We start from the raw sequence: 129,965 nt of genomic DNA on the forward strand, positions 1-129,965 counted from the left end.
TATACATCACAGGTTCTTGCTCTTTACTTGCTTAAGAATATTATTTTAGCCTCACTTCAGCCATAAGCTCCTAGAAGGCAGGAATCCTGTCCTTGTAAACCGAACAGGAATGGTGTTGCATAGGGAACCGAGAGACCAGAGTTCTGGGACCAATTTGTGTTATCAGACCATGCAAGTGTGCACGTTACTGATACCCAAGTATAGTGGCCTGGTTTTTATTTTTCTTTCTTTTTTTTTTAAGATTTTATTCACTTGAGAGAGAGAATGTATGCCCATGTACTAGCAAGCACAATCAGGGGAAGGGGCAGAGGGAGAGGGAGAAGCAGACTCTCCGCTGAGCAGGGAGCCCGATGCAACTGGGGCTCAATCCCAGGACCCTGAGATCACGACCTGAGCCAAAGGTAGCCGTTTAACCAACTGAGCCATCCAGGCGCCCCAGTTTTTAATATTCTTACAAAGTAAGAAGTCTGCAGGTAGGCAGTTCAGAGCTGGTACAGCAGCTCTGTGGTATATTTAGTATATCAGACTCCTATGTATCCACCCAGCCATCCTTAGCAAGTAACTTTTGAATTCATGCTTGTCACCTCATAGACTCAAGATGGCTGCTTGGCCTCCAGGGTCATATCCACATTCCAAGACAGAAGAAGGAAAGAGGAAAGGGATGAGGAGCTCCTGTGTTTGGAAAGCAAAACCTTCCTTCCTGTTAATCCCAAGCAGACTTCTTCTGTTTGCTTCTCATGACCACCTCTATCCACACAGGAGTCTACCCCTCTAAACTACATCCAGGGTTTCATTGTATCCTGGCTCCTGGCATCCCTGAATTCCTCCTAAAAGCATCTTCAGGGTTCTTTTTGGGGATTTGCCTTTTTCCACTACGAGAGTCTTAGTGAGAGAGTAAAGTCAGGCGCCTCATCTCAATATCCAGATTCAAAGGCGTTTGCGGACACCTTCCCCAGGATAGCCAGAGGAGCATATCCTCGCCGTGGCCAATCAGACAGTCTCTCCCAGGACTTTGAGCCACGCACGAGTGGCCAGAATTGAATTCCCTATCCCTGCAGTGGCACTCTGACGAGCCCAGCAGTTTCTGCTAAGAGATAATTCCTACAGTTTTCACTTTCAAGCTTCTCAGAACTGCTTTCTTCCCATCCCTTTCTAAGCCTGGGTCCCCAACCTTCCTCTACATTCTGAAGGGCCAACCCTCCCAATAAACTCCTTCTACTCAGTTAGTGGAGACTGTTTCTGTTGCTTATAACAACAACAACTGATACTCCAACCCCATCTCTGACCAGCTGTGTGTGATCTTGAGAAAATCACCTCACGTCTTTGGGTACTCTCTCCTCATGGAAAAATGATGGGTTATTCCTAAAGTGCTTTCCATTGTGAACAATGTATTATATGACTTTGACCTCCTTCAGAGGGCTTCTTTGGACCAAGTGGGCCCAGACAGACATCAAAGCCTGAATGAGAGTTCTAGCTACAGTGGTAGAATATAAAAGCTCCATTAGGAAAGATAATTTACAGCATTGGGGTGCTGGTGCTCGAACATTCTTTAGGCAACTAAGCCTAGGTAGGCGCTAACCGAAACCCATTCCACTGCTGCTGGTACCAGAGCACAATGTTTTCATTAGCCAAGCAGGTACCATTTCGTGTCATCTTGCCATAATTTCAAGGGTGCATTTATTATTCTGTGACTTCAACTGTTCTTGATTCTAAGACTGCTTAACTGCACCACTTGTGAAAATCTGTTTTTAGGGAGTCTTTGTTTTCCACCTCAAAATCTCTTTGCAGCAGACAAGCATCTGCCTTAAGAAACTTTGGAATACAGGGGAGAGGCCTCTGTAAATTCATAGCCTGCACCTTCAAGGAAAAATTAGTTTGTTAGAACGACAAAGTGGCCCCAGTTTGGCCTTATGTTCTAGCAAAAGCTCATTGTTTAGCCGCATTTAATAATCCATGAAACATTTCTATTAGCTTTAGTGTGTGAGTTGTGCAGCTGCAGAATGGGTAAAAAGAAGTGGGACACAGGAATAAAAAAAATATGCAGAAAATGAAAATAAGTGAGATCTTAAATATTTGATCAAGGCCTCTATTTTCGGGTAAGCAGTTACCATCTTGGGCCCTCAAATGCCAACAGAAGCCACAGAACACCATTCTGAATTATTAAAATGACTGGGGGAAACTTCTTTCTTCTTACTACTTTTATATGAGTATGAAGCCTTTTAAGCTAGCCTTTTCTTAAATATTTAACACAGACATGGGGTCAAAGACAAAATAGCAAAGGTCCTCACTCCAGTACTCACCTGTAATTATGAATCTGATTATATAATGCATCTCAACCACTTCATTTTATTTTATTTTTTCTCACTCTGCTCCAATCCAATCTGGAGTCATTGGAAGTCCTCATTCTAGAATATTTTTGAACTATGTATTTACTGATTTTGCTTATATTTTTTGTTCAGTCAATTCAATTGATTGATTCATTCAACAAATATTTATTAAGTACCTACTGGGCATCAGGCACTGTTTGTTCTAAGTGTGGGGATATGTCAGGGAAAAAAATACATAGAGAGTCAGCCCTTTTTGGACCTTATACTTATTTATTACACAAATAATAATTAAAAATCTATCCCAATGACAGATAATAAGTGCTATGAATGGGATAGTATGAGAGTGTCTGTTTGTCAGTTAGTGGTCTATTAGAAAGTTGGTGAATTGAGCAAGTTCCCTTATGAGTCGGGGGAGTGTAGCATTTTAATCAGCGAGAATAAGCGTGCAGTAACTCTGGGGTGCAAACAGACCCAGTGTGTTCCAGGGACAACAGGGACACAGCAAAGCCAAGGAGACTGGAGGCAAGGAATGCCCAGGGGTCATTGTCAGAAGACAATGTCAGGAGGAGCTTGTCGGGGAAGATCTCATGAGGGCCTTGGAGGCAATTGAGAAGGACCTGGGATTTGACCCTAATTGTGGTAGAAGCCACGGGGGGCTTATAATCAGGGGCATATTGGGAACGGTCTCATGTTTTAAAAGGATCACTTCAGTTCAATAGCAAGTATGGCTGATGAAGCCAGGTTGACAAAATGACAACTTTCTCGTGGAAGCCTGCTTGAGAGGCCATATAAGAAAAACTTGGCATTGGCATTATCTGTTCACTGCTTGTGAGAAAACACCCATCTTCTGAAGTACTTACAGTGATTGAAAAGTTTGCCCTCGTTGGTCATCTTAAAAGTCCACCAGTCACATTTTTTTATGTGTTACTTTTACTCAGCCAAAGCATGCCCTTTCTTGTGAGAGCTCAGAAGTCAAGATTATGCGTTCATCCAAATGCAGACTGATCCAGCTGAAGTCCCATCACAATCTGTCTGAGAGCGGGTTTTCCAGAATGTCCTCAGGACACACTTCTAGGCCTGAGACACTGACTCTCAGCTATCTGCACATTGGTTACTGCCCCAAATGCTCCTACTGAAACTTTGTCATAACACCGTTGTTAGGTGATAGGAGGAAAGTAAACACAGTGTTACAGCTTGATCTCACTGGGTGACCACATTTTTATGCCTAGAAATAATTTGAAAAATGTTCAAAAATGAGCTAATCTGTCCGTTCCAGTTTTTTCTCTTTAGAGACCTCCCACCTACAGCCTTTTCTTGGGTAGAATAATTCTGAGGCATGTGCTTTACAACTTTTAGAGTTTTCTCACAGGAGTAAGCTCCAATCTAGTAGCTGGCTTAACAATTCATCCTTTACTGGACTGCCTTTTCTTCCCTCCATTCTTCATCCTTCTCCATTCTTCTGCTGGTGTTCCCTGTATCTCCCAAATAAACCAATCGTACTTGAATCCTTGTTTCAGGATCTGCTTCCAAGGCACCCAAACTGAGACACCCTCTATGTGAAATTCTCCTCCTTCCTGAGCCATCATGATGATAGGATTCAGGAGAAATGAAAGTTACCAAAAGTTTTATCCCCATTAAATCCAAAATCCAGTAGCTGCCCTTCCTGCCCTCAAGCAAAGGACATGACTCTGATCTAGATATGTATTCCCCTTCTAAAATATTAGGAGCTGTCTCTCCAGTCTCTCTGAAGAGTTCAGCTCCTCCCCCACTTAGGTTAGAGTAAGCATGGCTATTGTGTGAGGGTCTTACCTCCTACCACTAGGAGACACTATTTCGTGCCCAGAAGACAGGCATCCTTCTAGAGGAGCCTTAGTCTTCTCTACCCCGGGAAAAGAAGAGTCCCTTGCGTGGGGAAGTCACTGCCGAGTATCCCTCTTGTTCTTTGTGTCCAGGGTCAAGACTCTGACTCAGCATGACTTAGCCTTTGATTTTTTTTTTTTTTAAGTAATCTCTACACCCAAAGTAGAGCTCAAACTCAAGACCCCAAAATCAAGAGTCACACACTCCACTGACTGAGCCAGCCAAGCACCCCGATTTAGCCCTTCATTTTAATCCAACCTATGGTACAAACATGCTACACAGATTCTTAGAAGTCCCTAACCTTTCTCATGTGCCTCCCTCTACTCTGCTAGGAGACAAACTGAGTTATGAATAAAAGAACATCCAAAGGTAATTATACTTGAATTAAAAAAAAAAAAATCTTAGAGTGGGAATGAATGGCCTTTCTAAGTATGACACAAAATCCAGGGGCAATAAAAAAGAGAAGCGCAATTAATTTTCATATTCAATAAGTTTAATTTTAATATTTAAAATTTGTGAGTTAGAGAAACAAAATTTTTAAAAATGAAAAAATCCTTGTATACATGGCTGTTAAGCCACTTAATCCTCCCCTAAACTGAATGTGGTAGAGATTGTTATCTCCAATTTCAGAGAAGGAAACAGGCTTGGATTGGAAAAGTAACTTTGCCCAAAATCACCTTGTAGAGCCACATTTCACATCCTCAGTTGGAGTTACTCCCAAGTCCTCTACCCTCAGGAGCTGGGCAAGGGAAAGAGAGTGAGCAGAAGAGAAGACAGAGCAGAGGAAGGGGAAACGGCTGAACCCTGAAGAGAGAAGCGGTGTCAGGGAGGGTGGGGACACTGTTTCTTCCATCTGAGTGAGGAGGGGGGACCAAGCCCTTTCACCTGGGCACTTACTGGGGACTAGCTGTGTGCACTGATACAAGAGGGATAAGTACGAGCCCTTCTAAAGTGGGGACAGTGAGCAGGTCCAGCCAACCTCATTGGAGCACTGTGACCAGGCAGGGGCCCAGAGCCAGCTTTATAAACCTCTCTTCCTACTAGAGTTAAGTAAGAACTTGTCACTGATGCTAGGAAAAGCTGTGCAGCAATCACAAAACCTTGACATCATTCTCGACTCCTCTCTTTCTTGCACACTCTAGTTCACTTCATTAAGGAATCCCATTGGCAGAAACAGATGAATCTTGACCTTCACCCCATGACCCCTGAGAGGGTTGGGAGTTGTGGAGGATTCTGCATGGGCAGAGGAAGACTGCCCACACTGGAGAAGCAAATTCAGGAAGTAAATTATCTAAGAAGGTCCCAGTGATGGGGTTTTGGAATATAGGTGAGGTTTGGTGGGTTGAGGTCTGGAGCCGAGGACCAATGTCTTTGGTGCAAAAAGGTGGTTTTATTAAAGCACAGGGACAACACCCATGGGCAGAAACAGTTGCTGCACCGGGGTCTTGAGGAGTGGCTGATTATATACTCGGGAGTTGGGGGAAGTAAGGAAAAGGGAGGTTTCAAAAGGATTTTCATATGTTAAAGAAGACCCTCAGGATACTGGAGGCCTGACTATTATCAAGATAAGGTTGTTTTTCCCTTTGGCAAGGCATTAACATTAAGATAATTGGGAGATTCCTGGAAGAATGTCACACATGTCCCACCCAGGAATGGGGGGTGGGGGGGGAGGTTGCAGGGTGTCAGCTTGTGCTTTGTCTTCAGTTAGCCTTCTGTTCCCTCATCATCAGGGGACAGAGACCTGAATTTCCTAGGTCTCAGGATTTTGCTCATTACAAATAAATGTTCATTTGCAAGCCTTAATTCCGTAGGCCTTTCTAAAATAACCTTCCTTTCTCCCTGCAGCCACAATTGTATTAGCTGCAGGTCCCAGAAAACCTTCCTCTACTCCTGCCTTGAGGTCTCAGAGCTCACCAGGGCAGGACTTAAGAACAGAGGTGTAAATTTGTCAGGAGAAGGGAAGCAGGGGCACAGAAAGAGAGTAAATCCTCATCTAACATGGCAGAAAGTCAATAGATAAATCAAGAAATCGCTATGTAAGCTTATTTTTTTAGCGATAAGGGGGTGACCACCAGAAGAACTAAATGGAGGAACTGATATAAAAGGCTGTGTGTAGGAAGCAAGGGAGAAGGGCCTGTTGCTTTCATTATAAGAACATTTAGATAACTTTATTTTGTAAAGAGTGTTCATGCATTACTTTGCTATATCTTTTAATTCAATCTTATAAAAATAAATAATTATAAGAAATAAAATAAGATTAAATAATTATAAGAAAATAATTATAAGAAATAAAAATAAGAAATAAAACGGGAATACAAAACAGGAAAATTAAAAGCAGAGAGGCACACAACACAGTAAGACCACTGGGGGAGAGCAGAGGTGGGGTGGGGGTGGGGCGGGCGGGCGGGGCTTCGAAGAGGCGGGGCGCAGGGCCCCGCCCCCTTAGGGACAGCCCCTACCGAAGGGGCGGGGCGCAGAGCTGAGTTTTCCTCTGGCTCCGCCCACGGCGGGGCGCCCGGGGAGCGTGGGGTCAAGTTCACCTTAGGCCCGCCCCCCTCGGCGCTCGGGGGCGGGGCGGGGCGGGGCGGGCTCCTCCCAGGGCAGCAGGGCGGAGAGGGCCTTGCGTCGCGAGAGCAGGCGCTGTCCCGCGCGGTCCTCCCGTGCGGGGCCGAGTGCTGGCCAGGATCCCGGGTTCGGTGTGGCGGATACCCCAGTCCCTGGCAGTCCCCCGAGGCTCACAGAGAGCCTCTGCGGAGTCCCGCCACGCGCAGGTAAGTGCCGCCAGCCCGCGTTAGCCCTCGCGGGCCCACACCTGGGCGCGGAGGGGCGACAGGTGGCGGTGGGGTGCGGAGCCCGGCAGCAGTCCAGGGTAGGATGGACGCCAGAACGCCTCCTCTGTACCCCCTCGCGCCGCCCATTCTCGCCGCAGCGTGGTCAGCCTAAGTCCCAGTACCCCTATCGCTCCGACCCGAGGCCGGCAGACAAGAGTTCGGATCCCACCTTCCCCTACTCCGGCAGCCTGCAGATACAAAGACGTATCCAGCAGATACTTACCGTGTGCCACCGAGTGCCTGCCACTGGGCCAAGTGCTGGGCATATAGAGGTGGGCGAGCGAACATGGTGCCCGCCGCGCTGGAGCTCACAGTCTGGTGGGAAAGACCCCCACAGCCAGTAGATAATCTACACACATAGTGTAAACGGTAGAACTGTGGTAAGAGCCGTGTAGATACAAAGTGCAGGGTGTCGGGCGAGCATTTAACCGGCGGTCCCCATCTGTGAAGGATGCTGGAGCGCAAACTTCAACATGAATCCAACAGTTCCAGGGTGGAGAACAACAGAGTAAACACATTTTGTTAGAGAATGTGGCTTGTTTGAGGAAAGAAGGTATGCGGGGCCTGCCTGCAGGGACCCGTGGGGAAACCAGTTGCTGAACTTCCTGCTCTGTAAAATAGGACCGTGCCTACTGAAGATTGAGCTGTTGAATTTACATGACTTAGCGGTGTTCCAGGGGTCAGTAAATGAAGTACAGGTGAAAACGTTTCTGGATGGATTAGGATGTTGATCTGGACTCTAAAGTGTGTGCCTGCCTCTGAGCAAACTCACTTCCCCTCTCCTGGAGTCCTCTTCCCTTGTCTGAGTAGGATCTCTCAAACAGTCTGGTCTCTAAAATGATGCCTGGTTTGATCATTTATTCCGGAAACATTTAACTAGAACTCACTTTTGACTGGCCCTGAGGGTTCAGAGAGAAATCTGACGCAGGCCTGCCCTCCTGGAGCTTGTGTAGGGTGGGCCAGGTGAAGTAAACGGAGTTTCAGCTTGTGGGCTCAGTGCTCTGGCTCAGTGGAGGGCTTCTGACCCTCTGGCCTTGCTGGGAGTGCCCCTCTGCTTCCCCGGCCACGTACCCATTTCCCAGGAAGGCCTCATCTGTTATTGCCTGTTCCATGAGCCCCCAGAACATAGGGCTCACATTCTGACCTTCAGTTACTTGCTCACTTTCATTGGTGGCGTCACCCCCTACAGCTGGCCAAAAAACCTCCCCAGAGGCAGTAACCCTCTGGTCCCTAGCTGAGGACCCCTCAGATCTTGAAACCCCAGGGATTTAGAAGGGGGTTGGGCACTTCAGGTGACACCTGTCAGCCTCTTCGTGTATTTTATTGGCTTGAAGGGTCCCAATTTCTTCTTTGGCTTTGTTTACATTGTTGCTGTAGGCTTTAGGATTTCCTCCATGAAAACTGGCTGGGAGGCCCAGAGAGTGAGGGAGCACAGTTGAGAGAGGAATCTGGCACCGTTTGTGGATAGTGGTAATAAAAACAGAGGACAGACGTTAACAGAAGGATGCTGGAGGAAGAGGGAGAGAGGGCTGTCTTTGTGCAGCCACTCTGTTCCCCCTTGCAGACCGTGGGGAAGGGGAACCATAGGCCAGGCCATTGCAGACCTGGATCCAGATTCTTTTTTTTTTTTTTTTTTTTAAGATTTTATTTATCTGTTTGACAGAGCACAAGCAGGGGGAGCGGGAGAGGGAGAAGTAGGCTCCCCGCTGAGCAGGGAGCCCGATGTGGGACTCGATCCTAGGACCCTGGTATCGTGACCCAAGCCGAAGGCAGACGCTTAACCGACTGAGCCACCCAGGCGCCCCCGGGTCCAGATTCTTATTCCTTACTTCCCAGCTCTGTGATGGACCCTAGCAGATCACTTATTCTCTGATTGTGCAAGCTTAACAATGCTTGGCATATAGTTGGCCCTAAAGAAATATTAACCCCCCCTTCCCCTAAATGAACTAAAATAGGAATAATAATAATGCCTAGGTCAGAGGATTATTACGGGATTTAATGAGTTAGTGTACCTAAAATATATCGAGCGGTGCCTAACATGTAGGAAGTTGCTACTGCTGATGTTATTGTTCTTATTCCTTACTTTGGGCAAAAATTTGTGAAACCAGGCAGGGGGAGGGTGGGAGGTGGGGGTGAGGGGGTGGCTCTGAGGGTCTGTGCAGGGCGATTAGCTGAGGAGCTGGGTTATCTGTGGCACTGGTTTTACCGGAAAGCTTCAGCCCAGACCAGACGAGAGAAAGGACTGTTCTGCTGATAAAAGGCCTCCTGGGGAGCCACATGTCAGAAGGCCTGGACTTTGAGGTCTTGGAAGACTCTAGCCAGAGAAACAGAGCAAATGCTAAGGGGTAAGGGAGGGGGTGGGGACCAGGGTGAAAAAGATCTAAAATTGTCTTGTTTGGTTTGTATCTCTAACCCACAGCTCGGTGTGGGTCCCCTGTGAGGGGCTGCCCCTGCCCCATGCTGATCTTGATAGGGGTTTGGTAATTGCCTAAGACTGGTCAGGGAGCTGGGGAATGCAGTCCTGTAAATCCTGCATCCAGCAGAGTACTGGGCCCAGAATGAATGGTGAATGGATGAATGAATGAATATAAACCTGAGAGGCAGACTTCTCTGTGTTAAAGTGTGCTGATTAAAAGAAAGGAGTATGGGGCACCTGGGTGGCTCAGTTCGTTCAGCACCCGACTGCGGCTCAGGTCATGATCTCAGGGTACTGGGATGGAGTCCCATGTCTGACTCTACGTGCAGCAGGGAGCCTGCTGGTCCCTCTCTCTCTCCCTCTACTCCCCGCAGGCCCTCCGCCCCCCCCCCCCCCCCCCCCCCCCCCCCCGCACCCCCCCTCCCACAAATAAAATCTAAAAAAAAAATAAAATAAAATAAAGGAGTATGAAGATAGGAAATAGCTAGTGTTTTCAAGTACTTGCTCATGGCCAGGTATTTTCATGTGTGTTGCAGCGTTGTGGTGAACACTGCAGCTTTGGAGTCCGATAAAATTGCTTTATGTGACCTCACATGCATTGTAGGAACTCTCAAAAGGTCAGTTTTTGCATCTGGAAAATGGGAATCATTGTGTAGCTGGGGTGCAGGGATGCAAGACTACCTGGCTCTGGAGGGTTTCTAATAGACCAGGTTCGGCCACTCACCGCTGACAAAATGCAAAGGCAGAGGGACCAGTGGTGGTGAAACAAGAAAGGAATTTATTTCAGTGAGGCCAACACCAGCAGACTAACATCTTAAAGATTGTTGCCAAAGTGCCAAAAATACTTCCTTTATATAAGGAAACGGTGGGACAAAGGTCAGTGGGTACAGGCAGGTGGGCAGTGAAGGTCAGGTCGATCGGTGTGTTGGGGTCATTCCTGGGGGCCTTGCTGGCTCAGGGCAGTCCTATGGCTTGACGGGGTAGTTTCGGTTCCCATCGGGGATGCTTTCCTGTAGGGTCTGTTGCCTAGTTAAGAGATGAGCTGGGAAGAACTTAATTAGGAAGCTTGAGGTGGAAGGGGAAGTAGATGAAGTCCTCTTTCAATAGTATGAACTCCCAGGGCTGTTAGGAGGATTACATAATGCACCTATCCTGGGTGCACAGACTGTGGTATGGTGAGTGCTCAGGCAGTAATAGTTGCTGTTATTATCATCATATTTATCAGTCCTCCGAATGATCTCCACTGTGATGTGGAAACAGAAGGCAGCAGACACAAATGAGTGGCGTTGATTCTGAACTCAGCCCCATGGAGAAGCAAAGACTCTCCGCAGTCACTAACCAGACAACTCTTGTGAAAATTAAGTCAACTTTATGTGCATTTCATTCATTACTTAAAGCACTTGACTATGTGAAATCTTAAAAGGAAAAAACCCTGCAAAATGATAATTTATGTGCCTTTCAAGTTCAGGTATTTTATCATCTAGATAAATCTTCCGTGCCTCTATGTAAAACCACTTTGGGCTGTCGAAGCTCTTAAATAAAGTGGCTTGTCCTGACCAGTGTCTGTCTTTGCTCGTTTATCATGGTTCTCTGGTGAAGACAGACAGATCCCATTTTGCAGGGCAGGCCTCGGGGTGGCAGTTTCTACCCCACTGTTTTAGCCACGCGCTTCTGCGTGGTGGTGTTTAGCCAACCACGGTGGACTGACGGCCCCCTCATCATTGTCTCTCTCATGTGCACACAGACCCACAGCCCCAGCCGGGAAATAGGAATAGAAAGGCATTTGTTCTGTTGCTAGTATGAATCTGGGGAAATCTAAGGTACACAGTGATGGTTTTTTGGGTGAAAGTGCCTTGGATGAGGGTAGCGGAGTCTTCTGGAAGTGAGAGCTGTCTCTTCTTTCTCCCTAGGAATGCCACCTCCGGGCCTGGCCTCCTGTCCAGTGTAGGTCTGGTCTGTATCTCCGTGCGTCCCTGCTGTCCCTGCCCTTGACCAGAACTGCCCCTAAAGCCAGAGTCCCTGGAGCAGCTATAGAGACCCAGTCTGTTGCAGGGAAGCTTTTCTGAATTGTCCCTGCCTTCCCACAGTCGCAGTGGGCACCTCTGCCGGGCTCGCCCTTCTCCAGCGGAGCCGGGCTTGCCCCTTGCTAGGCTGTGAGCACTTGCACAGCTGTTGGACTAAGCGTTCCTGGTCCCCAGCACCGTGCCTGGCTCCTTGTCCTCCCTCCCTGCCTCCCTTTCCTTTCTTCCTTTTCCAACTTCTTCAGGCAGGGTCATGGGGATTAGAATGCTGAGTCAAAGTGACAGTCTCAACCCTCCTGGGGCCCATAGACATCATGAGACAGGTTATTACGAAAGGCAGAATTAAGCACATCAACACACAAAATGGCATGTTATAAACTGGGTTAACTGTAGGAAGGAGAGGCCTGGCATGCCATGAGGATGTGAAAAGGTGGGACAGTTACAGAAATCTAGTCAGTATCGGTATAAAGTATGTCCATAAATGTTGGTTGGAGGCTTATACTCATTTATTTATATACCTTGAAGACCGGTGGATGGCATTTTTCTATAAATTCTGGTAGACTGTGGTTTATGCTGCCAAGGTAATCTTGTAAGAAGGGTATTTTAAAAAGTAGTTGTGCTTTAGCTTCGAAATGGGAGAAGAATGCTAATGGTCAATTTACTAACCCTTTGAAGATTGCAGAGCCCCTCTTTGGATTGTCTCGTTGGGTGCTCCCTTCCTCAGCCTCACATGCGTGCCGGGTAGCGGCAGCAAACAGTCGCCTGGCTCACTGAGGGTAAATCTGGGGGGTGGGCCCTGGAGCTCTCTCCCTTCTGAGTGACAGGCTCTGTCTGAAAGCCTGTTTTCTCTTTCTTTGATAGCCCTGCGCACACAGGCCAAGTGAGGTTCCAGCATAGATTTTCTGACGTTGGGGCTAGTGACCTGCCATCCGGGAGGAAAGAAGTGTCAAGCTGACTGCTCTTGTCCAGGAGGGCGGGGCTACCTGGCTGCACGCACCTGTGGCAGGGCCTGACCCCTGCAGAGCCTGCTGTCCCTCCTCCAGAGGGACGCCATGCCTGCCTTCAGGCCCCTGCAGTTCCAATGAGAGCAAGGAGAAAATAACGCAAAAAGGCAGGTTTTAAATAAGACATGATCCCAACAGCCCCAGGAACCATTCTGTCTTCAGGACTGAGTATTTATTAGAGAGTTATTTTATTTGGCCTGAGCGGATGACAAAATACGTCTTCGATTGCCCCCCCAGTCTCAGCCGTGGACCCTATTACAAGAAATGAGCTACCACCTTCCCCAAAGCAAAGGAAGGCAAGTAACATTGCAGGGCAGAGATTGAGAAGGCCAGTCTCGGTGGGGTGGGTGTGACTGCCGTGTTCTCAGGGCACAGCTTTCACAGGACTGTCATCGTGGGGCCCTGAGCCATGGAGGAAAGAAGGGGCTCTGGAAATCTCCCTCCCATAAGGCTGACACACAGGGACGGTATTTATTCCCCTTGGGAATAAGTTCAGTGGTAGGTACTTATGAAAAAAGGTCTGGGGAGTAAATGTGTCCATCAGTCAACCTGGAACTTTTCAGAGCTCCTAAGACAGTTTTAAATTAGAGCCAGTCTTCCTGCCTTCCCCCCCGCCCATCTGTCCCCCTCCCTGTCTTCCTCCTCTACAAGGGAACTGTCAGGGCAGGACTCAGCCCAGGGACGAGTGTTGGAACTGACTTGCAGCGGCAGAGTGAACATGGTTGAAGGCAGACGCGAAGGCTTTAGTGCCTTGATTGTGGTCCTTCCCACCTGGTCAGTGTTTGACAGAGGAGGGAGCGTGGAGCAAGGCTGACCCACACAGTTCAGCCTAATTCCATTTTAGCCCCAGCCACCAGCAGCCCTGCTCTCAGTCTGCCTGCTGAAAAGCCTTTGCAATTGAGGAGGGAAAAGAATGATGGAAACAAGTGATGGAACTAACCTGGATTTGGGCCCAGTAAGTGGCCTGTGGGAGCGCGTGAATGGCAGCGTCAGCAAGGGGGTCACACCAGTCCAGATAAAGAGCAGTCTTTCAAAGGCTAGAAGTCTCTCTCTGAGCAGGTGATCATTAGGGCAGGATGCCTGTTATGTGAATTAGTGTGGAGGAGTCTAACTTGAAATTATTATCCACTTTCAGATGTTCATTTGAGGGATCAGAAATGGGTGTTTATTGCACAGACCCTATGGTTAGTATCAAAGACTGCTTTGCTTTTTATTTCTCCCATCTGTTCTTCTTCTATGTAATTTTTATAATGCCATTGATCAGTCTTGTCTTTGTGTGTGTGTGTGTGTGTGTGAGAGAGAGAGAGAGAGAGAGAGAGAGAGAGAGAGAGGAGGAGGAGGCCAGTGTTGTACCCACTTTATATTTTGTGAGTAATCAGAGGCCTGCAGATGATACAAGTTAGGAAGGCTGCCTGTTTCAGGGGTCCCTGGAATGCTACCAAGCCTTTGGCTTCTGGGATTCTGTCTTAAGAAAATAATTTGAAAAGTGAAAAAAGCCACTGTATAAAGATGCATCCTTATTTATAATGGTGAAAACTTACAGGTGACCTGAATATATAGCATAGGAGAGTATAGTCAAGCTACAGAAAATTAGGTTGATGGAATATTATGCAGTACTTAAAACTATGGAGATTAGTAACTTGGGAACTCATTACATGCTCAGTGAACAGAATGCGATTACATTAAGTACATATTCAGGAAAACAGTCTGCAAGGAATGCCTCTAAGGGAACAAGAATTGCTCTAGAACAGAGGAACTAGGGATAATTACTTTTCACATTTCCAACTTTATTGTATTTCGACTCTCCTTTTAAAAAAAAAAAAAATCCTAAAACAAGCTAAGTTAAATAATGACCTTTATGTTGTTTGCAGTTTTAAGGGCACTACATTTATGGCCTTCTCCTGATTAAATCTTTCAATCAGTAATTTCTAACACCAGGGTTGGCCTCTGCCTCCATGTCTCTGGGCAAAGGTCATTCTCTGGGTCCATGAGCTAAGTGCCCAGCAGATGTGCTCACTCTGGCTCGTAGGTTCAGATGCTCAGATGCTATAGCTCCTCCCTGCCTTGCAGCTTCATATCCTCCTGCTAGCCTTCCTCATCCTTGTTCCTCACTGGTGGGATGGGGACAGGGGATTTGGGTTTACAATCTTTGAGGGCCTTGTTGGTCAAGTTTTAGCAACCTCTGCCCTCAGCGCACACACACACACACACACACACACTCTCTCTCTCTCTCTCTCTCTCTCTCTCTCTCTCTCTCTCTCTTCCTAGGTCAGCAATTGTCTCGGCAGCCCTGCCTTGCTCTGGCGTCTTGTCCTGCTCAGGCCTTGGTACTCCAGTACTTCTGGTACTGGGTTTTGTATTCTTAATACCAGCTGTCCCTGAGTTGGCCCTAAACCCATGCATCCTCTCTGCCTGGCACTGGCAAGGGCCTAGTGCGTGGCCAGTGGTATGTCCTAAAGCAGCAGGTTTCGAGCTCACTCAGTTGGCCACACATTGGGACATCATAACACGCATCTTTATTTGAGACAAGAATTGAGTCTGGTGATTTATTTGGGAGGAGATCCCGTGAAGCACTAGCAGAAAATAGGGAAACGAGCCAGACAAGCACATCATTGAGCAGGTCACCAGTGTGGACCCCTGGAGTTTAAATCTGTTGGGAATCTCTGGCAGCCAGTGTAGAACACCCATCCCAGAGGTAGCCTCTCATGGGGGAGTGGGAGCTGAATATATAACCACCATTGCTGTCCGTCATTGGTTGAGCATTGCTCCTTATGTGGAGTTAATTCTCTGGGACTTCTGGCAGCTTCCATTTCCCAGGTGAAGCATCAGGGCAAAGGGATGCAGATGCTAGCACATGGAAGTCAAGCTGGCTTTCCTTGAAACTGAGGCCCGAGGGGCGCCTGGGTGGCTCAGTCAGTTAAGCATCTGCCTTCAGCTCAGGTCATGATCCCAGGGTCCTGGGGTCAGGCTCCCCACTCAGCGGGGAGTCTGCTTGTCCCTCTGCCCTTCCCCACTGCTCATGCTCGCTCACTCTCTCGCAAATAAGTAAGTAAAATCTTAGAACAACAACAAAACAGAAAACATGGAGGCCCGACTGCTCGGGGCACAGCACTAACAGCATCTGCTGTGACATTCTTCCCTAAGCACCACGAACATTATCAATGTACTAAACTGAAAATAACCAAATCCGCAATTCTGTGCTGAATCAGAGACCCTTTTGTACTAAATTGAAGACTGTGTTAAGTAGTAACCAACCCCAGAAGTTTATGAAAAAATTGTGGGAAGAAATCTTTAAGAAAAATATTACCATATTTTCCCCTGTGAACTGGGATGGCGTATTAATATTTGACTTAAGTGGCAGAACACTGGTGTTCGCAGCTGTACGGTTTGAGACCCACCACTTCAGAAGAGGGCCTGAGTGTGTAATAAGATTGATCTTTATCGTGGCAGTGTTTCTTCCTCTGTTGTACATTGACTTTTTTCTGTTATTTCTCAAGTACATTAAGATGATCTTAAAAGAAAAATTCATTGGGAGACAACATTTAAACTCATTTGTCAACCCATGATTATATCCCCAGTGCCATGTTTTAATGTTAATACTGGATTCACCATACTGACACTAATACCAAAAGATGGGAGAGAATTTCTGTAGTTATGGCTTTAGGCACTATGATAAATGTTTTTATAGTCATTGCCTTTATGTAGAAACACTCCATCTCCAATTAAAGATTTACTAAGCTCTTCATCAAAATAGCTGTTCACAGTTGAGACGTACAAAATGGTTGTGTTGACATTTCAACTTAATTCACGCTATAGTTTTGTGGGTCTCAATCCATTTTATATGCTTGGTTTTTGTTGGTTTGTTTTTTCTATGCATGGGGGAGGAATAGTGGCAGAAATGGGGGGGTAATGCAGATTCTAGAAACATTTTCCATGTACTTATTATTACTAACTCTATTGGCATATTTGTCACCACAAATGAAGGCCTTACTCTAAGAGATGATTTAAAATTGCTCATGTAGCGAGCTCAGTAGAGTTGAGTGGCTAAACCCTTTGGCTGTGAGTTAGGGGCTTTTTAGAATTTGTATAGAAAAGATTCAAGATCCCAGTGTTTAGAGAAATGTGGCCATTTTCCTTCAAGCCACGGTTCAACATGCAGTTCTGCAAAGAATGAGACAGTGAGTAGCTGGTGTTAATGCCCTGTCCCCGTGTCCTGTGTGCGTGGCAGACATTGCTCGGTGTGTCCTCCTGCGCCCCCCACTGCGAAGTGCCCCTGCAGCCACTGCCCCTCATCAGTACCGGCTCACTGCGCGAGGCCTGTGCACTCACCACGCTCTTGCACACCTTTTTACTCATCCCTGCCGTTGCCCTGAACCATCAGCAAAGGAATCTTTCCTAGTCTCTCTACCAAAAAAAAAAAAAAAAAAAAAAGATGAATGCAAGAGGAGGTAGTTGGTTTGATCACCTTGTGCCTTTTCATTCCTGTCTCTGCCATGCAGATGGTGGTTATTCCCTTTGTCAATGTTTGTCTCCCTTCCTGTTTTCCTTCTACCACGCGCATTTGATGTTTTTCCTTTCTTCCCTTTTCCCTTTAGTGTTTCTCAGAAGATAAAGCAGGGGGGCGCCTGGGTGGCTCAGTTGGTTAAGTGTCTGCCTTCGGCTCAGGTCATGATCCCAGGGTCCTGGGATCGAGCCCCGCATCGGGCTCCCTGCTCAGCGGGAAGCCTGCTTCTCCCTCTCCCACTCCCCCTGCTTGTATTCCCTCTCTTGCTGTGTCTCTCTCTGTCAAATAAATGAATAAAATCTTAAAAAAAAAAAAAAAAAAGATAAAGCAGGGAGCCCCAGTCTCATAGGCATTGAAATGTTAATTTTTTCCCCTCCCGCCTCAGGAAGGCTGCTCTGCTGTAGGTTACCAGTGACCTCCACATTGCCAGGTCTTCTGGGCCTTCCTTGGACATACCTTCTGTACAACATGGGATGACTCTGACCGTGCTCTGCTCTTGAACCCTTCTTTCTTGGATTTTCCTCCTTGATTTGATATCTCTCCCTGCTGCCTTTCCTCTGCTGGCATTTTCAGGGGCGGGCAGCCCCAGAGTTCTTCCCTTGGCCTCCTCTCGCCCATACACCCCTCCTGGATGATTTCATCCATGCCCCTGGTTTTTAACTATCGCCTTTACATAGATGCCTCCTGCATCCCCATCTCCATACACCCCCTCTCGCCCGAACTTTGTATCTGGTAGCCTGCTAAATGGTGCCTCTTGTGGTTCCCATAGGCACCCAGAGTCAGCATCTTTCACTTGTTCTAGATGATTCGTTTTCACAGGGCCAACCAAATACTTGCCCCTCTCACCTTGTTTCTGCTACCTCCTTGGGGTCATAGGTAAACTGTTGTAAGTTTGTCAGAAAACTTCCATCTTGGAAAATGAAGTGTCGGACAAGGGCACAAACCAGGAGCTACTCCTCAGAACTTAGGGGCTTAAAAGCAAACAGTCATTTAATAAGCATCTCTCACAGTTCCAGGGGTTGACTGGACTCAGCTGGGCAGGTCTTGCTCTGGGTCTCTCATTTAGTGGCAGTTAGATGGCTGGGGCCATCTCAAGGCCTGGTGGCCGGGACCTGGGCCAGGAATGCATTGTCACGTAGCCTGGGTTCCCCACAGCATGGCAGCTGGATTCTCAGAATGGGTGTCCTCAGGGGCCAACCTCAGAAGTCTCATAGTGTCACTTTTGCCCCATTTACCATCCTGCCCAGCTTCAAGGGGATGAGACATAGACACACCTCTGGATAGAAGGCCTGTCACATTGTGGTTATGCTGGAAAACACATCCAGTCATAGTCCGCACATAATGTCTAACTATTCCTTTGAGAACACCTGGAAAGTCACAGCTTTCTGTTTTGTTTTAAATTTTTGTTTTTTGTTTTTTGAGTAGGTGACATATTTACATGATTGGAAAGTTAAGAAAAAAATAAGTATAAATGTATACTGTGAAAATGTTCTTTCTCATCCTTACACATGCCTCCTCATAGACAATCACTGTTTTGTTTCTTTATATCCTTCCAGAGTTTATAGGTATTTTTATATTCGGTTCTGTGCCTTGCTTTTTTTGTTTGTTTGTTTTTGTTTTCTGGGTGCCCTGGGTTCCCCTTCCTCTGATTTTATTTGTGGCCACATCTCCTAATTCGAGTTACCACTTTAGCCTGTCACCGAAACTGGAATTGGGTCCCACCCTGTTCTGCCTGGTCTTGTGGGTTCGGGCTCAAGCCCAGTTTTTTTGTAGTTCCCCTGGTCTGCCAGGAACCACTCTCTGACAACTTGTCTTATCCAAAAGTAGCACCATCAGGGGTCATTGGGGGTGGTAGTCCTCATAGAGTACTAAGATATCGATGAGTTGCTATTCCTAAAAAATCGAGCAAAATAGAATTCTTCTCTTATTGAGGAAATATTCTTAAATCACGTACTTTTTCTGTATTCCTTGAGGAATACACATTGTTTTGTTAAATTAAGAAGGCCAGACTCGACCCTCCACAAAAAAGATGGACAGTTGTGCTTGTTGTTTTAAAGAAAGCTCTCTGTGATGGTGTATGCTCAGGATTTTTTCTGTTGTAAGGAATAGAGACTTCATTCTAACTAGGTTGAGCAAAACTAGGAATATGACGATAATAGAAAAGTTTCAGGGTATCAAGCACAGCTGGATCTGGGTGCTCAGATAATGGCACTAGGACTCTCACCCACACTCTCTTTTTTAAAGATAGATTTATTTATTTATTTATTTATTTATTTATTTATTTATTTATTTGAGAGAGAGAGAGAGAGCGCATACCCACAAACAGGGGGTGGGAGAGGCAGAGGGAGAGGGAGAGAAATTCTTAAGCAGACTCCTCACTGAGTGCAGAGCCTGACTCAGGGCTCGATCCCACGACTCTGAGATCATGACCTGAGCTGAAACCAAGAGTCGGATGCTTAACTGATTGAGCCACCCCCTCAACTTCTCTCTCTTTGAACTCTTCCTATTACTGTGTTGGTTTCACTCTCTAAATTAGGGATGATGGCAACTCCAGGTTTATATGAAGTTTATAGCTCCAGATTTCTGAAGAAGTCACTCTTTTCTCTGATGTCTGTATTGCAAATGAGCTCTGATTTGTCCATTTGTCTCCTGTACTGTCACTTTGCCAGGAAGTTAGTTTTCTGAACATCCTGATAGATCTTCCAGAATCATAAGGAGGAGTGGTAGAGCAGCTTTCAAAACAAAGGGATGCAGGACCAACACGTGGAGCTGCCCACTGTAGATGATGACTCAAAATTTGAATTTCAGCTTATAAAGAATACCTGAATTGGAGGTGATGATGTCTAGGAGTCAAGAACCTTCAAGAAAAGGTTTATTGTGCCAATCTCTCTACTTTTGTGTATGTTTGAAAATTTCTGTAATAAAAACTGAGTGGCTCAGTAGGTTGAATGTCCGACTCTTGATTTTGGCTCAGGTCATGATCTCAGGGTCCTGGGATCGAGCCCCGAATTGGGCTCTGAGCTCATCAGGGAGTCTGCTTGAGATTCTCCCTTTCCCTCTGCCCCTTCCCCCACTCTCGCATGCGCGCGCACACACACTCTCTCTCTCACTTTCTCTAAAATAAATAAATAAATCTTTAAAACCAAACCAAAAAAAAAAAGAACTTTTTTTTCTGCCTTGGTTTGGGAACCTTCAACAATCTTCTATATCCCTGTATGTTTGCTATTTGATTTCCTGGCTGTTTTTCTTTTCATTGTACAAAGAAACCTTAATCTTTATTCCCCTCCGAGCTGGGAATTGGGAGGAAAACACAATAGTTCACTGAAGGTTTGTGTGGTATGCTAGGAGGGGGGGTTTGGTGTTAGTCAGTAGGTGCCCTTAAGTCCATGTCTCCATGGTTCCCGGGATAAAAGCCTTAGAAAATTCCAGTCGGGAGAGAAGGATGTACATGCCATGACCAAGTCAGCATCTCTTCCTCTCATGGTCAGTACTTGGGTCTTGGTCATTGTGGACAGACCAGGTGAGGGTTTCATGGGGTCCTTAACTTTATGATACATGTACATTGTCAGGGGAAGGCCCAGATCCTCAGGTGGTCATAGACTGGCTGCTAGAAGAAATCTTAGCATTTAGATAGACTTTTCAGTTTATAGGTAAGGAAACAGGCCAGAGGGGTTAAGTGACTTGCCCAAGGTCACACAGCAAAGTAGAAAGAGCAGAGCTAGACTGGAGTCCCCATAATCTGACTCCTGAGTCTGGTATCCCTTACTAGCTGTGTGACCTTAAGTAAGCCCCATTACCTCTCTGAGCTTCAGTCTCCTCACCTGTGATGATGGACAGAATAATGGCCTTCCAGAAATCTCTGGAACCTGTGAATATGTTAGGTTACATGGCATGGGGAAATTGGGTTGCAGATGAAATTAAGGTTGCTAATCAGCTGACCTTACAATTATCTTGGATTATCCAGATGGGGTCGATGTAGTCACAAACATTTTTATAAGTGAAAGCAGAAGGCAGGGCCACCTGGGTGGCTCATTCAGTTAAGCGTCTGCCTTCGGCTCAGGTCATGATTCCAGGGTCTTGGGATCAAGTCCCGCATCAGGCTCCCTGCTTAGCTGGGAGTCTGCTTCTCCCTCTACCCTCCCCCACACCTTGCTCGTGCTCTCTCTCTCTCTCAAATAAATAAATAAAATCTTTCAAAAAAAAAAAAGTGGAAGGCAGGAGAGTGTGTTAGACTGATGCAGTGTGAGGACTGGGCCAGCCATGCCTGGCTTGGAAGAGGGAAGGGGGCATGAGCTGAGGAATGTGACAGCCTATGACAGCTGGAAAAGTCAAGAAGCAAATTTTCCTCCGGAGCTCCAGAAAGGAGTGTGGCCCTTCTGACACCTGGATTTTAATTAGTGAGACCCCTTTTTTACTTTTGACCTCCGGAACTGTAAAATAATACAATGTGTGTTGCTTTAAGCCACTAAGTTTGGGGTAATTTGTTACAGCAGCAACAGAGAACTGCGTCAATAAAGGCATGCCCGCCTCAAAAAAATTGCAGCATGGGGTCAGGAAGATAATGTTAGAAAATTACCCAGCAAAGCTCCCGGAACATAGCAGATGCTTGATAAACAGTCATGTTGGTGGTGGTGGTGGGGCTGGGCAGTGGTGGTCATTAATACAGAGAGAAAAGGGGGAGTAGCTGACGGCAGGCGTCTTGAGGAGCCAAGGTTGGTGCCTCCGAGGTGAGGTCAGTAGGAGACACCAGATGACCCAGGTAGGTGACCAAAGGCCCTCTGACAGAGCCCTTCTACTCTGAGAGTCCACAGGCCTTCCTCCTCCAGTTCTCCAGCACGTCGTCCGGCAGCGCCATCCTACATTGAGGGAGCGGGAGCTAGGAAAGGCCTGACTCTACGGCCTCTTCCGTTAGGTGGAGCCCTGCCTCAGAGAACTGCTAGGATGTGGGCCTCTCTCGGCGTGACACTCACTCGCTCACCCTAATGCCTTTGGCTGCCCTGTGGCCTTAAAGATAATTACTGCCAAGTGTCAGCAGCTGAACTGGGGTGAGCTTGTTACGGCCCAGGCAGTATGCTAGGCGCTCCCTGACAGAGCCTGGGCTACGGTCTCATCCAGTCTTCATGGCAGCCCCCTGAGGCAGGCCTTATTTCCCATAGTACCGAGGGGCAAACAGAGGCTCTGGGAGCTTAGGCCACTTGCTCAAGGTCAAAGAGCTTGTCAGGGACAGAGCTGGGACTACAAACAAGGTTCAGTTGACTCCAGATCCAGCCTCCTGGGCAAAACTGGTCACTGAGTGGGAGAAGAGAGATGGCCCACCCACGGGCTGACTGGACGGAGCGTGGGGAGTGCTGTGTTTGGATGCAGTGGCCTGTGGGAGCAAGGTCCCCAGGGTCTCTGGAAGGAGGCCCCACTCGAGGGAATGCCCTCCATGCCGTCCTGCACCTCTGGGAATGGTGGAGCCCCCCGGGTGGGACAGGGGTGGCGCACGTGGGCTTCCTGGGCCCTGTGGGGGCCTTGGCATCTGCTCTGTCCTTCAGGATCGCTGCAACTGCATCCATCTTTTCTTTCCTCAGAAGGCATACACCAACACCTGGACTGGTGTTAGAGGATATTGAGCAATTTTTTGTTAATTATTGTTAATTTTGTCAGGAGTGATCATGATATTATGGATAAAAGAGAAACTCTCCTATTTTTAGAAAGTGTCCTTTATTTTTGAAGTATTCAGAGATGAAATGTCATGGTTTTTATAATGTACTTTAATATGCTTCCTGGGAAAAAAGACGAAGTAAACCTGGAAATGTGTTAATGACCATTTGGAGACCTCTGTGTGGCAGTTCATTATGCTGTTTCCTCTGCTTCTCTGTATGTGGTAATTTTGTATAAAAAGTTGGGCTTTTTCATACTCATTCACAGAGCCCTTAGGACGTACTCCATCTTAAGCTAAATGAGACACAGTTGTACACTCTGGAGACCCACCGACGAGTGGCCACCATGGTAGGGACAAGCCTGGCAGCAGAGGCGGAGGGGTGTGACAGGGCCTGCTGGGGACAGTCCTCGGGGGAGGAGCCGGCTTGGAGAGGAGGTCCTGTGGGGGACCTGATTCTGGCCTCCCAGCTGTGCAGTTGCTTTTGTCGAGCTGTTGATAGTCAGTCCCGAGGCAAGGAACTAAGAGACAGCTGGCCGAGTCTTCTTTAATGCGCGATCACTGAAGGACTCCCCACCGTGTGCGACTGTCCTTCCACAGGCAGGATGATTTTTCCTTCATAGTGGCATTATTCCTTCGCCGTGTTATCATACAGAAAGGCACTGTGGTGTTTCGTCAAATATCTCCTGGCACATACTGCTTAATAGGAATTCCATTGTTGCTGCGGATTCCCTACACATTTTCTTTGGCAAATTCTGTAATCTTTTGAATCTTTTGGGTTTTACATGAAAGTTCATTTTTCAAACTTAGCGTTGGAAGAGATAATCAGGTTCCCTGATCTCCTGTTAGCCTCCTCTCTTTATTTTTGTCCTTATCAAAATAGCCAGCTGGTGAAGAGGAGCAGCCCCCAGAAGGTCTGTTCTCACCTTATCTTCTCTATATTTCCAGTGACTTTGCCAAATCTGTGGAACTGTGTTGGGCATCTTTTAATACAGACCTCACGGCTAACCCCTAGGCCAGCCTTGGCCAAGTTCTGGTTTGGCTCTCTAACTACAGTGTTATTCTTCAACAAAAACTCGATTTCTTTCCTGTAAGCCCTTGGACATGTGACTGCATAATAGGTGACCTCTGAGTGGTAATTTCATAAATTCTTGGTGAAATGAATTGTATCAGATCAATATATCCGTGGACTCATCACACTTTTTGAGCTGCGAGGGACTTTAAGATGAATCCGGTACAGCTCTGTTAGTGGAGGAAACATTCATTTTAACTGCATAGTCAATTCTCAATTAACAAGGGTAATGGAGTGGAGGAGGTCAGTGATAATCAAAAATCATGGTGAAAATAAAATTATAGTCAACATTGGATTTTCTGGGGGCTGAGTAACTGGCTTGTGGATTAATTGAGGTTAAGACACAGTGGACCCTAGGATGTCATCACCTTGGTAGTCGGTCAACACGTGCTCACCACCTGGCCTCCACCCACCCCACCCCGTCTGTCCCAGGGAGGAGAAGGGCTTCCTGGGGGCTAGATCAGGCAGAGCTGGCTAACCTTGGCTGGATTGGTACCGTGACAGCACAGAGATCGGTCTCAGGACCTAAGTGAGGGCTGCTTTGGGGGCTTGTCCCACCTTCCTGCTGAGCTGTGGTTCTCAAACTTGAGCGGTATCATCACACCTACCAAGACCCAGACTGCTGGGCCCCAGCCCCAGTTTCTGAATCAGTGGGTCTGGAGTGGGGCCTAAGAATTTGAATGTCTAATAGGTGCCTGGGTGATGTTGATACTGCCAGCCCAGGGACCGCACTTGGAGACCTGCGGCTTTCCAAACCATTCTTCATCCCAGCTGCGCGTGCGCATTGTCCGCGGATCTTTTTAAACCTACCGATGCCTGGATACGCTTTGGCTCTGGAGGTGGGACCCAGGTTTGGGTGTTTTTTAAAACTCTAAAACTCCCAGGTGATTTTAATGTGCATCCAGGATTGACTACACTGCCTCCCGGGACTGTTCCCCTACCTCAGTCATCTGCATACAAGGGCCATGATTTTTTCCATATCTTAACTCCTTGTATATGTAATACTGCTTTAAATGAAGTTTTGTCATGTAAATACATTCATTTAAAAAGCAAACTATAGGGTCGCCTGGGTGGCTCAGTCAGTTGAGCAGCCAGCTCTTGGTTTGGCTCAGGTCATGATCTGAGGGTCCTGGGATCAGGCTCCACTGATCAGCAGGGAGTCTGCTTGAGGATTCTCTCTCTCCCTCTGCCCTTCCCTCTGCTTGCATGCTCTCTGAAATAAATAAATCTGATCCTCTGGCCACGAGAGAAAAAGATCAGAATACAAGTGTGAGTGACTTCACAACAGAATAACCTCAATTAGGTGATCACTTTCCCTTTAAGAAAAGAATCAGTCAATAGGAGAATACATAAACGCTGGTATAGCCCAGGAATGGAATACTGCTCAGCAAGGAGAAGGAACGAATTGCTATTGGACACAGCGACCTGGGTGAATCTCAGACATTACACTGAGCCAAAGCCAGATGGGACTAGACACGGTATGATTCCATTTATATTTAGAGTTCTAAAACAAGCAAAACTAATCTGTGGTGGAAAAAATTCAGAATTGGGGTTGTTTGGGGGACAGGGAGATTGGGAAGGGACAGGAGAGGAGGGCTTTCTAGGGTGATAGGATGTTCTGTATCTTCATAAGGCTTGAAGTTATGTGGGTGCGTGCATTTGTCAAAACGTGTTGAATGGTTACTCTCAGGATGTGTGCGTTTGATTATATGTTCAAAAAGAAAAAAACACTGAGCAAGTAACGAACTCCAGCTCATTATATGCATGCCAGAGTGTTTAGGGAGAAGTGCGCTGCTATCTGCATCTTTGAAAGGCATCAAAAAAAAAAAAAAATAAGGTGGATTGAGGAATGGATAGAGGGGTAGGTATGTGACCGAGCAAGCATAATAAAACATTCGTGGTGGAATCTAGGTGGGGGGTTATCCAGGTGTTCATTTAAAATTCTCTCGACTTTGCAGTATGTTTGAAAATCTTTCGCATTAAAGATTGGGGGGAAATGGACATAGACCTTCAGAAGAACAAACAAGCGTTCCACCCGCATGCCTGAGCTCTCCAGCCATTGCCACTCTGGTGGGTCTTGCCAAGGAGGCTCCTGCAGAAGACAGATAGGCTGGAGGATCAGAGGGGTGAGCCAGGAGGGAAGGACGGGGTCCTTAAGAGAGGCCGCTATGCTGGGCCCGCTGCAAGAGGAGAAAGCAGAGGGCTCTTCCTTCACCTGTGCCGTGGCCTGGAGAGTCCCTAGGGCATTGCCTTAGCAGGGAGCCCTGGGAGGGGCCGGGCAGCGGCTGTGTTACACGTGATCCGCAACCACCACCTGGGCTGGACCCTACCACAGAAAGGTTGGTACGAATGAGGAAGAGAGGGGCCTTCCCCAGCTCCCCCAACCAGCAGCACTCCCGAACATGTTGCCCCAGTGTCTCACTGGATATCCTGAGCCCAGATGTGGCTGGGGGGAAAGTGGGGTGCTGGGGCATGAGCTTGCTTACCATCATGGGGCTCAGGCAGGTGCAGTGGCAAGGGCAGCCTTCTCAGGCCTGGGACTGGGCTCTCCAGAGGTCCCCACTGACCAGGGAGCTGCTGGGTCCTCCCCACCCTCAGCAAACCCCCATGATACACCACAGCACACCCACAACACAGCTCCACAACACCCCCCACCCCCACTGTAATCCCCAACACCACCCTCAGGTCCCACCCTCACAGTAGACCCTCACAGCCCATCCCACGATATACCCCCACAGCATAACCCCCCTGAAGCATCCCCCCCACAACATGATTTCCACCGCCCACCGTGCAGTACAGCCCCTCTATCACCTACACTTGACCGTCCCCCCACAGCACACCTCCCCAAGACACACTGTAGACCCATCCCCGGGGCAGACTCCCCCCACAGAAGCCCCCATAGCACCCTCTATAGCACAGGCTCCTGTATGGCACCCCTGCAACACCCCCCCCAACAGCCACAGCAGACTCCCCACTGCGCACACACCCCTGTGATGGGCCCCCGCTCAGCTTCGAGTGGAGGCCCCCTTGCCTTTGCTGTGGAGGGAAGAGCACCTGCACGTTAATCTGCTCTTACCTCTCCTCACTCAAGCAAGGATTTTGAGAGACACAGAAAGGAGAGCAATTTACTCTTGAGGGAAGAATTTATGATTGATGTCTAAAGGATGGTTAATATGCTGATTACATCTGTTGTTTCCTGCAAAAGTGAATGAGCCCTTCTAGGTTTCTGCTACTTCAAAGGCAGTAGGGAGTGAAGTGCCCTGGCCTTTGTGATCAGACAGGAGCTGGTCCTTGCTCTATTTGTCCCAGTGCCGCATCTCAAGCCAAGCCCTGAGCTTCAGAGCCCCAAGCTTCAGTGTCCCCGTCAGAAACAAAATAATACTGCTCCCCACAGTGTTTGCAAAGATGAAAGATAACGCAAAAGACAGTATAGTAACAGGCACAGTAGATGTGCTGCCAAAATAGGACTTAGTAGACCTAAAAAGTGCCTAGTGCATAGAAAGTGCCTGGTATGGTAACTGTTAGCTCTTTTCACTGTTAACTATTATTATTGATTGATAGTGATTTATTATTGTCATCCACGAGGGTTTAAAATGTGAACAGAGAGCAATATTTGGAACTTCCACAGCTAAATGCTAAGAGTTTTTGCTTTGACCACAAATGTCATTCTGAATATTTAAGTATCTGCTTGGGGTTTTTTTTTCCCTCATGCCTGACCCCCCACTAGAGTGAGTGCCTTGAAAGCAGGCACTGTCCATACCCTTGTCCCCAGGACTGAGCACAGTTGCTCATGGAAGATGTTAGGAATTTGGATGATTGGCACGGTTTCTTGATGAGCAAGTCATCCCAATATTAAAACTGTTTGGCTAGTCCGAGCTGTGCTTTTAAAACAAAGTCACCAGCAGCACCTTCAAAGCTACAAAGCCACGGTCGTGTTCTCATTTACATGCTGCTCTGTCAATTAATGTTACATGCCAATTAAATGGGACATTAAGCTGCTAGTAGGCATGCAACTCTGCGTGCTAGCATCCTCCTCACTTCAGTTAGTGACCTGAATTCATTGCCTCCCATCCCTTGCCAAGGCTCTTCCTCACACCCACCCCAGCCAGCCCCAGCCAGCCCCAGCCAGGACAGACAGACAGACAGCCAGACATGGCTCTGCGCTGTGTCTGGTTTAGGAGCGGGGTCAGTGATGACAGTGAGTGTGGTTGCATCCTGGTGAATCCCAACCATAGTATGACCATAGTTACTGGAATGCATCCGACTAGTGACAACCCCATCTTTAATAAATTCCTCCTGGAAGCAGGAAAAGCAAGTGTTAGTGCCCAGGAGTGCAGGGGACGTGTCTGTCCCTAAAGCATCCCGTCTTCAGGAAGTCATTGCCGAGAGCCCTTGCGGCAGTGGTTTGGCCCCAGAGGGGCTCTCCCCTGGTTTGCTGCAGGCTGGGCCCTGTTTTAGGTAAACCGTTCATGGCAAGCAAATGTACCTCTCCAGAAGGCCTGGTCTGACAGCCCACAAGCTTGCATTTCATTTTTCAAACTCTTGCTATTATATTGCCGTTGGCAAAAGCTGCAGTGCTTAATTCTTCCCTCCCTCTGTGGCTCAGGCACTTCAGTCATTTAAAAGTGCTTCTTTTCCTTCATCTAGAGAAGTAAAAATAATTATAATAGAAAATGGGTAATTTGCAGCTACAATGCCAGGCTGATAATCAAAAACTTGTAAATGGAAACATGAGCATATGTTTATCACTTCTTGAAATTAGAATGCAGTTGAAAGTAGCTGTGGCCTCGAAGAGGGCCTTGTGGAAGGGAAAGAGACTCCATTGTTTGTTAGAGACCTGCCTGCTAATGAGGCTTTTAAGTTCTTTTGTCTCAAGAGCAGCGAATAAAGGAAGACGTCCCTGGGCCCTGGGCGCTGCTCAGCTGTTGGGGGGACCCTCAGGTGATCGCTTGTGGATTGATCACTCCCCTGTGTGAAATCTTGTAGGGGCTCCCCAGCCACCACCATCAGGATCAAGTTTGATCTTGTCAATGGAGAATACAAGGCCTTTGGCAACCTGGCGGTGAAGAACCTTGTCATACCCACCCCCCGCCCCCCACCCACCTTGGCTACTCTGTTGACCCTCTTGCAGCCCACACACGCCCCGTGGCCTTCCACAGGCTCAGGCTTTGCAGATGCTGGTACCTCTTCCCAACTCATTTACCTGCCTAACTCCTGTTCATCCTTCAAAACCCAAAACACCTGTTGCTTCCCCCGGCAGCCTTTCATGCTCCTTTTGTGTCCTTCCCTCATCCTGGCTGGGCTGGAGGTACTCCTCTGTGCACACAGCCTTCCTGTGTGTTTGTTTATGCCAGTTCTTACCACACAGGGTTGTGAACATTGGTCAGCCCATCTGCGCCCTTACCAGAGACAGCTGAACTGGCTAGGCAGAGGGCAGCTTCTCTGGCTGTCTCCGCGGTCCCTGGCATACTGTCTGACACATAGTAGGTACGGACTGATGTTTACGGAATGAAGGAATTATTAATGGCAGTGGAGTTTGGAACAATTTTCAAGTTTGTCTTTAAAAAGCACAGTTATCACATAGTCATGGATAAAATAAATCCCATAATGCATTCCACAGCCAGCTGGAATGTTTGGATCCTCTCTGTCCGTGTTTCTTTTGGTGATGAGCTAAGGGGTGGATCATGAGGTCAGCCTGCCCAGGTTTCAAGTCAGAAGTAAAACTGGCCTGAGAGACCTCATGGTTTCACTTCTGTCTTACATTCTGCGTGCCTCTGTATCACAATCAGGACAGCAGAGTGTTCACTGCTTTGCATCTTATTTCTGTGATGAAATTGGAAGGATTGGAGGCCACATTTCAAATGCTTTCAGCATGAAAAGGAGGTCAGTCTCTAATGAAATGTCTGTGAGCCCAGGGAGCAAGATTTTGTCCATTTATGCCCTCGCTCTGTAAGCCGGAGTCCAGCTCTCTGCCCGGTGAGTGGGCACGTCTGCCAGCTGCTGGGTTTCTCATCACCGCACTTATTCTGAGTCAGCTCCAGACTCACGGGTCAGTAGGAGTGCAAGTTTACATTTAAATTAGGCCCCTGGTTTCCAGTTGACTTAATTTTTATCTGCAGGTTAACTTGCTGGAGGCTTGCTTTTAAGGTAATCAGGTACCTCTCATGCCCCAAGCCCTGGGGAAGGAGGGGGTAGGTGTGGTTCCTGCCCAAGGGCCTCACCTGTAAGCCACTCAGGCAGAGTGGGGATGTTCCAGAGCCATCCCTGGCCTCAGGCTATGCCATCATGGGACTCTGTGGTGTGCCGCATGTTCTGCCAGCTGCAGGGACCCAGGGAAAAGAGAGGAGAGGAACCCGAGCTGGGAGGTGCGGGGGAGAGGTGCCGGTCACACTTGCCACTGACCAGATCTCTTCGTTTGTCTCCATCTCCCTGACCTGAGAACCGTGCGGCTAGACTGGGTGGATAATGAGGTCAGCCTGCCCAGGTTTCAAGTCAAAAGTAAAACTGGCCTGAGAGACATCATGGTTTCACTTCTGTCACTTTGTCTGGGTCCCCTGCGTCTGGGTCTGAGTTAGGACACATTGCTTGACTGTGTGATGGGCGGTGAGTGAGTCCAAGTAGGGAGGGGAGGTATCTGGCAGCCTGGATTTGCCAGAGTCGTCTCTGGAGCTGAGGAAGGGCTGCTCTGTGAGTAGGCTCATTTCTCCATTCCGCCAGTGTTTCCCAAGGCCAGATTATGCTCTGGTCCTGTGCTAGACAGAGATTATAAAAGCAGTGAGCCGAGCTGGGCTCTTGGGGCCTGGAGTTGGTAATCCAGTGGGGGCGGCGCGCAGGTGCGGTCCCTTGCTCACCTGCACACGAGCCCTAGCACTGCAGGCCCCAGGCGGGTGGGCTCCATGGACCAGGCAGTGTTTCTTCCCAAATGTGTCCGCGCCCGGTGTGCTTCATAAGTACACATAACTTTATTAAACATTAAGTATTATATAACCTGATGGATTGTGAGTATAAAAGGAAAGAGAGGGTTTTTTGAGTAATGAATGCTTTGAAGAGACTTGAAAAGGTGAGAGTGGCTTCCCCCCCACCCCCCCAATCCCCCGTCCTCGTTCCGTGGGGTGTTGTGGAAAGAACTGGACTGTCAGATTGGTGGTGGCAGAGGCAGGGGAATCCGAAAGTCAAGCCTGATTCCATCCTCGTGTTCTTCCTGTGCATCTTCAGCTGCCCTCTCCACCTTAAAGAACCTGGAATGGGGAATTGTCACTGCCCGATGGGGTTTGTGAAAGCTCAGTCCCTGCTCCAAAAACAAAGCCTAGGCCCTGCATCAAATCACTTACTTGTATAGGTTTACTTTCAAGCAAAACTCGCTTAGACAGTTTTTGCTTGACTCCCTGCTTTGACATCGGTTTCCGCTCTACCAGCCAGCTGGCGTTGGGCAGGAGGACTTCTGTGGCACCTGGGTGCCAGCTTCCTGCTGGGCTGGGGCCTGCCTGCTAGGAGCTGAGGTTTATGGGGCTACCTCTCTGCCTTGTCAACAGCTTGGCGTCCAGCCAAGGACAGAGGGGAGCCGGGGAGGGACGAGTTCCGGCGTGCATTTGGGACAGGCTGGACAAGGGAGTGAGGAGCGGGACATTTCTGTGAGGAGGTAGCCCCATGGATGGGAGGAAGGCCAGGGTCCTGCATTAACAGAGGGATGGAGAAGGGAGGTCAGAGAAAGAGTGAGGAAGCAGAGTGTATAGGATTCAATGATGCATGAATTGTAGGGCTCCCTTTCCTTCTTTCTCTTTTTTTTTTTAAAGATTTTATTTATTAGAGAGAGCGTACGGGTGGTGGGGACGGGCAGGGAGAGGGAGAAGCAGGCTTCCCACTGAGCAATGAGCCTGATGCGGGGCTCGATCCCAGGACCCTGGGATCATGACCTGAGCCGAAGGCAGACGCTTAACCAACTGAGCCACCCAGGCGCCCCACGGCTCCCTTTCTTTCAAGGGGGCCAGAATCACTACCACACAACTTACTGGATGATGGTGCTGTTCGTTTATGGAAAATTGGCGAAGGGGATATGGATAAACTGAGGGGATGGGAGCATTCCAGGTGGAGAGAAGAGCTCCAAGGGAAGGAAGGAAGCAAGTGGCTCCCGACCAGGTGCCTATATCATATATTCGGCAAACACTTATTAAGCACCTTCTGTGTACTGGGTTGAAGGCCAGGAATGCGAAGAACAAGCATGTTGGTCTCAGGCATAGAGGAGGAAGAGCCTATCCAGGAGGCTCTTCCACCTGACGCCGCCGTAGACAGGGCTGATGATATGGGGTGAGGAGGCACACTTGTGCAGAAACAGGGCATCATGGCAGGCCGAGTTTCAGGAGATGGTACATGGGGGTCCTAGGGTGCCAGGCCCCAGACAGAGGCCAGAAATTCACCTTAGGAAGTGGAGGCAAGGTAGGGAGTGGAGGGAGAGGTCAGGCTGAAAAGAGGACTCTCTCAGGGGTGCGGACGCAGAAGGAGAAAGTTTTGGGGTCTCAGATGCAGCCTTTATTGCACACAGGATTCTGAGGAAAACGGGAACCAGAGAGCCGCTGATAAACGATCTGTTTGATTGCTCAGAAAATAATGGCTTCGACTCCAATGAGCATTTTATAGTTTCTGAGCATTTTATGGTTTTCTATTATTTTTGAATTAAGTTTTTTTTTTTATTATGAGGCTTTTAACAATATCACTTTTGTCCCTTTTGCATTATTCCATGACTCATTGGAAGGTGTGAGATTTTTTGCAATGATATTTTTTTAAACCATCCTAAGTCTCATTTTATTTACAGGATCACCTCTTAGCTTCTTAATCCATGCCTAAGTATTTTTATGAAGTGGAATAGACATGGGAAATGATAGGAAAACACTAGTAAGGTGACATTTCTGAAGCGGTGATTCCTTACATTGGCATGTGTGGCATGTCTCCCCCCCCCCCCGTAGACATGCGATCTCCATTGTTTCCATAAAATAGGGGGAAACAGCTTATCACGAAACTCATTTTGCACTTTGAATTCTTTTTAATCGTCTCTTGAGTGAATGTGCATCTCACTGGTTAAGCACATCGAGCTCCGGTTTTTCATTGCATTTGCTTGCGGACTTCTCAAGCTGCCACCAACGCTGTGTGTTTGCTCTTGGAGAGGCACAGCTGCATTTGCGTCCGCAGTGATGGCCAGCCTCTCTCCAGGGTGGGGAGGGTTGGCGATTTATTGGATCTCCATCCCCTCTCCTAGGAAAAGAGGCTGCTGGGCATCTGTTTGCTTTTGCTTTCAAAATTAAAGTGAATTTAATTTGGTTTTGAGAATTTTGCAGTCCCACTTAAACACCGTGCTGTTGGGGACCTGGGAATCGGAGCTGTCCCGTCCCCCCGTCCCCCCAAGCACGTGCTCCCAGCCCCTTGCAGAAATGAGAAGTGCTGTTGTCACCTTGTGCACACCCGAGACAGACAGCTTAAGAGCCTGTGGTGTGAGGGCAGATTCCTGCTCTCTCCTCCTTGGTGGGTAACCTTGAATGAATTAGGTCACTTTTCCAGCCCCCGTCTCCTCCTCATCTGCAAAGGGGGAATAACAGCATCGAATTGAAATAATATGTGTAAAGCTACTAGCAGCCATGCCCCCATAAATGGTTAGTAATGATATCGTCCTGCTTAAGTGCTTCCTTGGTTCCTGCACTTAGAGCCGTTTAGCCTCCCTTCTGGGTCCCCCTGCATTCTGTGGGTACACATACTGCACTGGGTTACGGCTGCTGGCTCATGTGGCTCTTCCAGCAGCCGTGGGCCACCTCTGGGGCTGAGATGCTGCTGAATCTCCCGGGGCCCCACATCTGGGCTAGGCACTGGCTGGCTGGGGTAGAGCCCATGGTGCCCTTCTTTCCCAGGCACGGTTCCTCCCAGTATTGCCTCCAGCCTGGGGTTTCAAGGCCCTAGCTGAGGACCTCGACCTTTCTCCCTCTGACCTGGAGCTGGGTGGAAGGTGAGGGCTGGACACAGATCCAGGATTGGGCTCCAGATACAGTGTTCTGTGAGGAGCAGAGAATGTGGGCCCCCAGACCATCAGTCAGTGGACGGGTGATTCCTGAACACCAGGGGAGGAGGGGGGTTGCTGGGGGCATTCAGAGAAACACTTGCTTTGGAACAGCAGAGGAGAAATGCCTGGAACAGGAGCACTGAGGCGTGGCTGTGAGAAACTTTAACAGACCATTAGGGAGAGGGGTTGGCAGGGCTGGGGGAGGGGTGAAATTAAGGAAGGCCATTTTGCACCCTTGCCCAGAGCCTGAGACCCTGAGGCCAGGACTCTGGTGTTCACTGTCCCCAGACCTGCCAGCTCCGGACACAGCCAGCCTCTTCGGGCCACAGACGTGGGCCACCTTACTTCCAGCAGCTGCCTCGGAGGTACACCCCATGATTCTCAGGAGCCCCGAATCCCATCATCAGCCATCCAGAAGCAGTCCAAAGCCATTGGCAGTGGGTCAGCAGCTTCGTCTTCAGATGAACTGCCACACGTGACTAGCTTTCCCTCTCTTAATATCACGGATGGTAGGCAGGCTTCCTCCTCTCTGAATAACCTCTGGCTTCTGGATCATTTGGCAGGAATGTATGTGGAATCATTGGTGGAGTTTTTAATCTATTTTGTTTTTATTTTTTTTTTCCCCCTTCACATTACTCAAAAATGTACTTTCTTGATCTAAGGCTTGCTGTAAAAACTGCTTTGCAAAAAAAAAAAAAAAAAAATGGGACTTTTTACAAAACTTAGAGGTGCCAGTCATACAGTAAGATCCGTTACATGGTTTCTCCCTCAGTCGCTCCCGTGTCACAAATGTTTTGTGCTCTGCAGGCCTCTCTCTATTATCATTTCTGTCAAAGTTAAACACACAACCAGGCCCGACTGAGTCTCTGACGTTCTTACGAATTTTTACAAAGATCGTAGGGAGGGTTTCATGACATCTCCAAGCTCTTCTTATTTTCCAAAATGTTTTCCTTTCGCAGTAAAAATGTTCAAGTAGGACTAAATTGGAAGGTGATTTTATTTATCTTTATTATTTATTTTTTAGAAGATTTTATTTATTTATTTTAGAAAGAGCAGGGAGGAGGAGCAGAGGGAGAGGGAGAGAGTCTTAAGCCCCGATGCGGGGCTCGATCGCACGACCCTGAGATCCTGCCCTGAGTCGAAACCAAGAGTTAGACGCTTAACCGACTGAGCCACCCAGGCAGCCCTGGAAGGTGATTTTAAATAATCACTTCTGAGGTATCGGGGTGAGGAGCGTTTTATGTTTTTTTATGCAACAAACTGTGCAGTGGTTTTTTATGGTTACTTCTTGGATCCTGCTATTGAGAGGAAATCAGATAACTCCTTTTTGTAAGTTGAAGTTATGAAATCTTCCCTGAAGGCTTTTAGAAATAAGGTACTTCTCCCCTGGAATGATGTCAGTGACTTCTGCCTCAAGGTAGGGAAATGGGAGTAAGAGAATCGCTCCAGGTCCTTTCCAGCTTTATTTCTCTGAATTTATTATCTTCTGCATCCCCTGCATTTGTCCCACAGTGCCAGTCTCATGAGGCCTAGGGATGCGGCTTATGTGTCATGAGGCATTCCTTGGGTAAAACTTAAAAATCTCCATAACCAAAGAGCTTGGTTTAGAAGGCAGCGTCACAGTGTGATAGAAGTCTCAGCCCAAGCTCCAATTCTAGCTCTGTTACCTTCATGTGTGACCTTGAATAAGCAACTTCACCTCTCTGGTCCTCTGTTTCCTCAATTATAAAAGGGGGGTTTGACCAGGTGTTAACATTCTGCAAATGGAAGCACAAAACCAGCAGCGTTCAATATTTTGATGAAGCATTGGTCGTCAGATACAGCATTCCCTCTGCTTAGGGAAAAATCCGGCTTCCAATCTTTGTTTTTGTGACAATTTCTTTAAAATGCAGGAGATGAAAGTCTTTCTTGAAATTTGTAATAAGGAATCATAAAATGTCATGACTTTTAAAGATTTGCAGCAGATCTTGGAGAGACATACCTTGAAAAATAAACACTTCATGTTATGTGGGGGAGAAAGAGGATTGGTTCCTTTCATTCCAGCAAAAGCAGTAATTTCACTAAGAGCCGTCACTTAGCAAGTGTTTGTAGAGACCTGTCACTTTCAAGGCCCTGTGCTCCCCATAGCATGTGTTTGAGAGAGAAGTCACCCATACCCCTGCTTTTATCCAAAAGAGAATAGTGCTTGTCATTTCTTGTCAGGAAACTTCATCTTTGCTTTGGGGTTCGGAGACACACTCCCATTCATCTCTTCAGTACCCTTGATTTGAACAGTGTGAGATCAGTGCATACTTCCCTCAGCTGTATTAATGCCTTTTTGGTGCAAATTGATCAACCTGATTGTATATTAATCCAAAACCACATTTCCAGGACACAGGTAACTGGGAGATCCAAGAGCTCTGCCTTCATATGTGCTGGAACATGGCTGGGGTGTACTTTGGGGGGCTAAGAGGGCCCTTTTTCACGGCATAGGGCCTCCCGTCTTGCTCGGTGGCTCACCCACACAAAGAGAGCTGTGCTCAATAACAAGCAGAGGGATTGTGTGCTCATCTGGTGAGAAAACCACCCTTCCAGGAGGCAGGAAAAGCTTTAGAAACATCATGCAGAATTTCTCAGAGAAAGTGTTCAAAAGACAGATTTCCCTTGGCTTTGGTGTAGACCACTGAGTTGGTGAACAGTGGCTTGGCCCCCCTCCTGTGGAAAAGACAGAAGACACACTTGCCTGGGACTTTGGTCTACTTACTGTGCCTTTCTTTCTTTCCATAACAACATGGCAGCCCCACTGGGGAGCCTGGTATAAAAACTAAGGTTCTTGCCTCCAGCCCTGCACTATTAGCTGGCTTCCAGGCAGCCTCCAGAAGCCCCAGCCCGATCTCTGAAGACCACCTGCAGCACAGTGCTTCTTGGGCACACAGTTCCCGAGGGCCTCCACTGTTTACCTGACACAGGCTCAACAAGGTTCTCAGGGCGCCTCTTTACTTCGCGTCTGTTTTTGCTTTCTTAAAAATACAAAGGGAGTACACGCTTAGGGAAAAAGCTCACTCGCATAAAGGAGTCCAAGTCTGGCCATTCCTCTCGCTGTCCCTGCAGCAAGCCTCCCCTCTCTCAGAGGTAATAACTTGCTGTCTGCAGTGCACCCATCCAGTGATGTACACACATACAGAGGCGTTCTTATTCTATAGTATTTCTGTATCCTACGGCCACAGAGATCGCTTTGTGTAACCAAAATGAGAACACTATCATCCCATCTGCAACTTGCCCTTTTTTTCTCATGCAACGTTTACTCATTCATAACCTCTAATGTCAGCATGTGTAGAATTATGTGACTCTTTAATAGCTGCATAGCATCATCGGAGACTTAACCATTCCCCTGTTCATAGACATTTGGGTCTCTAATTTTTCACGATTACAGATAAACCCTCAGAGAAAAGCCGTGTAACATATGCTTGCAGGCATCTGGCCATGTTTATTAATAATTCCACTGCATTTATTTAAAGATGTGCCCCCCTGGTACGTACAGATACCAACGCAGCCCTGTCTGAGCTGTGAGGGTAATTTATTGGAAGTCTCTTAAATCCTCGGTACCCCCTTCACACTCACCTAGTCACAGTTTTGCTTTAAGAACGAGACATGTTTTCGTCATGGACTTAGCACCCTGTGCAGGAAGGGACGTTGCCTAGAGCTGCCCCCAGGGGCCCAGGCGCAAGGCTACCGCTTCTCTTTGCCCGTGCTCCGGGGACCTGACTGGCCCACATGCTGGAGGCAGGAAGTGGAATTCTGCTCGATACCATTAAAAGAAGCACAGAGTGTTTGGGATGGTTTTTGTCAAAACTGAAACTCTCCCCTCTGGCCCCTCTATGGGTGCGTTAATTTTCCAGGGCTGCTATCACAAATTACCACCAACTTGGTGCTTTAAAATGGCAGAAACGTATTCTCTCACCGTTCTGGAGGCCGAAATCAGAAATCCGTTTCAAGGCTCAAATCAAGCATTCCCTTCAGAGGGGATCCATTCAGGGGTGAGCTGGTCCTTGCCTCTTCCAGCTTCTGGTGGTTGCTGGCACTCTGTGGCCTGGGCCTGCATCACTCCAGTCTTCAGGGCCGGCATCTCCAGATTCCTCTCTGCCCCGTCTTCACATGGCCTTCTCTTGTGTGTGTTCAGACCTCCCTTTCCCTCCCTGAGAAGGATCCAGGTGATTGCATTCAGGGCCCTCTAGATGATCCAGGATAATCTCCCCTTCTCAGGGTCCTTAACTTAATCACATCTGCAAAGACCCTTTCCCAAATAAGGTAACATCTGCAGGAACCAGGGATGAGGAGGTGGTATCTTTGGGGGACATTATTCAGTCTATTGCAGTGGGATTTCCAACCTGTTTTCCAACATATTTTAACTGCTGGAGCATGCTTGGTGTTTCCTCTGGACTCTTTAGAAGGGTGTATTTTCATGTATAAGGAAGGCGGAAATAGATGTTCTTTTATTCTGTGCATTGAAAAATGGGCTACAAGGTCAAGGTCAGATGAAATCTCTGACGAGCTCCTTTAACTGGAGAATACATAGCATGAACCGCATGTACAACTGCTATGAATTAAATTACAAATGTGCCTGTCTTCCCGTTTTAATTTGGAAATATTTCACTGCGTAATAGTTTGTATGCCCTAGCTAGAAGGAAGTTGAGAAGCTGTCTGTTCTCCCTCCCCCCCTGCAGATCAAACCATATCCAGACCATGAAATTCATCTTTTAAATCTGCCCAGAAGAGGTGCATGTGAGTGTTCGACTGTTGTTAAAGGCAGTGGAGGGTGTTGGGCAAAATTCAAGGCATAGGGTCTGGAGAAGCACATTCCTCTCAGGTGGTTGGTGGCATTAAAATACACAGATGAGGTTCGTGAGCACACATTTAACTGACCGTGTGGCTGCTCTTTCAAACTCTCCAGTCCTCCCTGGGAAAGGCGTATTACAGTTTTGGACTTGGCCCTGCCCTTGCCATGTGAATGCTAATGCCTCATGCTTCCATTTCCCAATTTCACAGCAGACCTGCATGCTCATAAATTAAACTGCATCGCTCAGCATTATCGTGTGCATTCCAGGATTTTGTCCAAAATGGCCCGAACTACTGCCTATTTCAGCAGAACTCCCTTTGGCCACCACCTGTTAATATATTATAGAGACATTAGGACAGCGATTTGAGTGCAGACCAGGCAGGTAGAGCACACGCGGCCCTGCACAGAGGTCCCGGGGCAGACGGGAGTGGCCCGGGGCAATGAGCATGGGGAGTCGTCGCTGCCTCCGTTCAGACAAAAGGTGGGGCATAGGCGGACCTTCCCCACCAGAAACAGAAGAGGTGATGTGGCTGCCAGTCCAGTCCAGCTTCTCATAAAGAACCTTGAGGGGCGCCTGGGTGGCTCAGTCGGTGAAGCGTCTGCCTTCTGCTCAAGTCATGATCCCAGGGTCCTGGGATGGAGCCCGGGCTCCTGGCTCAGCAGGGAGTCTGCTTCCCCTCTCCCTCTGCCCTTCCCCCCTGCTCATTTTCTCTCCCTTTCTCAAATAAATAAATAAAATCTTAAAAATAATCTTGAATGTGAATGACTAGAGTTTAAAAAATAACAAATCAATTGAAAGAAGTGAAATAAAGAGAGCCCTGAATATGGCTGATTTTTGTCGCTTTCTAAGTCAGTGAGGGGAGTTTAAAAACGTACCAAAATGCCCACCACTGACCCAGGTTGCCAAGCGTAAAGGAAATACAGTGATGCTCAGCTTCCCAAAAGAATAGACTAAACGCTGTTAACTTTTGTAATCAAATAATAAGTGCACATGGCTTTTTAAAAAATTCAACTAATTCAGAAGGGCTTTTAATAAAAAGTTACAGCTCCACCCCTGCCTCCTTGCATACCTCCCAAAGGTAGCCTCTTTGGTTTTTTAAAATTATTTTGGAGATTACATGCACAACTCTAAATTGTATCCAGGAAAGATGGCCATTGAGTCCCCTTACAAAAGATTGACCTAACTCATTTATACTCTGCACCCTTCCTCCTTCCTCTCATTTTTGATGGTTCTGTTACTTTTTTACTCTTTTGTTGGTTACCTTTTTACTTTTACTTTAAAAAATATACTTTCAGGGTGCCTGAGTGGCTCAGTCCATTAAGCATCCCACTCTTGGTTTTGGCTCAGGTCATGGTCTCAGGGTCCTGAGATCCAGCCCAAGTGGGCTCTGCACTCAGCAGGGAGTCTGCTTGAGATTCTCTCCCTCCCCCCTACCCTTCCCCCTTTTTGCACGTGCGCTCACTCTCTCAAGTAAATAAAATCTTTGAAAAATATGTATATATATACTTTCTATCTCTTGAGTCACAGATGGTAAATTGCTTACCCAATATCCATTCCTCCCTTCTTTACAAACAAACCCAGTTTTGTTGAGAGCATCAGTGTGCCATCTAAAAAACTATACTTTTCAGTTTAGGATTTAGTCAGTTTTATCCTTTGGATAGGGGCGGTCATGTCCCTGGGTTCTGGCCAGTAAGATATAAGCAGAAGTTGTTGGGTGGTGCTTTAGGAAAGTTCTTTATGAGGGCACTGACTCAGCAGGTAGGCCTCTTTTGCCCTTCTCTCTTCTTTCTTGGACACAGATATGATGGCTGGAGCTGCAGCAGCCATTGGGTGATCATGAGACAATCTTGAGGGTAGATGGAAGGCATGTTCTAAGAATGACAGAGAAATCTAAAAGGATTCTGGGATGTTGATGACATCAGAGCTACTGCACTATTCCCTGACCTGCCTACCTTCCCAGCTTTTCTAGGAGAGAAGTTTATGCCCTGGCTTGTTTAAAGTCCCCTTATCTGATGCTCAGAACCAAATCTCTGTTTTTTCTTGGTAAAGTAATCAGTGCCTAGACTCTCCGTGTGGTAAGAGGAAAACATTGGTAGCTTCTCCCTCTTCCCCTCTTTCTTTCCCCAGCTGCTTCCCGTTGGTAGCTGTATTCTTACATTGCCAAAGGTTTAACATTATCTTTCTATTCTGTAGTCACAGTTAAGCTTTCTATGCCTTTTCACTAGATTGACTCTAAAAGTTGAACACCATGAAATAGGATTTAAATCATTATGACCCCATAAATGCTCACTCCAGGGTCAAGTAGCCCTGGACCACTCACAGGGCTCCTAATACGAGGGTCAAATGTATTTTCTCATATTCCATAAAGAGCTTAAAATTATGTCACATTTTAATTCACATTATTTTTGGACCATGTTATGTCGCTTTTTGTTTTACATGGATTTTTTTTTTTTTTTTTTTAACTGGTTGAGAGAAATGCTTTCACCATAATCCCATTTGACGCAGCCTCTCCGGCCTCTCCTCTCTTTCTTTTTTCTTAGAGCCCCACGCTTTGCTGTCCTGCCCAGTGCTCTCCAGCCTGTACAGCTCTCATCCTAGCTTCACCATCCTCCTAGGTTGGATCCCTGTCTTCTACTTTGTTGGGTTTCCTTCCTTGTTTTGCTGGAACACACCCTCAAAGAACTACTTAAGAGTACCTGAGAGGTAAACTTTGAGTCTATTCATATATAAAAATGTATTTCTTCTATCCCCATACTTAATTATCTAGCCAAATAGAGAATTCCAGATTCAAAGTCCTCTTTTCTTAGAAGGATGCAGGCATCACTAGTTGTCTGTTGCATCTACTGTTGCAGATGAGGGGTTAGATGCTAGTCATATCTTCAGCTTTTTGTCTATGAACTTTCTTTTGTTTATTCCCTAGAAATCTTTAATGTCTTTTTTTAAAATTCTTAGCATTCTGATATTTCATATCAGGTGTAGTCTCAATTCAGTTGATTTTGGTTGCAAGTCACAGGACACCAACTCAAACTAGCTTAATGTCAAAAAGGGGATTTATTGGTTCATACAATTGAAATGCTCTGGGAAGTATAGACTTCAGGAGCAGTTCAGTCAAGGCTCTGGCTCTTTACTCTGTGATTCTTTTGGTTTAGGCAACTGGGTAGGTCTCAAAACAATCCTGAAAGAACAGAAAACAAGAAGTCAAGGCAGATTGATGAACAATGCAGTGCAATCAGAGCCTGGAGAAGGCTTCACAAAGGAGACCTTTTATTTTAAACTTGTAGCTGTGGTAAAGTACGTATAACAAAGAATTTATCATCTTAACAACTTTTAAGTATATAGTTCAGTAATGTTAAGTATGTTCACACTGTTGTGCAACCATCTCCAAAACTCTTTGATGATGGCGAAACTAAAACTATACCCACTACACAACTCCCCATTCCCTCTTCCCTCCAGCCCCTGGTATCCACCATTATACTGTCTCTATGAATTTGATTACTCTAGATGGTAGTGAAATATATATGGGATCATACAGTAGTTATCTTTTTGTGACTGACTTATTTCATGGAACATAATGTCCTCATGTTGTAACATATATCAGATTTTTTCCTTTTGAAGACTGTATTATATCCCATTGTATGTGTATTATATATATATCAAAAATATATATAATATATACCAAAAATAGATAATATATATATTATATATATAAACATTTTGTTCATCTGTGGACACTTGGGTTGCTTACACCTTTTGGCTACTGTGAATAATGCTGCTATGAACATGGATGTACAAGTATCTGTTCATGTGGCTGCTTTCAGTTGTTTTGGGTCTATACTCAGAAGTGGGATTGCTGGATCATAGGGTAGTTCTATTTGTAATCTTTGGAGGAACCTCCATGCTGTTATCCACAGTGGCTGTACCAGTTTGCATTCCCACCAGCAGTGCACCAAAGTTCCAGTTTCTCCACATCCTCACCAACACTTCTTTTCTTTTCTTTCTTTCTTTTTTTTTGATAATAGTCATCATAATGTATCTAAGGTGGTATCTCATGGTAGTTTTGATTCGCATTTCCATAGTGATTAGTGATGTTGCGCGTCTTTTCATGTGTATATTGGTCATTTGTGTATCTTCTTTGGAGAAATGTCTATTCAAGTCCTTTGCCTGTTTTTTAATTGGGTTGTTTTTTGTCATTATCACGATAAGGAGACCTTCTGTGGTTGGCCTAATGTGTGCTGAGTGCTGGGGAAACAAAGTTTAATAGGTAGAAATGGGTAGAGAGGGCATTCTAGGCAGAGAGACCAGCAGGAACAAAACCGGGATGGCATTGTGGGTATGTTCAGCAGGCTTCCTCGAGCCACCAGGCGGTGTTGGACCACAGGCAGCGTGGGCGAGCGCCCAGCACTGAAGCTGGAAAGGCACAGCTGTCCCCACCTGTGGAGAGGAGGGAGGAGGCTACACCAAAGGCAGTCCCCCTGAGGCGCCATTGAGGGTATAAAAGTCCCACGAGATACATAGCTACCCTCAGAAAGGTCCCTGCAGTCAGTGCCTGTGGGAACAGTGAATGCAGTTGAGAGGGGTCTGCAAAGAGGCCCAGGTGGCAGCTTCCCCTGAGGTCACAGTGTCAACCGAAAATCATATTTGTTCAAAACAGTCCCTGGAAGATTCCCAGTACAGCTCTACACTGGAGTTCAACATACCTTCCCTCTCCAGGTCCCGCCGAGTGGGATGTCTTCCAACACAGATGCAGTCTCGGGTCAACTGCAGCCCAGGTGAGGCAGCTGCCTTGACTTCAGGGGCCACGTGATGTAGAAGTACCTGTCGTTACACACTGGAATCACACGAAAGTGCACACGCTGTGAGGGGAAGGCAAGAACTGAAGCCTCCTGAGATGTATCTGTTTGGATGCGTGAGGACACAAGCAGTTGAATAAATGACCAGCAGTAGATGAGGCAATAAAGATATTTTAGCAGTTCCCATAATAAAGTCTAGAGAGAGGCTGCCCTAGGTTATTGCAGCGACTTAATGAGACCACGTCTCTGGGTTGCCCTTGACTGCTGCAGTTCTCTAGGCCTTCCCTTCGTGGTCACAGGAGGGCTGTGGCAGCCCCAAGCGTCACACCCCCACACCACAGCGTCCAGGGCAAGAAGGGGCGGCAAAAGGACCTGCTGTCATTGCGCTTCCAAAATGTTTCCCGTGGGCCTCCGGGCTCTTCCTCGTGCGGCTCACGGGTCAGGACTGGGTCACGTGCTGACCAATCACGGGTGAAGGCAGAGGCCTGCCATGGTGGCTGTGGTGCTATGGTTTCTGTGTGGATCTGTGCCCCTTGTCCCTGAAGCTGAACAAAATCAGGTTTTGTTTTGTTGTGCTTAAGATTTATTTATTTTAGAGACAGAGTGCGCGTGAGTAGGGGGAATGGCAGAGGGAAAGAGAAAGGGAGAGAAGCAGACTCCCCGCTGAGCGCGGAGCCCCACCCGGGGCTTGATCTCAGCACCCTGAGAGCATGACCTGAGCGGAAATCAAGAGTCCGAGGCTTAGGGGACTGAGCCATGCAGATGCCCCCCAAATCAGGTTTCTTAGCAAGGAGAAAAGGGAGTTGCGCTGCTGCAGATTCTCTGCCACATCACACTTCCCCTGGAACATCTGCTCATGGAAGACGGTGAGCTTAAATCATTTCATTTTGGCTATATTTTATTTCACACTTAAATTATTATTTTATTGATTTAGTGAGGCCAGCACATGTAAGAGAATTTACATGAGCTAGAGGCCTGTGGGAAGAAGCTTCACCGTTTTAGAGTTGATACCTCCAGATGTCTGCATCTGGCTTCACCCACACCTCTGGGCATCTAGTGCTCTTTAGTTCTCCTGGCCTGATTGGATTCTAGCTCTGCCCATTCGCCTTGTCCCCTGGAGCCAGGACCCTCCTTGCTTGCACCTCTCTGCTCCAGCCCCATGCTGTGGTGTGCACACTCATGGATCACCTCGTGTCACAGGAGTCTATAAAAAGAAACATCAGCCAAAGTGTGTGCCAGATAAATACATTACTTTTTCAGAAATCATAGAAGCAAATTAACCTCTTTGCTGGTTTTTAAGTTCATATATAGTAAAGTAAATCAACAAGTCCTGACTTTGTGGGAGGGAGCCTGATGCACCGCTGGAGTGTTGTGTGTGACCTGGTGGGCTTTTTCAACTGCTCCAACCCAGGCCTGAGTTGGCCAGAAATCCCTGATTCTATACTATGCAGGGGTGGATGTGCTCAGAGAAATAGTGGCTTCATTTATCCCCTTCTTGCGGGAGGAACAGGTAGAGTCTATCATGGACATTGGTGTCTTTACACAGGTTTGGCACATATGAATCCTGTTCCCTAACTCTTTGATGGAAGTTTCCCCCTCCTCTGAATGCAGTGTAGGAGATGTAGTCCTAATGTGTCTCTTTAGTTCATCTTCACAGCCTCCATGGATAAGCTTGGATTATCCTCTTTTTATAGAAGACTGAAGGGCTTGTTCAAGGTTACAGAGCTTGTAAATGCCAAGCCTTTTCCATTGCAGAGGTCCCCCCCCATTGCAAGCACAGGCAACCTCAGTTCAAGGCCAGAAGAAGTGCCCCATGCCCTTCACGGTCTCAGTGCACATATTCTTGTGTGCAGGGGAAACGCGTGGGCTTTATTGGGGACATAGGCTGGGAATGATCTGCCACTCCTGCTAGTGGATTCTGAAGCAGTAACTGAGAGAAGAAACAAAATAAGGTTTGTTTAAGAATCACAGGGACTGCAGGTGTTTCTGTGAACTGCCCACTCTTTGGGCCTAATTTCCAGCCAGCACAAAAGCACTTATGCATGACATTAAATATACGTGGGATGAACCTGGTTAAAAATTTTAATTAATCACATCCCCAAACCCAGGTCTGTTCTGATTTCATAGATCACTGCCCAGATTTGCAGTTATCTGTTCATGACTATGGCAGTCTGCTTATAGCTCAATAAAGAAGGGAAGATGAGCTGCTTGGCTTATAATTTCTGGAGGAAATTCTATTACATGAAATGGGAAAGGATTGCTCTGGACTTGGTTGTGTTGTACCCAGTGAAATTCCCAAGTGAATGCCTATCCTTGAGCAGCAAGGCTCCTGCCTATATGTCCCCTGCTGTGGCTCACTGGGCCTCCACTGGTCTCTTCTGCCTTCATGGAGAGCCTGGCCAGCTTCCCACCTTTCCAGGCATTTTGGGATCTTCCTGTCAGCTCCTATTGCCCTGACAAACTTGATGGCAGTGGCAGCTTATTTTCTTTTTTAGGGAATGAACAAGCAAGCTAAACAAAGTTGCCTTCTTTGTTAGAATTTTTGTATTTGATTTCAGGGCTGGTCCTAAAATTCCATCCAAGGGGACTTAGGATGGAATGGAAAGCAGTTAGATGGAGCAGACCCGGGGAGGGGGTTGTAAGGAAGTGATGAGGCTGATGAAACAGGCCATGGCCAGACTGTAAAGCGCATGGATGCCACACTGAGGAGTTTCATTACCCACAATGCATATGGGTGACAGGGGAAGCAGGAAACCATGTGTGCGTGCTAAAAGATCCCTTGAGTAGCTACCAGAGATGGGCCAAGGAGGTGACACTGGGGACAGGTAAGAGTTCACTCGGGTCCACCTGAGAAATAATGAACCCCAATCCAAGCCAGGGACTCCAGTGTTTGAGAGACGGATGGATAATAAAGATACTGCAAAGGTGGAACTGACAGGCTGTCAAGGAGAGAGAGAGAGAAGAGCCCAGATGGCTGCCAGTTTTGTTCTTTGAGCACTAGAAGGGCCATGGTGCCATCCCCTGCCATCATTGTGGACAGCTCTGCGTTTCTCTGCCATACAGGGAATCTCCTAGGTCTGTAGAGGGTGTGGGACTGCTTTTCCCAACACTCACTGTGGCTCATTGCCCGCTGCTGGACTGGAGCAGGGCCCCGGACATGTACTCTGGATTCGGCAGGGGCAGAGGCAGGGAATGGACAGAGGAATCAAATGATGCCTCTAAGGTGCAAATCAGGACCCTGGGTGCAGCCCAGCCAAGGCAGCAGACAGAATTGATGGGGTGAGAGCAAAATTCAAGTCCAGAAGAGAGCTGATGCCCCAGATTGGGAGACAGAAATTTGCATCAGGAAAAGCCAGGAAGTGTTGGGCATTGGAAACAAGAATGGAGGTGCTACGGCCTAGACCATGCCAGGGGGTGACCAGTGCTTTCTGGCTCTCATTTTGATCTACTTTTCACTTTTACCTTGTCCCCCAGCGAGTAAGGTGAATAGTCCTTATTTGCGTTCCACTCTACGTTAGACCCCATGGGATCCCTGCCCTCAGAGATTCATAATGTTAGGCAAGCAAAGAGTAGGGACTCAATAGTACCCAGAGTGTCACCTTTAAGAGGTCAGAGGATGGAACAGTGACTTCTCGGTGGGCTACCGGGGGAAGCTATGTGGGACAGCTGACATGAAAGAGACCACCTGGCTCTAGGAAGTGGCATAAACAGAAGCCCAAGAAGCAGGACCACTCAGAAGACCCGTCCAGAACAGCAAGTGGTCTGAGCTTGGGGAGGATACAGAGCATATGTGGGGAATAGAGAGGGAGGTCGGGAGACAATTAGGAGAGGTAGAGTGGGGCTAAAATCTCCAAAGTTCTAATGCCAGATGAAGGGCATGGCTGAGCAACTAAATGCCAGTGGAGAACAGATTGCTGAAGATTTTATCACTGGCTTGGCATAAAGGCCCAGGTTTTAAACAGTGCTTGGTGCGTGGTAGACACTGAGTAGTTTATCACAGTAGTTTCAGTGACTTAACCCAAACTTTAGGACTGTTCATCTGTTTAGCATATCGAGAAGAGATTGGATTGGGGCCGAAGTGGTGGGAGGGAGAGGGTTCCAGAGTTTCTCTCATCAAGTGTGGAAGCTATCAGTGGGGGTGGGATAGGGTCTGTCCAGCCCACATCAACGGCCCCTCTCTCGGAACAACATTGTGCATTGGTGTGAGCCCCACTGACCATGTCTGTACCATGGGACTCTGTCCAGGCTGAGACTGGCACTGCCCTGTCCCTTGTCCACCCTGAGACCTCATATTCAGCTCTTCCTTTACTCTATGTGATGGCATAATGGTGGCCTTCCCATGATTCCATGCTCCTGTACTGCTGTACCTTTAGTGGGGAGGGGAACGAGGATGACCAGAGCTCATTTCTCTTGTCTGCAATTTTTTAAAAATCCTAACTTATACCAGAAGATAGTAAAATCCGATAGTAGGATGGGTCTCAGTAGTGATGGAAAGTGAAGACCTCATGTGGGGAATATTGGCCATACTTGGAGGTTCATTGTACTGGGAGGACATGTTGAAGGATGAAGAGAGGTCATAGCTAACTGGCATGTTTTGATTGAAAGGGACTAGAAAAACAGTGGAATCTTTTTAAGACAAGGGGTTTGGGCAGCCAGAAGAAGATGCGGGAGATTGAGATTTCTGTTTTGAAGGCAAGGAAAAGAGCTGGTATTTCTGGAGAACCTCCTGTGGACCAGGCACTGTTCTAAGTACTCTGCATGGGTCCATTCTGATTGACCTTTATAACAATCTGAGGAGGTGTAGTTACCTCCATTTTCCAGATGGGTCACTGAGGCTCGAGTGGTTGATTGACCATAGTAGACACAAGACTATTGACCAAATATTTCTGTGTCCTGAAGGTGGAGAGCTAGAGTCGGATTGTATTTTCTAACTCGCTGCAGTTGGGTGGGGTTGTTGGAAGTGACACGTGCCCGTGTGAGCCAACCATACAATACAGTTGCTGGTGAGGGACCTTCTAGAGCCCTTTCTTTCCCCTCTGCTACAGACTGACCATATTCCAGGTAGTGACTGCTCCATCGGCTTGAGTCCTGGATTGAGGGAAAAACACGATACAGGACAGAGCCCTAACCAGCATGGAATGCACATGTAATAGGAACATGAAACAAACCTTTATTGTTTTAAGCTCTTGAGATTTGGGGATTGTAATGTACCTCATCTGGACTCTCCCGACTGATAAAACTCAAGGTCACTCAGTTCGGAAGTCTTGCTAGTCGGCTTTGAATCCATGTTTATGTGGCTTGTTACCAAGCCAATGCCAGGTGGACGTCCCTGGACCTATAGGGGCCCATAAGCAAGGTCAGGACTCGAGCCGTAGCTTTGGTGTCATCGGTACAGTGTGGTAGGGCGGAGAGAGAGAGGCACAGGGATTTGGTCTGCGGGCTTTAGTGTGAGGCTTACTTCCCTTGTGTTCTTTCTCTCCAGAGGGTTTGCGGTCGGCTGCACATGTCCTGCTGCTAAGTAGGACATCTCTCCTGCCTGCCAGGTCTGGTGGTTTGGAGACTTTGGCTTGAGTTTGTTGACAGCTGCACACTCATAACATTGCTAAAAACTTCATAAACTCTGAAGCCTGGAAATAGCCCAAGTGATTTGAGGTTTTGCTCACTTGTAAATGTTTGAGTATTGTGTCCACAAATTGCAATTTGAGTAACTCAATTTTGAGGCACAGCTGTTATTTGGAAAAGACCCATCTAGGAACGCAGACTCCTTGCAAAATGATTGTACTTCGTTTTTGTCAAGTATCAGAAAACCATTAAACTGCCAAGCCATATGGCAAATGCCCACTCAAAGCCGAGTGCCACAGCACACCATAATGAATCCGTTTTGGGGGGAAGGAGATAGGACAGAGTCTGGTTTTTGTGATCTACAGAAAAGCAGATTCACTGCTACACATTTCAGCCTTCTAGAGTCCTGAGTAAGGATTTTTCCTCCCATGAAAAATTCATATAAAAAATTAAGTTATGATAGATTTTTTTTCCCCCCTTAGGTGTATTTTCCCTTTCAAACAATATCCATTTGAGTTTCTGCATATAAAATAGGTTTAACTGGGGCAGTAGAAACTTGTAAAAGTTTACACACTTTTTCATTTCTTTATACACTAGTTCAATAAACATTCATTAGGTATCAGTTAGAATTAGGTTTGACTGCATATAACAGAAAAATAGAAAATAATGGTGACTTAGATTATTTCTCCCCCAGGAAAAAGAAGCCTGAACTAGGCAGTCTGGGGCTGATATGGCAGCTTCAGGGTCATTAAGATCCTGGCTTTTTCTTGGCTTATTCTCTGTCAAACTGGGAGTTGGTCCAGTATAGCTACCATACTCCAGCCATCACATTCTAGACAGCAGGAGTGCAGCAGAGAAGGGCACACCTTTCCCATTTCAAGAAGGTTCTGGAAGTTTCGCGCAGCACTTCTGTTCAAAGATCTTTGGCCAGACCTTAGGCACATGGATGGCCTTCCCCTGCTGCAGAGACTGGGGAATGTAGTAACCTGCCAGCGAAAGACAGAAACTCTGTTACTACAGAGAAAGGCAGAAATGGATATTGGGAGGTTCCCAGCACTCAGTCCCACCTGGGGTCCTAGTGGTTTGTTCTTGCTGCCAGACTGTACCCTTCTGGAGCACAGGGGCCAGGTTTTCTTTTAGCCCTGTACGTCTAAGGCACTAGCGCAGTTGCTGGTAGGTTGTGATTTTAATTATCTGTTACTCGGCACTCCTCACAGGAGACACCAGGCACTTCTCACCGTCTCCCCCGCCTCTTCTACCTTCTTTGTTCCACGGTGGCAAGTCAGCTGTGATCTGGAGCATATTTATTTGGCATCAGATGTTATTTCTACCAGCATGACATTACACTACCTGTTTCTCGCAATCAAGTCTTAACTGCAGGGACAAGTGATGCTCAGAGCTGAGTTGTTAGAGGTGGAGCGAGGTGGAAGACTAGAGCGGTGGTGGGTGGGTGTGGCCTTCCCTTGGGAGCGCCCTTCTGTGGGAACATCTCCCAGGCCAGGCTGGTCTGCAAGGAGATGCCTAACAGGCAGCTGGGTGCTGAAATGGCCCTAAGGGCTGTCAGGTTTTGATCATGCGGGACTGCAAAAACTGAACAAGCAGGTGGAGGTGGGGATGGTGAGTTCTGCTTTAAGCATAATGAAAGGAAAGAGGAGCTAATATTTCTGGAGAACCCCCTATGGGCCAAGTACCGTGCTAGGTGGGTCAACTCCAGTAACCCTCATGACAGCCCTAGGAGGTGTGTGATGTATCTCCATCTTCCATGTGGCTCACTGAGGCTCAGAGAAGTTGATTGGGCTCTTGACCAGCATGCAGGCACAGACCCTTTCCTTCCAGGCAGCTTTAAAGAATCAGCACTGATGTGTGTAAAGTAGGGCCTAGCCTTGCACTCAGCAAACCCAGGAGCTGTGACTCCCTTACACTTTCCCGCACCAATCGGAATGCATTCCAACTCCTGAGTGTGTGGCTGCAAGGGACCTCATTCCACTCCTCGTGCCTCCTTCAAATCTTTTGAAAGTTTGCAAAGCTGAAGAGCCAGGCTGCCTGCTTTCCTGGGAGTCTCATAATTAGAACGAGTGCTTAATTGGCATGTTTGTTTCCGTGGAGAGGTGGCTGGCAGAGGATCCTCACACTGACAAAGAAGGCTCGCTCTGCTTTTGTTCCTAGCAGCACCGTGTGCCCATAGCAACAGCGGGTGAATCCAACAAAGTTGAAAAGAAAAAGTGCCCAGAGTTCACGTGAAGGTTGATTGCCCTGGAGAAGTTGACATACTCGTGCAGATGGAAATGATTTCCCTAGGTCCTGAAAAATGTGCTCGTCAACCCCAGAAATACAAACCACATCTCTTGTTTTCTTTAAGATGAGGAGTCCAGTCAAGAGGTCTGTGTAGTGAAAGATGTTTGGAGAATCCATTTCCATTCTGCCTGAAGCCATCTGCTTTATGTCTATAATAAACAAGGATGTTTTCAGCCACTTTCCTGGGCCAGGTCCTGTTAGAGGCGCTCACCGCAGGGAAAGGTAAATTGACTGCCTCCCAAGCGATGAGCATTAGCACATTACATCTGCAGTGACGGCACTTAACCTTCCTGGCTCGCCTTTCCTTTCTGTGTCTCTGCGACGGCCTGTGACAAATGGGCCGAAGGGTGCACACTTAGTTAGAATCTGGTGCATGCGGGGCATTGGCCAGCATCACATTACCCAGTGATTGAAGTGAAATGTAGGCAGCAGGAAATGCCGTCCTCGGGGAAGTTGGGGAAATGCCTGCCCTTCCCCAGCCAGTGGGGTCCTGGCAGTAGCCGCCTTGGGTGCTATTTCTGAAACAGAAATATGAGTAAGTTACACCCCCGTGTAAAATCCTTCAGAGGTTCCTCATTGGCCGTGGAATAAAATCAAGTCTCCAGAGACCCCGTAGGGGCTGCAGGATCCTTACACCCTCTGCAGCCTGGATCCTGAGTCACCCACACACAGCCACATCGATGTGCTTTTAGCCTATCACCGCCCCCTAGTGGTGGTTGGGCCTTTACCACACTGCTCCCTCTGCCTGACACACCCTTCAGTACCCTCATCACTGGCTCAGTTCCTTCACCTTCCCTGCCCTGGCTTGAGGTCACTGTAGAGAGCCTGCCCCCACGTAGGTGAGTGTATTTGTTTCCTATGGCTGCTAGGACAAATTGCCATGAATTACTAGTTGAAAACAACATTATTTTATTTTCTACCATTCTAGTAGTCAGAAGTCTAAAACCAAGGAGTCAGCAGGGCCGCATTCCCTCTGAAGGCTCTAGGGGAGAATCTGTTTCCTCTTGCCACTTCCAGCTCCTGGAGGCCACTTGCCCCGCTTGGTTCACAGCCCCATCCTCTGTCAAAGTCAGCAGCGTGGCATCTTCCCTCCTGATGGTCAGTTGGGCCCTTCCATCTTTCCGTATCTGACCCCCCCTTTCTTCTCCTTTTTTGGACTCTCACGATAAAACTGGGTCCACCTGGATAATCCAGGCTAACCTCCCCACGTCAGGATCCCGAATTTATTCACATCTGCAGAGCCTCTCCCTGTCAGAGCAGGCAGCTGGTAACCTCCAGCTCTCCAGAGCAGAGGGATGCCCTCGGCATCAGTGGGCAGGAAGTCGGCGTTTCCCTGCTGATGGGATCCTGCCACGGACGATGGTGCACCGGGGCAGGGCTGTCTTGTTTGATGTCAGTCTGAAGTGGCGTGGAGTCTTGGCAAGGGGTCTGAAGTGCCTCTTGGAAGCCAGAAAGGTCAGTTTATATCTGTGGAAGGCCCAGTCCATGACTGTTTGGGACAGAACCAAAGAGATGAGGTAGCTGTCTGGAAAGGACGATGCTCGGCTGGAGACCGTCACTCATTCTTTCATTCGTCCTCCACATTTCCTGAGCACCTGTGTGCTCGGCACAGTGCAGGAGCTGAGGGCACCGACGTGAATGAGAAACCACCCCATAGGAGTTCACCTTCTGCTTGGGGAAGAGCATCATGGGAGCGAAGCAGTGGCAGCTCTGTGGCGGCTGAAGTAGAAAGTGATAAAACGGGTCCCGGGTACATGGAGCTCGGTGGGGGAGGGGGCATTGGGTAAACACCAAGGAGAAAACCTTGAAGGCAGGGGTGAGGAGGGTGTTTTGGGTAGCCGGAACAGCATTTGCAGAAGCCAGGAGAAGGGAAGCAGTGCATTGCCTTTGAAGAGCGGGGTGACATGCTGTCGGGGTGGCTGTGAAGTGGGAGGCGGTATATATCTGGAGAGGGGCTGGGGCCCCAGGTGGAATCTGTTTGCCTTGTCTCTCCAGTTTAATGAGAAATTCCAAGAAGGTCACGTATGCCTCCTTCTCAGCTTGTTAAGTCCTTCAGCAGCAATTATTGCTCTGTGGCCCCCCCCCATTAAATGCTTGTTGATGAGAAGCCTTTCCCAACAGCCAAAGTCTCCCGCACTTGCTTTGTCTCACTAGATAGGACTAGATGGCAGGGCAGATGAGTCACTTTTATGGCATGCATCTGCCCTCGTGTCTGATGAGACCTGCACTCAAATCAGAGCCTGGTTTATTCACCCGGTGGCCCCTGGAGTGAGTCCATTCTAAGGCTGTCACTGTATTTCTCTGGGTTTGGGCTTGGCGGGGGGGTGTTTAGTTGAGGCAAGTTAGGGTATACAAGTGAGGCAGGAGCACCGGCTTCGTTCCTGAGCCTGGGAACGGGCACTCACTGCCTCTTCCTGCCCCAGCTGCGGCCGCGACAGGCTCAGTCACTCTGGAGCAGGGTGGCTCAGTGGGCTCCTGGCAAGGAACGAAAAGACAGACACATTAAATGTCAGTTATGCTTCTCCCCGACATCGCCCTTCATTGCTGTTGATGCCTCCGTTCAAACAAATGATCTAATTTACAGTTTCTGGGGAACTTTAGAAAAAAAGAATCAAAACCCCAGGTTACCTGAGATGCTGCAGTTACATGTCTTAACGGCTCAAAAAAAAAAAACTATTTTGTCAAAACGAAATCACAACTATTAAGAAGCCTTTCAAAGTTCTAACAACAGCCGGCCTCTTCAGATACACTCATCACAAGGCTGCTCTTGTGAGTAGCTAAGCACACTCTGCAGATAATATCTCATTAAACCAGCCAGCCTCCCCGGGAAGAAGCTAGCAGCAGTAGCTTGCAGACCACTTTCTTCTCTCGCAGTCGGGGGTGTTCCTGCTGCCTTAAAGGAAGCTTGAAGAAACCGTAGCCCGCCTAGGTTGAGAGTTTGTTTTTTTTTTTTTATCTGCATGCTATACCTCGGAATACATCCAGAACAACTTCTCGACCTTAGGAAGTGCATTAGGCCTTCCCCCTGCCAGGACACAGGTCCCCTCTGCAGCTAGCCGCCACCCTTTTCAGTCTTCACTGAGCCCCACTCTGGGCCAGGTGCTGTGCTTAAAGCTGGGAGCCAGAGATGAAGGAAACACCACTCCTGTCCTTAATGGGCTTATCGTCTGGTGGGTGGGAAAGGCACAAGAGCAGGTTTTTCCAATAGAATGTTGTCTATGGTTTACTGAAGGTAGGTCATAGATCAGCTGACCCAAGCTAGCTGTCAGAAAAGCCAGCCCGGCAGCCAGTTCCGTGGCAGTTGTAGCCCCAACTCTGTGGCAGATGCTGTGCATTCACTAATCCTATTTCCAATTCCCTTTTCCTTGCTGCGTCCCACTGGGGAGGCTGTACAGCTAAATACTTGCTTTTCCAGCCTCTCTGGCAGCTAGAGGGGCCATGTGATCTAGTTCTGGCCAATAAGAAGCAAAATCTACAGGGTGGTTCTGAGAAAGCTCTTCTGTTTTTGATTAAGAGGGACAACCAGTCTAGTGTAGCTCTTTGCTCCTTCTTGCCTTGATCGTATTCATGATGGCTATAGCCACAGTAGCAATCTTGTGACCATGAGGGAAAAGCTGAGAGATTTGCAGGTCCTTGTTGAGCCAGTGACCTACCAGCTGCCTCCTTAGACTTCTTGTCATGCGAGAAACAAATAACCTCTGTGTATTTAAGCCACTAAAGTTTTAGGCTTCTGGGACTTGTAGCCAAAGGCATCTCTAACTGATTCAGTCAAGAAATAGTGATTGAAGTCACAAATAATGGGATCACCTGAGTTAAATCTTAACAGATTGGGGCATGCCGGGGGTATTCCAGTTGGAGGAAACTGAAATAACATATACGAAAGCTTGAAGCCAGAAGCCATGAGGAGCTCACAAAGAAGCCACAGACAAGAACTCCACTGTTGCTGAAGTTTGAGTCAGGCAGTGGCTGGATATAAGTCCCAGCATTTGCAGCAATTGAGTACAAGTCCCAGCAGCCTAACTTCAGTGGCTTCAACAAATAGAGGGTATTTGTTTCTTGCGTGACAAAAAGTCTGTAAGTAGGCAGCTACATTGGATCTGGAGAAGCAGACAACAAAGGCCAGATTACAATAGTTTCCTTGGATACAAAGAGAGTTCCAGGTTCCAGTGACCAAGAACTCTCCATGTTACCCCGGCAACTGCAGAATTACAGCCAAAGCCACCATAGCAAGAATGAAGGAAAGAAGTGAATGCATTTTTCCTGTTGGTCACTGTATTAGTTACCTCTTGCTACTTAACAAATTAACCCAAAATTTAGCAGGTGGGGCGGGAATATAGAAGTAGCTTAAGTGGGTCTTCTGGCTTAGAGTCTCTCACAAGGCCGCAGTCAAGATGTGCACGGGCCTGCAGTCTCATCTGAAGACTTGACTGGGGAATGACCCAATTCCATATTCACTAACGTGCTTGCTGATAGGATTTAATTCCTCACGGGCTCTTGGCACCAGAGGTCCCCTTCAGTTCCTTGCCCCAGGGGTCTCCCCGTGAGGCAACTCACAACAGGACAGCTGGCTTCATCAGAGTGAGAAAGCGAGAGAGCAAGAGGGAAGCCAGAGACTTTTTATAACCTCTCTGAAGCAAAATCCCACTCTTTTGCTGTATTCTGTTTAGTAGAAGCAAGTTACTAGGCCCAGCCCTCACTCAAGGGGAGGGACTGCAGGTGAGTACTAGGAGGTGAGGATCACTGGGAACCACCTCCTCTCTCCTCCTCCTCCTCCTCCCCTGTCCTGGTCAGCAGCTGCAGCACCCATTTCATTATTGGCATGATCATCACCACAGCCACAGCAGTTCATTAAATGCTTCTTGTACATCAGACTGCTCATACATAGCTCATTTAGCCTCTCAACAACCCAGTAAGAGGAAGTAATATTATCCCCATCTTGCATATGAGGAAACTGCAGCTCAGAGAGGAACTGTGATTTGCCCTACGTCACACAGCCTGTGAGAGGTAAAACTAGGAGTCAAACCAAAGCCTAACTCCAGTGGAGCCTGACACTCCAGGAGGCAGCATCTTGGAGGCAGGAGAGCCATGTCTGCCAGTGTGCCCTGGAGCCCAGGCTGTGTTCTGCTTTCCTTCAACCTCACCCTGGCCCTGAAATCCCCAGATGGTGGAGACAGGAGGGTGGGCGGAACCCTCAAAATCATTCAGGCCTAGATAAAGGACAATAGGTAAAAGCAGAAAAGATCTGGGGCGCCTGGGTGGCTCAGCCATTAAGCATCTGCCCTTGGCTCAGGTCATGATCCCAGGGTCCTGGGATCGAGCCCTGCATTGGGCTCCCTGCTCCGCGGGAAGCCTTCTTCTCCCTCTCCCTCTCCCACTCTCCCTGCTTGTGTTCCCTCTCTCGTTGTCTCTCTCTGTCAAATAAATAAATAAAATCTTTAAAAAAAAAAAAAAAAAGAAAAGATCTATAGATTACTCATCCTGTAACAATTTTAATTTCCTGATTTTAATCATTGCTCTGCAGTTATATAAGAAAATACCTTTGTTCTTAGAAAACATACTGAAGTATTTAGAGGTAAAGAGGTATTACCTCTACAACTTACCCTTAAACATTTTAGAAAAAAAATTATAGGTACAAACCTGTGTGTGTTGTGTAGAGAAAGAGAGAATGAGTGTTAAAGCCAATGTGGTAAGATGTTAACATTTGGGGAATGTGGGTAAAGGGTGTATAGGAATTCTTTGTTCAAATTTTGCAACTCTACTTGAAAATCTGAAAGTATTTTTAAATAAGTTTTTTAAAAAGTACCAGTCTACTCTGGGACCTAGTGAGCTTCACTTGGACTATCAGAGATGACATATAGGGGTCTTAACCCCCTTTTGATTCCAAGGTGACCCATCAGAGCCCAGGGAGGGTATAGAGCTTACAAGAAGAACATGGTCTCTGAATCAGGCTGTCTGGGTTCCAGTCGTGCAGCTTCTAAGGTCCCTGAGCTGGATAGGTGACCACTCAGGGTTGTGGAAAGGATTTGAGGAGACAAGGGGGATACCGTGACATAGTGTTGAGCACAGGTCCTGGCCCATGGTAAACCCTCCATAAATGTTATTGTTATTACTGCCCCCTCAGTCACCTTACAAATGAGAAGTAATAGCCTCTCTATGCTTTAGGGACGCTGATCTGGACTGTTTGTCTTGTGCCAACTCTAACATCAGTTTTTGTCCCCATGAAGGCAGGGTGGCCACTGCCGCGGGTGTGGATGTGCCTGACAAGATGAAGAGCCAAATCCCAGTGGTGCTCCTGGCCTGTGGCTCCTTCAATCCGATCACCAACATGCACCTGCGCTTGTTTGAGGTGGCCAGAGACCACCTACATCAAACAGGTCAGTCAGGGGTGCCAGGCGCAATGGACAGATGGATGGATTGGGCCTTGTGGGGTTCTGCTGGTTGTTGTCATCATCACCATTATTAAAACTGCTCAGTTTGCGAATTCACAGCGTAACTGGTGGCATGCATTCCTCCATCATATTTGGAGAGCTAACACCCCTTAGCCCTGTGACATGTGGACAACTCCTATCCCTGGCCATAAAGTCAAAGATTTCTCAGGCTTCACCATCCCTTGCCACATGTTGCCCATGAAGGTTAAAAAGACCCTGGGCACTTTCTAGAAACTGTATCTCAGGGCATTCTTCCTGATGCTCCCAGGAAGCATTTACCTGCACAGCCAGATGAATAGGTAGCATGTGCCTTGTTACTCTCGTGCATGTGCATGAGAGTTCTTGCTGCTCTTCAGTGGGTAAGCAAACATGCTATAATGGGAATTTGGACATTTTCTCCTTTGAATAGATCTTAGACAATTACAAATTAACAATCTTGCATATAGGGCTTTCCAGTACAGATGGCATGGCTTTGCCGGAAATATTTAATCAGCTGGGAATATTTAATCTGGAAATGTTCCATCTCTTTGACTTTCTCTTTCATTATTAAGAGTAAAATGGCATTTGGAATCTGCATAATTATTTCTAAAGAATGTAAGTCATTTATATGTTGATGTCAGATATATATGAAAGTATTTATATATTTATGTATACCTAAAGTATTCATATATGTATTTCGTATTTTTGTATTCAAAAATATTTGCCTTTAAGGGCATTGTTTTTAAACCAGAACCAATTCCTATTTATTTTTAATGTAGAGAAAGAGTATTTGAGTAACATGCAAATAATTTCTTCGAAGAAATTATGTACAAATGTTAGTTTATTTTAAAGGAGATGTCTTTGTACCACAAACGTTTTTTATTTGAAAGATGAAAGTGAGGGGGCCTGGGTGGCTCGGTCGGTTAAGCATCTGACCCTTGTTTTAGGCTCAGGTCATGTTCTCATGGGTTGTGGGATCAAGCCCCACATAGGGCTCTACGCTTAGTGGTGGGAAGTCTGCTTGGGATTCTCTCTCTCCCTCTGCTTCTTCCCTCACTTCTGCGCATGCTCTCTCTCAAATAAGTCTTAAAAAAAAAAAAAAAAAAGGTGAAAGTGGGTATCTATCCTCAGTAAATATATAGCTTTTACAAAGGAATGAAAAATCCAAACAATCCAGTGAACATTAGTAGCAGTATACCAAAGGAGAAATATAAGTGACCAATAAACTTGGGAAAAGATGCTCAATGTAGGGGCGCCTGGGTGGCTCAGTTGTTAAGCGTCTGCCTTCAGCTCAGGTCATGATCCCAGGGCCCTGGGATTGAGCCCCAAATCAGGCTCTCTGCTTGGCGGGAAGCCTGCTTCTCCCCCTGTCTCACTCCCCCTGCTTGTGTTCCCTCTCTGTTTCTCTCTGTCAAATAAGTAAAATCTTTAAAAAAAAAAAAAAAAGATGCTCAATGTCACTGATAATCAGTGAAAATACAAATAAAAACATGGTCAACACCACAAGGTTATAAGCACCATGAGGGCAGCTACTGCGGCTGCTTGAACACAGAATTGCTACCATCCATCACCAGGCTTGAAGTCAGTGCTCAATAAATACCTGTTATAGTAGCAGATAGCTTTAGCCTGTGCAATTGGCAAAGATTAAAGACTGACAAAATTTGGTGGCGACAGGATAGGGAGGGAAACAGACACTCTCATCTATTGGTAGTGATAGGATAAATGATGAAACATTTTTGGAGGGCAATTTGGTGTTCTGTGGCAAAAAATTTAAAGTCTGTATTCATACCCATAATGAGGAGAAAAATCAATCGACTGAAACAGAATTCACACAGATGTTAGAATTAGCAGACGACATTAGAACAGTTACTATAATTATATGCCATACGCTCAGAAGTAGAGACCTGGAAAATATAAAAAGGGTTCAAAACAAATATTAAGAGATGAAAACTACAATTCGTGGGAGGAAAAATACACCAGAAAGGATTAACAGATTAGATGTTGCAGAAGAAAAGGTTAGTGAACTTAAAGATAGAACAGTGGAAATGATCTAAAATGAAACACAGAGGGAAAAAATGGAATTCTAAAAAGAAAGAATATCAATGAGATTTCGGGTAACTTAAAAGAATCTTGATATACTTGTAATCCTAGAAGGAAAAAACAGAGGAAGAACAGGAAAAAATATTTGAAGAAATAATAATAGAAAAATTTCCAAATTTGATGAAAACAGATTTTATCAAGTAGCTCAACAAATTCCAAACACAAGAAACGTGAAGGAAACAACACCAGGGTATGTGATAATAAAATTTCTCAAAACCAATAATAAAAAAATCTTAGAAGCAGCCACAGAAGAACAAAAATAAAGAGGACAGCAGATTTCCCATTATTGAATACAACAAAAGGGAATTTAGTGGAACAACATCTTTAAAGTACTGAAAGAAAAAAAACTGTCAACCTAGGATTCTATATCTAGCAAAAATATATCTTTCAGAAACAAAGGCCAAAAAAAAAAAAAGAAATTTTCAACTATACAAAAGCTAAAAGATTTCACCATCAGACTTTCACTACTGGAATGCTAAAGGCATTCCTTCAGGCAGAAGGAAATGATGCCAAATGGAAATATGGATCTACACAAAGGAATACAGGGCACTGATAACCACATGGGCAATTACATAAGTTTTTCTCTTATTTTTTTTTTTTTTAAAGATTTTATTTATTTATTTGAGAGAGAGAGACACAGCGAGAGAGGGAACACAAGCAGGGGGAGTGGGAGAGGGAGAAGCAGGCTTCCCGCCGAGCAGGGAGCCCGATGCGGGGCCCGATCCCAGGACCCCGGGATCATGACCTGAGCCGAAGGCAGACGCTTAACGACTGAGCCACCCAGGCGCCCCAGTTTTTCTCTTATTATTTAAACTTCTTTAAAAGATAATTGACTGTTTAAACAAAAACAATAGGAATATACTGTGGGGTTTATAACATGTAGAAGTAAAATATATGACAAGTATATAAGACCTAAAACATATGACAATATCATAAAGACAAGGAGGGGAAAAATGGAAGAAGACTATTGTAAGATTCTTATACATGAAGTAGTATAATATCACCTAAAGGTAAATTGTGACAAGTTAAAGATTTTATATATATATATAAAAACCCTAATACAGCCACTAAAAAAAAAAACACACACACAAAAACAGCTAATAAGCATGCAAAGAAGATAAAATAGAATCAGAATATACTCAGTTAATTTAAAAGAAGAAAGGAAAAGAGGAAAGGGGACCGAAGAATAGATGGGGCAAATAGAAAGCAAATAACAAGATGACAGACTTAAATCTAACCATATCAATAATCACAAAATATAAGTACAGTTGACCCTTGAACAACACAGATTTGAACCGTACAGGGCCCCTTATACACAGATTTTTTTTTTTCTGATGAATACAGTACAATTCTGTAAATGTATTTTCTCTTCCTTATGATTTTCTTCATAACCTTTTCTTTTCTCTAGCTTGCTTTGTTGTAAGAATATGGTATATAATACATACAACATATGTGTTGATGAACTTTTTATGTTATCAGTAAGGCTTCTGGTCAGCAGTAGAGTATTAGTTAAGTTTGGGGGAAGTCAAAAGTTACATGTGGATTTTCAACTGCATGGGGGGTTGGCGCCCCTAAGGGTCAGTTGTAGTCTAACAACTCCTACTAAAGGGCAGACACCGTCAGATTGGATAAAGTAAGCAACACCCAACTACAATTATATGATGCCTACAAGAAACACAGTAAAATACAAAGACACAAATAGGTTCAAAGTAAAAGAATGGAAAACTACTCCATGCTAACACTAATTAAAAGAAAACTGAAATGGCTATAGTAATATCAGAGAAAAGAGATTTCAGATGAAAGAATATTACCAGGGATAAAGAAAGTCATTTCATAATTATAAAGAAGCCAATTCTCTAAGAGGAAATAATAATCCTAATTTTTTTTTTACTTAATAACACAGAACTGCAAGAAAAATTGATAAATCTGCAATTACAGTCAGATATTTCAATTCTCACTAATTGATAGAATAAGTACACAGAAAATAATTAAGGATGTAGAAAACTTAAACGACACTATCAACCAATTCGATCTAGTTGACATTTAAAGATAACACTCAACCAAACATCAGCAGAACACATGTTCCTTTCAAGGACACAGAGAAATTTACCAAGATAGACCATATTCTGGGCCATAAAAGAAATCTCAATAAAAGTGAAAGGATTGAAATCCTACAAAGTACATTCTGCAACCACAATAGAATTAAATGACAAATCACTAACAGAAAGATCTCTGGAAGATCCCCAAATATGAAAATGAAATAACACACTTCTAAAAACCCATGGGTCACAAAAGAAATCCAAATGGAAACTAGAAAATATTTTGAGCTGAATGGAGATGAAAACAATATATCAAAAATTTTGGGATGTCACTAAAGCAGTACTTAGGGGAATTTTATAGCACTAAATACCATATTAGGGAAAAAAGAAAGAAAGAAAGAAAGGTCTCAAATCAATGACTTCAGCTCCTACCTTAAGAAATTAGGGATAGAGGAGCAAACACAAAGCAAGCATAAGGAAGGAAACAAGATCAGAGCAGACATCAATGAAATAGAAAACAAAGGTATTAGAGAAAATTAATAAACCAATACCTGTTTCTTTGAGAATATCAACAAAATTGAGACACCTCTAGACAAATTATCAAGGGGGGGAAAAGAGGAAAGACACAAACTATCATCATCAGGAATGAGAGAGGTGATATAACTATAGATTCTGATATGAAAAAGATAAGGGAATATTATAAATAACTTTATGCCTATAAATTTGACAACCTAATTAGAATAGACAAATCCCTTGAAAGGCTCATTCAAGCTCATTCAAGAATAGATTTTTTAAAAAGAAAAAGTAACCTGAATAGCTCAATATCAATTAAAGAAATTTCATTTGTAGCTTAAAAACCATCCCACAGAGGATTCTGGGAAGATGGCAGACTAGGAAACACCAGCAATCTGTCTCCCCACCTAAACAGCAATTGCACTGGCAGAATCTGTCTGATGTAACTATTTTGGAACTCTGGAGTCTGTTGAAGGCTTGCAACTTCTAGGGGAGGACTTGGACAGGTAAATTGCAGCTAACTTCAATCAGTTTCAGTGCTCAGCACAGTAACAGCTACCCATCCTCCGCCCCCACATAGCAGGCAGCTATGCACATATTCCTGAAACAGCCTGCACACAGCCTGTGGGAGCCAAGGTTAGCAAATAGGACCCTTTCCCCCAAATATCAGGGATCTGTGCTCTGAGCTCTTGTTGTACTTCCCCAGCCCCTAGTAGTTGTTGCAAACCTCTCCCCCTCTGATTGAAGAGATTGGAGATTTCCAGGGGATTTAAGGGACCAGTGCCTTCTCCCTTTCCCCTCATTTTTCTTTTTCCCTTTGGGAACCAGACATTAAAAACAACTGCATGTACAGGAAAAATATTTAGAAAATGACCACACATGCCCAGGTAAAGACTGAGAGATGACACCTCAGGCCAAGTTTATGTCTCAGGCTGATCCTCAGCACAGAGACAACTTAAAACAATTAAAAAACAAAACAATAAACAATAACAGTAACAAAAAGAACAAACCCTGGAGAAGGAAGAGAATCTGACTTCCAGAGTTACCACATGATTAGATTCAAATGCCCAGTTGTCTACAAAATGATCACAAGACATACAAAGAAACAGGAAAGTATGGCCCCCTCAAAGGAAAAAGATAAAACAGAAACTGTCCATGAAAGAGACCTGAGGGCAGATATACTAGACAAAGACTTTAAAGCAACTGCCTTAAAGATGCTCAGAGAACTGAAGGAAGATGTAGAGGAAAGTCAAGAAACCATGTATGAACAAAATGGAAATATCAACAAAGAGAAGACCTAAAAGGGACTAAAAAGATAAGCTGGAGCTGAAAATGACAATAACTGAAATTAAAAATTCACAAGAAAGATTAAAAGATTTGAGCAGACAGAACAAAGAATCAGCAAACTTAAAGGTAGGATAATGGAAATTACCAATTCTGAGGAAAGAAACGAGGTTAAAGAAAACCAAACAGAGCATAAGAAGCCAATGGGACACCATCCAGTACACCAACATAGGCATTGTGGAAATCAAGGAGAACAGGAATAAAGAAGTAGAGAGAATATTTGAAGAAATAATGGCTGAAAACCTTTCAAATTTGATGAAAGACGTAAATATAAACATCCAAGAAGCTCAGTGAATGCCAAGTAAAAAGAAGTCAAAGAGATGCACACTGAGACACACTATAATCAAACTTGCAAAAGATAAACAGAGAATCTTGAGAGCAATGAGCAAATCATCACATACAAGGGATTCTTAATAAGATTTTCAGCAGATTTCTCATCAGAAACCATGGAGGCCAAAAGGCAGTGGACTGATATATTCAGTGCTAAAAGAAAAAATTTGACAACCAAGAATTCTATATCTGGCAAAACTGTCCGTCAAAAGTCAGGGAGAGGGTTGAGTATTGTGGGACAGATCAGATGGGTCATAACAATAACTGAGCTAGACACCAACAACCTCTATAAGGAGCAGTAGGTTCAACTCCTGGCAGAGATGTGTATCCTTACTGATGAAAATGACAATACAATTGGGGCTGAGACCAAAAAGAATTGTCACCGGAATGAAAGGATTATTGCATTGAGTTTTTATGATCTTCTTATTCAACACTGAAAATGAGCTCATGCTACAACAGATCAGATGCTCAAATGCTAAAATTATCTTTCCAGGTGATTTTACCAATACTTGTTGTAGTCGTCCATGAAGTAATACAGGAGAGCTAGAAGAAAATGATGCCAATTGGAGTAAGAAGAGCAGCACAGAGACATTTAAAGGGTGAATTAGGAATTCCCATGAAAGAGGTTCCTCCAGAAGAAATTATCTAACACAGATTCACCACAAGGCTCAATCAGATGGTAACTGGGGGGAACATGAAATTGATTCGTTTTGTTTGTGAGGAAGAACGTATTTTTGATTCCAGAGCCCAGTGGGATTAAGAGCTATTGTTATGTGTCCAAGGAAGAGCTAAAAGAACTTATGGTAAAGGCAGGAAGTGGTGAAATTAAGATAACTCCATGGTTTCAAATTATTGTGGAGTCTTTCCTCTTTAAATGGTGGGATAACTTAAATCATTTGAATCAGTTTTGTTGACCATGAGAAAATACATAGAATGTGAATGTGGAGATGAATGGTTAGTAAAATACTGAAAAATTTCTCTACTTAGTAAACTTAACATGATTTTTAAAAATTTGGTTCCCTAGGAACTCTCACTTGAAACATTGATACTTTACAACCAGTATTTGTGTGGAAAATACAACCAACTTCTTAATTTTCTATCACACACCTCATATGTGTGCATTGCTATTTGTAAAAGACATTTATGAGAGGTTATTGTAAAAAAAAGAGAGAGAGGGGGGCACCTGGGTGGCTCAGTTGTTAAGCGTCTGCCTTCAGCTCAGGTCATGATCCCAGGATCCTGGGATGGAGCCCCGCCTCAGGCTCCTGGCTCAGTGGGAAGCCTGCTTCTCCCTCTCCCACTCCCCCTGCTTGTGTTCCCTCTCTCGCTGCTGTGTCTCTCTCTGTCAAATAAATAAAATCTTTAAAAAAAAAGAGAGAGAGAGCAGATTAACTTAATTTGACCTAAGCACATGGTCCTAACAAACTCAAACAAGGAAAGCTCTTCATTTTTGATACATTATGATAAACATTGTAAACACACTGTAGAGCAGTTTGCTCTTTGCCAAATGATTTATAAATCATTAAATCTTTATCATAGTCCAGAAAAAAAAAAAGTGAGGGAGAAATTAAGACATTCCCAGGTAAACAAAAGCTGTGAAGGAGTTTGTTACCACTAGACCTACCTTGCAAGAAATGGTCAGGGAGTTTTGTAAGGTGAAATGAAAGGAAACTAGACAGTAACTTGAATCTGTATGGGGAATGGAAGATCTCAGTAAAGCTAAATACATGGGAAATTATAAAATCTAGTATTATTGTAACAGTGGTTTGTAGTTGCACTTTTTGGTTCCTACACATTTTAAGAGATTGTAAATTTGTAAGTTTGAAGAAAAAAATTTTGTCTAAAAGCTAGTATTATTGTAACTGGTTTGTAATTCCAAGTCTTGTTTTCTGCATAATTTAAGAGACTAATGGATTTAAAAGAATTATAAGAAGGGACACTTGGGTGGCTCAGTCAGTTAAGCATCTGCCTTTGGCTCAGGTCATGATCCAGGGGTCCTGGGATCGGGCTTTGCATTGGGTTCCCTGCTGAGCAGGGAGACTGCTTCTCCCTCTATACCTCTCCCTGCTCATGTGCTCTCTTTGTCTCTCAAATAAATACATAAAATCTTAAAAAAAAAAAGAATTACAAGTTTATGTTTTTGAGCACACGGTGTATGAAGATGTTATTTTGTGGCATCAACAACCAAAAGTGGTGGGGACAGAGGTTTAAAGGAGCAAAGATCTTGTATGCCATTGAAGGTACACTGGTGTAAATTCAAATTAAAGTGTTTCAACTTTTGGGTGTTAAATATAAGTCCCAAGGTAACCACAAAGAAAATAGCTATAGAATATACCCAAAAGGAAATGAGAAGGAATTTAAACATTCCACTACAAAAAGAGCAACTGAACACAAAAGAAGACAATAATGAAAGAAATAAAGGTGGGGGAGCTATAAAGGCATATAGGAAACAAATAGCACTACCATAGAAATTCCTCCTTGTCAGGAATTACCTTAACTGTAAATGGATTAAACTCTCCAGTCAAACAACAGAGATTGGCAGATGGAAAAAAAAACACATGATCCAACTATATGCTATGTACAAAAGACACTTTAGATCCATAGAGAAAAACAGATTGAAAATGAAAGGATGGAAAAAGATATTCCATGCAAATAATAACCAAAAGATAGCAGGGGTGGTATACTAATATCAGACAAAATAGACTTTAAAACAAAAAGAGTTACAAGAGAAAAAGAAGGACACTATATAATAATAAAGGGACAACAGTCCAATAGGAAAATGTAACAATTGAAAATATTTATGCACCAAATACATAAAGCAAACTTAAAGGAAGAAATTGATAGTAATACAATAATAGTAGGGGACTTTAACACCCCCACTTAAATCAATGGATAGATCATTCAAACAGAAAATCAGCGATGAAACAGTGGCTGTGAATGACACGTTGGACCAGATGGATCTAACATATATTTAGAAAATTCCATCCTAAAACAGTGGAATGAATACACATTCTTTTCAAGTGCACATGGAACATTCTCTAGAGGAGATCACATATTAGGCCACAAAACAAGTCTCAACAAATTCAAAAAGATTGAAAGCATATCATGCATCTCTTCTGACCACAACACTATGAAACTAGAAATCAACCACAAGGAAAAATCTGGAAAGAACACAAATACATAGAGGTGGAATAACCTGCTACTAAACAATGAATGGGTCAACCGAGAAATCAAAGAGGAAATCAATAAATACATGAAGACAAATGAAAATGAAAACACAGGGCCACCTGGGTGGCTCAGTCGGTTAAGCATTTGCCTTTGGCTCAGGTCATGATCCCAGGGTTCTGGGATTGATCCCCACGTCGGGGTCCCTGCTTGGTGGGGAGCCTGCTTCTCCCTCTCCCTCCGCCTGCTGCTACCCCTGCTTGTGCTCACTCGCTCTCTCACGCTCTGTCAAATAAATAAATAAAATCTTTAAAAAAAAAATGAAAACACATGGTCCAAAATCTTGGAATGCAGCAAAAGCTGTCTAACAGAGAAGATTACAGCAATACAGGCCTACCTCAAGAAGTAAGAAATATATCAAACAAGAAGCAAGAAAAATATCAAATAACCTAACCTTATACCTAAAGCATCTAGAAAAAGAACAAAAAAGCACCCAAAATCAGTGGAAGAAAGGAAAATATAGATTAGAGCAGAAATAAGTAAAATAGAAACTAAAAAAAAAAAGGACTCAAACAAAATTAGAAATGAAAGAGGAGAAATAACAACAGCACAGAAATACAAAAGTGTTTGTCTCTTATAAGAGAATATTATGAAAAATTATATGCCAACAAATTGGACAACCTAGAAGAAATGGATAAATTTCTAGAAACAACCTCCAAAAACTGAATCAGGAAGAAATAGAAAATTTGCACAGACCAATTACTAGCAATGAAATTGAATCGGTAATCAAAAAAGTGCAACAAGTCCAGGACCAGATGGCTTCACAGGTGAATTCCACCAAACATTTAAAGAAGAGTTAATAACTACTTTTCTCAAACTATTCCAAAAAAATAGAGGAGGAAGGAAAACTTCCAAATTCATTCTATGAGGCCAGCATTACCCTGATCCCAAAACCAGATAAAGGTACTACCAAAAAAGGAAATTACAGGTTAGTATTTCTGATGAGCATAGATGCAAAAATCCTCCACAAAATATTGGCAAACCAAATTCAACAATACATTTAAAAAAATCATTCACTGTGATTAAGTGGAATTTATTCCTGGGTTGCAAAACTAGTTCAATATTCACAAATCAATCAGTGTGATACGTCACATCAACAAGAGAAAGGATAAAAACCATATTTCATTGGATGCAGAAAAAGCATCACAATATCCATTCATGATAAAAACCCTCAACAGAGGAGGTTTAGAGGGAACATACCTCAGCATAATAAAGGCCATATGTGAAAAACCCACAGTTAACATCATACTCAATGGTGAAAAACTGAGAGCTTTTCCCCTAGGATCAAGAACAAGACAGGAATGTCCACTGTCACCACTTTTATTCAGCATGGTACTATAAGTCCTAGCCACAGCAACCAGACAACAAAAAGAAATAAAAGGCATCCAAATTGGTAAGGAAGAAGTAGAACTTTCACTATTGGCAGATGAGATGATACCATATATAGAAAACCTTAAAGACTCCTCCAAAAAACTACTAGAACTGATAAATGAATTCAGTAAGTTTGCAGGATACAAGATCAATATACAGAAATCTGTTGCATTTCTATACGCCAATAATGAAGCAGCAGAGATATTAAGAAAACAGTCCTATTTACAGTTGCACCAAAAATACTAAAATACGTAGGAATAAACTTAGCCAAGGATGTGAAAGACCTGTACACTCTGAAAATTATAAAACATTTCGTAAAAGAAATTGAAGATGACACAAAAGATATTCCATGCTCAGGTTTAGGAAAACAAATATTGTTAAAAATGTCCATATTACTCAAAGCAATCTACACATTTAATGCAATCCCTATCAAAATACCAGTAGCATTTTTTACAGAACTAGAACGAACAAACCTAAAATTTGTATGAAACTACAGAAGATCCCGAACAGCCAAAGCAATCTTGAAAAAGAACAAAACTGGAGGTATCTAAATCCCAGATTTCAAGACATACTACAAAGCTGTAGTGATCAAAATAGTATGGTACTGGCACAAAAATAGACATGAAGGTCAATGGAACAGTATAGATATGCGCCAAGAAATAAACCCACAGGGGCGCCTGGGTGGCTCAGTCATTAGGCATCTGCCTTCGGCTCAGGTCATGATCCCAGGGGACTGGGATCGAGCCCCGTATCAGGCTCCCTGCTCAGCAGGAAGTCTGCTTCTCCCTCTCCCACTCCCCCATGCTTGTGTTCCCTCTCTCGCTGTTTGTCTCTCTCTGTGTCAAATAAATAAATAAAATCTTTAAAAAAAAAAAAAAAGAAACCCACAATTATATGGTCAATTAATCTTCAACAAAGGAGGCAAAAATATGCAATGGGAAAAAGTTTTCAACAAATGTTGGAAGAACTGGATAGCTACATGCAAAAGAATAAAACCAGACCACTTTCTTACACCATACACAAAAATAAATTAAAAATGGATTAAAGACCTAAATGTGAGACCTGAAACCATAAAAATCCTAGAAGAGAACACAGGCAATAATTTCTCTGACATTGGCCATAGCAACATTTTTCTACATATGTCTCCTACAGCAAGGTACTAGAAGTTAGAGCCAGAGCAATTAGGCAAGAAAAAGAAACAAAACACATCCAAATTGAAAAGGAAAAAGTAAAATTATCTCTGTTTGCAAATGAAATGATCTTATATGTAGAAAACCCTAAAAATTACACACACACAAAACTATTAATGAATTCAGCAACATAGCAGGATACAAAGTCAACAACACAAAATTCAGTTACATCTTTACAGTAACAATGAACAGTCTGAAAAGTAAATTACAAAATCAATTCCATTTATAATAGCATCAAAAAATTAAGATACTTTGGAATTACCTTAACCAAGGAGGTGAAAGACTTATACAATGAAAACTACAAAACAGTTGTTGAAAGAAATTAGGAATAAGTGGAAACACATCCCATGCTTATGGATTGAGAAAAAGTTATTATTAAAAATAACTTAAGTTTAAGTTTTTAACTTACTGTTAAAAAGTCAATGCTACGCAAAGAAATCTACAGATTGAATGCAATCCCTACCACCATCCTACTGGCATGTTTTGGAGAAATAGAAAATCCCATCCTAAAAGTCTTATGAAATCTCGAGAGACCCCAAATAACCCAAACAGCCTTTAAGAACAAAACTGGAGGGCTGATTTCAAACTTAACTACACCATACTACAATGCTACAATAATCAGAACAGTGTGGTCCTGGCATAAAGACAGACATGTATAAAATAAAGAGCCCAGAAACAAACCCTGGCATACAGGATCAAATGATTTTGGTAACCATGCCAAGATCATGCAATAGTGACAGGACAATCATTTCAACAAATGGTACTGGGAAAACTAGACATCCACATGCAAAAGAATGAGGTTGGACCCCCTTGCCTAATACCAGATATAAAAATTAACTCAAAATGGATCAAAGACCTAAATATAAGAAAAAGAATAAAACTCTTAGAAGAAAACATAGGATAAAAGCTTCACAGCATTGGATTTGGCAGTGATTTCTTGGGTATGACAACAAAGGCACAGGTAACCAAAGAAAAAACAGACCAGTTGGGCTTTGTAAAAATTTTAAAATTGTGTGCGTCAAAAGACACTATCGACAGAGTAAAAAAGCAACACACAGAATGGGAGAAAATATTTGCAAATTATGTATCTAATAAGAAAACAAACAAAAAAGCCCCAGAAAACAACAGTTGTTGGTGAGGATGTGAAGAGATTGGAAACCTTTTGCACTGTTGATGGGAATGTAAAAATGGTACAGCCATTGTGGAAAACAATATGCACTTCCTCAGAAAGTTAAAGTAGAATTTCCATATGATCCAGCAATTCCACTTTAGGCTATATGCCCAAAATAATTGGAGGCAGGGTCTCAGACATTTGTACACCCTTGTTCATAGCAGCATTATTGACAATAGCTGAACTGTGGAAGCAACCCAAGTGTCCACTGATTGATGAATAGATAAGCAAAATGTGGTATAGACATACAATGGACTATTATTTGGCCCTCAAAAGAAAGGAAATTCTGTAAAATGCTATAACTTGGGTGAATCCTGAGGACATTACATGCTTAGTGAAATAAGCCAATCAGAAAAAGACAAATACTGTATGATTACATTTATATGAGATACTTAGAGTAGTCAAATTCATAGAGATAGAAAGTAGAATGGTGGTTGCCAGAGGCTGGAGGACGGGGAAATGAGGAAGTATTATTTAATGGATATAGAGTTTCAGTTTTACAAGGTGAAAAGAGCTATGGAGGTGGATGGTGGTGCTATAGCTGTACAACATAATGAATGTATTTAATATCACTGGACTGTCAAAAATAGTTAAGATGGCAAATTTTGTTATGTATATTTTACCACAATTTTAAAAAACTATCCCCCACCTTACCTACATAAATTAATAAATTCACTGGTGAATTCTCCCAAACATTTAAGGACGAAATAATAGTTGTACAATGTCTTCCAGAAAATCAGAGGAGAGACTGTTTCACAGCTCCAGTCTGTAAGGCTAGCACTACCCTGATATCAAAACCAAGCAAAGACATTAAAAGAAAAACTATGTGCTAATATCCCTCATGATGATAGATCAAAATCCTAAACAAAATATTTCCCAAAAAATCAAACAGTACATATACAGGATAATATATCAAACCCATCTCTTGGTTGTCCCAGAGATGTGCACTTAGTTTAACACCCAAAAATCAGTTAATGTAATTCATCACATTATAAAGGAAAAAATATATGATTATCCCAGTAAAGACAATTGTCAAAAGCCAACATCCATCCCTGATACTAAAAAAAAGAAAATACAAAGCAGCATATTAGGAATGGAAAGGAATTTCCTCACCCCAATAATAAAAGTATCTGTGAAAAACCTACAATCAACATCTTATTGGTGAAAGGCTAAACGTTTTACCCTTAAGAACAGGAATAAGATAAGGATCTCCATTCTTGCCACTTCTGTTCAACATTGTACTGGAGGTTTTAGCCAAAACAATAAGGCAGGAAAAAGAAATAAGAGAAATTAAAGGCAATGCCAAAGAGAAAGGATAGCCTTTCCAAAAAAACAGTGCTGAAACCATTGGATATCCATAATAAGCAAAAAGAAAAAAAAAAAAGGAAGAGGCACTTCAATTCATAGCTCACACCTGCAAAAACTAACTCAAAATGTATCATAAACTTTAATATAAAGCCTAAAACTATAAAATTTCTAGAAGAAAACATAGGAGCAAGTCTTGTGATCTTAGGTTAAGAATTCTCAGATAAGACACCAAAAAAAGCATAATCCAAAATAGAAAAGAAAATGGACAAATTAGACTTCATTAAAGCTAAAAGCTTCTGTTCTTCAGAAAACATTACAAGAATGAAAAGACAAGCCATGGACTGGGAGAAAAGATTTGCAAAGCCTATACCTGATAAAAGGATTGCGTCCACATATATAAGGACCTCTTAATTCAGTAATTTAAAAAACACAATTAAAAAATGGGCAAAATATTCAACCAGACTCTTCACCAAAGAAGATATAGGGATGGCAAATAAGCACATGGAGAGATGCTCAGTTGAATAAAGGAAGTGTAGATTAAGACCACAGTGAGCTACACGGCACCCATATTAGAACAGCTAAACTTGAAAAGACCAGCCTAGAACTATGGTCAAAGACGTGGAGCAATTGGAAGTCTCAGACACTACTGGTAGGAATGTGAATATGCAATGGCTGTGGAAGACAGCTTGACAATTTCTTACAAGTTAAATGTTTACCTACCATATGATTCAGCTGTTCTATTCCTAGGTATTTACCCAATAGAAATTAAAGCGTACACTCATTCAAAAACTCATGCACAAATGTTCAGAGCAGCTTTAGTTATGATAGCCCCAAACTGCAGACAACCCAGGCTTCCATCAACATGTGAATAAACAGATGGTGGTTTATCCACACAGTGGAATAGTACTCAGCAACAAAAAAGAATGAATCCAAAACAGATGAATCTCAAAATAATTATGCTGAGTGAAAGAAGCCAGACCTAAAAAGAGTACATACTTTATGTATTTTAAATTCTAGAAGTTACAAGCTCATCCATGGTGACAGCAAACAGATCAGTATTTGCGGTTAGGGGACTGGCATGGGGCGGGAGGGAAGGATTACAAAATGGCACAAGGAAACATTGGGGGACTGATGATAGCTGACATTATCTTGATTGTGGTGTTGGTTTCATTGGTGTATACATTTCAAAACTTACTAAATTATACCCTTTAAATGTGTTTGGTTTATTGTATGTCAATTATACCTCAATTAAAAAATACCAAACACAAAAAATTCCACAAGCTTTCTTCAGTTATATATAAAATGTGATAAATTCTGTAGGACATACCCAATTTATTTAACAAATAAACAGTGAGAAAGAAAAAATTGGAAACCATATAATTCAAGAGGATTAAGACATATAAAACAATACCATGTATGGACCTTATTTGAATCCTGATTCAAATCAACTATAAAATGATATTCATGCCGGAGTTGGGAAAATCCGAAGACCGACTGACAGGATAGTAGATGTATTAAAGAATTGTTAATTCAACAGTAATTGCTATTGTGTTAAAACAAAAAGTGTCCTTATCTCTTAGGAAAAAGTATATACTCTTGGTCTAGCAATTCTACTTCACAAAATTTATCCTAAAGCAAGTATGTGGGGGGAACAAAGAACATTTCTATTTGGGAGAAAGATGAAATTTATTTCCCTATAAATCTTAAAACAGTGTGTGGAATAATGTTCTTTTCAGGATATATACCCTCTACTGGACTTGATAGAAACATCTGCTTGCCTCTTAGCCACTAAGTGGCTTTTCCTGCCAACCTTGACTCATCAGAAATGCCCGGGCTTCATGGCGTTGTCTTTGCTGTGAGGTTTGTCAGGATAGAGTATGTACTCTGCATTGTAGAATGTGCCACTTCACAGACAGCTAACTACATCTGTATTGTTTGGGGGACATACGCATCCCTTGATGTAGTTGCAGATGCCCTTTTTGCTGCATGGGAAGGCTCTGGCATGGCCCTGTGAGGTGTCAGAGAGTGTTCCTGATCTCCAGAGGTCATGGTAACCACAGAATGCATGGATAATCAATCATCGATGCATCATATATTTATATTACATATGATTTCCATCAGTTGGGGTATTAGTAGGTGTAAGGCCCTTGGTCATGAATGGCCTCAAGCACTCTCTTGCCTTTATTCTCAGTCATTCTTCTGTGCAAAGTACTTGGTCATTTTGGGAGGTCCAGAATGGATTCCCCTGCCTGTGTCTTTGAATGTTACACACTGGGTTGACACCTTTCAACATCCCGCAGATATTTACTGCATCTTCCCCCAGCCAGGCAGTGTTGCTGGAAATAGCGTTGATTAAATTGCATCCCCTGCCCAACAGGAATGCATGAGTAGCATAGGTCACCTGAGGAATTTTACCTCTGTGGGATTTGACTGTCTGCCTCCGCCTCCCTTAGACAGTGAGAGATGCATGGTAGCAGGCGACTTTGGTAGTGGGTACCAAGGAGGGGCGTTTTCCACCTGACAGGTGGGGGGAAGCTTCTTGGGGAGGTGACACCCAAGGTTTGAGGAATGTGAGAGACCTAGCCGGGCACAGTTGAGGGTGCGTGATGGATAGAGAAAGCAGCATGGGTAAGCACGGAGGTGGAAGAGGGTAGAGAAAGCAGCATGGGTAAGCACGGAGGTGGAAGAGCCACACATCCCAGCATGTGGGAGGGAGATGAGGCTGGTAGATAGGGAGGACCCAGGTCATGGAGAAGGGAACTTTCTTGCCATCGTGAGAGCTGTGTGGTGTGAATTTCCTTTCTCCGTTTGGTCAGGCATCATCTCCTCCTCCCCACAGCCCCAGTCCCCGGCAGCAGCCCCCAAAAGCCAGCGGATGTATGCACTAAGCCATAACCCGACCCCCCTTCATCTCTCCAGGGACAAATATTTAAGCAGTGCCTTTTCTGCCAATCAGAATCAGCTCACAAAGCTGGATAAAAATCTGGCCCCACCGCTGACTTTGTTTTTTCACACACACAAAAACAACGAATCTTCCTTCTGTTGGTGTATTTTCCCTAAGACAACTCAAGGATTGTAATTCGATCCTGCGTGCATATAAATTGAATTAAACCAGCTGAAGCATTTGTTGAATACCTTTACGGAGAAATGAACAGTGTCTCCCTAGTTTGCCGCAGGAGCTCTTTCCCTTTTCACAAGCATCCTTTCTCCAAGCTACAACTGTCCTTCCTTTGTTTCCTTCTTCCCGTTTCTCCCCAAACAAAACCTTACACGCCGACAGAGGCCAATATACCAAAATTTTAATGATTTCTGGCCCTGTGATAACATCCCCTTTACAAGGAAAAAATTATACACGAGATGAAACTTAGCTCTGTAGATTTTCATTGTTAATACACGACAGACATATGAGCTCAAGAGGAGAAAATGTTGAACCAGCTATTTCTTTCACACTCCTTCACTTGAGAGAATGTTTGGGAATAAGATAAAGACTAGTGTGAATGTATGAGGCTTGCAAATGTTCGTACTTTATAGTGTTGTCCTTAATGATAGGCTCTTCTTGCTTTGTACTGCATGCTGTGCGGGGCTCTCACAGAGAAGGTTCTCGAAGGCTTGATGGATGAATTTGTGTAGTGGATGTGGGTGGTTTTAAAAAGTTCATTTGGGATTTTTATTCTTAGTGTGCTGATTTTTGACAGAAATGATTCAGCCCAACATATGACCAATCAACAGCATCAGACATACCTACAGCATTCATTGAATATATTAAGAATTCGAGCCTGCATTTCGAGTTGTTGAATGTATTCCCAGTTGTCAGTTGTTGTTTTCCCAACACGTAGTCACAAACTTACTAATGGAGGTTGAATTAAATTTAAATCATGTTTTCTGTTACTTAGAGAGTTTATTTCTAGGCAATATGATTTGGCCATTGGCCTATATTTCAGCAACAGTCACTTATATATCTTTTTTTCAAATCAAAGTTTCTTTCAGTTTAATTAATGCTTATTCATTTAGCAACTGTTCACCTGTTTGTTTTACATATTTAACAAACGTATGTCTTCCTTACTATTTGCCAGGTAGTAAGTACATTACATGAACTTATTTAACCTTCATTACAACCTTGCAAGGTGGGTACTGTTACTCTTCCTGTTTTACAGATGAGGAAGCTGAGGCTCGGAGAGATTGAGTCACTTTCCCAAGGTCACGCAGCCAGTAATCTATAGAGCCAGTCTGCCCCACAGTCTGTGCCCGTAACCACCACACCATGCTGCCTTATTCATTCCACACATTTCTTATCGAGCCCCTGCCTGTGCTAGGAACTGTGCTAGATGCAGAGACCGCATGGGAGCAGAAGTGGTCCCTGTGTTCCTGGGATGTGCCTTAGTCATTCAGACTGCTATGAGCAAAAACATCGTAGATGGGGTGGTTTGCAAGCAAAGCAAATACATTTATTTCTATGGTTCTAAAAGCTGGAAGTCTGAGATCGGGGTGTCAGCAGGGTCAGGTTCTGGTAAGAGCCTCTTCTAGGGTGGACAGCAGAGAGAGGAAGCAAGCTCTCCTGTGATTCTTAGAAGAGCACTAATTCCATTCATGAGAGCTCTGCCCCCATGACCTTATCTAACCCCCATCACCTCCCAAAGGCTCCGCCTCCTAATATCATCACATCAGGAGTTCTGGTCTCAACACATGAACTGGGGAAGAGGAGTCACAAGCATTCAGTCTCTAACAGAAAGGCAGACATTAATCAAATCCCACAGACATAAAATTACTTAGATGAGTGAGGGGAAGCTCTGATGCTCTCAGTGTGAACAGTGAGGCAAATCAACGAAGTCAGAATCCAGGGAAAGTGTTTCTGGGAATGGAAGGAAGGGCTGAGCTGAAAAAGAATAATGAGGCATTTTTTAAGTTAAAAGTGAGGTTAGCCAGGGCTCAGAGGATGCAGGGCATTCTCGGCATAGGAAAGTTACACGTGCAAAGGCCCTGCAGCAGAAGAGAACATGGTTACCAAGAACTGAACAGGTTGTGATGACTGTGAAGCAGGGAGCAAAGGGGAAAGTTGTGGGAGGCGAGACGAGGGAGAGAAGGAGAAGGGGCAAACTATGAGGGCCTTGCAGGTCATTGTTAAGGAATGTGTTTTTCATCCTAAGTGCTGTGAGAAGATCTGCATTTCCCTCCCTACCTTACCTTCCCCCAACGTGCACACCAAGGAGGGGATGGAGGGAAGCCTGTTAAGTGACAGCTGAAGCAATACTTTTGATAAGAGGGTGACATGAAGGCCACGAAGAGAAGGTGACAGATGTGGAAGGTAACTAGAAGGTGAAGCTAACCTGATAATGGGTTGGATCTGATGGGGAAAGTGCACCACTTACTGAGAAGGAGAGAGTCCTGGATGTGGGCCAGACCTGGGCAAGGGACAAGTTCAGCTTCAGACATGTTGAGGGGAGAGACGGGGGAACATCTGTGGGAAGGTGGTGATTAGAGAAGACAGGCCTGGAGATGGGCATTTGCAAATCACTTGTAGATAAAACAGGCAGATATCCATAGGGGTAACTGAGATCCAAGAGGTGGGGAGAGGTACAAAGGGAGGTAAGCCCTGAGGGGCTGCAGCATTTTGCAACCCCACAAAGGAGGATGATGAGCTTGCAAGGGAGCCCAAGGAGGCTGAGAGGTGGGAAGGAACCAGAGCAGTCTCTGTCACAGAAGACAGGGAAGATGAGGGGTCTCCACACTTAATGCTACTAAGAGGTCATGTTGGATGCTATGGGGTTCAGCAGCGTGGAGTGAATTCTCTCTGAGAATGCTTTTTACTGCAACAGTAGCATTGACAACCAGATTGGAGAGAATGAGAGAAGAGAACTGGAGAAGCTAGTAGAGACAGTCCTTGCAGGAATGGCCAGCTCCAGGTGAAGTGGGGTTTAAATGTACAAGAACAAGGAGGGAGTACTTATAGTTAAAATCAGAGAGAGTGGGGCGCCTGGGTGGCTCAGGCGTTAAGCGTCTGCCTTTGGCTCAGGTCATGATCCCGGGATCATGATCCCAGGATCATGATCCCAGGATGGGCTCCCTGCTCCGAGGGAAGCCCGCTTCTCCCTCTCCCACTCCCCCTGCTTGTCTTGCCTCTCTTGCTGTGTCTCTCTCTGTCAAATAAATTTAAAAAATCTTTAAAAAAAATAAAATAAAATCAGAGAGAGAGTAAGCAGACTAGCAGCCCTGGGGGGAACACATGTACCCTGTCCAAAGAGGGGGAATAGCCATACCTTCTGAATTCATAAGGGAAGCTGCAAATATGAATGTTCATGTGGAAAAGATTATTGATTGCTGCATTGTCTGTGATTGCAAAACGTGGGAAACTAAATATTCAAGTGTAAGTGAATATTCATCTCTAATAAATAGGTTTCTTTTTCCCAGATTCTTAGACTATCAATTCTGAAACTACTTTCTTTGTGTACTAGGACTAAGTGATAAGTAAATAAATATCTTGTGGATAATCAAAATCTGGCTTCTTGCTGTTGCAAGACAAAGGAGTTACAGATATAGACAGAGGGAACATAGAAATACCCTAGTGATGTGAGATTGGAATCGAAGGTATTCCTGTGAGGAGTTCATGGAGAGAAAAGATAGTTGGACAGACAAACCATGTGACTGTCAGTATGTATGCAGACACACATACATTTTATCTTATCCCTATCTGCTGAGAGGGTCTAGAAATAATAATACCCCAGTAGCAATAGTACAACCTAGCATTCTAATCTTGGTTTCTAAATATGATTCCATCTGCTAAAGGGCTCTTTGGAAAAAATGGTTGATTCTGGGGTTGGGGCAGGGAAAGTATAAGCTGAACTTGGAATATCTTGTGGACCCAAAAAATGAGAAAGTGCTCACATAATGGGGACACAGCAGAAACACATAGCAGCCAGCTTGAAGGAGGTACCACTGATAAAATCTAGGACAATTTGAGCATAAAAATAAATAAGGATTATAACTCATTGAATAAAGTAACAGCCATTAATCTAAACTGATATAAATCAACTAAGTTAGTTAAACGAACAGACAAAGGTAGAGACAAGATAGCTCTTTCTTACAGTTGAATGCCAACTAATAAACGTAGAAGGAATGATAGAGCTAGAAAATCACCATTTGGCAGCCACATGATAATTGATTGAAGCAAGAATCGTTAATGGGTTCTAAAACTAGACATAAGATACTTACATACTCACAAAGTAACTCCTGACAATAGACTTACTAATCAGAAAGGAGAAAATCCTAACTTTATGGCAGAGAAACCCAAAAGACACCGCCTTAACCAAATGATCAAAGCTGACTTCGGCAGGATGGAACGTAATGACACAGGTGTTTCCTGACCTGATGCACTGGGAAGGGCGCCCCATCGCCGCTGCGTCGTGCCCACCAGGAGCGCACACTCCTGAGGAAACATCACACAAAGCTAAGGCGGGAGACAGGCTACCAAATAATTGGCCTGTATAAAATGTCAGTGTCTTGAAGAGCAGACCAAAGGACTATTCTAGATGAAGGAAGAGCTAAAGAGACATGACAACTGAATGCAGTCTACTGATCATGGGTTGATTATTACTGTAAAAAAAGCATCAGTGGAAATTTGGTGAAAATATGAATTGGATCTGTAAGTTAGCGAACAGTATTGTATCAGCGTTAACTCCTTGATTCGTATTATTTTATTGTAGTTATGTAAAAGAATGTTTTTGTTTAAAGAAAACATGCTAAAATATTTAGGAATGCAGGGACATTATGTCTGTAATTTACTCACTGGTTCATTAAAAAAATGTATGTGTGTATGTGGTGAAAGAGAGAAAGTAGGATAAAGCACCTGTGGTAAATATTACCATTGGGGAATCTGGGTGAAATGTATATGAAAATTCTTTGTAGTATTCTTGCTGTTTTTCCTTAAGCCTGAAATTATATCAAAATTAAAAGTTTTTTTTAAACAAAGCTCTAAAATATTAAATATTGGCTCATCAAATATAAAAAATAATTACACTGTGTGGACCAGGCAAGACATGCCTGCAGACTCAGGCTGCAGATGACTGATTTTCAGCCTCTGTGGTGGTGTTCCTATGGGATAAAGAGGGACAAGAAACCCAAGCCAAGTGGATGGACTGGCCCTAGGCTGTGGCTGTTGTAACTGGGGGTCAAACGGGCAGGACAAAGGTGGACATGGGGACACTCTCCCGTGTGGCTTCTGTTGCCTTCCAACATAGGTGGCACGGTCCTCAGCTGAAAGTGAGGGCTTCTGGGAGTTCAGAGGCTTGGGAGGGAAGACGGTAGGTGTGCAGTAGGAGACCACATGGGCCAGAACCTCACCTTCATGCAGGGCGTGTGGCTAGTCCATCTGGACTCAGCACTGCGAGAGGCCCCAGGGAGGGCTTCTCCCAGCAGTTTTGGTTGCTCTGTGACAATCACAGAGAAAGAAGAGCTGGGTTCAACCAGGGACGGAATTTGCTAGCTGGATGCAATGGAGGTATGCCGGGGCATGGGGCTTCAGGTATTGCCATGAGCATCCTTGAAGTCACCTGGGATCTCAGGTGATCAAAAGTGAAGTGCAGAAGGAGAGGGGAGGTGGGCAGGGCACAGTCAAGAGTGACTCTGTGGAAAAAAAAAAAAAAAAAAGAGTGACTCTGTGGATGCAAGGTGGATGCACAGTTTGATCAGAGAGGGTGGAATACGTAGCTACCAAGAACTGAAGGAATGGATTGGTGACTGTAGCAGTCTTGTGGGTAACAGGGTCCAGTGCATAAAGGAACCCACGAGTGGCTTCAGGGCACAGAGGAGAACATTATGCTAATGAGGGGACAGAGAGCCAATGTGTTGGATTGTGTGGACTTGGAAATTGCACCCCAGTAATGGCCAGATTGTAGATGGAGAGGATCTCAATATGCCAGCATGACCATGGTTTTACAGATTGGTCGACAGAAGCTAAGCGAGGTGGAGGCGGCGGGGACGGGGGCATGAACCCTCAGTGAAGAAGGAGATGCTGGGCAATGTGCCGTTACGGAACGCAGAGTGGAAGAGTCTGGGCAAGCGGGGAGCTGAGTCAGGGCAGCGAAGTAAAGAAGCTTGTGAAAATGACAAGGCAGAGAAGCCTTATAATGTGCAAACCTCCGAGTACAGAAGGATTTTACAGAGATGAAGGTACTTCGAGTCCTGCTCCTGAGAACCTGTGAATCCGATGGGACAAGCCGGGGAGGTTGGGATGAGAAGGGTTGCTTTAAGCACAAGAGTAACGGAGTATTGCGGGTCAGGATGAAAGGAGGCGGTGGGAGTACAAGGACTGGAACGCAGCGGGTGGTGTTATCCCTCCCTGTGGAGACAGGGAAACTGAGGCCTGGGGAGGTTGTCAGCGCCACAGCTAACTACATGAGGAGCTGGAGCCTCATGGCCCCCAAGGCTAGTGTTCTCTCCTCCCTGTGCTGCAGGGATGCGACGGCAGGCTTTTGCAAGGCCTCAGGAATGACAGGTGTCAAACCCAGATTCGGGGAGAGCAGACAGTCTGGGTGGCCCCGCTGGAAGTGGGGAAGTGGTCGGGGCTTGACCTTGGAGTCTGAAATGCCAGGTAAGGAATGTGGACTCTAAGGTGAAGGGACTCATTCAAAGTCTTAACCAGGTGGCCAGTGGATGTCTAGTAGCTGAAGTCTCAGCCACGGAGGGAACCTTGGCACAGGGATTCCCCCCAGAGAGCCTCTGGTAAAGCGACTGCTAGAATGCCCTCAGCTCCCTGCTCTCCCTCGGACCGCCATCCGGTGCCAGGACTGCTGACTGAGCGTTCAGGCCCCCATCACCGGGGCAGGAGGACTCAGCCCCGGGGGCAGGTGCACAGCCCTGTACAACTCCTGGCAGCAAGCTGGCCCAGGGTGCATTTCTCCTCGCCATGAGACCCTGTCAGATGCCCGGATAAGGTTCTCCCTCATTGGCTGTTACCTGCCTGCTCATCTGGAAACTACCAAATAGGGAAATGACTTCTCAGTGAACTCTTGCTGGCTCTGAGCACTCATCTCTTTTTCTGAGTGCTCAGAAACTGTAAATGGTAGGCTCTGTTCCCCAATTTTGCTCTGATTTGAATTCAGGGTCCCAAATTACAGTCCAGAGTTTATCCTTTGTGCTTCTCCTATAATTGACCAAATGGATGCCTCCAGAAGGAAGAACACTAGTTTTCTAGACACGTGCAGCAGAAATGGACGCATATCTGCTCTCAGCCAAATCTCTGCCCCAGCCTAGGCAGGATCCAGGAAGCCGCGCCTGGGCCTGGCAGGCTGCCCAGCACACAGACTCCTCCCAGCCCTGCCTGCCACCCAGCCACACTCAGCTCTGAGCTGGTTCTGGGTCCTGGGATTCTCATTTCTATTTCTGCTTTCCCTCGGATGCCACAACCCACCAGAGAAAGCACTGCAGAGTAGTGAGCCATAGAGGGGACATTGTTCCCCTCCCTGGGACCACAGGGTCACAGAAAGAGCACTGGCTTTGAAGTCAGCCTTGGTAGCAAACCCACTCACTCATGCATGACCTTGAGCAGCTTATTTCACCCTTCCAACCTGTGTGTCCTCAACTGCAACAGGGGAATAACATCTCCTAACTTGTGCAAGGTTATTTATGATAAGGCTTCAATGAAATGACGTACATGGAGCATCTAGCCCACACAACACATGCAGAACGCCTTTGGTCTCCCCAGTAGCATCTAAGCAGGCCTCAACCCAGGGCTGGCTGAAAGCAGTTCCTATTTCTCTGGCCACGACTGGACAGGTTAGCATCATATTCTCCTATCTATGCATAGGGGTGAGAAAACCACAAAACGGTTTCTCCTATTTTCTTTAGCCCTTTCTCGATACTTTATGATGTTATTTCCTAACGATCCTGCCCCACATGTTTGTGGCATCCCAGATTAAATTGCATCGTAAAGATAACAACCCAGTTGAAAGCCTTGTCCTTTTTTTCCCTTTGGACAACCTTGAGGAGGGGTAGAGTATTTTATGGCTCTCAGGTTTTCCTCTCAGCGACTTGCATTTTAAATTGAAGCATATTTATTGCAATATCATTTACACCAGCAGTTTTCTGTGTTAAGTAAAATATCTGATCAGTGTCCAGTGTGATGCACATCACTTTTGCTACCCCTGTGACTTTAATTTTGATTCTCTATTACACAGTGAATAGAGAGAGAATTAAATGCATCATGATAAGGTGGTGCAGGACAATCTGAGATAAGGGGGGAAATTAAGCTCTAATAATTCTGTTTAAGGCAGTGACAGCCCCAGTTTCGGGTCTTCTGGGCTTTAGGAGATACCATGAGAGCAGGAGTAAATATTATATAAGCTCAGCATGTTGCTTTAATCTTGGGTTCACACAGACGTTTATTAATCAAATAGAGTGATTTTAATATATATTCATGGGCAATTCTCCAGCCTGGCCTGAAAAACTGTTTATTTTCACATTTCTAATTTAAAAGATTTTTCTGGAGGAGATAGATTTAAGAATGTTGAATTACTCCAGCAATTGTTTTGAGCCAAGATAATTTTCTCTTTCTCATGTGAGGCTTCAGGGGCTTGAGGCCACACAAGTGTTACATTCCAAAGTCTTTCAAAAGGAGGTACTTTTCTGATTTAGTAACACATCAGCATTTTCTTTATATGTCTGCCTGGAAATGTGGCTTCAGTGAAAAAGATCCCGGAAGGGTCTCTGAGAGGGCAGTCTCCATGGCAGGTGCTCTCCTATCAGACTTGGCTGCACCAGGTTAGAGATGAACAGCACTTCACCAGTGAATGTGCTTTGTATCAAGGCCCTCAGACATTTTTCTGGTTTCCATTCTGCCTTACTACTGTGCACATACAGAGTGCTATGAAAAAATAGGAACCGTTATTTGTGTCTTCATAAACTACAAGACGCCTCTTCCCGTTTTTCCATCTCCTCCCCCTTTCTCCCAACCAAATACAAAATGAAAACAAATCGATGGTTTTTGCTTATTTAGTGTTACTCTTATTTAGTCTTATTCCTCAAAGAGTTGAAGTTGCAAATCACGTATCCAAGAAAGGACTACTATTGAAACTATATAAAGAATTCTCAAAATTTAACAATAAAAACACAAAACAGCCCAGTTAGGAAATGGGCAAAAGACACCAAAGAGACCTTTCACTGAAGAGAATATTCAGATGGCAAATAAGCACACGAAAAGATATTTAAAACGTTCGCCATTAGAGAATGCAGCTTTAAAGCCACAGTAAGGTATTACTACACACCCATACAATGGCTAAAAGAAAAAATAATGACACTGAATGCTAGAAAGGTTGCAGAGAAACAGGACCACTCTTACTTGCTGGTAGGAATGTAAAATGCCACAACCACTCTAGAAACCAGTGTAGCGATTTCTGTAAAACCAAACATGCAACTACCATATACGCAGCAACTGCACTCACGGGCATTTATCCCAGAGAAAGGAAAACTTATTTTCACACAAAAACCTGTACACAAATGTTCACTGCAGCTTCCTTGACAATAGCTAAACACTGGAAAAAATCCAGATGTCCTTCAAAGGGTGAATAGTTAAACTGATACATCCGTACCAGAGAATATTATCCAGTAATAAAACTATACACACAACAACTTTGATGACTCTCCAGGGAGTAATGCCAAGGGAAAAAAGCCAGTCCTAAAAGGTTACATATTATATGACTCCATTTATATAACATTCTTGAAATTACTAAATTATATGAATGAGACTATATTAGTGGTTGCAGGGATTCGGGATGGGGCTTGAGAGGAGGGAAGTGGGTGTGGTTATAAAGGGACAACTGAGGGCTTGTTGTGGTGAGGGAACAGGTACGTAGCTCAACTGTGGTGGCTATGGATAAATGCAACCTATAGGTGTGATGAAATTTCAGGGAGCTAAAGGCACATGCTCAAATGAATGCATGTAAAACTGATGAAATGTGGCTAAGACGGATGCATTCTCTCAATCCCGAGGTCCTGGTTGTGATATTGTACTATAATAGTGCAAGATGTTACCATTGGGGGAAACCGGATGAAGAGCAGATGGGATCGCTCTGTATTATTTCTTAAACTACATATAAATCTACAGATCTTGGGGCACCTCGGTGGCACAGTCAGTTAAGCGTCCGACTCTTGGTTTTGGCTCAGGTCATGATCTCCGGGTCGTGAGATCGAGCCCCGCATCAGGCTCTAAGCTCAGCGTGGAGTCTGCTTGAGGTTCTCTTTCTCTCTCTCCCTGCCCCTCCGGCTTGCTTGTGCACTCTCTCTCTCTCTCAAATAAATAAAAAAATTTAAATCTACAGTTATCTCAAAATAAAAAGTTTAATTAAAAATGTCAAAAAAGAATGGGAACAACATATGTCCTTATAAGGATGGGGAGGTGGTTAAGTGAGGAAGGGACACGGTCATTCTGTGGACCTCTTCCATGTGCAGGGCTGGGGGATTCAGATAGCGTCACATCATCCTCAAAATGTTCCTGTGACTAAGTATTAATATTCCCATTTACAGAATAAGGAAACTTGAGACCTGGAGAGGTAACACATTTTGCATGAGACCTCCCCAGCAAGTAAAGGACAAAGGCGCAGTCTCTTAGAATGCAGTGCTCTCACCATCTCACCGTGGGGGGGCCCCAGCTCTGTAGCAGACCCTTATCGTCTCTTCCCACTGCTGCTGCGCCAACCAGTCAGGCCTAACCTTCAGCTCCCCCAGGAGACGGCTCCAGGCTTAATATGCCAAGACCTGCAACCATCTTTGTCTTCCCGCGGGAAGCAAAGATTACTCAGAGTCAGACATGAGCATTTGCCTTCTTTGCTAAGCAGATCATAAAGAGAACTCATGCAAAGAGCATTCAGAAAACCCGGGCCAACATCAGATAAAATAGTTAAGCAACACTCCCAATAGTACAAAGGGCATTAATTAAAATAAATTGAAAAGATGTGTCTGTATAAATATTTTTGAAGACAAGCTTGTCGAGAAAGAGTTAGACCTTGGGGAGATTTATAAGTTACTGATAATTATAGGGAAAATAAATCTTAGGAAGACAAAATCATTTAAGAATAGATTTTGTAAACTAATGAGACTGGTTCCTTCCAGCAGGTGGATAGGAAAAGAATGTAAAGAATGGGGGGATGGGAACAGGGTAGAAGCTAGGACAGAGGGGGAGAGACCCTTCTCTTTGTGTACCTCTTTTTCTAGTCTGACTCGGAATCACATACCAAAGTAACTAAATAGGTGATTAAAGTCAACCTGGATGAGAGAGGAACCCATGATGAAATACAAATGGTAACAAACAGCTTTACTTTACTACGAAGGATTAGACAGACACACTGGAGGCAGTGGGAAAGCAAAGAACCAGCCTCAGGAACTTGGAAAGCAGCAGTCTGACTGGATACTGGGAGGCTGAAGCCAAAAAGAAGTATACATAAGTACTGTTTTCTAGTCAGAACATTTATTTTCCACAGGGGTAGAGGTGAGCAATTTTGAAGCTACTTTATGTAAATACTGAGAGCAAGCAAATGCATAAATTCTTGTGGATGGTAGAGCCTGGTTTCTCACTGTTGAAGAAAGAAGGTACAATAAGGGAAGGAAGGGAGGCAGGAATGAACCCTGTAATGTTGGATTGGAACTGGAGGTTTCAGTATGAACACAGGGTTTTTAATGTGTACATGGAGGGATTGTTAAAGAAGGAAATACTGGGGGGGGTGTGTGGATGTGTGTGTGTTACATAATTATATGATATATAATTATAATGTCTAACATATAATTTCCTAGTCCCTGTCTTCTAAGAGATGCCTAGAAACCACAAAACCCCAGTAGCACTGAGCACAACTAGCCTTCTTGGTTTCTAAATGCTGTTCTTCAATTAAAAAAAAAAAAAAAAGCCAGGGCTTTTTGGAGAAATGTTGGATTCCTGAGCTGGGGCAGAGAACAAACAAGATAAACATGAATATCTTATGGTGCCAGAAAACAGGGAAGTGCTGAATAAATGATGGGATCATGTCAAAAAGACACCAGAGCCAATTTAAACGATGTTCCATTGGGCAAATCTGGGATAATTTGAGGAACAATATAAATAATGATGATGGATTACACCCCACAGAATAGAATAAATATCCATGAGTCCATAAGGATATAAATAAATGATTGAATGAATAAATGAATAAACACAGCAGAAAGGACAGTTCCTCCTTACGGTAGAATTCTAATGAATGCTGGGGAAGGAATGTTGGAAATAAAAAAAAAAAATCACCATTTGGTGAACATCACATTAATGGTTGTTGCAGACCAGCATCATCAATGTATGATAAAATTAGTGGGCAAAAGTATGATGGGAAACAGGATATTTGCATAGTCTCAAAGTATTTTCCCACAAGATGCTTAGTATTTACAGATACACAGGAGAAGACAGTAACTTAACAGTAGAGAACTCTGACAGATACCACCTCAACCAAGTATCAACATTAGTTAGTATCACCAGAATCAAGACAAAGCAATGGCGGGCACCCTGGACATGATGCACTGAGAAGGGGCGCAACATCGTCTCCGAGGTATTCTTGCTGAGGGCCATAAATTCCATCCAACGGAGAGAAAACCTCAGACGAACCAAACCGACAGATGTTCCACCCAAAAAAACTGGCCAGTACTTTTCTCAAGGGTCCAGGTCATGAGACACTGAGGAGCTGTCCCCAGTTAGAGGAGAATAGGATACAGGACAGTTACATGCAATTTGGGATCCTGGATTGGACTCTAGACCAGAACAAGGTGATCCAGGGGAATTAGGAATACGGTCTCGAGATTCGTGAGTCGTGTCAATGGTAACTTCCTGGTTTAGATGGTTGTGCCACGGTCATCAGAGATGTTAACATTAGCAGGAGCCGAGTGAAGGATATGGGAAGTCCTTCTACTGTCCTTGCTAAGAACTTTGCAACTTTGTCAAGTCACAAATTATTTCAAAATAAAAAGTTAAAATACGTCAGACTACAAAGGTTATATTGAAATTATCCAACCAGTGAAATAAATTTGTTACGTTTAATTTTATCACATGAAACCAAAATAATAGTAATAATAGTACCTTTGAATGGCTCCTTACATTTTACAAAATGTCTTTACATGCAAGTCCATGAGGTAGCATTATTTCTGCCCACAACCATTTTAGAGACAAAGAATCTTAATCTAAGAAGTACTTCTTATAGTTAAAACAAGCACAGAGCACATGGACAAGCAAAACTTCAAAGCCAGACAAATAAACCTGCTTCCATGTCTCAGCATTGCCATTTCCGGCCTGTGCAACCTTGGCCAAGCCAGCAAGGCAGCCTCGGGGGAGTGACGGCAGCTGCCTTTCGAGACTGTTGTGAGGATCGAAACCCTATAAACACTCCACACAGAGCCTGGCACACCCTTGGCGCTTACTAAGCAGCAGATAATAAGCATGATGATGATGATGATGGTATTTTAGAGCTGGGGGCACCTTCGCCTCCAGCCCAGCAACCTTGCCCACCCAGTACAGGAGTCAGAGTATCCCCAACTATGGTTCTGGCCCCACTTTGGACACTGGGAGTGGGGTACAGCTTAAAGCTATCTGAGGAAATCCATCTCTTTTTGTAAAAAAACAAAAAAGTGAATGTCTGTATTGTGTAGAATATCCATGTAAGTGTGCATGTATTTATATATCTTTAAGAGTTAACAATAGGTACATTCACAAAGTGATCATTTCTCATATGGGTATGTCCAAGGAATGAGCTCGGGTGAGGAGGACAGGGGGCCAGTCCCTTTGCAGGTACACTCCGCACCACCCTCCGAATCATCCCCAGTCTGTGTCCAGTGCTCTTGCTGTCTGTGAAGTGCTTGGAAACTTAAGCTATTTGAAGCTAGCTTATCTTTCCCAGAGGTCCATTCAGGACTTCAGCACGCATGATAAGCTATGGACTAAGGGGCAGGAGGAATGGCATTGCTTTTCCAGTGCCCTGCACGCCGCATCCGCTCATTGCATATGTATGATGGGACCTTTGCCTAGAGAGTAGTCATCATTTCCATCATATTTTGCACCAAATTGCTTTGCACTTGGTGGTCTTTTGTGTCTCTTTTTACCGTGTTGAATTCAGTTGACTTAAATCTCCTCTCAAAAATTAGCACATGAGACAAATCATACATAATCAATATCCTTGAACATTCCCGCAAATCACTCCATGCAGGCTGAGCTGTGTACAGGTGATGTTATTATACTGCATATATGTGTAGACAATGTGCAGACAGTGTGTTACCAGTGTACGATTTTGGTTAAGATCATGGGCCCTGGAACCAGACTCCCTCAGTTCATATGGCACTGCTACAATTAATTCACTTTAGGACCTTGGGCCAGTTACGTAACTCCTCTACTTCACAGTTTGTTCATCAGGAAAATGCGACTAACAGTCACACTTCTTTCATATGTGTAAAGCCGTTAGCGCAGTTCCCAACACTTTGTTAACACTCAATACGTGCCGTCCACCATCATCATCATCATTATACATTTATATATGTATAATATATACAACAGTGCATACATAAAATACCACTTTAAAGTAACTTAATTACATAAACTGTAACATATAGTTTTTTTCTGCTGTGACCCCTCTCCCCCTCGCCCCCAGACTGGGTCCTCAAGCAGTAGCAAGTCTCATTTTGTGCCAGTTTTAAAGTCCCTCTGTGGTCAGCACATGGCTAGCACTGCTCCTGAATTAGCTCAAGTCCAGCTTCCACGTTTCTGAAATCAGATTGGGGCTGAATCTTCCCATCAGAGAGGCTGACGTGGCAGACCTATGTGACATGTTTTACTCTAGTCACAGAGGTAATTGAGGTACTCCTGCCTTGGATTGGAGATCCAGTTTAGACTCTAGACGGTGAACCCCAAGATTCCGCTGCGATGCCATGTCTGGTTCCACTTGATGATTATTGGGATGCCACAGTAACCCGGGATGAGTATGTGCAATGATACCTAGCCTTCCGACCTTTGAGTGCAACCTGAAATAAGGACACTGTTGTTTCTCTCCTCTCCAGGCCAAACACTGGAGGGATGGAGGGATGGTCCACCAGCAGCAGCGGTAGGAGCGCAGATCATGGCACAATAATGGCCATGGCATTAATTGCTCACAGTGTGGTGGCGGTGGTGATGGGACCGATCATGGTGTTGGTGAGAGCAGTGATCTTGTCAGTCCTGGTGTGATGGTGGTAGCACTACCAACGTGGTAGTAGTGGTAGGGATTGTGGTGTTCGTCAAAGATGCTGATCGTGATTTGATGATGGTAGCAGCGGTGGTGGTGACCAAGTAGATTGTGATTACATAATTTACATCAGCGCTTAAACCCTGGATGTCAAGGTGAGGAGGTCTGTATTTGAGGAAGCTCCCCCCCAAGTGATGTAACATATACCTCCACTTGTAAAACACTTCCTAGGCCTGGGTTTTATGAGCAGTTCATCTAAATCAATGCAGCTGATCCCCCTGCCATAACTTGCCAATGGAGTTAACTGCGTATCTCACAAGGTTGGTCCTCTGAACTCTCATCCAGCAGAATGTTCCATGAAACCTAAATGAGCTTGGTAAACCCTGAGATTTCTGTGCCTTTCTTGGAGAGTGACTATGCACATCCACATGTTAGGGGCTCTCAGAGGATCTGCAGTCTGCAATAAGACCTTTCACTTTGTCTACCCTGGTATTTCCAAAGCTTATTTGACCACTGAACCCTTTTTTGGGGGGGGCGGGTTGCTGGTAGGTGCATATAAATCATTACACAGAACAACTAGAGAAACACTAATCTAAACAACCCTTGGAATGAAAAGAAAAATAAAACTTTTGGAAAAATGTTCCCCCAGAGGGACTAATTTTTTTAGTGCTTGGTGAGAATGGTTAGCTTTCGGTTAGTTTTGCAACTCTAAATTATGTCTTAGATGGCAAATGGAAGAAGATCATCTACAATTTACATAATCAGAATTGACCGATGAATACATTAAACAAGTAAATGAAGGGTATTATTAGAAACAAACCTCAAAAATGAAATTGCATTAAACTCCATAAAACATTTACAGCCTAGGAAACCCAATCCTTCTTTTTGTCACTAGATATTTTTTATTGAGATACAATTGACTTTTATCCTTTTATTCCATATTCATAGGTCATTTGGTCATCACAGCAAAGCGGTCCTTCTTTAGAGCCCAGTGCTGGGTTAATAAAAGATCCTGTGTAACTGAAGGGCAGTGGTCCCTCTACGCTCAGTGCTGCCCCTCAGATCTCCAGGGGCGTATCACAATCACCCGGGATGCTTGGGAAGAATCTAAGTTCCTAAGCCTCCCTGCCAGAGAGCAGATCCAGGTACAGCCCGGAAGATGCATTTTTAACAAAGATATCAATCAGTGCAGACTCATTCTGAGAAATATCAGGAAAAGTGCTGGTGTTAACACGCTGTTTTCCTCCTATTCCCCCTAATGTCAATCTTAGGAAAAATGCTCCTTGTTCCTGTAGCAACTGGAGGGGCAGCCCTGCTGGTGGAGGTGGGCTGACAGGCTACTCAGGTCTCTTCCCTAATGCAGTGCCTTAACCTCAAGGGCAAAGCCTGCAACCCCACCAGGTATGTTTATAGAATAAGGAAAACGGCTTCCTCACTCTTACAAGCGATCCCTTCCCATTCACTGAGCAATCGTTAGTCTTAACACGAATAATGCAAAAAGGCAGCCAAGCAATTTATATTTTATCCATAAAATTAAGCCCTGTGTTTCACCACAGCATTTAACTCCGTGACCTATTTTATTGAATCCCTTAGCAGATCTTGGACAGTTCCCTTGAGTATAAATTACCATGAAGGTAAATTGAAAACGTAACAAGAAATGGGCAAGGATATTAGTGCAGAATCGAGGAGTCATCAAGCTTCAGTTGTTCTGAAGACTTTTTAAAAAAGTCTCTTCAATGTAGTTAGAGTAGAAAGAATTGATTTGATTAATAAGATTTTACCTTTCTTAGGTCACCATATACCTTCTGCATCATACATAACTCAGTTTAGAGGTCCTTTCCTCCAAAACATCTGCTCCACCTGTTCAGAGCCTCTTCTGGGCTCCTCGTGTACCTCTGCCCTCCACTGACCACCTCATGGTGGCTGGCTGTCTCCCCCAGGACTGAACCCCCCCATGAGGACAGGGCTCCCACAGTATTTATTTCAGAATTTACAGTGCTGGTACACCACCTGGCTTAAAGTGCATGCCAGCCTGCCAGCTAAATAAATGCACGAGGCTCCCTCTTGCCTTTAGAAGAAGAGAAATGGTGTTTGTAATGAAAACAGGGGATAGGTAGGGGAAATTCAGACTCCACGGATATTTCTAGTGTGCCCTCCCACCACACATTTGCCCTGAACTGATCTTTGTCTCCTACATAAGCTCATGTGATTCAGGTAAAGAGACTGAAAACAAGAGAGGTGAAGTACTTTGCCCCAGGTCACACAGCTCATAAGCAGCAGAGCAGTCTTCATCACTCAGGTATGCCTCTGCCTACTTGCCCTCAAGTTCCTGCCACTACAAAACCTGTCCTAAGAGCACCGTTGTGTGAGGGGCGTCTGGGTGGCTCAGTCGGTTAAGCATCTGCCTTCGGCTCAGGTCATGAGCCCAGAGGTCCTGGGATTGAGCCCTGCATCGGGCTCCCTGCTCAGTGGGGAGTCTGCCTCTCCCTCTCTATCTGCCTCTCCCCCAGCTCATGCTCTCTCTCGCACTTCTCCCTCTCTCCCTCTCTCTCTCTCTCTCAAAAATAAATAAAAAAGATCTTTAAAAAAAGAGCACAGTTGTGGCATATGGCCCAGGACAAGTAATTCGTTAATGGGAAATGAGGCTGCTTTGCACCCACAGAGATTCCACATACGGAGGCTGCCCACAGCAGTGTTTTGTGCAGTTTTCCCATGACTCCTTCAGCAGACTACACAACAAGCCAGAAGTGCCTGATTGCAACCCCCCCACTGCCTCTTTTCCCCTGTATACTGTTCGAGGCCCCCAAAGAGAAAGCAATGAGTTTCTGAGGAGCCTTGAGACGCTAGCATTTGGGAGTTCTGGCAAGTTCTTTTTTTAAAAAACGTACCTACTCTGAAAGACTCATTCTGATCAACAGGCAGGAGTTAAATGTTGGAAAACAGAGGCACATGTAAGAAAAAGGTTCTACAGAGAGGGAGGCAAATAATCTCAGGAAACAAACTGAGGGTTGCTGGAGTGGTGGGGGGTGGGAGGGATGGGGTGGCTGGGTGATGGACACTGAGGAGAGTATGTGCTATGGTGAGCACTGTGAATTGTGTAAGACTGATGAATCACAGACCTGTACCTCTGAAACAATACATTATATGTTAAAAAAAAAAAAAAAGTAGGAAGGAAAATGAAGGGGGGGAAATCGGAGGGGGAGACGAACCATGAGAGACTGTGGACTCTGAGAAACAAACTGAGGGTTCTAGAGGGGAGGGGGGTGGGAGGATGGGTTAGCCTGGTGATGGGTATTAAAGAGGGCACGCTCTGCATGGAGCACTGGGTGTTATACGCAAATAATGAATCATGGAACACTACATCAGAAACTAATGTAATGTATGGTGATTAACATAATAAAAAAAGAAAAGAGGTTCTAATACTCTGAAAGCACGGAGGACCCCAAGGAGCCAGCCACCCCATCAGAGGCTTCGTCAGCGCTCTGATAAATGGAAGGCACTGGCAGGTGACCGGCACCGAGCGCCTAGGACTCGGGGACAACAGTTGTAGAGAATGAAGGGAGCAGGGGAGAGGAAAGAAAAAGGCCCCGCTCTCCAGGACCAGGAAGGAAGTTGAAGCCCTGTGAAATATTGCTGCTTTGTTGTTTACTTTGCCTGTTTTTTAAGAAGTTGCACACAAAGAAAGCAGGACATTTGGAAACGAAAGAAAGAGAACGCTCCCGCTGACAAGCTCAGGCACTGCAGGCTTCTGGAGACCAGAGGGGCTTTGCAGTGTGCAGGAAGAGCGTGCTGGTGGAAAGAAAGACTTCGCATGGAAAGCAGTGAGGGAAACGGAGGGCAGACAGGAGAGCCGCAGACTCCACAGGCACTGAAAGGGGATGGAAGATGGTCACACTTCCAGGAGCCACCCTGGTGCAGCCCACCCACTGCGCCGCCAGAGGACCACAGCTCTACGGGGATAACCGGAATTCCTGGATCCGGTCTCCCTGTCCCAGGATGCCTCCATCCGGGCATTTAGTGGCCCGTGAAGGTGGGGGGTGCTTCTGGTCAACAGCGCACAGAGCAGAGCAATCAAGAGGCAGTTTCAAGTTCATCTGGACCACGAGAGCTAAGAGCAATCTGGCTGAAGAAACAAACCAAAGAGCAGAACTTGATGAAGAAAATAAAGAAGAGCAGGCCAAAATGGCCTCAAAGCCTCAACAGCCTCATGTTTTCCAAATCATGTTTTCCAGACTTCGCTTGGAGGCCAAGTTTAATCACAGTAAGCTCTTTGTAAAAGCATGCAGATCCATTTGGTTGGGATCCTGGTCTTTTTTTCCAACCTGCTTATCATCACTCTGGCTTCCTTTCCTTGTTTACCTTGCAACACTTGCTCCTGATATTTCTTAAAAGACTTTTGCCTTCCAAGGCCCTGTTTCCCAGAGTGCTTTTCAGCCAGCACAACCAAAGCAAGAAGGAAAGGGACAGAAGGGTCCATGAAGGGGGTAAGGGTTGGACTGTGCCTGTGGCCACAGGGACACTGAGCTTCTCTGAGCAGGGGTGGAGTGTGCCGGGGGAAGGGGTGCAGTAGGAGCCGGCCAGGCCTGAGCATTACCTCTAGCTTCTCTCAGTTGTTTGGACTAGCATAGTTTTGTTTTAAATACATACGGTAATTCTTAATAAAATGCTGATAAATGTGCCAAAGCGTTCTCTGTGATAATAAACGAAGTCTTTACACTTTGGAATGCTATTAAGTCTTGCTTCACGCTGTGTGAGGCTGCTGGCATCTTAGGTAGCAGTAATATTTTATGGACGCCCAGTGCCGCTGGGGGACACGGCCCGCTCTAGAGAGGGTAGGAGCTCTGTCATACCCCAGAGGATCTGGTCTGGGGCCACATAGACAGAGGTGGAGCTCCCGAGTGGTACCCCCCTGAGCTCTGGCTGGCTTAGGGCTCTCTGAATCTCAGTGTCAGGCCCTGGTGTAGTACCACAGGAGAAGTACAGGGTCCCAATCCGGCCATTTCCTAGTAGTGTAACTATAGGAAAATGATACCACTTTCCTGCATCTCCATTCCTGTTCCAGTTACTACTACGTAACAAACCACCCCAAACTCAGTGACGTAGAAGTGACCATTTTGTTACACTCACAGATTCAGTGGTTCAGGCATTTGGACACGGCACAGTGGGAATGGTTTGTCTCTGCCCCCACAATATCTGGGGACTCAGTTGGGAAGACCTGAAAGACCAGGAGTGACTAGACAGCTGGGATCAGGAGTCACCTGGAGACTTCTTCATGTACACATCTGGCAGTGGATGCTGGGTATTGGCAGGGATGTTGACCGTAGCATGGACAGGTGGCTTCACTGCTTCACTGCTTCACTGTGGAGTGTGTCTGCATGGGCTAGCTTGGGCTTTCACAGCCTGGCACCTGGGTTCCCAAACCAAGTGTCCCCAGACCTTAAGGTGGGCGTGCGTGGCATTTTTATGACCTCACCTCAGCAGTGACATAGTATCACTTCTACCCCTGGGTTAAACATTCACCAGTGCTCACCCAGGTCCAAGGGGGAGGAGCACAGACTTTCGATGGAGGAGCGGCTGGGTTCTAGGAGAGCATGCGTGCCAGGAGATGATGTTGTGGCCATCTTGGGAAAACACGACCTTGCCACAGTCCCCGGCTCTGCTGATGCCCCAGGCAAGAGGGTGGCGGGGGTGACAGTTGCTGAGCACCAGCTGAGTGCGGCAAACCATTTACGTGTTACCAAATTCTCACTCGTTGATTTAAATAATTCCGGGTCTAGGAAATAGAAGGGGGAGTGACTACCTCACATATCGTTCTCCTGAAGATGGCACAGGGACGGGATTGCAAGTCCTACTAAGCAAGCAAGTTTTGAGTTTTTGTTCATCTCACATCGGCTAATACGCCACTGGCCGAAGGAAGTCTCACGGCCAAGCCCAAAGTCAAGGGCTGGGGAAGTCCATCCTCCCTTTGTGAGGCTGTGGCAGGGGTGTGTGTAATACTATAATGACAGAGTGAGAAATTAGGACCAATAATTCAATCTACCATAGCCGTTTTCTAGAACAAAGAAAATTGAGTAAGGATAGTGTGGCATTACAGCTGGTGTTTAACAATATAATCTGGGATGCAAAATACCCATATAAAGTAGTAGGTTATCAGATTGCTAATAAAAGAATAATTCAACATGACCAGGTAGCATTTATCCCAGGTATTCAAGGACAATATACCATAAAGATATCTATTAATATATCGCATTACTAAGACAATATATTTTTATGGAACCTAAATCATCATCTCAATACATACTTAAAAGTCATTCAGTAAAATCCAACACCTACTTAGGGATTTTTTTTTTTTTTTTAAGCTCTTAGTAAATTAGAACTATAAGGATACTTATCTAGCATGACATAATAATGGCATAACACTTCAGAAGCATTCCCACAGAAGCAAGGAAATAGAAAAGAATGCCTACTCACCACCATTACTTTCTAATGGCATCAGTCAAAAATAAGAAATAGACTTATAGATAGGAGACTCAGTTGTCATTATTTGCAGGTGGTATTACTATGTCCCTAGAAAATCCAGGGGAAGCATCTGAAAACCTGGCAGAACGAATACCATTCAGTAAGGTAGTCCAGATTAAAAATAAACAAACCAAAATACAGAGTTTTCTACGTAACAGTTGTAATACAATGTCATGAACTGTTTATACTATATAAAACATAATATATAACATATAAAAATACATATAACCTGTATCTTATATAAAATTTGAGGAAAAAAAATCACCCACCAGAGAAACCGCCAAGGACACCTGTCCCCAGGACTAACCTGAACTAGAAACGTGAAGGACACTGAGGGAGCGGCTCTGCCCCTCTGCGGAGAGACTTCACTAAATGCAAATATGAGCAGCTCCTCAAGGGAATGGTCAGTTATTGATGGGCTTTCCAGTGAAAATACCCATGGCTATTTTTCTTTATTTAACTTGAAAAAAAGTATCCCAAGGTTCACCTGGAAGACTAACCAAGTGCTCAGAAAGCTCCATGAGACATTAAAATACAATTTTTTCAAAAATGATTACAGAGAGTGATGCTGACTCTAGACAGCACAATGGAACCAAAGTCTATGTAAAAAGGTAATATACAGTAAGAGTAAAACACAAAATCAGTGGTGGGGGTGACACAGTATTTAAAAAAGGAAATGGGACAGTCCCTTTTTAAGTATTTTTTTTCCCTTAAGTATTTAAAGAAAAAAGTCACTTCAATTGCCTGCCTTATATATTTAGTATTCTTAAAATACTAAAGATAGGAGCGCCTGGATGCTCAGTTGGTTAAGCGTCTGCCTTCAGCTCAGGTCATGATCCCAGGGTCCTGGGATCGAGCCCCGCCTCAGGCTTCCTGCTCAGCGGGGAGTCTGCTTCTCCCTCCCCGTGCCCTTGCACTCTTGTTAGCTCTTTCTCTCTCCCTCTCAAATAAATAAATAAAATCTAAAAAAAAAAAAAAAATACTAAAGATAAACCTTAGAAGGGGGGGAATTCCCCACCAATGTTTCCTTTGACCTCTAGTTCCCTCCTTGCACTACACAAGCAAGTGCATTTCTGAGATGCAAAGAAAAATCACAGTAAACCTAAATGTTGCCTTTATCCTTTTGCTGTGAATAAAATAATGAAGCAGGAACCTACCCAGACTCTGACAGGGCTGCCCAGCAGCCCATACAGGACAGATAGACCTTTCCAGAGGCAGCAAACCAGTCAGTGAAAAGGAACAGGTCATATGAAAAGGAACTGCCCTTCGAAAGATGGTCCCAGCCTACAGATTCTGGCCAAGGGGACGCCCTCTACGTAGGAAGATAAAATTACTGAATTCCTGGTCCTCCATGAGCTTCACGAGAAAAATGCAAGCACAGCAGAAGAGCAGCGTGTCAGGAGAAGCAGCAGTCTGAGGACAGTGAAGGGCATTTGGGATGAAAGACATTTTTGGCAAATTAGCACTCAGTGGAGCCGAAGCTGCAGGGAGGCGATTTCTGGCAACCAAATAGAGAATGAGAACACCAGTCCGAGGGATTCTTCCAGAACTCAAGAAAAAGATGAGGATCCGAAAATTATAAGAGGAGATAAGGAACTGATGCAAGCAAGGGGGGGCAGAGGCACAGTACTCAGAGAAATGATGGAAGCATCCCGGAGAGGACCCGTTGAGGCTTTACTTCACAAGGATGTGGAGAGTCTTAGTTGATTGAAGACCCAGACCGAATTCCTGGAGTTGGGGAAGAGGTCCAGGATGTGGAGGAGAATACTCTCTATGCGGTGCCAGCAGACCCACCAGGGCAACGTTTCATACACTTGTTAAAAAGAGTTCATACACATAAAAAGACAAAGGAACAATGACTATGAACAACAGGTGGTTCACAGCCAGAAAAGCACAAATGTCTAATAAGTCATTAAAATCACACAAATCATCCTAAAGGCAAATTTTAAACCACAAAAAGCTCCTGCAGATTGGCAAAGATGTTTTTAAATGAGTAATCCCAGCACTAGCCAGTATGGGGTGAAGTGGGTTCTCTCATTCCATGTGGGGGGCCCTCTCCCCTTGTTCACAATTTCTGAAAAGCAGTTCAGCAAGATGTAGCAAAAGCCCCCAAAATGTTCAAGCCAGTAATTTTCCTTTCTAGTAATTTATCTTAAAAGTGTATCTAAAAATTGCAACTAAGATCTACAAAGATGGTCACAATATATTGATTCAAGTCCATCATATATATATATACATATATATATATGATCTTATTATACAGCCATTAAAAATGGTGTTTTCAAGAGTGCTCATGGCCAAGAAGAATGCTAATGATAGAATCTAAATAAAGAAGATACAAAAATTGAATTTACATTATATGAAGAAAAACATAGAAGAAAAAGGCAATTAACCAAAATATAAACAATATTAACTTCTTGGATATGTTTTGTTGATTTTTGATTTCTTTATACTTTTCAGTATACTGAAATGTTTCTATAAAGTGCATTCATTTTAAACTAATTTTCTGTATTTATAGATATATATATGATAGAAGTTAGGTTGCTGTAAGGCTTATGGTAACTCCCTACCCCTGATTCCTGGTTCCTAGAGCAGTTGTGTTTGACTTTTTCAGCTGTTTTCTCTAGTATTTGTCTCTCTATTTTTATATAATAAGCTTATACTGTGTTTCTTGATTTTTCAGATTTAGATATTATCTGTTGGTTTCCAATTATGTAAAAGGAAGATTTAGCTCTCTCACACCCCTACCCTCACACTTCACCTCTACCACATGCTCCCAAATTGATTGGCTCATGACTCTGGGCTGAAGTAATATTGTTTACATTTATGTCTGTGTAAATGTCATTAACTAAGCCATGTGGTACACTATGATTGCATTGCATCCCGTGCAAACTTTGGTTCTTCCTGGAGGTAATTATTACTTCATTTATTTGTTTCCTTATGTTCCTTAGACGTATCACTAATTCAGTCCCAAATTTTCCAAAAGATCTTCAAAACTCATCTTTGTATACATAGACTCATCATGTAATCTGTCCCATTTTGATTCTGCTCGTACCCTTGCCGGGGTCCTCCGGCTCCTTCTGGACGACGAGCTCTCTGTGCTGCTGCAGTGCTGTCATCTGAGATTTCCCTTCACTGTTTCCCTGGGGATTCCCTTTGCCTGTTTCCTGGTGTGGCAGGATCTTGGATTTCTTGGATCCTGGGCCTTCAGCTTTTCTTGGTCTACTCCTGTTTGGGGGGAGCGCATCCTGCTGCATCTTTCTGAGAAAGGATCTATGGGAGGTAAGTTTTTGAGACCTTGCATATATGAACACAGCTTTATTGCACGCTCCAATTCAGAGGTCAGTAAACCACAGCCCATGGGCCAACTCCGGTCCATAGTCTGCTTTCCTTCTTTCTGTGAGCTAACAGTAGGGCTTTTTTTTTTTTTTCTTGTTTTACATTTTAAAAGGGTTGTTTAAAAAAAAAAAGGAATATGCGACAAAGACTGTACATGACTCACAAAGCCTAAACTCTTTGCTACCTGTCCCTTAATAGAAAAATCTTGCTGACCCCTGTTCTTACTGTTTGGTTGTTTGGCTGAATAGAGAATTCGAGGTTGCAAATAATTTTCCTTTCACATTTTAAAGGCTTTGCCCCACTGCCTTCTGGATCCCAGAATTGCTGTTGAGAAATCCAGGTCTGTCCTGCGTCCCAGTCCTGTGTGTTCGACCTCTGGTTTTCTCTCTGGAAACTTTTGGAATCTTCTCATTAAATCTGATGGTCTGAAGTTTTCTGATGGTCTGCCAGTGTGTGCGCTTTCTTTCCTTCAAAGTGCTGAGCACTCAGGGGGTATTCAGTCCTGAAAACTTATGCCCTTCTAGTCTGGGAAAATATATTATTTCTTTGATGTTTTCCTCCCTCTGTTCTCTTGCAGAGAGTTCTGTTACCTAGCTGTTGGACCTCCAGGGTCAGTCCTCTAATTGTATCTTACTGGCGTATAATTTCCTCAAAGTCATCTTCCAATTCTTCCACTGACTTTATTGCTGCCGTCACCCACCAGAATGTTCCACAAGGACAGGAATTGGTCTGCTTCATCACCCTGTATGTCCCCAGAACCTAGCACAGTACCCGACATGGAACGGGCGGTGGGTGAATATTGTTGAATGAGTGGATATTTTTCAATTTCTAAAAGTTTCTTCCTGATTTCTGACTGCCCCTTTGAGAGCATCCCACTCATCTCTTATCCTCCTGACAATACTATTTGGAGATTTTTGAAATTTCCTTTTGCTGTCTGCATCGATTGCCTTTGTGTCCTCCAAGTTCCTTTCCTCCTGGTGATGGTTTTGGTCTCTCTTTCATAGTCAGCACTTTTCTAAAATTTGTCTCTTATAGACTGTCTGCTCATATTCGCAGATCAGGCCCTAAATGCTGGCAGGAAGCTCTGAGTATATGGGTGAAGCTGGCGGGCCTTGTGGCCATATGATCAGGCCCTGGGTCCAAGACCCCTAAATGTGAGGATCTGTAGGTGTCTTTTGAGTGGGACTGCTCTTCTGGAAGCCAGACTTTATCTTCCTGTTGTAAGGATGGTATTTCTCCCTCCTCTGCCCTGTGCCCGTATCTGGGAGGCAAAGGTCTCTCTGGTCCAACCTCGGCAGAAAGCAGACATCCAGCCTCCTGCCAGGATGGGAAAATGGGTCAGCGATTGGATCTCAGGGCTCCTTAGACAAACTGAACTGGTCCTCCTGTGTTCGGGCCCTGTGGCACCCCGTTCTCCTGTTCCTGACCCACTCCATGCTTCTGCCACGCAAGGCACCTTGCCTCTTACCTCCTTGGCTGCCTGCAGACTCTGATTGTTAACCATTGTGCATCAGCTCTCCAGCTTCCAAAATTATGTTAACCTTTCCCATCCATTGTTGTCTCTTTCCCACTCTTTTTGCCCTTGTGATTTCGTATGTATTTTATTCCTTCATTGCCATTGTATTAGAACAGGGGTGGAGATAAACAAGGAATTCTCTCCACTATGTTAAAATCACAGTCATCTATTGCTATGGTAACCCCAAAGCAAGGACACTAGAGCCTCGTACTAAGAGACGTGCTGGTCATGTTACTCAGAATTAAAAGTCAGGTTCACGTCCTTCGAGAGCTATCAGTCTCATGGGAAAGACAAACAGATCTTTACTATATAAATGCTGTAATGGAGGTGTGTCTGGGCAGCAATGGGGCCGCCGGAGGAGAACCTGCATCTACCTAGGGAGAAAGGGGGGCATGTGAGAGGTAACACAGGGATTGTGGGAAAGGGAAGAGGCTTGAGCTCATGACCATTTGGAGGGCAAGAAGGAATTTTAGCCCAAATTGTTCTTTTTATGGACTCTCCTCTCCTGGGTGCTATAACAAAGCACTGATTTCTCCTTGTACCACCTGCCCTGTCAAGATGAGCCAAACCATCAAAGGCGACACCTGAGTCTCCAAGGTGCCTAGCAGAGCTGCCTGGAGGGCTGCCTGGTGCCCCACCCTGTCCCTCCAAACAGATTAATGTGCAAGTTAAATGTATGTCAATTACCCAAGAAAGTGGGCACTCCACAGAAGTTAGCCTCCCCTTTTTTTAAAGTGGAAAAGAAAAGGATCATATCCCGTGCATAATATGGGACTCAGATATGCAGAACTAGAACTTTGCTTTCTATAACACTCACCTTGCTCTTAGGCCACCATTTCCATGAATGGTGAAAAAATTTGCCACTTCAAGGTAACTGTCTTCTGATTTTAAACTCATTCTGTTACAGGTCAATTTTTAATCAAGTTAATCTTTTGCTGCCTACTTCCCCAAAAGTGAATTAAGCATCATAAGTGGTCTATTATCCTAGCATCTGAAAGGGGGCATCTGGCCCTGAATGCCCTCCAGCTGAGAGACGCGCCCTGGGTCTTGGGCCCTGGCCTCTATCCTCTCTGCCTCCACTACTGAAGTGCCCCCAGCCTCTCCTGGCTAAGGCGCCACCACTGCTGTCTGGGCCCATGCCTGGGCTCTCTCTGGTTCTAACACCACCACGGTCCCTGGCTTTGCCCTGAAAACCCTGTACCCCCTACCGACCACCACCCCACCCCACCCCCAAAGTAGCCCAGCTGACTGTTCATCCTCAGCCTCTTTCACTCCTCCTCTCAAAGAGCCTTGGGGATTTCTATGGATGTCTGCCATGCCCCGCTGAAGGCAGGGGAGGGGATGTTTCCTGAAGGCCTCTCTGCCCGTGCACGCCACACTGCCATTTCTACTGCACTGATGCTCTGCGGGCCCAGAGCAAGATGGTCTCCTCCTAGAATTCCAAGTGGGAAGCAAAATACTAGCCGCCTGCTCTGCGGTTCCGAAAACTAACTAAGCCTCTTAACTGTGCCCTCCCTCACCCAACACAACACGAGGCTTTGTCTCCAAAGGGTAAGAGGGTGTAGGGAGCAGGTCTCGACTTGGGTCTAAACGCTTGGTCACCACAAACCTTTCCTACCAGGTTCTTCCTGATGCCTGCTGCTCATTCCTCCACCCACCCTAGCCCAGCTCCCAGAGGGGCTTTTCCTTTCCACTTTCATATTCTCTCCTTACTACTCTGTGGATTTTAGTAAAATTGTGTGCTCTCACTCCCTAGACTCTTGATTCTTGGTATTTGTTAGGGTGACTTTTAAAACTTAGATAAATCTTTCTGAACAAACCCTGATTCTAACCTTCACCAGTATTCCTCTGAAATGAGTTTTAGGAACCAGTTTCTGGAAGTTGAAAGATGAACGTTCTTTCCTTCCTCTCAGCTAGTTCTGTCATCCCCCTGGTACCGTGGATGCCTCCACCTCCAGGAAGGAGGGGCCCAAGGCAGCAAGGTTTACCAGGACTGGAAAAATGCATCAGAGAACTCTCAGCTTCCGGGCAGGTGTGGGTATGTTGGGGAGGTGGGTGGTGTCAGGCTGCCTTCCTTGGATCAACTCTCCCACTAAAAACAAAAATAAATGGTAGGTAGAACATTTTTCAGATCTCACTGTTAAAGCCAAAAAGTGGGGATGTCTCAGACCAGCTGAGAGACAAACATCTGTAACTAGGGAGGTAAGTAAGCAGGCTCTTAGAACATCAGAACCACTGATGGCCCTGTGGGCACTTGCCAGTACTGCTCACTTAAGCTTTGAATCAGTGGCCATACAAGCCAACAAAGAAACAAGTCAAAGGCTTGGTACTAAGGCAGGCCGAAGAAGAAAAAGGCAAGGATAAAATACCAATAGGAAGAAACGGCCACACATCAGCCTTTGCTCAGATTTGCAGCCCCTTGCCTGAATTAGTCAAAGAAGCTTAAGTCGACAACTTCATTTAAGGTCATCCATGACTTTTAATAACTCCAGGGACCTGGGAAACAGAAACATGGAACTTCTCTGGAGGAGGGCATATCTATCTGATGCCCGGGGGAGCCCCCCCAACAAATGATTAGTCAGGGGCCTTGACCCGCAAGTAGTCAAAAATCACATAAAAATCACACCGTCATTTCAGAGTTGGCAGAGAAAACGTTTGAATTCCTTTATGACAAAAGTTCTTAAACGGGGAATAGCCGGGAATGTGTCTTAAAGTAACCTATTTGTCAGGATAGACCAGGTTAGTCTACCATAACAAATGCCCCAATTTTAAGAGCTTAGCACATTAAAGAACATTTCTCTCTCATCAGATAAACCCCATGTAGATCCTGAAGAGCTACAGGGCAATTCCCTGCCCAGCTGTGTCTCAGGAATCCTAGTAGGCCCCACCCATGGCTTTGCCTCCTTAATTATAGCTTTCAGACTCACTATAGAAGAGTAGGAGGGTCAGCAAGAGTTTTTATGGCCAAGTCTAGATGGGCTGTACATCACTTTCACCCACATCCCGTTGACTACAGCTCAGTGAGATCACATAAACCTAATTTCAAGAAGAACAGATATATTAGCTTCCAGTGTGCCCAGAAAGGGGGGGGGGAGGAGTTTTAATGGACACAGGGCGTAGTCTCTGCCACAACTGCCAAAGGATAGCTACAGAAAACTTGCAGCAGACATCGTATGTACTAGTGACACTCAAGAGCTTTTCCTCTGATAGTTGCAATAAGGCCAGGAGGCCCGCTAACACCACCTCTATTCGGCATCATGCTAGAGGTCTTCAGTGGTGCAACGAGAAAAACAAATAAAAGGCAGAGGGAATGAAAATACAGCAAATTTGTCAGTATTTTCAGATGGTATATTTTGGACACAGAAGATTCAAAAGACTACAGATACTAGAATAAGAGAGTTTAGCAAGGTTACTAGATATGCATCCAGGGTGCCTAAATCATATCTCTATATATTAGCAACAAACAGGATAAAAAGTCTTTTTTAAATGCCATTTATAGGAGGAATGGGAATAAGTCTTACAAAAGATGTTTAGGCTCTCTATAAGAAAACTGTAAAACTTTATTTAGGAATATTTAAGAAGATCTAAACAAATGGAAAGATACACCATGCTTGTGGATTGGAAGGCTAAAAATTGTAAAGACATGAGTTCTCCCTAAATTAAATTACAAATTCAGTTCAATTCCTATCCGAATTTCAGCAGGTTTTTTTGGGGGTGGGGCAGGGGCAAGGAGAGGTGTTTCATTTGTGGAATTTGACAAGCTCGTTCTAAAATTTATATGGAAGATACAAAAAGTCAAGAATTGCCAAGACACTCTTGAAGAAGAGCCAGGTGGGAGGATTTGCTTAACCAGATATCAAGATGTGTAATAAAGCTATATTAAGCCAAGCAGTGTGATGTTGCACAAGGCCAGGCAAATAGAGCAAAGAACAGAACAGCAGAGAAGCAGGCCCCTTAAACAGGTGAACACTTGACGTTCGACACACGGGTGGCAGAGCATAGCAGCAGGGTGGACGGGGGCTTTTTGGCGAACATTGCTGGAATAATTGACTATCTAAATGAAAAATAACTTAATAGGATTCACATCGTGCACAAAGACCCAAATGTGAAAAAACAAAACTATAAACCTTTTATGAGATAATGTAGGAAAATGTCTTCATAACACAAAATTCACTGGCCGTAAAGGAAAAAACTAACAACCCAACCCAACTACATTAAAATTAAGAACTTTCGTTTTCCTTTTTTTTTTCCATTTTCAAAGGATTCCATAAAAAAAGAATAAGGCAAGCCATAAAACAAGAGGGTATTTATGACTCATATAACCAACCAACAAAAGGCTAGCATGTAGAATATGTAAGGAACTCTACGAATCAATGATAAAAAAGCAGACAACCCAAAATATGGGGAAAAGATTTGAACAGGCACTTCACAAAAAATTTAAGCCTGAATGCTTAATAATATATATGAATAAATGCTCAGCCTCACTAGTAAGCAGGAAAATGAACTTTAAAACAACACTGAGATATAATTACACATCTCTCAGATTGAGAAGACCCTGACCATAACCTCGTGTGGCATGGCCTGGAGCAAATAAAACTCCCCTACACGGCTGGTTGGAGGGTAAAGAGCTGCAACCATTTTGGAAAACGGTCTGGCATTATCTAGTAAAGGTGCAGACACACCTGCCCCATGACTCAGCAGGTCCAGTCTTGGGTGTGTGTCCTAAGAAATGCATGCCGGCGTGTGTGTGCACAGCAGACTTCCGGAAGGCTGTCCATAGCAGCGCAGTTTGTAATTGTCCAAAACCAGACTCAAACCAAGTCCATCAACAGTAAAAGAGATCAATTATTTAGTATATAATCTTGCAATGGAAGGTTATGCAGCAATAAAACTGGTTGGATTACATGAATTTTATTTATGTAAAGTGAAAAAGGTTGAACAAAAGAATATATTCAGTCTGATTCCATTTATAAAAGTTTCAGAAGGCAAATGAATCTATGTTTTTTAAGGCTACATAAATACATGGTAAAGCTATAAAGGAAAGAGAATTAATATTATAAAAGTCCGAGTGAGGCTTGTGGTAGGAACATCTGGTGTGCTCGAAGTGCTTGTATCTTAAGCTAGGTGATGATGAAAGCAGGATATACTTTATAACTCTGTCAACCCGTATGTGTTTTGGGTTCTTTTATGTGCATGTTATATTTATAATACAATTTTAAAAAATATATCACATCCTAAATAAAATATCATCCCACTACATAAGGGTTCCCTAATCTCTCTCCTTAGCACAAGGTCTTGCCAAGCAGGTATGATGCCATTTCACATACAGGAAAACTGAAGTGCAAATGACTAAATATTTTATTTTTCCAGATAGGTTGGTAATTGCTGAGGGTGCACTAGGGAGTGATGGAGCTGGAGCCCCCAGCCAAGGCTTCTGGGGTCCTGTTCAGACTCTTTCCATGTTGTTTCTCTGTAGCTTCCACGGTGTCACCAAAGCTCTGAATTAAAGTGTTCCATTCTCCAGTCCCTGAGCCATACTGCAGCACTTACCAGCACAACCCACATCTTTCCCAACGTTGGCCTTCCCATTCCTCCTAGACCCACCACTTCCCATCTCCTTCCCACCTCCCACCTACCTGGTCCATGCTCCATCCCATCCCTTCATCTTTGATTCACAAGACCCCCTATTTGGGCAGAAGAAACTGCACGTCACTGTTGCCCCATACATGACTAGAGGATGATAGCGCCTGTTAAGTCCTGTGCAGGAGGAGGTCCTGATGTGCCTCCACCATATTCTGACCCTCACTGTCCACATTGCTATCTGGGCACCTTGTCTGGCCACATCCTCACAGCTTTGCTCTCAGGAGAAGTATGACTCGGGGTCAACTGGAGAGGCACGCGGTCCCTGGGGCAGCATTTACCCTTGCCTGCGGGAGCTGGCCCAGCAGGAGAGAATGCCCGAGTCTGCTCCCACTCAGGATGAGGCCCAGAGAGTTTCACACCTGCCTGGATTCAGGCAGCCAGGTACTCAGCGTTGGTACATACCACACACCACTGCTCTCCCTTGCCTAGGAATGTACCAGGTGATCGGGGGTATCATCTCTCCTGTCAACGACAACTACAGGAAGCAAGACCTCGTGGCTGCCCACCACCGGGTGGCCATGGCCCGGCTGGCCCTGCAGACGTCCGACTGGGTCCGGGTGGACCCCTGGGAGAGTGAGCAGGTGCAGTGGATGGAGACAGTGAAGGTGCTGAGGTAACAGTGGGCATGCTTTTGTGTGATGACCAGGGCCCACGGGACACATCTGCAGAGCCCAGTGGGTGAAAGTAGGGACCAGGTATGAAGTGGGGCTTCAGCCAGGCTTTCTCAGCCAAAATCCCAGAAGTGCTTCCTCTCAGACGGAGAGAGACCCACAGACCTACTCTCAAAGAGGGCCTGAGTGAAAACAATCACAACCCACTGCCCTTTGGGAAGCACTTTCTGGAAACGCCCATCTTGTTTCAGAGGGCTGTCTCCTTGGGCTCCAGGGTGACCACCTAGTTAGCTGTGAGACTAGGCACGTACTTCTCTGAGGCACATTTCTCACTTGCAAAATGGGGACAATAAAACCTAATGAGGACTTTTTACATGTAAAGAACTTTCCTGTCCTAGAACTCCTAAGACATTCACTAAGTGGGACCTTCTATCATTGACATCATTGACTAGGTTGAAAACTGCATCTACATCATAAGCCATCTTTTCTAATTGTACAAATCCTGGGCTCTATAAATCTCAACTTTTATGTAAAATTGAAAAAAAAAAAAAAGGCTATACATCTAGAAAGTTGCTCAGGATCTTTTTCTTTTGGAACTGCTGTTAGCACCCAGGAGAAGTAATTGGCTTTTAAAAGCCCTGGGAGCCCTGCATGTTGGGGCAGTGGGTCACTGACTTGTGTCTGGGAAAGGGTCCTGGGAGTTTGCTGGAGAAGCAGGAAGCCCCGCCCAGCCTGGAGGTCAGAGGGGACAGGGAGGTGGGGCTGCCTGTCACTAACTTCGGGCCTATTCCGCTGAAGGGATTGCAAACTTGGGGCTTGTGTCTTTTATCTATTTGGAAGCAGTAGGACTGTCAGGGCACAGGAAGCCCAAGGGACAAGGTCCAATAATTGGCAAGCCTGTTCATCATAAATCGATTTAGGTTTTCATTTTTTACTCATCTTCACAGTCACTTGGTTGAAAACTGTTTACCTTTTTCTCGTAGTAAAGGTAAACATTTAGTTACATATCTTGGCTCTGATTATTTGCCTTTTTCTTGGGAAAGAACCAGCTAGAAGCAGTCAGCAATTCAGTGCTACTTCAGAGCCTCTCGCCAAATTAAGAAGAGCAAATACGAAATGATTGTTAGAATACATGCACTTTTTTTTAATATAAAGAATAAATTTACACCTAGATCATCCCTTCAGAACAAGCAATATAGCCAGCCCTCATCTATCAAGGATAGCAGAGGGGAAGACACACAAATCCAGCAAATCATTTAGCTTTAATATGTAGTCACAAAGACGCTTTCCTCCTCCACCCTGTGAGAGGCAGTGTGGCCTAGGGCCCAGATTTTGGAGCCCAGTTTACTAGCTCAGTGACTTGATGTAAGTGAGTTAGCCTCTCTGAGCCTCAGTTCCTCACCTAATAAAACGAGGATGACACCACCTACTAATCTGAGGTACTGCCTGAATTAAATGGGATGATGTGGGCAAAATACCTGGTTTATGGTAGGGGCTTCATAACCTTACTACCTTCCCTTCATCCCTAACACTGGCCCGTAATTTATCCTCAAAACAGATAAGCCATTCCTGGATAAAAAGGAACTGACCACAGAACTACATAATATTGTCACTGCTTCTGTTGCAAAATGAAGGTGTGAGCTAAGATTTTACTGAACACTTTCTTTTTCTTTTTTTCCTCTATGCTTTCGTTCAGTGCTTCTCAGCCCTGGCTGCACCCTGAATCACATAGGGAGCTTTCAAAAGTACCGAAGCCTTGAGTCTCATCCCAGAGACTGGGATGTCATTGGTCTGGAGTGGGGCATCAGAATTTTTAAGGGCCTCCTGGTGATTCTAATGCGTGGCCGGGATTGAGGCCACAGCCTCAGTCACAAAGTATGTGAATCAGGTTTATGACTAGTACCAAGATGCATTCAAACCAGTGGGCCCTGGCTGTAGGAATCACATGGGAAGCTCTTTTAAAATGCTCATCTCCCTCCTCCGTCACCCCCGCCACCTGCCCTCAGAGATTATGATTTGCGGGTGGGGTCTAGGCATGGGTATTTTTTTAAAGGTTTCCAAATGATTTATTTTGTGCAGCCAAGGTTGAAAATCCACTGATTATACAAAGAGACAACACAGTTTTGCCAGATAAGTGATTCCATTTTTCAGTATTTAGAAAAAATTAGAAAATTTGATTGCTAATGTTTTCCTAAAATTGCCAAAAGCATTTAAGATTGAAAATCTGATAATTGTAAAGTTAGGTGATTTTAGAAGCATGGGAGTAATCCACCCCACCCTTTGCTCCATTTAATGTCTTCCTGATAGAGACAGTGTCACTATGATAAATGTCACTATGAAGTAAATTCACAGTAGGGTTCATTGAGGATTCTTTTTCTCCTTATCAGTTGCTTATTTTTACTCTAATTTTTTTTTTTTAATCTAGGCCAGCTTCATGCTTTTAGGACATTTGATAACTTATTTTGCTCACCTTCTCCCCACGCTATGGGGAGAGGTCATTAGTCACAACGCCATTTGATGTCCATCATCATCACCATCACTACTGTCATGTCACGTACCCCTTTGCAAGCATGATCTTATGCTGTCCTCCTTTTACAGATGAAGAAACAGGTTCGGAGAGGCTAAGTTCATCAAAGTCACAAAACAAATAAGTGAGTGGTAGAGCCAGGTCTGACTCTGAAGCCATGTTTATGGTCCTTTTCAAACCAGTGATCTACGGGGGGGCGGGCACAGTGGGGCTGACTTTGTTCCTGCCACAGTGACCCTTTGACCAGGCATCCCTGGAGACCTGTGGGGCTGCGGAGGATGAGAGAACTCATTCCCAGGGTCAGCCCTCAGGCCCAGGGCTACTAGGCACACCGGGGCACCACTCAGGCAGACAACAAGAGGAAGCCATGGCCACTGCCCCACAGAGGCCGAGTGGAGGTCAGTGAGGAAAATAATTATTCATACATCAGAGTTCAGAGAGCCAGCTAATATTCAAAGTAGGGTCAACTTGAAGTAGGAGCTTCAAGGTAAGTAAAATAAAATGACAGTCACCACCTTTACTGATCACCTGTTTGTGCCAGGCTTTTTCAGGTAGGTAACATCTAGTTACCTCAGCAACTCTGAGAAGTAGGTGGGTTTAGTCCCATTTTACAGATGGGGAAATGGAGGCTCTGAAAGGGTCAGTAATATCCGCAGGGTCCTACAGTTAGAAAGTAAGAGGTGAGACTCACACCTACTTCAGTCTGATGCGAGATTCCAGACTAACTCAGGAGCGAATCCTCAGACTTGAAGCTTACCAAAACCAAAGCAGACAATAATGGAAACACAGAGTCCAGCTAGGTCCTAAGAAGACTCGACTGAGTCTCTGAGATCATCAGGAAGGACTTTGGACCAGACTTAAATGTATTTATCCGTCCACTCCTTCCATTGTTCCTGAATTCAGCTGACTTAAGGTAAGCAGTTCCTGAGGACTAAGAATATAAGGATGAATTAAACGAGCTCACAGTTCACAGAAGAACAGCTAATATTGATTGGGCCCTTTCTGTGGATGGGCCAGTGCTAAGCCTCTCCATGAATCCTCAGTGCTCAAGGGGTGGGTGCAGTCATCATCCCCCATTCTACAGATGAGGAAACTGGAGGCAGATTGCTTAAGGAGCCCACCAAGATTCCACAGCTACTAGCTGGAAGCAGAATTCCAACCATGCAGTCTAATTCTAAAGCTTAACCTTTACACTGTGCCTTTGCCCAGTGATAATCAGCACTGGGCCACAGCATTTGGCAGGATAGAAGCGCTTTCACGGTCTGGTGATGCTCGGCAGGGAGGTCGGCATTAGCTTCCACGATGACCAATAAACAGATGAGGTCAGTGAAGCTCTGAAAGTGTCAGTGACTCATCCAAGGTCATACAGCCAAGAAAACCTAAACTCAAACCCACCGAGTCTAGCTGCAAAGCTCCTGCTTTTCCTACCAGGCACTGCCTCCCAAACACAGCTCTCGTAAATGTACACTTCAGTAGGTGGAAGGTGGACGACTGCATTGATACAAGACGTGACTACCTGTGTTGGATCACGTATGTCTTGATTTGCACACCGATTGCTAAAAGAGCTAGGCGGAGATGGTGTAAGTCTAACCAGATCTGAAATGCTAACACCAAATGAGACTTGCTCCGTCCTGCCCACTGTTCAGTGCACTTTGCATACAAACTCCTTCAGTCCTCGTGACCACTCTGAGAGGCACGCACGATCACTATTCCTCATGACGCAGGTGCTGAACCATCTGCACAGAGACCTGTTGACTGCCCCCCTCCCCCCCACCCCGGGGTCACCCAGCTGGCCTGTGGGGGAGCCAGGATTCAGCCCAGGCAGCCTGGCTCCAAGCCAGACTCTTGGTTCGCACCCCGTGGAGTCCTGAAATACTAGCGAGCTGTGGGCCACGCACTGTGTAGTAGCTCACTCACCTAAGGTAGGCGTTATCCTGGCTTTACAAAAGAAAGGTTTTATTTTGAACTCAGGTCTGTCTGATTCTCATAGCCCATGTCCTTAATCTCTACTCAACTTTTTTTTAAGTGAGGTATTAAAAGACAAATGTTAAAAAAGTAAAACTATGCTCATTTCCCCCTTCCACCCGGGCTCACAGAAGGCAGTGGATGGCCGAGAGGACCCTATCGCATCCGCTTTCCATCCCAGCCCCCAGCACATAGTAGGCCCCCCACAAACATTTGTGGAACAAGCTACCTACCTAAAACGGACAAAAGCAGGTGGAGAGTTGAAAACTGAGACCCCCGGGTGGCTTTGGGGGGACGGACACACCCTGAGCCCGTGTGTTTGCAATGCAGGCATCATCACAGTGAACTGCTCAGATCTCTGCCCCAGACGGAAGGCCAGGACCACGGCAGGGCTCGCTCCGTGGCCCCCACAGGTGGGTGCGGACCCTCTTGTCCCTGGGAGGGGGAAAGGTCAAGGATTCACCGGACCCACTCCCAAGCACGGATAAGGATTCTGAGGCCTGCCTGGGGGTGGTGGCACTTCCCAGGTTGAAAGGTCAAATTCAACAATCCGCCACCATCCCTTGTAAATCGGGTTGCTAATTTAGGATTTTCTGCTCCAAAGGGGTTTACCTACCCTTGTGACTTGTGCTTGTGACGGGGATTACAGTCAGGACTACACAAGGATAAACCAGTGAGTGACGCTGGGTTCTTTTAAAAGCCTGAGCCTTTCTGAGTACAAATATGCCACTCTGACCCTCAAACAGAAACCTCTTTTTAGGGGAATTTCATTCCATATGGAATGTCCTTTCAATTTGTAACCCTGGGTTTCTACCCTGTTGTCAACTCCTGGTATTGGTAGAATCTTATAAGTTGTGGCTTCGAAGTATCTTCCCTCTCTAATGGCAGCCCTGGTACTAGGGGTCAAGTGCATAGGCCCCTCATGCCAATAAACAGGAGCCCCTGGTGATGCAAGGGCAGGATGTGACATGGTCTGAGAATCACTGGTCCCGCCTGGCTGAAATCCAGCAGGCCCATCTGTGGGGTTTCCTACTGCCGGTCTCCCAACTGTGGGTGATGGGATACCAGTTCCAGATCAGAAGGGCTCAGGAATGTCACAGGTAAACCAACCTAAAATGGTTCCTTTCCTGCAGGACTTTTCAGGGCCTTTACTATGATCATGTGCATTGTGACTCTCCAAGAAAGGGAACTAGCTTGTGGCCATTATCACTTTTTAATCATGGGACCCTTTTCAACACATATTGGTGCCCCCTAGAACACAGTCTCCCACCCCCTCAGAACACAGACGCTCTTCTAAAAGAACTCGAAAATGCCACCAGGCCCTAAAGGTTTCATGCAGCAGTCCCCAAATGCTGATCAAAGGATCACTCATGGCAGAATCACCTGTAAGGTGTATAATAATTCCCAGGCAACACCCCACACCTTCTAAGTGGGAATGGGGCCTGGGAATCTGGATATTTAACAGGCACGCTGGGATTTGCTTTCTAGCCAGTTGCGGGGGCTGCACTAGAGTAGGAATCTAAGAAAGGAGGAGTTACAGCATCTCCTATATAATCAGCTTTACAATGTTCACTGTATTCCTCTGGTCTGTCTGCCTCTCTTCCCCCGTCTCCCAGTCATGAGCACAGGCCGCGTTCATTCTCAGCCTCTGCCTTCTTTCTGGAGCATCTCTGGCTCAGCAACTACTCCTACAGAGTTAAGAGACACCGATGATCACCTCCCCAGGCCGGGCTCTGGACTCAGGCGGAAAACAAAGATAGCCTGCCCCCACCCCCCCCAGCCCCCGACCTAAGGCTAGAGACAGGCTGTGAATGGTGGGGAGTCCAGGCATGGATTAGGAAGGCTGCCTGGAGGAGGAGACACTAGTACCAAGACTCATAGGATCAGAGTACCTTATCTGGGATTAGGGCAATTTCTGGGCAGAGGGGCAGCTGGGCAAGGCACAAAGGCAGGAAACAGCATAGGTGCTGGGCATTCCTTGCTGCTGGGGAATGCTGGAGCTTCCAGTGACAGGCAGGGAGCCTCTAGTGATGTGGGAGGGATGCCACACAGAGGCTTCCAGCCTCTCATACTTCCCCTCTCTGCACCTGCTTCCAGAATCCCTGCCTCAGCTCTGCCTAGATGTCCCTCCTCCCCCTTCCCTTTGACTCCCCTTTTGAAAACCTATCTGTCCTCTTAGGCCCACGTTGGACCCATCTTCCTGTGAAACTAGTACCAGCTACTTTCACGGAGATGGGCTCTTCCCCTCCCTTGGCCAAAGCTCACCCACATTCTTTTCAAATTTATCTTTCTAGGGGCTACTCTGCTTGGCCCTATAATGTTGGGAGTTTGTTCTTTATCCCCTTTCTTGCTATTCAGACCCTGAGTCCTGCTCATCTTGTTCTCTCCTAAAGTAGCTGTTAAAATAGTTTATGTTGAATGAAAAGTGGGCTTTTCAATTTACCAAAATACATTAGGGGCTTTAAAAATGCTCATGTCCTTTGCTTGATATATTTCCCTTCTAGGAATCAGACTGTGGGAATAATTAGAAATTGGGACAAAGATTTATGTAGAAAGATGCTTATCACAGCAGTTTTTAAGCAGAAAATAAAAGCAACCTCCATGTTTAAGTATAAGGGAATGTTTAAGTAAATTATTCTGTATACATAGTATGAATAATTGAGACAAAAGGTTTTTGGAGAAAGCCTTACGAGGTAAGTAGAAGAAAATCAGGATATGATCTTGTGTATATAATGTCAAGTATATTAAAAAAAATGTAAATATACTTGCACATCTATTTGCATGTCTAAATCAAGAGAAAACAAAATACATGAAAATATTGAGTTTTTGTAGAAAGCAGAATTGTTTTCTACCTTAAATATGTATTTTCCATACATTTTATAATTGACACAGATTTCACGTTTGTAATCAGAGAAAAAAATAACAACACTAGAGCAATTAAGAGGCAGGTGGAGTTCTTCCTCAGCATAAATCTGGCTTCTGACCAGGTGGCTCGTACGTTACAGTGACGTATTTGTAAAGGACCTTTTTGTGTGCTGTGTATTTCATTGCGCGCTCGTCTCCTCTGGGACTGCAGATTACGGGCTGAGCTCAGCATGTTCTGGCAGTCAGAGCCCGGCTTTGCCCATCACTCCTGTGATTTGCGGTCCTCCTTGGACTGACCCAGTCATGCAGACAGCCCAGTTCCGGGCTGCTTGGGTGTGACACTTTGGGATGGATGATGCCTCGGTCGGTCCTCTAACAGCCCGACGGTGTGTGTCTTTTGTGCAGGTGGTCCCTGCCCTTAGCTGATGAGGCTGAGCACGGCTCAGCAGCCTTCCGAGGATTCCCTTTCCACACAACCAGAGCAAGCACAGCCCCCCCCCCCCCCCCACTGATTCCATCTTGCACTGATCTGTTCCACGGTAGCCTTGTCTGGTTAAATTGGGGGCCGCCCTTTAATACCTGGCTTCAGCTCTGGTGTCCTGTTCACCCAGAAGTCTCACACTCCTGAGTGTGTCTTCATGGCCACAAATTCACATTGCATTCAGTCTGTCACTCAATTTCCAGAACTTCCACAGGAGGTCATCCCCATTTTATAGCAGAGAAAGCCAGCCCGGCTGCTAGAACCCTGCCAGGCTTCCAGCAGCTCTGAAACTGGAACCCAGGGCTGACTGACCACAGGGCTGGGTGTTCTTGATATAAAGAGTTAGGGTAACTGGACATCCAAAGAAAAAAGTCCCGGTGGCACTTCCCTCACTTTCCATGTAAATCTCTGCTTTTAAAGCCTGTGGCTATTCCAAGAAAGCACACTGTCCCCCAAAATGCCCACGGATATCGGATGTATGTCACTACATCGTGGTTAAGACGAATCAAATCGGCAGCCTTTATTCAACACCTCAGACTTACGTACTTGGACAGTCAGTACCCAGTGTGAAGAGTTTGTAGCAGTGATGTGAATGGATTTGAAAGAGATATGTAATGGTCTCTGAGGACTGCCCAGAGTGGGAGTCTAAGGCATGTGTTGCCAGAAGTCATTACCCCACAGACATGCCTTTGATTTGAGGGATGGGAAGGTGTGAGCACTTGTCCCCTGTAGGCAAGAGCTCACGGTGAATTATATTCCTGTCACTGTTAATAAATCAAACAGTGTCTAATATTGAAGCCATTGTGTGGAAACTGCCTGCACAAAAATCCACTGGGAGAGGAAGAGGGTATCTTCTGTTCTTTGACCATGGGAATGGGAGGAGGGTGTGCTCCAGGCCTCAGGAGACCCTATAATTAAATGCCCATTGTTTAACCTCCCCCATAGGAAGAGCATATAAAAATCATCCATTAGTTTAAAAGGTCAAAAGCTGGTTTCCTGCTATATTACAATGGTTGAATAAATAAGATACTGGAGTAGAACCTTACAGATGCAAAATAGTCCAAATCCACGTACATTGTGAGCAATGGGACCAGCCCAAAGTAGTGAAAAGTGTGAGTTATTAAATAATTTTTAAACGCAGTTTTATTGACTTTAAAAATACTCCCTAAGTGTTGAATAGATGTGTCAATGAATGGGTTAGTGGATGGGTGGATGGATGGATGGATGGTAGTTAACACCTATCACACTTACTCTGTTCCGAGCACTGATCTAAGTACTTTATACTTATAAGCTCATTCAATTATAAAATAATCCTAGGAGATAAGTACTGTTAATATGTTCATTTTAAAGTTGAGGTCACACAGCTGTTGAATGGCAGAGCCAGGATTTGAATCTAAGGTGTCTGGCTTTAAAGTCCTAGTTCTTAACCATGGACAATTCATGATACATGCATCAATGTTTGGATATCATTTCATTATACCAATATTATGCTGCTAGAGTGTTTGAAAAGTCTGTTTCTGTAATTTTATCTGCTGCTTCAAAAATCAGTAAACAAGTCCAGTGCCCACTGTTTCATGGATGGGGAAACTGAGGCCCAGAGAAGGATGGATCAGCCCACAGCAGCCCATGCCAGACTGAGGCTGAATTCAGACCTCCCCATGACCCCTCCAGTTTCTCACTTTCCATTCCACAGCCGGTCTGGTGCTCCTTTATAAACTAATCTCTCTGATCCATGTCCAGATTCCTTCCAAGTTTCCACAGAAGAGGAGCCTCCACTGACCATTTACATCAGCTCTTTCCCCAGCAGCTGGTTATCCCTGAAACCCCTCCCAGCTGAGGTTTCAAGGTGACTGAGAGCTGCCAGCGCTGTAGGAACACAGCCTTTGCCATTTACTGGAGCTAGACTCGGTTTCCAGAAGGACCAGAGATCCTAGTGGCTGCTTCTAGCATGGATTTGCTTTTTCTCCTTTCCAGATTAGCCCATTCCAAAGGGACAGGACCTTGAAGAGTGCCAGGAAAATCCAGGAAGGGCTTCTGGGCTCTGATGCATATACAATTCCCCGCCAGCAGGAGGCGGCAGAGCCCAGCAGTTACAAATGCCCCACCCGGTGGCTGGCTGGCCGGCTTGAATCCTGCCTCCTCCTCCTAGACAGTGACCTTAGGCAGATTTCCCGCTCCGCACACCGCTCCGCAGACCCCGCACAACAGTAACGCCTACCTCATGAAATTGTTCTGAGGATCAAATGAGATTAAACCCATAAAGTGCATAGCGATGTTGCTCACACTGAGCACCCAGTAAACGTTAGGCATCCTTTTATCATCACAACCATCATTCTGTTAGAACAAATGCCAAAGGATTATCCACATTGATCAGTTGTTCTAGAGCTTTGTTATATTGAAAACGGATGAAGGGCGCCTGGGTGGCTCAGTCGTTAAGCGTCTGCCTTCGGCTCAGGTCATGATCTCAGGGTCCTGAGATCGAGCCCCATGTCGGGCTCCCTGCTCCGCGGGAAGCCTGCTTCTCCCTCTCCCACTTCCCCTGCTTGTGTCCCCTCTCTCGCTGTGTCTCTCTCTGTCAAATAAATAAATAAATAAAATCTTTAAAAAAAAAAAAAAGAAAAGAAAACGGATGAAAAGGTCACTAGCTGTTGATTATCCAAAGAACCTTTATGCTGAGATTTTACTTATAGAAGAACCAGGTGTTAGGGCTGAAATAGATTGTGAGAAAGGCGGTGACTTGCCTGAGGCCCACAGCTTGCTGGTACTAGGGATTTTACAACTTTACCTTCTATCAGAAGACGGGGTTCACAGCCGCCTTTGGACCACTCTGCCAGGGGTCCAGCCACCGCAGACAGACTTTGGTATAATACTGGAGAAAAACAAACCAAAAAACCCAAGCTATTGTGTGTTTCTTGGCACTTCGCCAATATTAAACAAAAGATTTCCTGATTAAATTATTACTTACCACTGTATGTCCCTGAAGTAGCTTCAGATTCACTTACATGCTTTTTCTTTTGCAGTCATGAACACACAGACATTGAGTTCCCAGTACATTCCAAGAAAAGCATCTTGTGCAATTTTCAAAAGGAATATGATGTTATCTTTACTGGCCGTGACCCTTCTGTAACCTTGTCGGGCTCCACCCTTGTTTTTCCAGCTGTGCCCGAGCTGAAGCTCCTCTGCGGGGCAGATGTCCTGAAGACCTTCCAGACCCCCAACCTCTGGAAAGACGCGCACATCCAGGAGATAGTGGAGAAGTTTGGCGTGGTGTGTGTGAGCCGGACAGGTCACAACCCAAAGGAATACATCTCGGGCTCGCCCATCCTGCACAGGTACCGGCACAACATTCACCTGGCCAGGGAGCCCGTGCAGAATGAGCTCAGCTCCACCTACATCAGGCGGGCCCTGAGCCAGGGGCACAGCGTGAAGTACCTGCTCCCAGACGCTGTCATCAGCTACATCAAGGACCACAACCTCTACACCAGGGACAGTTCCTGGAAAGACAGCAGCACCCAGAGGAATGAAGGAAAGACAGACTAGGGAGAGCCAGCCACTCCGCCACAGAGCTCCTCCTGACGAAAGGGCAGTTAAGGTCTTAGGCTTTTTTTTTTTTTAGGCAATGAGTTTATTTCAGAGGAGTCTTCTGTCCCAGGAAGAGATAGCTTCTTTTGGGAGAAGGAGCAAGTGCCTGCATCTCAAAGCAGTTAAAAGGGCGTGGCAGGTCACTAGAACTGGACGACAGCTCTCAGAACCTGTCGCTGCAGAGGCCTCCTTATTCGGTAACCGGTGACTCGGGCATGCGCACTGAAGGCAGTTCTGCACCAGGCAGGGCCCCTGAGGGTCAGATCAGAACTGCCCACACGCGTTTTCTAACTAGGACCAGGTGCAGCATGCTGGTCTTGATTAGAGAGACTTGACAGGACGCTAATTACCAAACAGTGGGCTTTGTCAACGCCTTGTTCCAACAAAATCATACTAATTGAGGAGTCAGAAATTTGGAAGCCACTCTTTGCCGATTTACATCGAATCTTCCCTCAAGAACCACCGTCTGCCTGCCTAAGCTGGCAGACTTAAAAGAAAGATTTTAAACTAAAATCTTTCTAAGGAGTGACCCTCAAACAGTATTTTTGATATGGCAGATATCTTTAACACCACTTCTTTTATAAATGCCAGGGCTCCTGATTTCCAGGTTTCTAAAAAGGAACTGAGGTAAAACAGATGCCTTGGCTGTTTTAGAGGATCTTTTTGAATGTTTTATGACCGCCTGCCTGTTTGAATATTGGCAAAGGGATAAATAATAAATTGACATCAAAAAATACTAATGAAAGGTCTCTTTTTTCTCCTTTTGTTATATTTTTAATGCCTGATGTATAGTTGTTGCTCTTCTTTTTAGCTACCCCGTGAAACTGGCTACTGTTCCAATCCAACTGACAGGAATTTAAGTTTCTATTTCCAGGTACTAGCAGTGGAGGAAGCAGCTGCTTTTCAACACCCTGCAAAGAGTGCTCTAATCTGAAGCTCTGGGTAGAGGGCTCTGTTCAGGTGGGCCCTAAAGGATGAGAAGAGGAGCTTCACATGTGTTCAGGATTTGTCATTCCACTCCTCCTCAAGAAGAGGTTTTAATTGGCCTAATTCTGTTTGAGTTTACTCTCTACACCTGCTCACCAAATGACCGGATGCATTCAGAATGTACTTCTCCGTACTTTTACCCTGGTACGTCCTTGCTGCAGATGTAGTCATGCAGAAAAACAGAGGGCCAGCCAGAAGAATCGACTATCTCCCCAAACATATCCCAGCGTTCCTGTGGGTGCCCTGATAGCCAGGAGTAAAGTAGGCAATCAGGATTTCCTGGGGCTAGAGTACTGGGGGTCCCTAGGCCCCCACCCCTGCAACCTCTAATGCTGCTAGCCATTCCCCACCCTGACTGCGCTCTGCACCCCAAGGGGTCTCTAAGAACCTTGATAATGCAGGGGAATAGGAATCAAACAGCCTTGTCCACAGCAAGCTGTGTGATTTGGACCAGCTCCCTTCCCTACTGCGAGTCGGTTTCTCAAACTCTGAAATGCGGCGGTTTGACTAGATAGTCTCTCAATTCGCTTCTAGCTCTGATCACCTGAGACTCTGAATGCCCTCCTTCAGCCTGCCCACCCTTCTTTGGGTCCAATTCACTTCCGGCCACACTGGAAATTCTCCAAGGGCAGAGGGTCTCTGTTTTGTTTGCTGATGTATCCGAAGTGCCAAGAAATTTGCTGTCCCAAACACGGTCGCGGGATGCAGTGTTTTCGACCCCCGGGAGCTGGACAGAAATGCAGACTCTCAGGCTCCACCCCAGACCTACTGACTCAGAATCTGCAATTTAATAAAATTCCCAAGCCATTCAATGTACGGGCCTAGAACAGTACCTGTTACAATAAATATTAGCTTTACTTTCAATAGACTGACTATATGATTGAAATATATGACTGCATCACGTTTACTCTGGTGAATATCTTCCACCTTACCCTCTGAGCAACATTTTCCCACTGTTCTATATGGAGTATAGAAAGAACACAGCTGTAGTGTCCAGAAAAAGGGGGTAGTGAGGGATCCTATGGGTTTGAAGCAGGGTTTCTCAACTTGAGTGATATTGACATTCTGGGCCAGATCATCCTTTCCTGTGAGAGGTTTCCCTGTGCAATTAGGATGCTGAACAGCATCCCCAGCCTCTCTCCATTAGGTGCTAGGAGTACCCACCACCACCTCTAAATATAACAACAAAAATGCCCCCTGGACCTTGCCAAATGCCCCCTGGGGCACAAAATAGTCACCCTGGTTGAGACCCACTGGTTTAAGGATATGGCTGGGGGTGGGGGTATGTACGTGAGGAGGGGTTCCTGCATTTCTCAACAGGGCAATTGAGCAGACAGCAGCTTTAGAATACTACCCTCTTACAAAGGACTAGTTTGAGAGGCGTTCCCACCACTCAGGAAGTTGTGTTTATTCTGGGGGACACAGTGCTACTGATGGTGGGAATTAGAAGCCACGCCCTTGACTCAGAGGCACCCCCAACTCCAGTCTCCAGAGTGGCCTTCTCTCCCGTGTGTTTACAGGCTGAGGCTTCAGCATGTCCTGTGCCCTCCGTACTGACATCCACAGCCTGGCAAGTGGAGACTCAAGGAGTGGAAGCTAGAAGTCTTGTGATTATAATTTTTGTGATTCAAAATTCAGGGTTCATTTATTTGAATCATTTTTTGTGCACTTCTCATGTACCAATCACTAGACGACACTAGGAATATAATGATGAATAAAATAGACTGTCTCTCCTCTCGTGAAGCTTACAGTCTGGTGGGAAGGCGGAGGGGAATCAAATATTCCCATGACCAAACATCTGATTACAGACCAGGATGAGAGTTCTGAAGGCCAACACACAGCGTGCCCTGTAGCCAGAGGCCCAGGTTCACCATCAAGTTAATGAAACTGAAGCCCTAGACCTTCACTTGCCCGGGCCCTTTCCAACACCCCGGGGCGGGGGAGGGCGCCTAATCATGTGGGTATCTAATTTCACATTCATGATTTTTATTCCTTTTCTGAAAAGTCGACTTCAAAATTGTACAAAGCATAGACTCCATAAAACATCAGGGATTCTCCCTGATGACAGAATATAGAGAGCAGGGAAGAGAGGATGGATTTGAGACCTGAAAGATGAATTCACAAGACGTGGGGATGGATGGAGGCAGCTGGGCTTTTGGGCAGAATAAACAACATATGCAAAGGCCCTGAGGCAGAAGAGGGCAAAAGGAGCAGCATGATGAGCTGGATTCATCATCAACTCCTTAAGGAAGGGGTTCACTATTGCAGCGTGCCCCTCACAGTAGGCATCCCGGCACACCAGCATCTCCCAGCTTGCAGGAGATGCCCTCATCTTTCTGATTCGTGGCCGTATCCTGTGGCTCCCACCAGTGCTGAGCCTTTACACTGTCTCCTTCTAAAATAACACAACACAACCTACTTTATAATAAAGTAAGCACATACACACACGCACACACACACATCTCTCTCAATTTCTGGACTCTTACTTTGTCTCATTGATTCATGTAGCCTTCTTTTTTTAGTATCAGAAGGGAAAACATGTATCACCGCTGTGCTCCTGATTTATTGCATTGCCACTGCCCCGCATACCTGATCTCACATTCCTTTCCATTCCCTCAGGCCTTCTTTGCATCTAGTGTGCCAAGGTGTTTTGTTTATTTTGCAAGAACAGAAAAACAGTGTTTTGGCCTCCTGGGTAAGTAGAATTTCCAGCCTTAAATAAAGGTTCTCCCGTGCTAGCAGATGCTGGCCAAATAAGAGGAGCTCTGCATCCCAGCTTGAGGAAAGAATTTTTCACTTATGATACTGTCTGTCACTCGGGACAGAATGATGTGAAATCCCATTTTAAACCAATAGTGCACCAGACTTGCAAGGCACGTTTGGTAATTGGGTTAATACACGAACATGAACTTCTTCATCCCTGTCCTGCCCTCTGTCTGCCAACAGTGTTTCTGCCTTCACTTTTGGCAAGGGTCTCCATGCACAGACTGTGCCCGATTTCAGTCATGAAGTTATTTTCTTGGACCAGAGCTCAGCATTATAGACACACGAGTGTGACTAATAAACAATCTATAATAATGCATGTAGGCGCACACCTCAGAAGATTTTAGAATTGTTAAAATAGCTCCAGAAAGTCTTGTTCATGGCACCAGAGCCTGTGAAATCTGGAAGGAACCCTAGTATTCATTGGACCCCGCCTTTCTCAAATCATCAGAACGCTGAAATCCCACAAATTAATGGGAGTTTCAGTATTAAAAACAAAAAGAATATGGTGTCCTGAGGACCAGTTTGGAGAGCCCGGTTTTCCTTCTGGTGAAATCCAGTCAGTCTTACTTTCCATGCATTCCTCACACGCAGCCTCTTCTCTCCATCCCTCCTGACACCCCCCAGCCCAGACCACCATCATCTCTTAGCCAGACTCCTGTAATGGGTCTCCCCAACCCACACTTACGAACCAGAGCAGCTTTGTGATTGCACACAAATCTGATCATAATACCTCCCTGCCCAAACTCCTCCCACGATACCATTAAGAAAATGGAAGACAAGTCACAGACTTGAAGAACACATTTACAAAATGTGTATCTAATAAATGACTTATGTCCAGACTATGTAAAGATCTCTAACAATTCAAAAATAAAAAGACTAAAAATCTGATTAAAAGATGATCCAAAGATTGAACTAGACCTGTGTACGAGAAGGTTAACACAGCAGGCCTGATGCGGCTGTTGAGAAAGGCCTGCTCCTGAGGCTGGCCCTTGGCTGGTATCTGAGAAACTGGCTTTTGGAATACTGCCTACGATTCTAACTGATAAGGCTGTTTTGTCTACCTGGGGCACGGAGTCCTGCAGCCCCAGCCTGCCTAGGCTAGTACAAACAATGCGACTTGCAGCGAACACCTGCTCTCCTAGGAACTTGGAAGTTCAGAAATCATAGCTGGTCTTGCAGGCACAGGGCCTACGTCACTAGCCCACAATAAAACCCTTGGATTCAGAGTCTCAGACTGCCCTGGGCAGAAACACTGCATGCTGTTGCTGCATTTCACTGGGGGAAGAAGAAATGTGTTCTGTGTGGCCCCCACCACAGGAGGAGAACTTTGGAAGCCTTCACCTGGACTCCCTCATACTCTCCTGGATGTGTCTTTTCCCCTGGCTAGTCCTGCCATGCGTCCTTTCACTGGAATGAGCCGCTGCCGTGAGGATAGCTGCCCCTGAGGCCTGTGAGTCCTTCAAGGGATCCCAGAAACAAGACCCTTTACCAAAGAAGATACATGAATGATAACTGAGCACTGAAAAGATGCTTGGCACCAATAGTCTCGAGAGACCCACAATGAGATACCACTTTGCACCTCCATGAATGCGTAAAATCAGTCAGCAAAATCCCATTCTTAAGAATCGGTCCAGAAAAAGATGCGAACGTATGTCTGTCCACTCACCTGGGTGTGAATATTTATAGCAGCAATACTCATTATAGCCAAAAACTGGGAGAATTCAGATGTTCTTCAACTGGTAAATGGAGAAACAAAAGTATCCAGGCAATGGGAAATTATTCAGCAGCTCATGCTCAGCGAAAGACGCCAGACAATAAGACAACACATTGTATGATTCCATTTATGTGAAATTTCTAGAAAAGGCAAAACTATAGATAGAGGCACAGAGCAGACCAGTGGTTGCCTGAAGGTGGGAGTGAAGACTGACTGCAGGTGGGCACAGGGAACTTGGTGGGGGGAGGAGGTGGGGATAGGAATGTGCTAAAACTAGATTGCGGGGGTGACTGCACAACTCTGTAAATTTACTAGCACTCATAAAACCACGCACATTACATGGGTAAATTTTGAGGTATTTAAATTATACCTCAATAATGGTGTTTTTCAAACATCTGAGCTTCCTTTGCTTGCCCTTGGAGTGAAGACCTGACTCCTCCTGGGGTGGCTTCCCCTCCCAAGCTCCCATGCCCCACGACACTCTCCTGCAGCTTGCACCCTGCTCCAGCCCGGCTTTGCTCAGTGTCCCACACCCACACCTCTCCCTCTGTCAGCACTTTCCCTATGCGCCCCGCCCCGTGCACGCTGTCTCTCTGCACCCCTTCTCTGAGCTGATTCCCATTTCTTCTTCAGTTCTTTGCCTCTCCTTGCCTTATCCAGGAAATGAGACTTGTCTACTCTCCCTGTACCCCCAACTCCCTGCCCTCCTCTTGTGAGAGAATTTCATCACTCTGGAAATGACAGATTCAGTGGTGACTCCAAGTGCCCAGAAAGCAAGAATTCATCTTGATCATTGCTCTTCGTCCCTAGACAACTCCTGGCTCAGTAAATATTTCAGAAAATAATACCTAATAAGCATCTTATTAGCTCTGAGAAGCCCATGATAAACACACCTATTTAACTTGATATCAATCAGTGTTTTTGAAGCATGTTTACACACACAGTCCTTCTTATATATATATACTTAATAATATGTGGAACACGGTACTCAGAGTTGAAGTTTAGGAAGTTCTTATCTAAAGTTTTTCCCCAGTTTTTTGTATTACAGACAATACTGCAACAGATACCCTTATCCATGAGCCCTTACAAACCAGTGCTTTTGTGGGATAGATTCCCAGGGGTGGTATTGCTGGGTCAAATGCTATGTGTACTTTTTATTCTAATCGATGTTACCAGATTGTAGAGACTAGATTTTCTTTTTTTTTAAGTAAATTGATTTTTTTTTTTTTTTTAAGGAGACTCACAGAGCTGCTGAAATTCTCATTTCCCTATTCCTTTGCAAGGAGTCACTTTCATTATCTTTTATACAAACCAAAACGATATCCATCTCTTTATTTCTATAGATAATGTGTGCTAATGAATTTCAGGAACTCACTCACCATAGAGAGACACAGCAATCTGCAGGCCAACATTGTTCCTGGTATGTTCGATGGGTGAATAAAAGCAGGTGTCTTGACGGATGGTGGATTTATGGGGGGGTGGGCAAATGGCTTCCGCATCCTACTCTCACACCAGGACAGCCATGCTAGCCGCCATGCAGCTCTTGCAATGTCCTGGTAGGCAGAACGGCTCAATCTCCTGCCCCCCTATGCCCGCCCCACATGCTCTGTTCCTCCAGGCTGGCTGGGGGCTGGCTGCCTGGCGGGCTGGCACAAAGGCTCCTTCCTGGGCCTATTACCATGACTGCGCCTCTTTCCTTTGTGGTAGCTCTCCTGCCCTGACACTTGTCAGTGGCTCCCCATTTCCTACAGGGTAGAGTCCAAATGGCTTGTTAGAGCAGATAGGGTTCTCCATGGCCTGGCCCTACTTGTTTCTCCACTTTTTCTTGCACTGCGTCAGACCAAGCCGTCCCTCCAGCCCCCACGGCTCCCCCTCAGCTCTGAGTCACCATACTTGATTACCCCACTTTCCCTGAAGATGCCAGGCTTTCCTCCAGCTCCCTGCTTTTGCATGCGTCCCTCCCTCTTGGGAGTGTCCTCTACACCCTCCGTCAGGCAAATCCATACGCATCCTTCTAAACTTTGGCCCTGTGCCCAACCACCAGCTTGTCCCGGAAGCACTCCATACAAGCCTCTACTCGTTACACTCCTGTCTCCCCTAGACCGTATCTTCCTCAGGCCGGCGTCTCTCTCAGGGTAGCATCTTCAGCATCTAGCCCAGTTCCAGGCACCTGCCAGGTGCTCAGGAAGTGTTTGCTAAAAGGACCCATCAACGCACAGCTTTGACACTTGCCCCAGTTCTTCTGCTGAGGATCCACTGGGCTCATGTTCCGGGGTGTGCAGCCCGTGACCAGGTGCTGTGAGGAACATGGAAGGAATCTGAGGCACAGTCGCTGGCCACAGAGCATCGACAGGCCCGCTGGGGGAGCCGAAGCAGGCGTCCCGAGAGTGTGCACAGGAGAAAGAGCTCTGTCCCCCTGAGGCAGTGTGGACGAAACAACACGACTGGGAGAGCCAGGAGAAGGGAAGAGGGAGAGTATTTGGGCCAGTGGACCTCAGGGAATAAGGCTGGGCTGGGAGAGTTTCGGAGACGGACGAGGCCACCTGTGCCAGAGCAGGAAGACGACATGGGACGACTGGACTGCAGGGGGAAAGGGTACAGACGGGGCTGGGAAAAGACACTGAGGCCAGATGGTCAAGGGCCTCAAATGACAAGAGAAGGAAACTTGAATTTATTGTGGATGTGTGTTCCCGAATCCTCAAAACTACGCTACGAGGTGATGGCTCAGAGACATCAAGTGACTTGCCCAAGATCACACAGCTATGAAATTGTGAGCCTGGGATTCAAGAGCAGTCTGACTCTAAAACCCAGGTGTGTTATTGCCCTGGATTCTGTCAATCCAGGGGCAGTGGGCAGGACAGACCACGAAGGAAGCTCACAGATGAGAAGGGTCTTCACAAAGATTATTATAATGCAATTTGGAATGGGTTTTTGGTCCCTAAATCCATGAGCTCCTGGCCTATTTCTTCCTTTTTTGGAAGCACAAACCTCCCACCAGCTGCCTAAAAAGCGTATTCACCCTCCGGTGCTTCTAAGGAGACAGGCGGAGGCCTTGAGGCCAGCCCTGAAACTGATTGGGGATCTTGGCCCGCCCCACCCCTGCCCCTCTTCCCTTGGAGGCCGCCTCCCCCTTGCCACGGGTCAGCACAGCCCTGCTCTGTATTCGCTCTCAGGGCGGTCCTCAGAGGGCCGGGTCACGTGCTTCCTGGAAATCGATGTGTCGTTTGACCAGCTGCCTCCCTTCCATCCCTCATTGTATAATTCTGCCCCAGGAATGCAAAAACATTGGTCTAGCAAGATTTGTTCTTTTTAAATCTGGCCGGAGCCTCACTAAGGTGCATTAATCTTTAACTGTTTATAGATTTTTCTGCTTAGAATATATGCCCCGTGCTTACATTTCACATGGGGATTCAAGTTCTGCTTCAATACTGATGATGACTTAGGAGACATATTTTTCTCTCTGGGATTTTCTTCAGCGGGCTTATCTATCAGATCCAGCATGCCAAGGCCCCCATAGATCTTTGCCTCATTTGGGAGACCGTAGCTGGTTAAGACCTTGGGTTTTGGGTCAGACAGAGCCAGACACGCATTCAGTCCCCAGCCCTGCCACTCCAGCCATGTGACCTCAAGAAAATCACAAAACCTCTCTAAAGCTCATTTTCTTCTGAAAACCAAGACCCGGTGGAGTCATATCCTGCCCAGGGTGCTATAATCAGCCCAAAGCGCACATATGGTTGTAACAGTTACTTCTGAGAGCCCTCGGCTCTGCAAGGACTCCATCTCCTCACCACCCCTCCTACCCCTCACCCTTTTCTTTCTCCCCTCTTCTTCCAGGGACAGCTGCCTACTCCTTCTCTGTCCACTAAGTCAACCTGTTGGGGCTGCCTCCAATCTTCCCTTCACCCAATAAGAAGGCCCAGGGTAAAGTACACAAAACCACCATCTTCCTTAAAAGGCAGGGCAGTGGGAAAAGTTGTAAATACATATAGTTCATATTTTTTTTCAAATTTATTACTGGCCAAAAATATTTTAAGAGTTATCATCCAAAGTGAAAGCACAAAATAAATCTCCTGTTTAAGTTTCAACCTCCCGAGTACCTCAGGACTGCTCAGGAAAAGTGATAAACAAACGAACAAACAAACCTGGGCCTCCTGGAAACAAAGCAAATGCACGTGGGTCAAGAATCAGTCCATACTTAGTCTTCTATCTAAAATTCGGCAATGGCTGCTTCTAGCTGCCCACCTTCTCAGATAACCTGCCCCCCACCTCCCACTTTAATCCCTTTATAAGCCTGTCCCAAGGGAGGTACGCTGGCTGGCCAGCAGTTGACAGATAAATTATATTGACCCCTTTCTCACCTTGTAGTGACTCTGGTATCACCTAATTGCTAATGCCATATCACTTAAAAACTCCTTGAGTAAGGATGCCTGGGTGGCTCAGTTGGTTAAGTGTCTGCCTTCAGCGTGGGTCATGATCCCGGAGTCTCTGGATCGAGTCCCACATCAGGCTCCCTGCTCAGTGGAGAGTCTGCATCTCCCTCTCCCTCTGCCCCTCCCCCCACTTGTGCTCTCTCGCTCTCGCTCACTCTCTCTCTCTCAAATAAATGGATAAATTCTAAAAAAAAAAAAAAAATCCTTTAGTAACAGTTTCTGGCCAAAAAACTCCACATCACGGTCATGACATGGCAAGGCATGGAATCATGACATCTCCAGTCTTTCCGTCTACCATATTGCTCCTCGGATGAAATGACCATTTAAAGACTGAAATCAGACTAACACTCAGAGATGGACCTCTTCTCATTTCCTACCAGCTATGCCACTGTACAAGATGCTATCTCCCAGCAGAACCAGTGCCCTGGGGGCCATCCTGTCAGGTGTCTGTAACTTCACCAAAATCCTCCCGGTCCTGCCATCTCGGTTGGTGGGCCTCTACTCCAGAAGGTCTCCACCCCTGGAGAGGCCCGTTGGGTCGAGAACTGCAGCACAATCACCGCCCTGACACGGCCTTGGAAGGGCGTGTGTGGGGGCTTCCGCCAGTGTATGGGCGATCCCCTCCCCCCCCCCC

General features: G+C 45.2%; 1 protein-coding gene across 4 annotated transcripts; it reads left to right on the forward strand.

The window, feature by feature from the left end:
• The first annotated feature begins 6,763 nt into the window (after positions 1 to 6,763).
• NMNAT3 (nicotinamide nucleotide adenylyltransferase 3) lies at positions 6,764 to 120,622 on the forward strand. 4 transcript variants are annotated; one of them, XM_032408594.1, is made up of 6 exons: positions 6,764 to 6,958; positions 41,079 to 41,241; positions 57,410 to 57,559; positions 107,833 to 108,016; positions 112,837 to 112,919; positions 119,010 to 120,622. In XM_032408594.1, exons 3-6 carry the CDS (start codon positions 57,451 to 57,453, stop codon positions 119,390 to 119,392), a joined length of 759 nt encoding a protein of 252 aa, XP_032264485.1. In that variant the 5' UTR covers positions 6,764 to 6,958; positions 41,079 to 41,241; positions 57,410 to 57,450; the 3' UTR covers positions 119,393 to 120,622. The 4 variants fall into 4 exon arrangements, with proteins under 4 accessions (XP_032264485.1, XP_032264484.1, XP_032264486.1 ...); XM_032408593.1 differs by lacking the exon at positions 41,079 to 41,241; XM_032408595.1 differs by lacking the exon at positions 41,079 to 41,241 and having other exon boundaries at positions 57,414 to 57,559.
• The last annotated feature ends 9,343 nt before the right edge of the window (positions 120,623 to 129,965 follow it).

This window comes from Phoca vitulina, unplaced genomic scaffold, assembly GCF_004348235.1.
Source record: "Phoca vitulina isolate PV1807 unplaced genomic scaffold, GSC_HSeal_1.0 scaffold10, whole genome shotgun sequence".
Taxonomy (NCBI): Eukaryota; Metazoa; Chordata; class Mammalia; order Carnivora; family Phocidae; genus Phoca; species Phoca vitulina.

Bases quoted from the DNA above. Each gene is read 5' to 3' on its own strand.
- NMNAT3 (XM_032408594.1), top strand. From the start codon at position 57,451: ATGAAGAGCCAAATCCCAGTGGTGCTCCTGGCCTGTGGCTCCTTCAAT. The intron at 57,560-107,832 runs GTCAGTCAGGGG...TCCCTTGCCTAG, and splicing joins AGACCACCTACATCAAACAG to GAATGTACCAGGTGATCGGG. The intron at 112,920-119,009 runs GTGGGTGCGGAC...TTGTTTTTCCAG, and splicing joins TCGCTCCGTGGCCCCCACAG to CTGTGCCCGAGCTGAAGCTC.